Source organism: Furipterus horrens, unplaced genomic scaffold (assembly GCF_987537825.1).
Source record: "Furipterus horrens unplaced genomic scaffold, mFurHor1.1.pri manual_scaffold_7, whole genome shotgun sequence".
In the NCBI taxonomy this organism is placed as follows: domain Eukaryota; kingdom Metazoa; phylum Chordata; class Mammalia; order Chiroptera; family Furipteridae; genus Furipterus; species Furipterus horrens.
Genome location: NW_028327177.1, coordinates 126,878,429 through 127,000,324, shown reverse-complemented (window position 1 = coordinate 127,000,324; position 121,896 = coordinate 126,878,429). Strand labels below are relative to the sequence as shown.

Below are 121,896 nucleotides of genomic sequence, written 5' to 3'. Positions count from 1 at the left end.
GCAAAACAAACTACAGGAATTGATTGATAGAGGAAGGGAGATCAAAAGTTTTGGAGAAAAGCAGACATGGTGAAAAATAGATTCTCTACCTGTGTTTACACCTCAACTCTCCATTTACTGTTACTATGAAAATTTATTTATATTCCTTCTACATCAGATTCTTCATCTATAATACTTTTAGAATGGCGACTAACACTAGTAAGCAATCAAATATTATTTTAAGCAAGGGATAGCACTATCAGCAATCATTAATTACTCATCTAAATACATGAAATTCCATTGATAGTCTTCATTTAGCATGCTGTATTTGGTGTTTCGTTTTAAAGGATTGTTTAGGTTTTCCTATGGCCTACAGTCCCTCTTACCCTGTCTTTCCCATGAGGTCTTAAACTGTTTCAGCCACTATTTCTCCTTCCACAGTATTGTCCAGGAACAGAACTCTCAATGGGGAAGTAGTGCTGAACTAACAACAGAAGTAGATGTACAAAGCAAGTATATTTATTGTTCACTAAGTGACTTCTCTTAGGTTTTAGACTCAAAGTTTTATTTGAATCCTACTCTATCCATTCTTCATTCAATAATCCATATTTTCTCTGGCTGGTGTGGCTTGGTTGGAGCATTGTCCTATAAACTGAAGGGTCATATGTTTGATTCCTGGTCAGGGCACATGCCTGGGTTGCACATTTGGTTAAGTCCCTGGTTGGGGCGCGTACAAGAGGCAGTCAATCGATGTGTCTCTCTCACATTGATGTCTCTCTCCCTCCCTTCCCCTATCTCTAAAATCAATGGGCATGTCCTCAAGTGAGGATTAAAAAAATTAAACTTTAAAATACAGTATTTGTTGAGCATCTTGCACACAATGATGAGTTGTGGACACAGTGATGAGCAAAACAAACCTAACCTCTGCCTTCCCAGAGCTTTAATTTGGGCAAATAACCCTTTCAATCCCAACCAAATGTAGATGATGCCTACTTCATAGAATTGTATGGATAAATTTAAATAAGATAGTATTAAAAGAATGTAGAACATGGTACTAGTATGTAGTGGACATTCAAATGTTAATTTCTTTGTCTTCTATTGTGAATGTATAACAAATATAGTAAGTTATTGGGTATGGAAAGAGTATCATGGAGTATGCATTAAAACATCTATGATAATATACTGTAATGAATCATACTCAAAGAATTCTTGAAAATTTATAATATGGGAAGCTATAAAACTTGCTGCTTATATCTAAGAGTGAAAATGTTGATGAGGAAGAAATATATGTGTATAAAGAGTTTTAACATTTTTTTCTTTGAAAACTTGAAATGTGTTTCATAATTTTTTATAAAATTTACTAATAGCTTAGATAATGGTTTTATATGCTTTATAGATTTCAACTCATTTAATAATGTTAAAAACTATGAAGTAGTTGCTATTATTTCTTATACTTTATAAATAAGGAAACTGAGGCAGAGAGGTTAAGACATGTAAGTAGTGGATTCAAAGCCTGGCAGCGTGGTTGCAGAGTCCATGCTCTTAACTATCTACTATACTGCCTCTAAAAGAAACAGGAATTTTTAAACATTGCCTCAATATTCACATTATTATAAACATGCTTTTTCTGTTCATTTTTTTTAATGAGACTTTTTTTTTTTTTCTTTTAAACAGTGGTCATGGATACATTGGTAGAAGATGATATCTGCATTCTGAATCATGAAAAAGCCCATAGGAGAGATTCAGTGCCTCCAGGCTCAATATATTCAGGAGATGAGTCTCTGGCTTCACATTTTGCCCTTGTCACTGCATATGAAGACATCAAAAAACGACTCAAGGATTCAGAGAAAGAGAACTCTTTCTTAAAGAAAAGAGTAAGACTTTTGGAAGAAAAGGTAATAATCATTACCTTCATCATATGTTATGACTGAAAGAATAATTCAAAATACTTAAATTTTTAAGTATTTTTCTGACCTGTCTTCCATGGTTGTACTAAATTTCCAAGGATAACTCCTAATCTGGCAACCCTGGGCATTGTACCTGTCACACTGTGTTTCATATATGGTGGGGGAATATTTGTAGAATAGGGTTTAGCACCTTGAAAGGAACACATGCCAAACATTTTTCTTGCCTCTTTTTTAAGATTGCCTTGCCTTGCCTTTATAACTGTATGTTTTTCTTTAGGATTTTAAAATCTGCAAAAATTATGGCCAATAAATTAAATGTCAAAGGAGGAAGCTCGTGGAACACTGTTATAATATGTTTAATGATGTCTTCACCAGGATTTATATCTTCTTTACCTCAACATTCTCTTACGCTTTTTGAACACACATAACAAGAATAATGATTTTTAACTAATAATTTTCTTCTAATTACCTTTTTCATAAAGAAACCTAACACTTTTAAGTATTGTAGAATATACAGGCAAGGTAGTTGATACAATTATAAATCATCTGGTCTGCTTGGCTTTGTGCATAGGGAAATCTTCCTCACTCATCCATTTATTTTATGTTTTAAACTTCTATTTCATCAGACAGATCAGTATATTCATATTTTACAAACAACAGTTACAACAAAGGGGGAAGGAAATGGATTCCAAGGCAGCCAAAGAAAGGAATTATCTTTTTGTGAAAACTCAAGGATGGAGCTTGGTAGAGTTTAGTTCATTTGGGAGAATAAGAGATGAGGCGTCAGCTGTAAAAATAGTCATATTTTCTTTGTATTCATATGAATTTACTTTAGAGGCGATTAAATGAATGTGTGACATACTAGGATAAATGAGAAAAGGTAATATTTTGGAGCTCATAACTGTGTATTTTAAAGTTCAGAAGAATATTGTGATTTGGTATAGTTAACATTGGAAATATTTCTGTACTTTGTGACCAACAATCCTGTTCTGGAATAATATAGGATTTAATAAACTAACCCACCTATTCCATAAGAAGTCAAGAATACCTTACCCTTATACTTTTTCTGACAATGGAAATTAAATACTATTGGCTTGGAAAACACTTTAAGAATTACAAAAGAATGATATACTTTGTTTTAGTATGATAAATTAATGTTATAAAACAGATACTGCAAAGTATAAGATAATGAGTAAGTAAAAGCATAAAATAACTACTTTTAAAAATATTCTGTACTTTTTTGCTTTCTTAATCAGTATACTTAAAATGTTCAGTCAGTTATAGTCCAGGCTTTATCCCTGCATTACAGTGATTAAAAAAGTAAGATGAGAAGCCATCAGAAGGCTAATTATTTTATGTAGAATACCCTCCTAAGCTCTCTCTTCTGATTTTACACCATTAGCTTATAGGAACTCGATTAGATGAAGACACAAGTTCAGTGGGACGAGAACAAGTAAATAAGGCCTATCATGCATATCGAGAGGTTTGCATTGATAGAGATAATTTAAAGAGCAAATTGGATAAAATGGTAAGTTCGTTTGAAACGAATGGTATCTATATATTACAAATGAGTTTTCTCATTCAAGAACTTAAAAATAGAAATAAAAGAAGTACTTACATTTATTAAATTAAAAATTGACAGTATACAGGCTCATGGCAAAAAGAGAATTTAAATAATATTTGCAACTTATTTGTATAATGATGCTTAGGACTTAAATACATAAACAAAAAAGCCAGTGAATAAGATCCTAAATTAGAAAAAGAAAAAAGATTAATGAAAAACTGAGCTCATTTTCCCACCTTGCTTTGAAAAGGCTAGAAGCAGTTTTTCAACATTTGCCTGAAAATTAATATAGAATACCAACCTATAGATTTTACTGAATATAACTTGGCGTTTTCCCTACTTAACTAGAACAAAGACAACTGTGAATCTTTGAAAGCATTGAATGAACAACTGCAGTCTAAAGAAGTAGAACTCCTCCAGCTAAGGACAGAGGTGGAGACTCAGCAGGGTATGCCACTTGTTTTAAATATTCTAATAGGATTAATACATGTTTCCATTCATATGATTTATCCATGACCAGTTTTCTATATCTGTATGCTAAGGCTTTAACTTATTTTTTTAATTTTTAGGCTTATATTAATTTCTCTGTTCTGCTTTCACAAAGTATCAACTCCTTTTAATTTTTCCTTACCGATATAAATTACACTTTTCCTAGAAAATAAAATGGTTTTTATTCAGGGCTGGTTTGTGAGGAAGTAAATGAGGAAATTAGTAAAACCCCATCTTTGTCAAAACCTCTTGCCCACTGATAAGCTCTGGCTTTTTCTTCCCACTGACCTTTTGCCCCTGTTAGAGACACTGTCATAGAGTCGTTACAATTACTTTTTTAATTTCTAAAGGTTATTAAGTGTGCAGATGAGTGATGAGCTGCTGGGGTGAGAAGTTAAGTGTGTGGGATATGTGTATTAGCCTGTTCGCATGAACATTCTGATGAAACAAGCTGAAAAGTAGGCCTGAGAGACCTTTCGGTAGGAGATTGAGATCTCTTATGGTAGCTAATTGGGGCTTTTTCTAGGTAGACTAAGGAACAAAATTGGGGTAAGTCAGTATTCAGTTCCATTGAGGGTATACTGTGGAAGGTTTATGAATGAAATTGTTTTGACATTAATGTTTTGGCTTAAGTGTAGGGAACAGCTCCTTGTGGTTTAGGGTACTGTAGCCCCAGCCTGAGCATGACTGCCGCCGGCATCCTGACCGTGCTTGTCTTTAAGTCTCAACATAAGGCTGCACGGAAGACATAACTGAAAGGCACTCAGAGGGTTTCTGTGAGAATTGGATTTAAAGAGTGCTTATTATGCTTTAGAACTTGCTCTGCTTATTTTTTAATATGACATAAACAATTTCTAGCAATAAATGTATGAAACTTTGCACCTACTGCCAGTGTGGTGTCGAGGTGTTTGATAGACCCTGACACAGACTGGTCACTGTACCCTCTGTATTAGTACATGTAATCTGTCACTGTCAACTGTAATCCTAACGCCTCCAAGCTATTGATGATTCATGAATCTTGACCTTGTATCTCTCATGTGTATCCTCCTCAATAAAAGGCATGAGGGAAGGTCTAATCGCTGTTCTCCACTAGAGAGAACAGTCACCTTCCTTCCCCCAGACATAATGAAATGTCCTGGGTAAAAGTTTGTTCCGCCTTGGTCACGAAGCCTCTGCTGGACAGAGCAACTTACAACCGAGCCTAGGGTGTGCAAGACACCCCTGCCATACTTAAGTGTCAAACTTTATACTCTGAAAGGACTAGTTGAACTGATTAGCTAAGTTTACTCTTAATTTTTATCACTGTCCTGACTTATATAAAGATTATTAATCTGTCTATAATTTTAGCTCAGTGTTATATATTTTGAAGTTCCAGACTGACAAATCTGTACTTTAACCTAAACAGAAAATCAGGCATAGGGGTGAATAATACATTCTAAAACAAGATTGCTAGATTTTTTATTCTCAGCCTAACTTTTTAAAAGTAACTATATTTTAAAAGCTATTAATAATTCTGCATATTTTATATTAGTTTTTATATTATCTGCATTTTACTGGCATAGCCTTTTTAGAATTGCAAGTAATATAGAAGGCAGAAATAAAAATTTTAATGTCCGTTTTTTCTTCTAGTGATAAGGAATTTAAATACCCCTTCATCAAACTGGGAGGTGGAAAAATTGAGCTGTGACCTGAAGATCCATGGTTTGGAACAAGAACTAGAACTGAAGAGGGAAGAATGTAACAATCTCAAAATAGAGCTACAAAAAGCCAAACAAACGGTACTGCAGAATTATTAAATTGAGAAATTCAGAATTCTGTGTGCATTGTATGCATGACTTTTAACTAGGTAGTAAATCATAGAGCTAACAAATTTTAACTACTTATTGGTACATTCTCTGAAAAAGTCACCTTTATCTTTCCCATTTTTGCTAAAATCTGATATACTATATACTTTTAGCATAATCCCAGAATTATATAATTTTGTTTTTAAAAAAGGCTTTTTCAAAGCTTATTATTTATTAATTTACTCCCTTTCCTTCAATTTCCTTAAGTCATTTGTTTCTATGTAAGGTGTAAAAGGAACTTGAGTTTTAAATTTCCCGTTTTATTTTCCTTAATAGTTTAATTTCAACACCAGAAGAAACAACTTAATTTTTAGAATTCTTAAAAAGATTTTACAGAGTCCACTATTTTCACAAGTCTAATATTTTGGGGGCAAGTTTAATTTTTAACCAATAGCTAAGTATTCAGGAGTTGGGTGGTGGCCGGGTGGGGGCAGCTGGGGACAAAAACAAAAAACCCTGATGAGCCACTTAAGTGTGCTTAGCTTAAAGTCATCCACTGGAACACAAGTTGCCTGTCGGTCCTCACCAAGAGTCTATTTACTAATACTTTACATGGTGTTCTAACAAGCTTGGATACACGTTTCCAGATGTCACGACAATGCCAAGGGTAAAAGGAAGAAATAAAAGAGAAACAGGGAAATGTGAGAGCAGTGCACCAGGTGCAGTTTAAAATAGTTATTATAAGAAACTTAAAAGCTTAGTAGTCTGGACTCAGATAGCCATGTATACGTTATGTCCAGTCATGTATCTTAAACTAAGGTAACTGGTCAGATAACTATTTCTCAGCTCAACCATTTTGCCCATCAGAGCATTCCAGTACCATTGAGGAGCTGTGTCACCCACCCCAGAGTGGGGTGCCACAAACTGAAAGAGGAACTACTTCTGACAGCCAGCCAGGACTGTGCCTCTGAATCCCAACTCCTTACGTGGAACTGACAGATCTCTCAATTCTATAATGCAGTCTTGATCCAAGGTGACCACTGCTTAAGAGTGAGCCAGGCATTAAGAGTAATACAGCATCCTGCCTTGTCCTTGACCAAATGAATTCCTCTGAACTGGACAAAGAACTTGTTTTGGAGCCCCCCAACCCTGATTAAATGGGAAATACTACAAAAACTACAGTTGACTCCTATTAGAACCAAATATTTTTGTTCCTATTTGGCATCTCAGGTTGATTTTCTCAGCTTTGAACCTGTGACTACATACAATTCCTTCAAATCCTTTCAGCATCCTTTCCCACAAGCCCAGCTGCCAGTAGTTCTGTGAGGCTTCTCTTAAAAAGATGTACAGGACTTGCAAGTAAAGATCTGCACCTTGAAGCTCTTAATTACAATTGTCAGTATACATTGTACTTGAAATAATTTGACAGCTTTTATACATAATGAGTATTTCCTTATAAAAGTAGGAAGCAGTGCCACAGTCAAAAAGTCTTGGTTCATAACTGTGATATTGCTTATTAGCTATGTAACATTAGGAGAGTTATTTAACTTCTGTAATTGTTTTCTATAAAGTAAGCATTAAATTACCTATTTTTTCCATGAAGGTTAAATTAGATAATATGAAGTAATTAGCATAGAGCCTAGTACATTCGATAAGTGAATGTTTTTCAAAAAAAAAAAAACATAATTAGGGTAAACTCAGAATAGCAGTGCTTTTCAGGGTATATACGTAGATGTGAGTTATAGTTCAGCTCTTAGTTTCTTTTCCACTAGATGGTGTGCTAGGGAATACATTTGCTTTTAGTTTAATTCATCTATCATAAATCACAGAAATAGACTTGAAGGTAGAAGAAACTTGAGAAATCAATTCTTTTACTGTTGATGAAATTGAATCCAAGAGGCTAAGAAACTAAGAGTCAGAGGTGAAATGGGGATGAATATTTTAAAAGAGGTCCCCACCTTCTTGGGAATTATTTGGCAGGGGGAGGCAAGATTTTAAGTTTAAAATGCTCACAACATAGGAAAATGAATGAGGGAAAGGAAGAGTGGAAATGCTTACTTAATTCATCAAGGGTTCCAAGTTGAAATCCTGTTTTGACATTGTGGGATGTGTACTTTTAAGTCGTATTTCAAAGGTGTTGCTGGTCAGTCAGCAGGAGAGTCAAAGAGCAAACCAAGGCTAGAGAAATTCCTGTTCACATGAACAAAACAAACAAATGAGCAAAATAGAACCAGAGGCATGGGAACAAGGAACAGACCGACAGTGCCTGGAGGGGAAGGAGGAGGAGATAAGGGGGGAAACAAGGGGAAGGAACATGTATAAATGACCCAGGGACATGGACAGCAGGGCGGGGACTGACTCTGGGAGTGGGGGGAGCGGGGCAGGGGAGAGCAATGGGGGAAATTGGAACAAACAACAATATAAAAAGGCAAAAAAAATCTTGCTTACATCTACTAGACTCCTTTACAAATATTTTTAAGGTAGTATTTTCTGTAAAACATAGCCCCTTCTGAAATGTGATACAGCGTAAGATTCCAAGTTCTTTTACATGAGAGGAATTTCGTTTGCTTTTTAAATTAAAGCATTAATGACTTTAATTGTAACTGATTTTGAAATATCTTGTATAGGTTTGAAGGTATTTCATTAAAATTGAGTATCAAATCTAGTTTTTGCTGTACAGTTAAAGATGTAGTCTCTCCATCTGAAACATGTCTCTGGTAATACAAAGTGTACCGAAAGTAAGTAGACTAACAACTTTCAAACTTCTTTTCAAACAACAGGATCCATCTCAAGAAGACAATCTGCAGAGTAGAGATCTCCAAAATCTAAGCAGTTCAAGGTATGAAAATTTTTCAGTATTTAAAAATATTTTTTTTCCATAAGCCACTTTGTATAGGTACTTAGATTTGTTATGATTTAACCTTAAAAACAAATAGATATTACTTGGGTTACTGCATGTAATGTTACTTAACTGTTACTTAACATTAGACTTGAACTTGGTAGTAGAAAGGTGCATAATGTGATGCCTTAAACAGTATTTTTAAACATTCAATTTAGAGAGGATATTAGGGAGTTAGCTGTGTAGACATATTCTGCAATAAATCCTAATTTTGTACATCTAGAATTATGCATTTCCATATATAGAAATAACATTTTGTCTTAAGGATAAACTTGGACAGCCTTCTAGTCTTTGATATAATATGAATTTTAAGAGAATAACCCTCCTGGGATAAGAACAAGAGTAGCTATCAGAGTATGCTACTTCAAACATTTTCTCAAATAGAGATCATTTTTACTTAAGTAACTTAAATACTGTGTTTTAAATTACCTGATAATTTTTGTTTCTGCTCTGTTAACACTCCCTCGCTGCATGGATACTTTCATCTAGTGTGAAATTCTCATTTGACTTCAGTGTTTGATCATTTGGCTTCCAAAGGTTACTGACCTAAAGTAAATAATGTGAATTCACACCTTTTCCTAAATTAAGGTGAACAACTTAAGGAAACACCATGCAGCCACTCTTCTAGATCCGGGGACAGGCAGACTTTCAATAAAGCACAAGCAGTAAATATTTTAGGCTTTCTGGAACATACGGTTTCTGTTGCACATACCATTTTAACAGTAATTTGATTATGCTTTCAACTTCTCAATTTACAGCAATTAAGTTTTTCCCTTTTTATTTTTAACTGTGTCTAGTACAGTGTCCATTTAAATTATTTCTCAAAGTTGTCTTCTTTGTCAAAGTTATCTAGCTCATTAGTACTAAAGTACCCTCGTGTTCAATAACATTTGTCTAAAATAACTATGTACATACCTCAGTTTAAAAATATATGATTGCTAAAAGATGCTAACCATCATCTGAGCCTTCATCAAGTGATTTTATTTTTTTGTTCTTTTGGGAGGGTTTTTTTTGCTGGTGGAGGGTCTTATTCCAATTTGTGAAAAACGCAATATCTGCGAGGAGCAATAAAGCAAAGCACAATAAAATGAAATATGCCTGTAGGACATCCCAGAGTGTAATATGTGTAATAATGGTATAAATGTAATTTCTCATAACTCATTTCTGTTGGGTTGCAGTGTAAAGTGATTGCTTGCTGTGCCTTACAGTCAAAAACATATGAAATACACTGTTTAGGGGAAAATCACAGTTGACAAAATATACATTTCTAAGTCTCTAGATCTTGGCTAAGACTATTCCATATTTTAATTTTAGTTCCTCTGGGGATATAACAGTTTCAGTAAATTTTCAGAAGTTAAAGAAAAATATGTATGGCTGAAGTAAAAACTCAGTTAAGTAGGTTTTTCTTACTCAAGGAATATTCATTTCAGTATTAAGAGTTGAATGCATAGTGTCAGTTAAGAAAATGGCCTTTTCACTTTGTAAGCAGGACATGTATGTACTCCTTCCTGAGATGGGGGTAAACAGGCTTCATTACATTTAAGATTCAGAGGTATGAAATTTTACAGTGGGGCTAATCAGGTTGTGTTGGCAGTATGTATATTGTAGGTGTTTGGTAAATTTTACCCCCAGTAAGCAATCATTTATTAGACTGGCTAACTATAGCTTTGAACCGCAGCACATTAGAGTGAAGTAAAATTTCCTGAACCTGTTTCCTCAAGTAAAATTAGTTTACTCAATTTGCCAAGTTATTATGAGAATATGGGTAGAGTACCTAGCACATAATAAATGCTCAAACATTTTTTTTCTCATCTATTATTTTTAGGGTTCTAATTTTGGGTCCTTTAGTATTGCATCTCAGAGTTCAGGTAGTTTTATAAGTTCTTTATAGATACCATATATATTACTAGGATTCTGCTTCTATGTCATTTAAAGCAAAACTTAACTTTGTTCACACCCCTAGTTTGGGCTGGGGGACGGGATCAGTGTTGTAGTTTATACAGTCTCAAAGATGCCTGAAGAAGTGAAGGTAAGTTGGAACTCTGCTCAAGATTTATGAGTGACAACTTGCCATTTCCAATCTCACTTATATAATGACTTAAACATTTTACTTAAATAGATACAATTAAAAATAAATTTTTAACCCACCTTGAAGACTATATAGCACTTAATAATAGTTGTAAAGTAACTGCCATTACTTTGCTATCCACAAGAGGGAGAACTTATACTTAGTAACAATTTTAGATTTTTACATCTGTAGTTTTCAGTTCAGGTGACATTAAGGGCAAAAGAAAAAGACTAGATAGTTATACGTTAAACTTAGTGACCTAGTTGTTAGTTTAACCTAATTTATAAGCAGTCATCATTAATCAAATTGGAAAATCTGTATTAGACATTGCTTTTAATACCTCTATGATAATTCTCTTTTATTTTACATGCTTAGCTATTTTGAGTGATTAAATATGTTTGATATTCTAGTATCTAAACACTATCTTGGATATTTGCTTTGCTTTTCTCCAAATCAGGTACTGATTTACCATCTCATGCCAACAATAAAACACTATTTTTAAGCAGTATTCTTAATATCGTGACTGCATGAATTATTGGCACATGTGCAGTGTTTATACTTACTTCTGTGTTATATGAGTAACTCTGGAAAGCATACTGAATGCCCAGAATTGCACAAAGGAACCAGCAACTCTCTTCACCTTAATATAGGAAACATGCATTGTAGCACCCATCTCCGATGTTTACTGCTGAAATAGAGGTGATTAACTAATTTTTGTGAAGTAATTATTTCACACCTATCAAAAACCTGCAAAGAGCCCTGTGATTTTTCATAGACTATGGTTAACAAGTGACGTTTACAACAGACGAAACCTGTAGGTTTTTTTCAGAGGCAGTATAAAGTTTATTCCGCTTCTTTCATTGAAAGTATTGTCCAAGTATTTTGAAAAAAAGTATGCAGTCTTACATAATTCAAAATAATTCTTTTTTAATGTATCTGTTGCTTCTGTAATTAAAATAGGATATTAGATTTAAATATCAAGAGTATTATTCCTTATAGTTTAAAAAGGTTTGTTTATAGCTAGACAAAAATAAAAGCATGCAGTGACATGTCTGTCAAATTTGATTTGATTACTACTAAAATTACACTGTTATCTTACTATTACTACATGGCAATAATGGTCATTTGACCATTATTGTACTGGTTGTTTTTACATCTAATATTTTATGTATCCTAGTATAGCAAAGTAAGAATATATGTTGAAGATTTTGATTTATTTAGTTGATAATTAAGAACCTAAAAAGAAAATTATGAATATACAAGTAAGGTTTAATAGAAGATGAAACTTATTTAAAAAATAGGTTTAAAATAACATAATTCCTCAGTCAAAATGAGAGGCATTTGTGAAGTTTTTATTTCTGTTTCCTGTGATCTTCTCTTTCCCTAGCTTCCTTTCCTTTACCAGGAATCATCTGGCTCTTCATGTTTTGTGCTGTCATGTCACATTGGTTTAGAACCAACAATATGAGACAGCCCAGTCAAACATAAAAGAGTGGAATACATGAAATCTAAATTTTATTTTAATGGAGCTTGGATATACATTCAGCAGTTGATACAGGATTTCAATTCACGACATCGCAACAGAATAGTCATAAGATAAATACAAACTTAAAACCCATATATGAATGTCACGTTAGTCTTGATCAGAGGTGCAAATGAAGAACGTACTCCTTACTATTAAATGTACTAACACCACTATGCTATAGTCTATAATAAAATCTCAATTCTGAGACAAGAACCCTAAGAAACTCATTGGTTAGAATACTCCTTTTATAACCTTCTGTTTAATATAGTTCAGTTAATTGCTATAAATTAGGTCAGTGTTGTTATTATGAATAAGGTCTTCTTAATTGTTATAATGCCCTAACTAAATATCTTTCAATTATTTAATGAGGGAGTTTTAATTTACATAATTTCAAAACTAATTTGAGCAAAAATGCAGATATGATCATTTGTTTTAAACTTACTCTCTTCATAAAGAGAATAATAACCATTAACTTTTCTTTTTTAAACCCTGTGTATCAGTGATAATATGCAAAGTGCATACTGGGAACTGAAGAGAGAAATGTCTAATTTACATCTGGTGACTCAAGTGCAAGCTGAACTACTGAGGAAATTGAAAACCCCAACTGCAACCAAGAAAGGCAAGTCAATGTTTGCTGGAAACCACTGATTCCAGCCAAACTGCTTGAAGAGCAACTAGCTATCGCATCTTATCAAAATCTCATCAAATGAATTTGATAAGCCAAAGTATGTATAGTATGTTCACAGCTACCCGTCCTCTGCTTTGGCTTCAGTCTCATGCTGGTCAACTTCACACATAAAGGTGTTGCTGATGTGTTTTTTCTTCAGTACTGTATTCTTTTCCCCTTGTGGCTTTTTTTTTTTTTTTTTCTCAGCCAAGTGTTGCTTATGTGTATAAGGCTGAGGTGTTAAGTTTGCTCTAGTTGACCTTTTACCACAACTACTTCATAATTTAAAAAAAAGACAAGACACCAAAACACCTGAAACTTTTTCATTACACCAAAGACCTAGCTCTAAATTGTTTGTTATTTGGTTTTCTTTTTTGTAAAGTTAATTTTTCTTTTCATAAAGGACAGGTTATTTAGGAGACTAGGTGCTTATCCCTTTCAGCCAAACAAAAAATTCGATTGCTTTGCCTTTCATATTTAACTACTTGGCTGACTAAACATTTTGAGTTTTGTGTTAACTAGTAGTGGTTACTTTGTCAACACTAATTTCATACCTCAGAAAAATCAGTGCATTTATACCTTTTATTACATAATAGTTGTATTTCTGAAAAGTTGTGTAATATAAATTTAAGTGCCCTAAAATTTACTTTTTAAAGTAATAAGATGTGACATTTTATAAAAAATAATCACCATCCAGTTTAAAACTGTAATTTGTACCTCAGATTGTCCCTAAAGGCTGCATATAAGAATTTATTTTATAAGTAGTTCTCAGAAGTGTACACTATCAGGGAAGATGTTGCACATTGGGAAGGAAAATTAAATTCAGAATGTCTTTAATTTTTCTAGTTACTTATGAATCAGACAAAATGTGGTATTCTGGCAGGCCCACACTTAATTTCTGGTTCATTTTGTCCTTGAGTTTTCCAGTGGCCAGGGTTACATGTAAGGTAATACACGTTGATGATAGAGATAAGATTTCTCTTAAAATGGACTCATTCAGTAATTTTGCAGTGACTGTTCAGTGTAGCTCTCTGTTTATATAATAAATATAACTTCCAAATAATAATATAGGACAAACGCTCTTTTCATATTTAGAAATGGTTCATTCTCGTGTCCCTTCTGAGCTGGTGATAAATATTTAGTGCTTTGAACCATAAAAGTTTTCTAGCACATTTCCTATTACAGTGGCAGGCTCGAGGCCACCACTCCTCCCTCACCACAGAACTCAATGCTTTGAGGAGTAGACAGCGATGAAACTAGATCACCTTTTTTCCTGACCTACAATATCACCCTGTCCAAAAAGTGAATGTTACTTCCAGTTCTCCCCAACTCTTGTCTCTCCTCCTCAGAAAAAAAGACAGTGAGCTTATTTTATAATGTAGTTCAATTGTTTTCTTCTAAAACTATAGTGTCAAGCCTCAGTTGCAATTGGTATCCTTTTTGGACTTGGGATAAATCTGACTTTTCTGCCCTGGCTAACTTGGAAGGGGAGGGAAAGCTCATGCTACCATTGTGCTGCAGGTGGCTAAAGCTTTAGAGCAGTCTGTTTTCTAAGCCACTACATGGGTACTGAAGACATTGTATTGTGTTGTTTTTACTTGCCCTATATTGTGACCATAGCAGAACGTACATTTACCATTATATGTGTTTCACAAGACATAGGATTATTTTGTAGCTTTTATTTAAACTTTTATTCATAAAAGCCTAAATGTATATTATTTGTGTTTTACAATGTAACTCTTTCTGAAAAAATCTAATTTTGGACCACCTATGGAAAAATGACTTGAATAAGTAAAGGAATATGATATTTAACAACCAAAATAAAAAACTTAAGAACAGCTTTATTAGTCTCCTCCACTGAAGTTAATAGTCTGGAAGCCACCTTTAGCCCTGTTAAGAGCCCAGAACGGGATCTTCACTTGTATTGGGTTGGCCAGAAAGCTTTTTTTCTGGATGATGGCTCTAGTAGTGCTTAGTTGTCTTTAACCTCATTCGAAACAATTTTGTTAGATTGTATTGTTACAGCTGTCATCTCTGCGTGCATTTAAAAAAAACTTATCAAAATTGGTGAATTTTTGTGCAGCCAGTTTAATATTGAAGATGGAAGAAAATATGCAACAGTTTATTTCAAGAAAGGCAAAAATGCAACTGAAACACAAAAAGAGATTTATGTAGTGTATGAAGAAGGTACTGTGACTGAAGTGGTTTGCGAACTTTCTTAGTACTGTTGACATTTTGACCAAATAACTCTTTGCTGTGGGGCTGTGTCATGCATTGGAAGATGTATAGCTGCACCCCTGGCCGCTGCCCACTAGAAGCCAATAGTGGGAGAAGACCGACATACTCAATAAAGTTATTGGTGAAAATGAAAAATGTGTCTTTTATTTCATGGAAAAAACTAAATGGGCTTTTTGGTCAACCCAATATTTTAACCTTATTGGTGTCCAACTTCTTAAAATTTCAAATTCTTCATCTTTTACAGCTCAGTGATACAGGTGGGACAGGATTACTATGCTGTGTCCATTTTGCAAATGAGAAAAGCGATACCTGGAGCAAGCACTGACTTAAATGTCAGAATAGCTGACCCAGGATTAGAACTCAGATCATTTGTCATATAACTCTATGTCACAGTGCCCAATGACTACATTAATTTGGGAATGTTAATTTTATTTCCAGTTATAAATTCAACCAAATTAATGTGTTACGTATTTTTTATGATCACAAATGCCATGACAACTGACATTTGGCCTGTACTTTCTCTTTTAGCCTGTGCCCCTGTAGGATGCATGGAAGACCTTGGGAAAGACCGCACAAAACTGCACTTGACGAATTTCACTGCAACATACAAAAGAAACCCCACTCTCTCCCCAAATGGCAAAACTCTTTGTAATACCACATCTTTCCTTTTACCAGGAGATGGAAAAGTTTTATCAGAGAAAGCAATTCTCCAATCATGGACATATGAGGGACCCATTCCTCGTGACTGTACAAACTTGCAGGAACACAACTCTTACGGCAGAAATTCTCTGGAAGATAATTCTTGGGTATTCCCAAGCCCTCCTAAATCAAGTGAGACAGCATTTGGAGAAACTAAAAATAAAACTTTGCCTTTACCCATCCTGCCACATTACTTGGATCAACATAATCAAAACTGCCTTTATAAGAATTAATTCTGAAGAGATTCATGATTTGGTCATGAAATTGCTGTACCTCCTGCAGTGGTTCTCTTGAGAAAGTATTTAATAAACTGAAGGTGGGTTTTGATTCAAATTTGCAGGGTTCTTCAATGTACAGATTTGCACATACTGTACCTTATTACGTAGTTGGTTTTCCAGTATGAAAGAGCAACACTCCAGCTTCTGGCTAAGAATCAGATATATGCTAATAATAAATTAATAAAGTTGAGGTGTTTCTAAAAGACTATTCTACCTTTGATAGTGATTGTAAATTTCTGCCTCTCACAAAGAATGAAATGGAAAGTTTTTAGACATGGTTTTATAAAGCATGTGAAATGCCTACACTGCTGCTCATTACAAATAGAGGAAGCCATTAGTATAAGAGGAAAAAATTAGCTTTAAGTTGCATAAAGGAACAAATGGCAATGTGAATAGGTTATATATCTGTTGACTTTATAGTGTATAAAGATGAAAAATATAAGTAGTGGAATAACAGTATTTAGGTTATTCTATCTCTATATGCTATTGTGTTTCAAAGTTTTAAATCACTTTTAATCACAGTGTTGATAAAATTTAGAATGGCAACTTGAACTTTAAAACTTGAAGCAGCCTGATTGTTGAAGCCAACTTTGTCCCAGTACATCCCTCAAGTCCTAATTGAAAAGTGATGAAATAGTTGAAAATCTATGTGGTATGTGAATACACTATTATAATCCTGTACATCAACCAATTAGAAGTAAAAAGAGCATCACAAAGGTTTCAAGTCTAATCTGTCCCTTCAGGGTCCATAATGAAAATCTAAATAGAACTTTAAAGTTGTTTTCTTCAAAGGGTCTATACCCACTCATCATGTAGACCAGCTTAAAAATTGTTAAGACTTTGGTTTGAAATAACATCTTACTCATTGACTGGTTTTTAACTGATTTAGGAATTTTAATTCTAGAAACCAAATTCTGTGCTGTATTGATATAGTACAATCATAAAATATCCCCTCTAAGTGGCCTATCATTTATAAACAACTAAGGAAATAAGGATGGCTTCACATGGAAACCCACCTAAGTTCTTTCAGGGCTGCAGTATTAATAATAAAATGTATGACTTGATTCATATACCCTTTGCCTGAGACAAGGTGTTTCATGTAGGAAACCTTTAACCTTTTTAATAGACAGTTTCAAATGGTCTGTCTTGAACTTAAAAGAATATCACAGATCTCTTCTATATTAACTGAATAACATACATACATAAACAGTGTTCACTATTCAGCAGATATTCTTGTCTTTCTATTACCTCACTTACTCAAGCTTGTCTGTGATTAATGGAATTGGTGTCAGATGCTGGAATTTATTCTGACCAATGAACAGAGCTGACTCAAGGGAGTAGAATCTCCTGCCAAGTAACAGAACAAAACACAATATGCATAAACAAATATAAGATTCCAGGCTTTCGCTGAAGGAAGCAACTACCTGTGTAATATCACAGCAGCAGAACCTATTTCTCATGTAGCTGCATAGGCTGTATATTATATCTAATCTCTTAAGCTTACTTGTTTGCCTTTTTTAAAACTGAAAATTTTACAATGTAAAGAAAATAAGTTGTATGAGATAACAGCTTGATTGTTTTGAACAATGAAAAGAAATTGTTTGATTAAAATTATTTTTGTTTGAAATTGGGAGTGGAGGTGTTCATGTAAAAAGATATTTGTCTTTTTAAACTAACTTGAGTGGAGAAAATGCTTTTCCATCTAAACAGAAGGGTATCTATCAAACAGATGTTAGAAAGTCAGTGAATAATGTTCCTGGCAGTTTAAAGTGCTAAGTAAATGATGTGTAAGACTATTTAAGAAAGATTAACCAGACTTCCAGCCAAGATAGAGGCGTAGACAGACACGCTGCATCTCCCTCCACAACTAAGAAGGAATACAACTACCTCAAAACTAGAGACAGTCAGAAGTTCCAGAAAATCAAACTGCATGGAAGTCCAGCAAAGATATAAAGAAGAAATACTCATCCAGACAGGTAGGAGGGGCAGAGCCAGGGCGGAGAGGACACGATGTGGTGGTGGCAGCAGCAGTGGCAGCAGCAAGCCAGGGGAAAGCGCAGTCACACGTTTTAAAAAGGAGAGATACCTGGGGAGCGTTTCCAGCTCCTCACCAGACTGCGTAGCTCACGGCCCCAGCACCGGGGAGGATCAAGCCTCATTGCCTCTGACTGTGCAGACCAGTAGGGGTTGGGGTGGAGGCAGAAACTGCTGGTCTCAGCAGAGTCTGCTTGTTTAAAAGGCCTCCATGGTCCTAGAGCCTCCGCAGACCCACTCACTCTGGGAAAAACTACCAGGGTGGTGCGGAAGTGGGAGAGGTGCCTGGAAAAGGAGCGAGTGCTGGGAAGATGGCATTGTTCCCTCTTGGACCCCTCCCCCATATACAAGCCACAATGTGGTGAAACAGGTCACCCTGTACTTATGATCCCTAAGGCTCCACCCCTTAGAATGTAACAGGAACGACAGCTCTACCTGGGACGTGGAAGGCAAACAAACACAGGAGCCTGTCAGAATGAGGAGACAGAAGTATGGCCCAAAAGGGGAAACGGATCAAGGTTCCTGTGGGAGAACTAAGCGACAAGGAGACAGACAATCTAACGTGAAGAATTCAAAACACTGGTGATAAAGATGCTCACAGGCTTGACAGATATTCTTGAGTACAGCAAACACGTAAGAGAAGACGTGAAGGCTGTGCTAAGTGAAAGGAAAATCTACACAAAACCAATGGTCAAGGAAAGGAAACCAGGGTTCAAATCAATGATTTGGAACATAAGGAAGAAAAACACAGTCAAACAGTGCAAAATGAGTAAGCAAGAATTGAAAAAAATGAGGAAAACTTCCCAAATTTTGTGAAGGAGATGGACATACAGGTCTGGGAAGCACGGAGGGTCCCGGGTAAGCTGGACCCAGAAGGGACCACACCAGGATGCATCATGATTGAGATGCCAAAGGTGAAAGATAAAGACAGAGTCCTGGGGGCAGCAAGAGAGAGGCAGAGTGGCCTACAGGGGGGTGCCTATAGGACTATCAGCTGGTTTCTCAGGACACTTTGCAGGCAGGAAGGGACTGGCAAGCAGTATTCAATGTGATGAAAAGCAACTGACAATCAAGATTGCTCTATCCAACTAAGCTATTGTTTGGAATGGAAGGGCAGATGAAGTGCTTCCCAGACAAGGTGAAGCTAAAGGAGTTCATCATCACCAAGCCCTTATTATATGAAATAGCAAAGGGACTTAAGAAAAAGAACATCAAAACTATGAACACTAAAATGACAACAAATTCACAACTATCAACAAATGAATTTAAAAAATAAAAACAAAATCCAACTAAGCAAACCAGAATAGGAACAGAGTCATAGGTATGGGGATCATTTGGAAGGTTATCAGCTGGGAGGGGGAAGTGGAAGAAATGGGGAAATGGTGCAGGGACTAAGAAGCATAATTGGTTGGTACAAAATAGACAGGGGTGTTAAGAATAATACAGGAAAGGGTGGAGCCAAAGAACTTATATGCACGACCCATGGACATGAACTAAATGGGGTGGGATTGCTGGAGGGAAGGGGGTACTGGGCAGAGGGGAGCAAAGGGGGAAAAATTGGAACTGTAACAACATAATAAAATATACTTAAAAAATAAAAAAAAAGATTAACCAAAAATTATTTATACCCAGCCATAAATTTTTAATATATACTTTATGATCATCTGTTCTAAGTAAAATTCAAGGAGATGAGAAAACAGTTCATCTGTCGTTTATAAACCTGCTCCACAGGGGCTTCTCTTGAAAACTTCTTAATCTTTAGATTTTTATAACATCTCAATTCTACACATCCGTAACAATGAAGAGAACACAGCTAACAAGAAAAATGCCACTGATTCCTTCCTCTTGATCCCCTTATTAGCTAAAACAAAATTTTGATCTTGTCTAAAAGGAAACAGGGTCTGCCAAAATGGAACCTAATTCATAAGCAGAACAGGGACATAGCTATGGGAAACATTTAGAAAACCAAAAGGGGGGGAAATTCAGACTTTCATAGAACTAAGGACTGAGTCATGTGAAAATCAGTCCAGAAAGACTACTTGGAGAAAGTAGAACTTACAGGGTAGAAAATCTGGATTGTCACTTAAAAAAATTATCAGCAGAGACACAAATGAACAAGCAAGACAACTGAGCCAGATACACCAGTTGGAGAAGTAGACTTGAGTGGACAGGCATGGATATTCTAAAAGCTATGAGTTCAGTTTTTAACAGAATAAAAGGATGGAGTTATTGACACTATCTAATACCTATAAAGAAAGTTGATACCTTTACATAAATTACCGGTAATTAGCCACATAAAATTGAATTTGGCCCCCGTGATTCTAATCAAAATTATAAAATGACTACAGATTATATATTTGATTAGCTTTTAAAAGTAAATATTTTGCCTTTTGAGTAACTAAAAACAAAAATTAAGGTCCCGTGCTGTAGGAATTGTGCCAATACCAAAAAGGTCAACAGGAATATAGGCTCTCTTACCCCTATGCTATGTAACCTCTAGGTTACTATATTTGTTTTGCTTTTGTCTGCTCTAATAGTCTCCCTCCTTTTGATCTGTGCCCTGGGAAAATGTAGCTTCTTTGGGTTTTAAATGAGAGTAAACTAGTTCTTTGATTTGAGTGGCTTACCAAAGAGAAAAGTGTGGAACTTGAACGTGCCGTTGGTTCTTTAGGGTCCTCTTTGCTTGCTTTAAGTCCATTAAAAAAAATCAGATGTATTTCATAGGATTGGGGACAAAATGAAATCCTGTCCTAGTAATCTCTTATTTGTGATTTTAGTGAGAACTGTAAACATATATAAAACTTACTTACCTGGAAACATTGCAATGAAAAAATAGCAACTTATAAAACCTCAATCTGGAACCAAATTATTGCAATGGGACATAAAATGTTTACATTAGCTCCTAAAACCATTACTATGTTAAAACGGTCATTTATGTTTATAAAGAAAACATTTTTTAAAAAGATTCAAGTATTTTCAGTAGCCAAAATAACAGGTCAAGGAAAGTAGTAATACATTTAGAAAATTTTTCATTAAAAAATCTTTAAAATTAACTCATTTTAAGTACTTATCTACCATGTATATTTCCAAATAATTCTTTAGTACTAATAATAACAATAACCATTAAAGAGCGTTTACCTAAAATACTTAATCCTCACAATAACTGTATGAGACATTTCCACAGCTGTATAGCTAAAAAGTGGAGAACCAGGAAGGAGTCTGGTTCATAACCACTCTGCTATACTGCCTGATTATTTAAACACCTTTGAAGGTTGTTCATTTCTGCTTTCCTGTAGTTACTCTGGTCCCCAGGATTAGCCATTAGTCTACATTGACAGAGTAAGGTAAGATCTCTATAGATCCCTAAAAGTCAGTATGACTGTTACAGAACTATAGTTGTGGAGAACTTTTTGAAAAATCCATAATGACCAGGCAAACCATATCCCATTTCACTATTTACTACTATCCCATTTAATAAACCTTAAAATTTTTAAAAAGTCTTTATTTCAGGTAAGATTAATATTTCCGTAATTCAGGATAAGGCAAACACTTCCTTGAGTCCAGCATTTTAGGTCATTGTGATTTCCAGGAATAGTTACTATCATTTGAATATTTGCCTACATGCTTGTTGGAAGCTTCTGTATCCTTTTCTTGACAGGAATTCCAGTTTTTCTGAATTCTTCCCTCTCCTTCAGGTATTCCATTTTGCATTCTTCATAAAAGGCAGGATCATTATAACTACAAGAAAGAAATGAACATCTTTTCAAGTGAATCACTTTATAAGTATTTAATATATGCTAACTTTAATAACATTCAGACATCCAGTTCACTAGGCACAACCTTTAGAAGATTTTAAAAACTGAAACTAATATAATACTGAATGTTGACTGCAACTGAAATTTTAAAATATTTTTTGAAAAGAAGACTTTTGGTACTGGCCATAAACTCAGTGTAAAAGACTACCAAACTAATTAAAGGGAAAAAAATTAAAAGTCTAATGGTTCTTTTTGAATAGCATTATCCCAATGAGATGTAGCAGTGAGAAGCAGTGTCTATCCTCAAGGAGCCCATGTATTATAGAGCAGACAGGTCAAGAATAAATTACAAGTATAAAAAGTGCTATCTATGACAGAGGTAGGGACCAGCACCACGGGAACACAGGGAAGAGTGGGAAAGGGGGAAGGACCACCAGAAATCCCTATAGAAGGCACATGTGCAAAGGCAAAAGATGAGGGAAAATTGTGATGCTTAAAGAATGGCAAGTAAATTGGAACCACTATGGTTACTCACACAGGACAAAGGGCCCGAGATGAAGCTAGTAAGGGCAAGAACCAAGCCATGATGGTGCATTTGTGCCACAGTAAAAAGTTAAAATCTGTCCTGTAGTTGATGGGGCACTGTTAAGAGAGCAACTGTAAGGTCCACTTTGTGTCTTAAATGAATCCGGCAGCAAGCATGTGGCAGGCAAAAATGGGGCAGCAAAGTTAGAGGCAGGATATCCAATATATATTATCAGACAGAAATGATGAGGGCCTAGGCCAAAGGAGCAGCAGCTGTGATGAAAAGGAGGAAATAGATCAGGGGTAGACTTAGGAAATGAAATCAACAGGAAAAAAATCAATTTAGAGTTAGGAGACGGAAGATACCAGGCAACCGTATAATTCACAAAGACATGTAATACAGAAGTAAAAGGAGCTGACTTCAGTTCTGGACTTACGAAAGTATTCTGCAATACTGTGTCAATAATGTGGATAAGAAAACCTGTGGAATTCAGCAGAAAGCTCCTGCATTCAAAGAACTTGGCATATTTTTACTTTTAAGATTCAAGGAACTACAAACTATCAGTGAACATGATATTTAAGATTTAAAACTTTAACTTCAAAGAGCTAACTTTACCTTTGTGTCCTTTTGATTTACTGAAACCTTACTAGGAGTTAAATTATATTAATTTTTAAAAAAAAGCAGACACTTCCGGCCAAGATGGAGGCCTAGACGGACACACTCTGTCTCCCTCCACAACTAAGAAGGAATACAACTACCGCAAAACAAGAAGTAACCAGAAGTTCCAGAAAATAAAGCTACATGGAAGTGCAACATAAGAAGTTATAAACCAGTGCTACTCATCCGGACGGGTAGGAGGGGTGAAGCTGCGGCTGAGAGACTGAGCTGTGCTGGAGGCAGCAGCTACAGTGACAAGCAGCGGGACCTAGTAAGCACAGACACCCATATTTAAGGGGAGGAGAAGCGCCCGGGAACCAGCCCTGGCTACAGACCAGACCCGTCAGCTCGCAATTCCAACACCGGGGAAGGCAGACCCCCATTGTCTCGGACTGTGAGGCCCAGAGGGCGTGGGGACGGAGGAGGAGGCTCCTGGTCTCTCAGCGGAGAGTAACAGCAGGAATCCATCTTGGACCCCCACCCCCCCACCCCCACGCAAGCACCACAGTGTGGTGAGAAGGCTCGCCAGGTTGTGACAAGTACACGTGGCTTCACCCAATATAGCGTAGGAGGTGTGACAGCGTCCCGCCCAAGAAGGAAAGATAAACAAAACGGTCAGAATGGCAGAATTAATGATTGAAATACCAATCATGCAGCTAACCAAAAAGCAAATACGGGACATAACCAATAAACAATAGAAAACCTTTCTGAGGCTCAGTTCAGAGCTATAGTCATAAGGCAGCTTACAGACCTAACAGAGGGACTTAATCAAGACAGCGAAGGAATGAAGGCTAGTCCTACTGAAATGAACAAAAATAATTACGAGACAAATGGTGAGGAAATGAAAACCAGGGATCAAGTCAATAAATCAGAACATAAGGAAGGAACAGTCAACCAGTGCAGAAAGAGGAAACAAAAACTGAGGAATATGAGGAGAGGCTCAGAAACGTCTGGGACAGTTATAAGCGGGCCAACATCCGAATCATAGGATTGCCAGAGGGTGAAGAAGAAGAACTAGAAATTGAAAAACTAAGTGAAAAAATAATGAAGCAGAACTTCCCTAACTTGGGGAAGGAAATAGACTTACAGGTCCAGGAAGCACAGAGAGTTCCAAAAAAACTGGACCCAGGGAGAACCACACCAAGACAAATTATAATCAAAATGTCAAAAATTAAAGATAAAGAGAGAATCTTAAAAGCAGCAAGAGAGAAGAAGAGAATTATGTACAAAGGGGTCCCAATTAAACTATCAGCTGATTTCTCAAAGGAGACTCTACAGGCAAGAAGGGACTGGCAAGAAATATTCAAAGTAATGAAAAGCAAAAACCTACAACCACGATTACTCTATCCGGCAAAGCTGTCATTCAGAATAGAAGGGCAGAGAAAGTTCTTCCAGGACAAAGTAAAACTGAAGGAGTTCATTAGATCCAAACCACTATTATATGAGATGTTAAAGGGACTTGTTTAGAAGAAGGAGGATCAAAACTATGAACATTAAAATGAAAAATGTATCACAACCACCAACAACAGAAGTTAGGGAATCGAAACAAAGGCACACTAAGTAGGCAACAAGAGGGGAAAAAGAATTATAGGTATGGGGGACATACTGGGGGGAGATTAGCAGGGAGCGAGAAGGGGGGCAGGGAGGGTGATGGTACAGGTGTCTTTCCAATAAGACAGTCTTACAGACTTAGAGACTGGTTTGTAGGTTATATTACATAAATTAACATGTGTTTTCTGTTTTCAAAGGGCATAAGCCTATGATCTCATACCTGAGTGATTATCTGTACATATAGGCATCACTTAATCCTATCTGCATCGCTGCCTCCTGAGACTCAATGGTTTGATTGAACTAAGTGGCTGGGTTGGTGAAGAATGGGGTGGTCAGTGGGCTTCACTTTAAAACTGGTTCCTCTTTTCTATCCTAATGGCTTGGACCGAAAGGGCCCAGAGGTCTGAGAGGGGGGAAACCTAAAATATTTCCCACAGCCCAAACTAAGTATAACGGGCAAAAGGGTTTTGGACAGGTGAGATGTGCCTGGCACACCTTCCTCCAAAAAAGCCCCCCCCCCTTTTTTTTCCCCTAATGTGGGACATTGAAAAATTCATCCCTGCCTTTTGTCATCTAGTAGTTATGAATTGAATGATGTCCTTTAACCCTTTTGCCAAATCTGTTGCCCCCAGAATACAACAAGGATGCCAGCCTGTTAAACCAAGCACGCCGTTGACCAGAGACAGCCAACTGACCTGGAGTCTGCACGATCCTTCCCCATGTGGGAAGGCCACCCTCCCCTCCACACCACCACTCTTACTAGGGATTTCTGGACCCAAGGGTAGGTGGGACGACGACCATGTCTAGCCTGAAGCAGCTAGACTGGAGTATGAGACCTTCGCCCATTGTTCTTTATAAGATTATAAAGGGTCTTAATATCTGCGAGGGAGGGACTGTTATTTTTTATTGTTAAAATAATTAATCATTTATTTATTAAAAAGAAGAAGAAGAATATATGAAAGGGTGAAGCGGGAGAGCTTGTATGTACGAACCATGGGCATGGATTTGGTGGGGGATTGCTGGAGGGGGGGTGCTGGGTGGAGGGAAGCAAAGGGGAAAAAATTGGAATTATTGTAACAATATAACCAATAAAATATAATTTAAAAATAAAAAATAAAAATAAAAATAAAGCATAGTAGGAGGGAGTGGAGTAGACAGGAAGATGTTGAGAAGAGCTATAAGCACAACCAATGGGCATGGACTAAGGGGGGGACAACTGGAGGAAGGGGGAGTCACAGGGTGGAGGGGAGCACAGGGAAAAGAAAATGGGACACCTCTAACAGCATAATCAATAAAATATATTTTTTAAAAAATGCAAGACTGGCAAAGGTCTTAGAGATAGTCAATTCAGTACCTTACCTTTAGAAGAGAGAACTACAAACCCATCTATAATATATTCTATAGATCAACATGTTCATGAAAAGAAATTGGTTAAATCACATGAAAAAGCATGTCTTTGTTAACTGACCTTATATATTTAATCAGACACAATGCTGACCCACATAACCTAAAGAGACCCTCCATAAGTGTTGCTTTTTTAGAACAAACTTTAACAAATTGAAATCTTAGACTCAGCGAAAAAAATGGTGGATTTGGTTTGGGGGAGGAAGTACAGAATACATTACATTGAATGAATTAAATAACATATTCTTACCTACTTCATATCTACACATACTTACACAGAGAATCACAAACACTTAGGTAACTACTTACTAAGAGGTTAGACATTCTTTTAATGCAGAATTTTCTTTCCGGCATTTTACTACCATAAGGATTCCAGACTCCTTGCAACATTCAGTAAAATCTGAAATTAAAAAGTTGGGAAAAAATGACTCATAATTAAACCAACACAATTTCTGACAGCTCTGAAATATAACTTAACATCTATCGCCTAGACTGTGCTTGGCGCATTGCGCATGTTCCACCAAAGACAAAGACATGTACACAAACAAAAAGGGGAATGAGGTGAGTTCCATTTACTTGGTGGAAATAGAGAATGAGACTTGGAAAGAGGGAGAGGACCTCCAAGAAAGGGTGAGGAGTCTTCATGGAAACAGATGGGCTAATAGAGAAAAAGTATATTCTATAAGTAATGATTAAGAAGAAAAGAGGAGCTGTTCCCACGACGTGCGGTCTCTGCATGTCTTCTCTTGGTGGCTTTTAAGGCACCTCCTTTCTTTCAGACAAACTCGCCACATTGCCTTAACTTCTGGTAACAGGGCTCCTACTCCATTCTTGAGTCTACGCTTAGATGCCCCAGAAAAAATTCAAATGGCTTTCTGTCAAATCTCCATTCTGGTAGTTTGCCTTTGAAACTATACTAGTCCCTCTGGTATCCTGCCTTCTCAGGACCACCAGCTCAGAAAAGCCTGGTGCCAGAACCTACCCACAGCTGGGCCACCTCGTTTTTCTTACATGGTCTCAGGGTCAGACTCAGTTCTCCCTTATCCTTTCCACAGGACAGCGTGGGCTTGGCTCCCTACCACGTTCACCAGCTCTCCTGAACTATGCTGGTCCTCATGACCACTCATTCCAGGCTTTGCCAATTCTAGTCTCATGTATCTCCTATAAGTTACCATCCATTTCCATGTCAGATCTTAAATTATGCTATCATCCTCACAAAGAAGTGGTAGGCAAAAAAAATAATAACTTTTTCTGAATATCTTTTATAACTCCTTTAATACAAAGTTAAGATCTTTGATCTATGTGTTACCCTTCCAGTTACTAAGGAATATAGTTTATAATTATTTTAAAGTAAGCAGGTAATTTCAGGAGTCTCTATGAAGACATATAATAGGTAACAAAAATATCTTTAAACCACAAGCAAACTGGAAAAGATTGAGATTGTTAAATGCATAAAACCTCACTAGAGGGGCTTTGCTGGGACAAGAGCCTGCAAACTTTGAAGGATAAGTGGTAGAATAAGAACAAAGGCAATAGATGCAGGAAATGACTTTGATGTAAATAATTCCATGTGTCTGGTCACATTAAATTATGGGCGACATGTAATGCTCCACTTCAAACATACACAGGACTAGCTTCCTTTAGCCCCTTGTTCACTGGTCTCAGAAGTCCCGCCAACTGTGCTCTGATACCTGAAACCATTCAGGTATTCTCTTTATTCCAACTACAGATGTTTCCACTCCTCTCTGTGCAGATGAGCTGGACACATAGGCCAAATCAGACCAAGGGAGTATCTTTTGTGTCCTCGCCTAAGGACTCCCTACAACTCAAAAAGGCAAAGCTGACATACAATCCGCTCATTATCAGCAGAGATCATGGCTATCAAAAACTTTCACTCTGGAATGTCATTAGCATTCCTACATGTTAATTTTCCTATTTGTAGCACATTAAAATCTACCTTCCTAGAAGAATTCTAGTTCCAAATAAAAATTAAGACATAAGCAATTCCCAAAGGGAAAATGTACATCAAGCTAACCCAGAAGTGACTAAATATGGCTAAGGAATTCCTGTCGTGAACTGCCATGATGATAGGGGTGAAGAGCCATGGGCTGGTCCCAGGCACCACCTTATCCTTCCTGTAATCTCACACACCTACTTCAGACCGGTTCACTCAGTCTATGTCTAGAAGAAAGAATTTGCCTAATGGAATATCCTAGTTGACCAAACCCCAGTAATTTTCTGGAAAACACAAACACAATGGCTATCATCAAATGTCCACTTTCCAAATTTAACAAACCCAATATTTTTACACTGAGAAATTCACAATAGAATGCTCAGGCATGGCATCATTTTAAGATTTCTTTTCCTAAAAACAGAAATGCCCTTAGTAGGGAATTAATGCAAGAGACCATTTATGTGTTTTGATCCCAATAAAGGCACAGTCTACATATTTTCACACTTGTCCAAATCTCTTCAGGAATAACTGTGACTGGCCTGAAGCCTCAAGCTGTTTGTAGGTTTTTTGTCACTTGTTTAGCAACAAGATTTTAATGAGGATCTTTCTTTCATACCATATTAGCATACAGTCATATAATAATGATGTTGCTAATACTGCCAACTGATTTCTAAATTGGTATTCTGAAACAAGTCCAATTTAAATTGCGCCTTTCAATATTACGTTAGGTATTAAAAAGCTTTGTACACCTATATAATTTAACTTTAATTACCATTTAAAAACTCTAAAAATAAAATTTCATTCACTTAAGTATATCTTACAGTAATGCAAATGAATATTGTGAGTAGAGAGATTACTAAAAGTTATTCCAAACTTTTTTTAAAAAGTACTTAAAGAATTCAAGATGTTTTTTCTTTAAAATATCGAGAACACGTGAGTTTCTTTCATAAACCCTCATTTCTCTGAAAAAAACCTCACTTAATACTACGTAATAAGCTATTGGTAAAAACATTCTTTAAGTATAATAAAATTTGGGTCAAGTATACCTATGAAAAATGGAAAGAGATAAAGCCTTCTCCTAACTTTAGTTTTAGATAATAGGTAAAATAATCACATTGTCATTAAGTACAAATAGCCTATAAAATTTCCAGTTGATATATTTTTTAAAAACCTTTGGGAAAACTTCTGTATAAAAGCAGTAACAGAAACAAATGGTTTAAATTGCTATTAGGTCAGTTTATGGAACTTTTATTATATTTTAGTATTTCAATAAACCCCAAGAATAAAGTTCTTAATGAATCTAAGGATAAGTATTTATGGAGCAACTATGCGTGGAAATAGAAATACTGGGCACTTGATCTTACACACTTTTCATTTACTCAGGTTTAAGAAACATTCCTTTGCAAACGCACGCAGTCAGTCATGCAGTTACAACTAAAGCATTCAAGGAGAAATGACACTTTAAAAACATATCAAATTAAAAGACATAATCCCCAAAGTTTCATGTCTTTGACTAGACCCACTCCATTTATATCTCCACTAATTTATGACTTTTTAAAAATCCCAAACTTATTCATTTTTACAGAACCTCTTTAGACACAGCACTCATTTCTAACTTTCTAATACTTTTATCACCTTAATCAGTAAACTATTTATAGAGTACCTATTTTTTCCAGCTGTATTATAAAAAGCAAGTATATATTTGGATACCATATTATTTAGAATTTTAACATATAAGCTTAAGTGTAATATTTCTGTGACTTCACCATCATCTTAATGGTGTTACCTTTAACTCTAGAACAGCAATTTAATCTAAATGAAAAACATTTTAGGAGGCCTTGCTTATTAATGGCATGTTGTAGGGAAGATTTTAAAATCACCTTTTGTTCATAATATATCATTAACTCTACAACTAGAAATCATAACATGAAACTGCTTCTATGGAACTGAATAAGAATAAAGAGAGATACATACTTTAAACAATGCGTAAAAACTCTTTTGACCAGTTCTTGAATCATAAGAGATTTTTAAAATATAAAACTGAAAATGATACAATTTGGGGAGGGCCTAGGTAGCAGCTGACTTTTAGTAAGACTTTTCTGCAGTTTTAAATTTGTAATATAAAGCTGAGTGTAAAACTCGTTTTTTCTCAGGAAAAGCTCTCTTTAAGTGAAGGTTTCTGCAGTGAACAGTCTGATGTCAGGTCCCTGTAGACAGTGCCTAAGTGCTGTCTGCTCTCAGCAATCATCCTCCCTTCTGGAAGCTGCGAAGTAAAAAGTGCCTGAAGACAACAGGAGGTCACCCTTAGTTCTGAGCTCACCAGTTCCAAATGCAGTGACGAGTGTGACAAAGGCCTGGACCAAGGCAGAGACACTGAAGACAGCAGTTTGTCTTCTTCCTGCTAATGACTATGCAGCTGAAGCAAACCAAGGCCACAAGGCCACAAAGCACATTATTCCCTATACCTGATGGCATGAACAGTATCTCATCAAGTTCATGCAGTAGATTCTATAAACAGCTCTAACTCTATGTGATTCACTTATACCATATATGAGGGTAACGAAACTGTAGATCTCTGCAAGCTTTGAGTCACAGTAGTTTGACTTTTGGAAAGAATTCAATCCAATTCGACTCCAGACAAAGCCAAGAATTAGAAATAATTCCAGATTGGATGAGAAGCTAATTAGGACAAGTTCAGTTTGGCTGAAAAAAAGTGTATCAGTGAGTATTTGCCAGCAAACATCCTAACAACAACAAAATTCCACAGTTTTCAAGGGATGTATAAAATTAATCATGCAAGTAGAAAAACATAGCATGCAGAAATGACAGCATCTTTTTATAAGACACGAATTGAAACAGTGGCTTCTTCACTACACTCACACCTTTAAAAATGTTTCAGTTTCCAAAGGTAAAATTAAAATACTGTAGATGGGAAATGACCAAATCATGCTGTTACCTTAATGTTTAAGAAGAGGTCCAACTGGAAATATTTCATTTTTTAACTATTGTAAGGATGATATTTCATTATTTTACTTATCTTTCTTAGAGGACTTCCAAAAAAAAAAGCTCAAAGAAAATTGACATATTTTGTAATAAAACTCATTTTATATTGCAGTTATCACATAAGTTCACTGGATCTTTGTGTCAAGCTAAGATACAATATAGACTCTTAATGATCTCATTTTTCCTACATCTTGAACATCTTACCACAACAACCTCGTAGGAACTGTTTCATGACTCGTCAATTATTCCCAACTATGGTAAAAACGTCTAGAATACAAAAATAAAATGAGAGAATCACCTGGAAAAATGATGCGACAGTGAAATAAATCATGATTAAATCAGTTTTCTTATGGCTGCCTAATGTATTACATCATTGTTCATGAATATATAAAAGTAGTCCTTTTGTTTCTGTTTTTTGCTTTCCTTGAATACAGTTGAATATTAAGTTTTGTTTTGTTTTGTTTTTTACTCTCTCTGTTACTTAGAATAATAGCCCGCAAAGATGTTCAAGTTCTCATCTCTGGAACCTGTGACTATGTTAAGTTACATGGCAAAGGGGAATTAAGGTTGCTAATCAACTTGACATTAAAATATGGATATTATCCTAAATTATCTGGGTGGGCCTAAAACAATCACAAGGGAACTTAAAGTGGAAGAGGGACGTAGAAGAAAAAAGAGGAAGAGATGTGATGTTAGAAGCATGGTCAGAGAGATATTATCTTGTTGGCTTTAAAGATGAAAACAGGGGACACGATCCAAAAATTGGGGGTCCTTGTTATAGACTGAATGTCTGTGTCCCCCACTTCCCCACCATGGGATGGTATTAGGAGGCAGGGCCTTTGGGAGGTAATTTGGATTAGATAAAGTCACAAAGGTGGAGCACTCAGGAATGGGATCAGTGTCCTTATGAGACAGCTTGCTTCCTTTCTCTGTTCTCCATCATGTAAGGCTACAAGGAGTCAGCAGTGCACAACCTGAAAGATGTCTCTTACCACCAGTGCTAGCACCCTACTCGAGAACGTCCGGCCTCCTGAACTGTAGCTGTGTTGTTTATTAGCCATCCAGTTTATGGTATTTTGTCTTAACTGCTTTGTTAAGGCAGGCCTCTAGAAGCTGAAAAGGGCAAAGAAACAGACCTTTCCATAGAGCCTCCAGAAAGGAACACAGTTCTGTTGGCATCTTGGTTTTAGCCTGGTAAGATGTGTCACACTTCCGAATTACAGAACAGTAATATAATACATTTGTGTTGTTTAAGCTACTAAACATTTACAATTTGTCACAGCAGCAATGGTAAATTCATACACTACTTAGAGTGAAAAAAGAGAACTGACAAAAAGATGTTTCACAATTATTAGATGAATCAGAAGATCAATGCAAAGAAACCAATGGCAGTTCTCTAAACTCTAATGATGGCGAAATTGACTGTATAAGCAAATCACAGACTATGAATCTCCAGATGACAATATCCTAGATGAACTTTCGCAAAATCAGAAACTGATAATATATTTTGAAGGACAAAAATAAAATATATTCTCATCCCATCAGTCACTCAGCAGAAGGGCCTTTTCATGCAGCACTATGTAACAACATCCTATACTATCCCACTGTGCTAAAGAATATATGGCAGGGTTTTTCCATCTTTTATGACAGTTGTATGCTGAAATGTACTTGATCCAAACACCAAAAACAGGCGTATAAACAATGACGATTAGAAGAAAATTATACTTATGGCATGTATGAGTCTAAAAATAAAAATGTTTTAAAATCATGGAGCAAAAACAATGGCCATCCTCTTCAATAAAATCAGTAGCCATGAGTGTTTTCAAAAATATTGCATCTTAAGGATACAAGTACAAGAAAAACCAGGATGGTAAACTAGACCATCCTAGATATGCATCTGAAATGTGGAGCCAGTATTTACAAGACAGATATGTTTCGGGTTCATAATGAACAGTTAGTTGGATTCAAAGGACACTGACTCTTTCAAGAATAAAACTTACAAAAAAAAATATTTTGCAGCTTTAACATAAATTTAAAAGTTTGAGGGGGATACTCACATTCATTATTTCCGTTTATTAGAATGTAAGTTTAATGGGAATAAAATCTGAGTCTGACAAGGAGCACTTAGTAGGTAGCACTTGGAACAGAAATTATTTATCTTTATGGAAAATCAAAAAGCAATGACCCATTTATCTTGAGCGAGGTCTAAAATGGTTTTTAATTCATTTCTCCATTAGGAGACACTTGTTTTATTTCAGATGGTCTTTTTTTCCCTCCATTTTGCCATGTTACTTCATAATTTTTTATAAGGTATTTAAAGGCGTTATAACAGTAGTAAGAACCAAATGATAATGGGAACTAAAATATACTGAGTATTTGTTATATACCAAGAACTACACTGAGTACTTTATGTTTATTGGTTCACGTGAATTCTACAAAAATGCTATCAGACAAACACTAATATTGTCTTCATTTGTTAGATGAGGAAACTGAGTTTTAAGTAGGTTATATCACATTCCCAAGATCCTACACACTGGGGCACAGACTGGCCTAGAACCAGGACTTTTTTAATTCCAGAAAACTACTTGAAAATACTATCAACTCCCACTTACTCCTTTCCAGAAGAACACAAGAAAACCTCCACGCCTCGCAGAAATTTCTTTGCCCACAGACTAGACTTACTCCAGACCAGTTATCTCACATGAGGTCACAACAGAGACCTGGGCAGTGAGTGGGGAAGACTCTATACGTCCTATCACTACCACAGGAAAAATTAAGCTACAGCTTATTGTTATTTAGCAATAATCTAAAAAATAACATCAGATACCTCCCTCTCTGGTTCTACATCCATTTTTCAGAATATCTGTCAAATACTTTAATATTTAAAATAAGGATATTACACATTAGAAAGTGGATTCTCCAAGAAGTAAATAATAAAAATGCTAAATTTTATACATCAGATTTTAAGTGCTACCAGAACGTGAAAGACAGACACAGGCTAATGAGCCAAGGAAAGGACCAAATCAACCCATCTTTTTAAAAAAGATGTAAAGGATGTCATAAGGCTCCCCAAGTAGTAGAATCCATAAGTATTACTAATAGTGACAGAGGAGGAGGATTTAGAAAGTGACAAAGCAAGAGAAATATAAGTCAATGAGTTCGGTTTACACATTTTTGTTACATGTTCCCTGTTTGTCCCTCAACCCCCGACTGCTTCTAAAGTACTGATCACAGCAGCCAACAAAGGAACCGGCATTTTTGAACACACAGCCTCTGGGCTTCCTTGCCATCTCCTAGTGGGTGATCCGCCCTCTCCCATTCCATAACAACATGTAGGATCACACAAAAGGCAAAGCAATGATTTTAATGATGCAAACAATAAACTATCCCGCTGTACTTTTCTTCATGCTTGCAAGTGATTTTACAGCCTAGTCTGGGGATAAGGCCAGGACAACAGTGACCATTAACCATCATTCAAAAAGACCAGCTGCCTTGTTCTGGGCCTGTGGGATAAAACTGGTCATAGTGGGAAGGACCTTAGAGGCCATTTAATCTAATCTCTTAGTCAATTCAGAAAGTCCTTCGTAATCTATCTCATTGTTTAAACTTGTGGTCAGAGAAAAATCCTCATCTCACAAGGAAGTCAGTCCGCATGCAGGCGCGCGTGCGTGTGTGTGTGTGTGTCTGTCTGTCTGTCGGTCTGTCTTGGGGTAAGGGGTTTACAGACTGCAGAAAACTACAGTAAGTCTAATGCTGCCTCCTCATCAAATACTACAGTAAATAATATTCTTTTATTTTTCCTTCTCTTGGATCAGAACCAGTGTGAATGCTGCTCCCTCCCCCTAATTGGATGTGGTTTCCAGACTATTGATACAACCAGGACCACCCTCCTCATAGTCTTCTGGTTTGCAGATTTATGTATTTAACACCTTGCTTTGATCCAGAAAGGATTTGAAACAGCTTGGCATGAGCCGTAAAAAACAGCATCCATAAAGGTGGTAAACTCTTCAAACCCAAACACAGTAGGCAACTCAAATATAAAAATAACTATGGCTACGTCTTTCTTTAAAGACATTGGGAATCATTAAGAGAATGACTATTACCAGCCATTCTTCATCCTGTCTTCTCTTAGCTGAAGCAAAAAATATTTTTACATTAAGTAAAAAATAGCCGTTGACACCATTAAAAAGACACTTACCGGCTTTCTTTTAACCTAACACAGTCATTCTCACAACCAAAGAACAAACACCATACCACAGAATACTATGCAGCCGCTAAAAATAAAGTACACTGAAAAGGACTTAAACAGAAAATAGCTATGAACAGCATGTTACCATTTCCGTTTACAACACACACATACAGGTGTGCATATGTGTGTGTGCATGCATCTAGAGAGAGAGATCAATGGCTATGTACGCAGAAAACGGCTGTAGAAGAAAGAGTATGTAAGAAAACTGGTACCTGTGGTTGTCTCAGCGGAGGAAAACGGGGTTTTAGGAATAAGAATTGAAGAAGCATGTGTTTTGTGTTTTGGTAGTCTGTGCGTGTGCCAATATTAGAAAGTGTTGTTGTTGTTGTTTTTAAGTAGTAGCTTTGGTGGAGGAGAGGGGAGAGTAGAGAGTCCAAATAAGAAGAGCTTTGGCTTTGATGAGCAGAGTGAAAAGTCATGTCCTTGAATTTTTTTTTTTTCCTGAACAAGCCCTTTCCCCCTGAACTGCTGCTCAGCAACAACTGGGGTGTGAGGGAAATCCCTCTCCATCTCACTAAGAACATCCATCCACTCATCACACTCTAGGGATATTTCTCCATGTATGGCTTAATTTCGTTAAATTCTAATTGTTCTCAAATACAAATCTGGACACTCCTTTTCATAAAATACACAACTATAGAGATCCTACTATTCCCATTATACTCAGGCCAAGTGAAAAGCACTCTTCCAAGACGAAATGACACCATCAAAAGTCATGCTATTGGTTTTTTTGTTTTTTTTCATTTAACATGGTCACACCAACTGCCAAAATAGAAGAAATCTGACTATGATAACTTGTACTACCTTGCTAATAAATGTCCAATTCTCAGTGTTAAAGAGAAAAAAAAAAGAGAATAAAAGACATGTTATGCTAAATTTAATTAGACATTTAATAAGTGTAGTATCCCTAGTTAACAAGGCAAATTGATCCTTTCAGTTCTGGCTGCAGTTTATTTAAAGACTTTACAATTTTACTACTTAAGAGCAAGTCCTATGGAGGTGTTATCTCACCATTTATATTTTCACAACACTTATGATATTGCTATCACACTCTTAAAATAAATGAAAAGCCCATGCCACATTTCAGACCAAGATAATGCTACAGACTCTATTTTTATTTCTGGAAATAAACATTAAAACAATTCTGTAGTGCTCACTTTATTCTTACAATGTTAACATAAAAAATAGTAAAACTAAGATTTTTTTCAAAGTCCCGTGTATACATGAAAACCAGAGGTTTTAAAATTAGACTCTAGAAGATATATCATTATAAAATTCTGACAGCAATAGCATTTTATGACAAAATTATTATGCTTTTAATTTTCTATTAAATTGTGATTTATTAGCTTGCTACTTTAAAGATTAGTCTGTATATAGAATAAATTTAGTGGTGCACATAATGAGACAAGAAGGTAGAAGGATGAACATGAAAAGATTATTTTACATTATAGTGCATGAGCTATTTGATAATTCCAACATAGTACAAAAGAAAGCTGCTCTCTAGATTGATCATGGTTCAGTTAACATCACTGAATATCTAATACCTCCAACTCAATTAATTCTCACTTGATTAAGATCAGACTGATATTCAAACTAAATCATCTCTCCAGTCAAGTAGAAATCAATATTTCTGATTTTACTTTTAAATTACAATAGAAAATAAAATGCACACATCTTCAATATGCCAAGAGTAGCTTTTCCATTCTAGTCTACCATGGCATGGATAACACAGTTGATTAAAGAATTATTCTAATTTGAACACCAATATACAGCAGGATCTGATTAATTTGAACACAGAGATGGAATAAAGTAATTAAATATATCTTATACAGGGCAAATAGAAAATTGACATAAAATAAACTTGACTTCTTTAAAACAAACCTCACTATTTATCAGCTCAAGTGCTTAGGAATACGGTTTTATTAGATTGATTACTTGAAGAGAAGAGTCTTATTTCAGGCACAGATATTTATAAAGTGGGCAAAGAAACAGTTCCTTTTAAATCATGCTCTTTCCACAACTGCCACCTCCAAAAAGCAGGGACATACCTAAAACAACCAAATTATATGACTTTTCCAGAAAAAGCAGGACATACTGACCCATCTTTGCTGAGCACGTAAAACTTAGTGAATCCTAAAATAACAAAATGCTTCCATATCTGTAACTCTTACTAAAGAGAACATGAAATAGATTTTCCATCTCTTTCATTCCTTAACTCCCTTCAAATTTAAGACGGAAGAGAGGAGTAAAGCTAAATTATTTGTTGGATTAATTCAATACCAAGTATTGTTTTGTTTGTTAGCAAACTCAGTAACTCAGATGAAAAGAACAGAACATTTTCAGATATTATATAATATATTTAAGAAAGAAAATCACAGCTAACTGTACTATTAGAATTGAAAGTAATACAATTTAGAGTAGTGTGTATCAAACACTGTGCATTATATATTTTATATAATATAAAAAACTTTATATATAGATATAACATGAAATATATATTTACCACATATTATTTTTAAACTTCACAAAGTAGCTTACTACTATGTACTAAATAATTCAGAGGTATAATTTACCTCAGATATGATTTTCCTGGTGTCTTAGATATACCACTTTACAGAAAAAAAATATGAGAAAACAAGAATCTAGAAATATAGATTTTCAAAATTTATAACCTATGAGAAACTGCCTAGAAGTTAGTTAAAAACCATAGCTAAAGGCATAAAAATTAAAATTTGTTAGGATATGATACTCTCCAAAGACTTGTAACAGCTGAGGCTGGGACCACCTACGCAGTTTGGAAGGTGGGCCATTTACGTGTTAGACATAAAAGGATATTCTTTACTTTCATGAAAGATTACACACTATTTTTCTTGAACCACACAGACATCTCGGTTTGATTTTCTTACTTATGACTGAAGCATATGTTTAGAAAATATTTCTCTAATATATATACATTATACAGAGTGGGACAAAAGTAGGTTTACAGTTTTGAGTATGTGAAAGTTCATTCCTGTATTACTATTTATTAGCTATTGTATTAATTTCCATACAAGCAACTGTAAACCTACTTTTTGCCACCCTGAATATGTTTATATATTAAAAATATATTTCTCTATATAGTTTATATTATATAATGTTTACATATAAATATTTTTCTAATGTATAATGAATATTTACACATGTATACAAATATATATAAAAATAACAGTGCAAGCACAAAGACTAACAACCAGTGCATATGCTCCATGTTTAAAGGAGCAGCTGTTGCTTTATTGCAGATAATCGTTTGCCTTGCAGAAATGAATTTATATTTTTGAAAGCTGGAGTTTTTGTTTTATGTAAAATCTTGTAATTTTAAAGTTTAGCTAACTTCGTTTTCTAAGACACTGCACAAAGGAAAAAAAAAGTATGTCCACAGAACGGCTCCCAGCTGAGAGCTGATGCTCTGTGCCATCCGCCTGAAAGGCTTTCCTGAACACTCGAGTTCAAAGATAGTGACGCACATGCGGTTATTCCATCAAAAACTACTATCACTCACTTGGCAACTCCTAAAGCAGAAGTCTCGTAATAATTCTAAATAGCACGCAACCGTAGAAGCAGAGGGATTAAATGGAGAAGTGCCCATCTCTAATTCCCCAGTCTCTACTGCCCAGGCCTCACACCTTCCAGAGTCCTGTGAAGCATCAGTCATGATGGATGTTGTACATTCACTTCCTCTCAGGAACCTACAACAAGGGATCAAAATGGACCTTCAACTAAAAGTACAGATTTCTTTTAAGCCCACACTGAATGTATTATATCTGTTACTAAACCTCCCTAAATGTATGTTCCAAGAAGCATGTGAGGTACAAAAGCTTTATTTGAATGGATGCTACTTTATAAAATAAAGTGGTTTCTTTTCCTCCAATATTACATTATTCAAAAGTCTCCAATGGAACAGCAAAGCAATGACACACTTAACATTAACAACACAAAACAAAACAGCAATTACGGGGAAATGACAACAAATATCACAGGGCAGGAAGACTGACCGCCCAAGGAGGCACGCTGAAGGGGGGCTGTTGGGAAGGCAGCACAGATGTAAGGGACTCTTCCCACTTTTGGAAAGATGAATGAAAGAATCTCAAGAAATGTACAAAAAACTATCTTTACCTTTTTTCTCTACTAAATGTCTATTAATCAACCTGTGAGTACAAATGATGAAATAAATACTTTAAATATTTCTAATAATTTTACACGGTCACAATCCAATATACCAGCTGTTAATTATAATCATTCATAAAGCATTATGGCAAAGTCTTACAGGTCAATAAGAAGCTACTCATAAGACACTGCTAAGTAAGAACTTCACTTCTGTAATAGTTTATTACTAACTTTCATTACAATAACAAAATTAATTAAAATATTTAAAATATAAAAACTAAAAAAAGGATTTTAAAATTTTGTCCTAAGAACTAAGAAAGTAGAGAAAGTGGTTGTCACAGTCTTATTTGTTAGGTTCTACAAAGAATATTTTTAATTTTAAAATAGAATGTCAACAGGATTGATCAAAATAAAGAGAAATAAATTAATGCTAAATAATTACTAGGGAAGTTTTGTTTATGGAAATGAATAATTCAGTGTTTTACAAAGTAAATTCAAACAGCAGCTGCTTTGCTGACTTTAAGCTAAAAAGAGCTTTCTCAAAATGTACAAACTTTAAAACTAGAGAATCATAATTTTTTTCTGTCAAATAGAATTTATTTCTTAGGTTTCCTAATATTAGTATAAAATATGGTACAGTTACAATAATAATCAACCAACAATTTAAGAAGTCTCATCATTACATTTTTCATGGGAGTTATCTGTCACTTTCTAGTTAATTGAATATATGCATAATTCCTGGCCTGTTAGGTCTTATAACAGCTAGGGGGAGAGATGAATTGAGATTTCTAACAATCTGTTCCCAACCCACTTGGTCATGGATATTATTCAATATCAAAATGAATCTGATGGCTGCCTTTTATCCCCGCTGCAGTTTCATTTCTGTCTCCTAATTACTTGCTCCAATATATTGGGAAGGAGCTCTTCCTCCATCAATAAGAAATGAGCCCAAACTTAAGCAAACACAATTGGGAGAAACTGCCCATATTACAAATTAAGTTCATTTTTACTAAACAACTGATCCACAGTCTTTGAAAGAATCAATTTCTCATAGCAGACGTGAAAAATAAATGTTGTAAGTACTCTCAAATTAAATCAGAAATCAAAACACTTCCAAACAGCCGCAAAAGACAAAGGGAAAGATGAGTTCTACTTACATTAAAATTTTTTTGTGGCAGGCTGCAACTCTTACGTGGATCATGAAATTTTATATTGCCAACATTTGTTTTTAAAAAATGAAAGAGAATAGGAAATATAAAAGTACACTGTGCATTTCATCTATAAAATGCATACGTACACACAAAATGCATATGTATGTGTACATGGGGTTGTACTTTAAAATCTCTTACCATAGGCCAGTTGAAAAGAAATTTTGAAAGCCACTGGCCTAGTGCATGCTAGTTCTTCCCCTCAACAAAAGAAAAAACAAAAAACAAAAAAACCCAAACAACATATATGTAATTCATTCTCTTGTTAAATACTTACTGTTCCAGGTACTTGAGGTGAGTAACACAAACCAGGATCCACCCCTGTAAAGCTTATTCAAAAGAAAGAGACAGACAAGAAACAAGGTATTGTACAGTATGTTAGAATGTGGTAAGAGTTATAGGAAAAAGGGGAGAGAGGTCAAAGGGATTATGGGAGAGTGGAGATATTGGATTACATTTTACGTAGGGTTGTCAAGGTAGGTCCCATTGAGGAGAATTTGGGGGGGCGGGGACTAGAGGTGAAATAATCAATAACATCATTTAGATACCCAATGACAGCATAATACAAATATTTTACTTTCTAGTTCTATAAGACTGATCACAAATATTTATAAGGAAAATGAACTTGAAGGAAGAATAACTGCAGATAAGACTAAATTTCCAAAGCCGGACTCCTACACACAATTAAGGGTGGCTACTCCAACTACCAAAAAGAAGGCATAGTTACTAATGCCAATTAAGTCACTCTTGTGGAAACCAGACAGGTCTAATTTTAAGAAGTGACTAAATGAAGTAAAGACTAAAGACAAATACAAAATTGGAGTTAAAATCTTAACACAAAAAAAGGTACTCAGATTAAAATAAATCCATTGAAAAACATTAATCACTAAGGGTATTTCTAAGGTAATGAAGAATGCCAACAGCATTCTCAACTCCTGAAGTTTCTTGTTTTTCTAAAAAGACAATAATATAAACTAAGCATCTCTGCAACTTCTACCTGGGTAACAAAGAATGAAGAAATAAGTTAACTAACCCAACCTTCATTTTGAATAAAACTTATTCCCTGGGTGAGAGGGAACTGAGTACTGGCTAATGCTTTGGCATAACAAATCCAGAAGTGATCTGTCATGCACTAAGAAGTCAGTCCTCTGTTTTATATGTCAATGAACACAAACATATTTCCTGAAGACCTAAACAAATCCATAACTGTGCAAAGTAAATACATTAGAAATATATAAAAAACAGAATAGACAGCTAAAATGCAAACAAGACTTTATAGTAAATGTAGAGGAAATTTTTTTAAAAAGTTAATGCAAACAGAGAGAAAACCAAGGTGTGATAGGCAGCTTCCAGGATGGTCTGGAATGATCCCAGCCTTCTGGTATCCACACCCTCAGGTAAACCACTCCCCTTGAAGGTGGGTTAAACCTGGGGATTTCCTTCTAATTCATGAATATGGCTTTCGTGCTTTGATGAAGAAAACTGCCACACATGGGAGAGGCCCACATGGTAAGGACCGGAGGGTGGCCTCTGGCCCACAGCCAGCCAGGAACTGAGACTGTCGGTACAACACATCACGGGGCACTGAATGCTGCCAACAAGCATGGAGTGAGCTTGGAAGCAGACCCTTCCCCAGTCAAGGGCTCAGATGAGACTGCAGACCCTGAGCCAACACCTTAGAGAACCCAGCTACACCATGGTGGATTCCTGACCCACAGAAATGGTGAGATAATAAATGTGTGCTGTTTTCAGCCACTAAGTTTTGGGGTGACTTGTTATATAGCAAATAACATCAGCGTTAATCCCAATTCAGAGTCCCAAGGATGTCTGAGGTTGAGAATTCAAGAAAGAAAAAGAAAAAATATTTTAAATTGCAATTAAAAAAAAGTTTTCTGACATAAAGAATTGAATCTGCGAAGTAAAAGGACACAGTATGTTCCAGACAGAATTGATGCAGAACAAACACCACCCAAAATATTCCCTAGTTAAGTGACCAAACTCAAGGGTAAAGAAAGACTTTTTCTAGTATCCAAGCAGAAAAGTCAAATCACATAAGGCAGAGTAGCTGCAAGGTAAGGCAAGGATGAAAATCAAGCTGATCTCAGACTTTCCAGAGCAACATTAATGTCATAAGATACTAAAGCAATATGTACAAAGTTCTGAAAAAAAGAAAAGATGACCTGGTAATTTTATAGCCACGCTATATGTCATACATGCATAAGCAACAAGCAATCATTTCCAAATGTAATAGATATCTAGGATTCTAGAACCCAAAGACTCTTCTTAAATAAACTACTTCTTTGACAATAAATCTAACCAATCAAGTAATGGATCGAAACAAAGAAATAAGGACAAGATGTGTAGTAAGCAATGAATTTATGGTTATAAAAAAATGTAAGTATTATAAATTACGACAATGTAAAAATACAAGTTACAAAAACTGGGACCTTAAAGACGGGATGTGGAGAGAGACTAATAATACTTTCAAAGCAGGGAATCAATCAATACTGTCCAAAATTAGAATCTGAGGAATATATTCCTTATATTATATAAATTAAGTATTTCTTATTTTTATTGAAAGCATATTGTTTTCTAAAAACCTAACGATAAAATTCAGGGGGAAGTAAATGCTGAAAGCCTGAGCTGCAGTTAAGGTCCCACATCTGATTGGAAAGATTACTGAACTGGGACTTGTCAACGGCAAAGGCTCCCTTAAGCACTAAGTTTCTAAGATCGCATAATTTCCCCTAAATAAAAATCTCTGCTACAACAAAAAGCCTGGTATGGTATCAAGTCTAGACTGCTTTTTTCAAGGGGCACCAAAACATGATCCTCAACAGCAACTAGTCTTACAGTTAGGTTAATCTGCTCACTGTCCCACAAATATCTTACGCTGTATTCAGCTTTCATGTTTAAACTCCTACTTGGGCATCTTCTAAATAAATAGGTAATTTAGAGAAAACAAATTTAAAGTCTATTTCTCCCCCAATACTAACAGATAAACAAATTGAGTTTTTAAAAAAACAAAAAGGTATCTACATCTAAGCTAGCTAAAAACTCTATTTGCTGCATAAAATTCTTCCTAAAATTTCCAAAGTTAACTATGGCTTTAGAATCCTAGAGCAATCACTGACCTTTCTATAAAAACTAAACTTGAAATTAATATTGCTTTTTAAATTATATTAGTCTTAACTCAAAAAACTTAAAATAAAATTGAAAATGATTAGGTTATAGTTATAAAAAACTAAAAAGAAAAATTTTAATTAAAAAATGCTTAACTACAAAGAAAATGAGAGATACGAATAAGTCTGATTTGAAATGTGTTCTTAAACCTTTGATATTTCATATTTTTTATTTTATTTTTGTTGAGAGAGGGGAAGATAGGGAGAAAGAGAGGGAGAGAAACTTCAATGTGAGAGAAAAACATCAATTGGTTGCGTCTCATATGTGCCCTGATGGGGAACCGAACCCACAACCTAGGCATGTGCCCTCACTGGGAATCAAACTGGTGACCTTTCACCTTGTGGGACAATGAGTCACACTAGTCAAGATAATATTTCATATTTTTAAAAGACAATTTAGTGTACACAGAATGCTACAGTTTACTGTTTTAATGTTAATTTTTATTTATTTCAAAAAGTAACTATAATTAGGTCACCCACAAAGGAATTGTGAGCAGATTTAAAAACTAGAAACTATAAAAATGACAATTATTTTTAAAAACCATTGTGTAAGTAAAACAATTTATGAAACTTCATAGATTTATCATAGAAATATACTCATCACAATCCTCTTTAACCAAATAAAACTGTAGTTGCAAGTAAGTAATGCTTTCTTATTTGTTTTTCCTTTTAACCATAATTAGAATGTTTATATCCTTTAATATTCCAACATATTCAGAATACCAGATGCAGGTCAGAATTTCTCCCTTAATAATGATTATAAAGTCTAAAATTATTTTTAATTAGCTCCTTGAAGAAGACCTAAAACTTTGTTAATAAACACTTAACACCTACTGTTACATTTACGGTAATGAGAAAGAACAGGATTTCCATATATTTCTAACACAAGATGGAGATAAAGTAGATGTAGTTACATATTTCAAAAATATGTAATTTTTATTAAAATATTTGATAGCACTTAGGTCATAATCAGAAATCTATACTAATCTTTAAGAATAGGTAAAACTACTTCATATGTGATCAATTTCAATTACAGTTATTCCCAAAAAACATTCTTTAGATAAAAGAGAAGAATATACAAAACATAAGTTCCCAAGTTTCAATTCATTTTACACAGGAAACTACCAGTATTAAAATCATTTTTTAAATACACATAAAAAGACGACTCATGTTTCTGTGCCAGCGCCATCCAACAGTGCTTTCTGCAGTGATGGAAGTGGTCACCTCTGCATTATCCAATACTGAAGCCAAAGACCACATGTGGCTATACAGCATTTGAAAAGTGACTAGTGTTACTAAGAAATATTACATGGTTAATATGACTAGTAAATACTATATAGGGCAGCTCAAATTTATGTAACAGCCAATTTAATGTTTTAGTATCTATCAAAATCCAATAGGGGTTTTCAGATATTAAAATAATTAACAGATAAAACCTTAACTTTAAAAATGAGATAATTATAATTAATGATAAAGAATAGATTCTGACAATTTTAATAGAGGTTTTTCCATAATCATGAAAATATAAATAGAAAATCTCAAAAAAACTATATAGGTGAAAAAACATACATTAAAAGAAATAAAGATTTATCACATCCTTCAGAGGGAATAAAAGAGCATTATTAAAAAATATACACAAGTCATATAAATATTTTAAAAATATATAAATAAACATGAATTTTAATATGGGATATTAAAATGTGCCCAAATATTCAAAACATTTAAATATCTACATAGAAAATGAACTCCATATTTATCATTTACTCAAGTCCAAGTTTAGTTAATGTTTTCAATAACAAAAAAAAAATTGTTCCTTCTTACCAAACAGTAAAAGTCTAATGCTACAATTATAAAGCAGAGCACTTTGCACCAGACACAGATTGCAACATGAATCACCTGGACTTCGAGCAGTGCAAAGCAGGGTACCATTTAGACTAGACAGCCAATGGCTGGTGTGTTTCAGGCTAGAAGTACTCTCACCAATCCAGGCAAAGATGCTAATCAAAGATACTAAAATCAAAAGAAAAAATTTTCGAGATCACATCCTGAAAGCATAAACAATCATGATTCAATCATTCACTAAGGTCTGTATAGAGTTCTGGCAGAAAAGGGGAAGGAGCTGACATGAAAGTATGTACTATACACAGGTGACAATAAGGAGACAAGAAACTTTCAGAAAAGATTTGTAGATTGGTCACCAAGTAATTCTTGAAAATATGTTGACGGTTAACTAATTCTGGATCAAGTGTTCTGACTTTAAAAACAAACTCCCCCCAAAACCAAAAAAGTTTAATTCACTTGCAATCAGCTTGCTGTTGACAGTCACACTCTAACAGAAAAGGAATAGCAGAGCTCCTCTATTCCACAGATCTATCCCTCCCAGAAAAGGTCGCATTAAATTTCTTCTACATGTGCTGTGTTATAACTGAACCCCTAGAGGGCAACTGAGCTTCAATTTTTACTTCATAATCAACTTCGGTTCCTAGCCAGTTTACAGATACCATGTCCTATTTCCTTTTATCTTGGAACTTTTCCTTTGAAACAAAAGGGAAATAAATGAAAAGAAGAAAATGAGATATTCCACCCACTAATAAAAAATAATATCATTATGGAGTGTATTCTTTAACAGTGATAATTCAAAGATCAAGAATATGTATATTTGTATAGGCTTATTCCTGCATAACACACAAAATTAATGAATATTTGAATATTAACACTCTCAGTGGGAACCACATAGCAGCTAGGAAAGACATATTTAACAAGTCTATTTAATATAAATCCTTTGCATAACTTTACATTGATTAAATGGCATGGTAAAACGTACAGTAAACAAAAGATGAAGAATCCCATCTCAATAATAATTAACTATATATATATAAACTACCCAAAATAACTCACTATAGGAAAACCAATGTTCCTTCAAGGTAAAAAATATGAAAAGGTTTCCTAACTGCCCATCTAAGCTAACTTAAATCATGAAGTACAAATGTTGATGTTCAATTAGACCAACTCAAAAGAAAAAAAAAAAAAAAAAGTTGTGAGGAGGGAGCCTTCCAATAAATGAAATTTATTTATAAAAAGTTGTGTATTTATTCTTACATGTTTAAACTTCAGTCACTTTCGAAGTACTCTCCATTTGATGTAATACACCTATCAAGACTTCTTTTCCACTGCTCAAAGAGTTTTTGAATTTGTCAGTTTTGATGCCTTTTAGGGCTTCTGCTGTTTTTTGTTTCACCTCTTCCACATCGGCAAAACATTTTCCTTTCAGGGCTTCTTTCACTCCAGGGAAAGAAAAAATAGTCACTCAGGAGGAGTGAAATCAGGTGAATAGGGAGGGTGGGGCATAGGGCATGCAATTTTTGGTCAAAAACTACTGAACACTCAGCGAGCTGTAGGCAGGTGTGCTTGTAACCCACCCATCGTGAAATGGGCAAACTCGTTGGAAGAATCTTCAAAAAAAATTCACTGAAGCCAAACGCGGCCTCTCACAATGGCACCAGCTGGTACGCTGATACAGAGGGGTTCCCAGAACCCTCACCTAGCAGCGGAAGCCTGTACTACAAGAGGCCCGCCTTCCAGAAGATAGCTGAGTTCTTTTGGGCCCCCCCTCCTCCATATCAATGTTAGCTAGGCCAGGAACCTATAACAATGGCATATTTAATTCAGCCTTATCTTGGTGAAACTCAAAAACTGAGCATATACAAGTCTAATATGTATATACCACCCAAGTAACATAACAGAATGAGCTGAGAATTTACCTGGATGATAAACAGAATTAAATATTGATCATTTGATAAATCATGTGGTTTTCTTTTCATCCAAACATTTTTAAAGAATGAACTCTCATATTTGTATATATATTCTGAAGTATGTACTTGCTAACTGGAACAAAATTTTAACTCAACCTATGAACAGTTTTTGAATGTAAATGTGTCACCACACAGGCCTTCCTTCCCAGCAGGGCATGCCACAAGTGGCTCTTTCTCTACCATGCTCAGCACCAGCACCACCATCTTGGGGAAGGCAGACAATACACGCACATGCTGGATAAAGATTCTGTCTCCATGTCATAATCATTTTGTTCACTAAATCTGTAAACTATTATTCACATTCTGTTCTGTGGGCTGAGGGATCTAAAACAATCACAAACCAATCTCAGCTCATTTAGATTAGAATCTATACATGAAATTTGACAAACCAAAGAATGTAATGATGGAACACAGAAAAGAGAAAGGCTACAGAGGAGGGTGAAGTTTGTGCACCACAGGTTACTGATTTTCAGACAAGGTTACTAATTTTCAGAACAGGAAAAAGGGAAAGGATGTAGTCATATCATTTGTAGGGGAAGAAAAGGGGTCAGGGTTTATGACTACAAGACCATACTTGGGTTCATTATTTTCTAAGAATCCTTGGCCCACGCGAAAAAGAACTTGAAGGTTGGTAGACAAGTTGGGGCTAAACTTCCAAGATGAAAGTAAGGGAAATGAAGTTTCAAGAAATAAAAACACATAAAAACTAAGAATAGCAACAACAACAAAACAACCAAAAACTTATAGTTTATATGAAAAAGAGTACGCTCTAGGTAGTGAAGTATGTAACTTTAAAATATACAAAATGATTGAGTAAAAACTTCAAGTTGTAAAATAAATAAGGCATCAGGATGTAACATACAGGACAGAAAATATAGTCATTAATAAGATAACCTTAACAGTGACAAATGGTTACTAGACATACCATGGTGATCAGTTGTAAATTGTATAAATGTCAAATCACTATGTTGTACACCTGAAACTAATATAATATAAAGTATTAGTATTGTCAACTATCCCTGAATTTATATATATATATATATATATATATATATATATATATATATATATGGTCTATCCAGATAGTATCCAGGCCATGTAATATGAAAAATAGAGACAATTATTAAAGAAGATACAAGATACAGGAAACATTGTACACAGGACAATGACACCTCAGTCCCCTTCAAAGTAGACACCTTGGGACCTCACACAGTCCTCCCAATCGCCATCAGTTGCCCCATCATATTTTCCTGAATCTCATCGACCATCTGAAATCTCTTCCCTTTCAAAGGTGATTTTAGCTTTGGGAAAAGCCAGAAGTCACAGGGTGCGAAATCTGGACTTTAAGGGGTTTGAGTCACCTGGGTGATTTGCCAAGAACTCAATACACAAGACATGACACATGAGCGGGTCGGCGCATTGTCATGATGAAGCTGTCGATCGCCAGCTGCGCATAGCTGCGGCCCTCTGAATCACCAATATAGTTCCCACAGCAGTACGTCCAAGGTTACCACAAAACCAGATGCAAATTTTTTGCTCTACTCACTCAGTCATTTCAATGCCATGGCCACACAGGACACATGCTCAGTCAACGGTGTCTATCGCCCCCACTGAGTAGTACAGTGATGTCATCGTTTACACATGTGCATTCCAGTCCACTCTCATTGGTTGCCAGGTAACATCGATGTCACACAAACTGTTCTCATTACATTAACGATGGCTAGACTTTTTCAGAACAGACCTCGTATATACACACACATATAAAATGTCCTGAGGAGAGGAGTAAAATCCATATTGCCTGTTACTATGTGCTGCTGTAAGGAGCAATTTTGTGCCTTTGGCTAATCCTGTTTCCCACACCTTGGACACATATTTACATCACCTTGGGATCTTTGGGGGCAGGGGGCGACGATACCTTTCTTTGTGGAGAGGAACCTGTGTACTGGTATTTTTAAAAAGATTCCCAGATAATTCTGATGTGTAGCAAGGATTGAAGACCAGTGATCTAGCCTATGAGTGAAAAACGAATATCAAATGCCTCCAATCATAATGGCAGAGTAGAGATTTTGCTATAAAAATAGGATAATTTGAATCTCATCATTGGAATAGATTTGACTAGGGACAATATGGAAGGAAATGGTAATAGAAGAAATTCCATAAAGCTTTTATCACTGAGCATTGAGTAAATAGGTCCACATCTGAAAACTAAAACTAAAGAGTACCTTAATACTGTAAATCAATCATACATAACTTGAATATAGGTCTCCTGAGGCCAAAATAAGAGAAAAATAAACAGTTCCAAATTTTCACGTTAGCACATCAAAAAGTCAAACCTTCAATATGATCAGAAATTCAACTTTTCAAAAGTTTAAAGTTTATGACCTAAGCATAAAATAAATCTATGGGAGATATACCAGGCACAGAATAGAATGCAACAATATGTACTATGTACTGATACAATCTAGAGTTCAGTGACTGTCTAGCTCTCTTTAAGGGGAATGTCAGTTTCCAAATATAGTCTTGACTCTTCTTTGAGGATTGTCAAGAGTTCAGTTTGTGTATTTGAGTGATGAGAAAAGTAATCAAAAGCCGTAAATGCATTGATCTGTACTGAGCTGGAACAGAATTGCTCCTACTAATCCAACAGATGGGTAGTGTCTGTCTGGAAAAGTCAGAATGGAAATGAAATCACCTGAGCTCAAGGATCCAATAGGTTTAGAAAGACAACTAAAAGGGTGAGTCGATATGTTTTTCAAAGAGAACTGGATTCTAATCATGTATTTGAAATTAACCCAGGTGTAGGCTAACCAATTTCCTAGTCTCATATAAAAAACATTAGAAAAGATGATACTTAAAGATACACTTAAATTCTATTAAGACGTGGTTTTTCGGCAACCTCACTGACTAGAGTGGTGTCAGTGTGGAGTTGAACTCTGGAAATACTTGGTAATAAACACATGGTGAAGTTCAGAAATCAAGAGGAAGCTAAACTTGTGTGTGATGACCTGGAAACCTGGTAGAAAGATACTATGTCCCAGTACATTAAATCCAGTAAGGTTTCCTCAAGCTTTGCTATTAGAGATTTTTAAAGTAAGAAAACATGTCTAATAATATGGATTCAGAGTTAAATTTGTGCTGTGTTTCTGAGTTTGGCAATCATTAGAACCAGTTTTAAGGTTATGGTGAAGAATCAGAAGTATGAAGAAAGTCAATAAGCATGGGTATTATATTCAAATGCAGAGTAAAACTCCTGGTGTTGATTAGGGGGGGGAAAGCACTCTAACACCGAACTTTCAGATTATGTAAGCGGAAGTCAACAGCTAATAAATTAAGGCAATAAACTACCATTTAAGTATTTAGCTATTCTTAGACCAAAGATGTTTTTCTTTAGCTTTGGAAACTTACAATAAAATTTAAAAATCTGACTAATCAACTTCTCTGGAAAAGATAATGAATAATATGTGCCTAAGGACACCTGTAAGAATGAAAAAAAAGACTACATCCCAGTAAACTATGTAGAAATACTATATTAAAGTAATGCTCACCCGCACACAGCAGCATGACACTTTTGATAAATGCCAGAGGTTGTGCTATCACAGTATGAGATGGTGTCTCTTTAGGTCTGGCAAACACACATCATTGCCTATCACTTTCATGAAGAACAGCTTCTAGTTTTAAAAGAATGAAGAAAGCCATCATTTAGAAATGAAAGTACTCAACTTATTTTGTGTTTTATTGGAGAATTAATATTTCAATTCTATTTGTATAAAGTCTTTCCCTGGGAAGACAGAATGACAAGAAAGGAAGAAAGGTCAGACTTCAGATGCTTCTGACTTCTTACTAGAAAACAAACCTAAACTTTTGTTGCGGGCTTTTAAGGCACTCCAAAATCAAGACTGACCCCCAGAATTTGTGTCACTATCCTTCAAATGTACCACGGGTCTCCTAAGGTCAATCTCCTTACTGCTACAGACAAACCATGCTCCACTCTCACTTCTGTGCCTTCAGTCCTGAGGCTATTGTATGAAATGCTTTTCTAGCTTCCCTATACTTACCTCATAGCCATACCTCAAGGTCAAGTTCATAGCCCATGGTTTCCATTAAGTTTCATCTGACTAAATCAGAATTCACTTGCTTTTCTTTTTTCTAAACAAACATATAGAAAGGTTATTATAAATTGTTTTTTATGGTGTAATTCTGTTTTACATATGCCTGGTTTGTCTCTCACCGACCAGGCAATAGGTTCTTAAAAGCAAGTCTCATACTTCTACTCTGCCTCTATAAAACTTCTCACGAAAGTGACAGGCATTCAATAAATATTTAATAAGCACACTACTAAAATTAATTCTGTAAATAAAGAGAAATATTATTTAAAACATCTAACAATTTCCAAAGAAGCAAATATCTAGTAATCAACTAAATCTTCTTTACCTATATCCAATAAAAAGTAACTGGCAAGTAAGAAAAAACAAATTCTAGAAAACTTAGAAAAAGTTTTGAAAATCTGTAATATTACCAATACTATGAAACAAATTCTGTTAACATTTCTTCAGAGTACTAATCATAATTTTAAGTATTATTCAATAACTATCTCCCCTACCAAACTCCATATGAACATGAAGTAAATCTGTTTCAGTCACATGTTTATGTACAGAGTATGTAGTTATGTGCTGTGCTTCGTAAGGGGTTAATTTTGGTAAGCCCCTATTGTATTTAATTTTAATTTAATTAAACACAGGATCAGGAAATTTTTTCAGCCAAGAGCCATATGGTAAATATTTTAGGTTTTGTAAACTATATGTCTCAGTTGCAACGGCTGTGGCATGAAGGAAGCCACAGACAATACGTAAGGAATTGGCATGGCCTGTGCTCCAATAAAACACAAGGCAGTAGCAGACAGTTTATGACCATCAAGCTGTAGATTGCCAAACCCTGAGTGAAAATTATGACTTGTCTCTCATATCAATACTACATTTATTATGATCGCAAATATGTGTATATCATCATTTCCTATACCAGTGATTTTCAACCTTTTTCATTTCATGGTACACATAAACTAATTACTAAAATTCTGCAGCACACCAAAAACTATATATTTCTTATCTGACCAAAAAATAGGTATAATTCTGATTCATTCACACTGGATAGCTATTGTTGTGTTGGCTGTTGTCATTTTTTTATTAGACAATTTAGTCAGTGCCCTGACTAAATACTCAGGTATCGCATGTTTCAAAAAAGTCTTGCGGCACACCAGTCGAAAATCTCTATCCTATACCATATTTTTAATAACCAATCAGATTATGCTGACATCTAAGTTTTTGGCAATATCCCGTATTATATATAAGGCTATGTTGAACGCACTAATGTATATTTTATTGCCCGTCTCTGATTATTTCCTACAAGTAGAACTGCTACATCAAGGGTGGCACATTTATTTTTTTAAATATTCACAAACCCCTTTCTTGACACTGTGTTGATCTATATTCCCAGCCATTAGTATAAATACCTACTTCTCCAAAACCTGTCAACATTATACATTATATATATTTTCTATCCTCAAACACTTCATCAAGCACATGATTATAGTTCTATATTTGCTTATTTTTTATTAGATGACACTTATATACAATGAAATAAGCTTGCAATACAATGAAACAACACTATTAGTATACATGTATGCAGCATAAATCAACAAAATACAGAACATTGAAATCACTCCAGAAAGTTCCTTTAGCATCCCTTTCCCATCAATCCCTGTCAGTACAATAATTGTTTGAATTAGTTTAGCCTGTTCTAGAATACTATATAAAATATTGCCTGTTCCACATATCTTTTAAGTATGTACTCTTTCATAAGTCTTTTATATTTATATTTCACTCAGAATAATAGTTTTACCTTCATCTTTGCTACTATGTGTAACAGTAATTTATTTGGTTTTACTGATGAACAGTATTTCGTTGTATGAGTATACCACAATTAGTCTATCCCTTCTCCAGAGAGAACCCTGGGCTATTTTCAACTTTTGGCTATTATGAAAAAGCTACTCTATGTGTTGGGCCATTGGGCAGGTATATATTTAGGAAATGCTGTCAGTGTTTATTTGTAGCCATTCTGATAGGTAAGCAATTCCAATTACATAAAGGGTACCTGTATGATATTGTTCTATAGATCCCTGAGATTCTGTTCATATTTTGTATCTTTTTGCCTCTATTCCTTAGATTGAATAGTTCTATTAATCTATCTTTAGGTTCATGACTCCTGCCATTTTCATTCTGATGTTTTTGTCAGATATTGTTTTATTTCAGTTCTAAAATTTTGAGTCATTTCTATTGTTTTGAAGTCTCTGTTAAGATTTCTTGTCTTTTTATTCATTGCAATCATATTTTCCTTTATATTCTTTTTTAAGAGATTTTAATTATTTGTAGAGAGGGGAAGGGAGGGAGAAGAGAGAGAGAGAAACATCGATGAGAAAGAAAAACATTCATCGGTTGCCTCTTGCACACCCCTAACCTGGGACCTGGCCCACAACCCAGGCATGTGCCCTGACTGGGAATCAAACCAGCAATCTTTTAGTTTGCGAGATGATGCCCAACCCACTAAGCCATACCAGTCAGGGCACATTTTCCTTTATATTCTTAAGCTATTACAATAGCTGATTTGAAAACATTGTCTGCTACTTCCAAATCTTAGTTATCTTGAAGTTAGCCTCCCTTGATTTCTGTTGAAAATGGGTCATGTTTTCCTGTTTCTGTGCACACTGAATAATTTGGCATTGTGTCATGAATATTGTGAATATCTAAAAAGTTTGAAATCCATTACAGTTCTCTAAAAATCAGTTTTTCTTTCTCATTTATCACTATTTAAGCAGTCAACTTTCTTCTCTGAATCCAAACTGCATAACATGTCTCCCCTAAAATGTACAGTATGTAGCAGCACAAATTTTGGTTCTGTTTTTAGCCTTAAATGAGCTGCTCAGAATTTGCCCCATGTGTGGTTTAGAACTGAGCCAGAGATATAGGCAGAGTCTATGCATAGAATTTGAGGCTCCTCTTTTCTGGCTGTCTCTTGGAATTCATGCTCTTCTCCTCCCCTCACTCCAACACACATAAATACAAACTTTCCAAGGCCCGCAGTTATACAAACCCTGTGCCTGAGTCTTCAAACTAGAAAGGTCAAAGGGTTTTTGTCTTCATTTTGGTCAAGGTCTCAGCCTCTCAACAGGGTAAAGATTCACCAAGTGCTACTCCCTTCCTTCAGTGTTTGACTCCCTCTGATTTCCATCTGCTTTTGTTTAATCTCCAAACTTTCTGGTAGTTGTTTCTAAGTTTTGTTCATAGTTTATAGTTGTTTCCTGAAGGGCAGTTGTGATGAGAGCTACTGGGCCATGTCAGAAGCTGAATTTCTCCATAATGAATTTTTAAATGCCATCAAGTTTATAGGTTACATATAATATTACAGTGGTACCTCAGTACTAGTCATTAATTCATTCCGACAACATGGCAAGCAAGGAACAACTGATGAAGCATTTTCCCTTGCGGGGTGGTGTGGTAACTCATAAAAGTTCTAGCAAGTGCAACAACTGGCCAGCAAGCTCTGAGTGCAGAAACATTTTTTCTCGTCTAAATGCAATGAGTACCGGGTTTGATGAGTTCAGAAGCCTACAATTACCACTGTATATAGAGAGTGGTTTGAAATTAACCTGCCAATATTTTAGAGCAAATATTTTTCATTTTTAATAATACTTAATTTATCAAAAAAGTTGTGTCCTTTGCTCATTTTTTAAATTGGATATTCATCAATTCCTTATTGACAGTAAGTCTTCATACATTAAGAATATCAAACATCTCTCTCATGTTAGAATATATTTTACTAGTTTGTGATCCTTCTTTCTATTATGTTTATAGCACATCACAGAAAATTTTACTTTTTCTATATTTAGTTTTTGTGTAATGAAATATAACATTTGATTCTTTATAAAGTTTTATTTTTTAAAGAGACATATGTTCATTATGGAAAATTTTTTTAAATCACCCATAATCCCTCTTCCTCCCACATTCCTTTATGGTTATTTTTAAAACTTGAGTATACTTTCAGTGATTTGGAAGACTGTTAAATATTATCTACTGAAGTTGAAATTATATATATCATATGACCCAGAAATCCCATATAGCCTGTGGGTACCAAAGGACATAAATAATAATGTCTATAGAGGCATTATTTGTACAAAAACTAGAAATGTCCTAAATATTCATCCCAATAGAATGTGTAAACAAATATAATGGTACTATATGACAATAAAAATGAAGTAACTATTACATGAAAAAACATAGATAAATCTAACAAGTATGATGAGTGAAAAAGTCAGACACAAAAGAACACATCCCATATGATTCCATTAAAATTAAAAAACAGGCAAACTAATCTATGCAGTTTGCAGTCAAAACGGTTAATACTTTTTGGGACAAGGAAAAGGATAATGATTGGGAGGGAGCACAAAGAAGGCTGGCTTCTGGTAATTTCTATTTTCACCTCAATAGTGGTTGCACAGATATGTTTACTCTGTCATAATTCATCAAGATATCACTTATAATTTGAGCATGCAGATATAAAAAGTATATTTAAAGAAAATGATGTTTTCATTTTGAAGCATATGAAAATAAGACACACAGGAAAAGAAATAACCTATGATCTACCCTTCTCCTTCCCATATTTCCAGATACTTATTATTAAATTTCGAATGTATTTCATTTCTAAAAAATATATCTATCATTTTTATCATTGGGATTATACCACGTACATAATTTTGTATCATGCTTTTTTAAAAGAACATATGAACATGTTGACATTTGTTAATGATTCTTCATATAATCAACTATTAATTACTACATATTTTATTGAATGATTTTTCTTTTCTTTTTATTCAGTAATTTTTCATAAAAGGATACAAGGTAATGAAAATCAATAAAAGTGCATTTCAGTAAAAAAATACACATCAAAGTAGATATTGTTAATCATGAATTATAAAAGAAAACATTTAATTTCAACATATAATGCAAATTATGCTATGTGAGTATGACTGCAATTTTAATGAGTAAATGGTCTGTAGTTTGTTTATGTAGAGCTACAGCCCCCCCAAAAGTGTGTTATATGAAACAATATTAGAAATGTTCCCAGAAAATAAAATAAATATTAAAAATTGCTTAAGCAATAGGAAGAAAATGACTTTTCCATATTGGTTAAGTCTGGGGTTAATAACAGCAAACACAATCCAGCAACTATGAAGCAGTAACTGGAAATAAACCGGCACAGAGGCCAGAAATAACAAGTATTAGGCAAAGCATACCATCACCCACCAAATCCACCAGTCATGACAGACACAGCTAACTGATCTAATGACACTCTTTCTGACTGATCCCATTCATAGTGTGCTAAGCAGTCATTTTCAACTGATTAAAGTCAGCACAGATAAATCGTATTTGCTATGTTTGGCATAGTTAAATGCTACACTTTAACAGAAAGAACACTAGACTGGGAATTAAGATATATAAATTCTACTATCAACTCTGATATATAACAGCTCATATGATACTAAATAGGTAATTTAATCTCTTTATTGTAGTACGAGATCATGTCCTTGAATTCTCCCACGGTGTCCAATACCATAAGCTGCACATAGTACTGAAGTATAGTTGGCTGAATAACAAAATCATTGTAGTTATGATTTATTCTGGAAGGAAACTAATCTATGTGGAATCTTAAAAGGAAAACTAATTAATAAAAATATCAGTTTGTAATCTAGCACCGTCCAAGCTGAAAATGTATACCAAATGAACACTAAGAAAACTTGCACTATTTACATAAAACCATTAGAAAAATACTAGAACCACCACAATTGGATGAACATTCTTCTTTGTTTCCCTTTAAAAGAGTAATTAATTTTTACTACTGTCTAATATACTGGTTTCAAACTTAGATGTCTAAACACTTCAAAGTTAACATATCCAAAACCGAACTCCTGACTGGGCAATAACCAAAAACTAAAATAATAAAATTTCTCCATACTCAATCTTCCTCATCTCTGTTAACTACAACTCCATCCTTTGACTTGGTCAGGACTCATAATAGGGAGTCATATCTTTCTCTCTTGCCTCTATCATCAAGTATCCTCAATGTGCCATTCTCACCATCTCCACTGTTACCACCCTTCTATTCTAATCCACTACCATCTGTCACTTGGATTACCACACTCATATCCTAAACTGGCATCCTGAGTCTGCCCTTGCCCCTATTCCATCTATTCCTGACATAGCAGTGGGTGTAAATCAGACCGTCTTTGCCCACTACTCTAAGCCATTGATGTGTTTCCATTTCTCTCTTTAGTACCTACCAGACCTCAATACCTACAAAATCCTAAATAGTCCCGCTCCCAATCAATCCACTGAACTTCTCACTTGCCACTCTCCTCATTTACCCCACCCTAAGCACCGTGACCATTTTGCTGTGCCTTGAACACACCACTTCACATAGTGCTTCAGATTCTTCCCATGTGCTGTTCCTTCTGTTCACCTCATTCTTCCCGTTGATACAATATATACATGTATCACTCCTTCACCTACTTTCAAAATTTTGTCCAAATGTCACGTTCTCAGTGAGATCTGTACAGACGACCTATTAAATTTTGCAGGCCCATTCTAATACCAGCATTCCCCACTGCCCTTACCCAACTTTATTTTTCTCCAGATCACTTATAACAGCTTACAATAATATGCATCTCCCTCCTTCATTGGAATGTAAGGGCCGTAACAGTAAAGATTTTTGTCTATTCACTGTTCACATAATGGTGACCGGCATACAGGAAATACTCAGTAAATATTTTTGAATGACTATGTTCCATATAACTCTAAGGTTCCATCAAGTGTGTAAAGGAATCTGAAAATTCTATTTTTGCTTTATAAAAATATATTTTTAGTGATATAATAACTGACTAATACTAAAACATGCAAATAGTGTTATCAAATGCTGACACATTGGAGACAACCAATATATTAAAATGATGCCAAAAAAGAAATATATATATATATATTCAGAGAAGGAAAACTCTGACTCCAAAAAACCTCCGCTGCCTTGCGGCATACCTCTTCAGGGGAAAGGCTAAGGGAGTAAACCCCGACAGAAAATCCGGAGCCGGAGTCCCTAAGGCGGTTTGACGTTGTAGTCAACACCGGCAACTCCTGCGGCGCACCTGAAGCCAAGCTGTATTGACTCCGTCTTTCCCTTGGACCCTTCAGCTGCGAAGAGAGGGGGGGTCTGCTGCATGGGCAACAGCAGACCCTCCATATCACCCTGCCCAGGCTCTGTAGCTTCAGCTTCACTGGAGAGGACACTCCAGCGTCATCGCAAGATGTCGATTCAACACGGGAGGAGACAGATACCGTGTCACTCCCGAGTCGGACTGCACAGCCATTCTCGGCGGTGCAGATAGACTCTTAAGAAGCTACACCATCCTCTCTCGAGACGGACGGCTGCCGACGACGACGACGACGATATATATATATATATAAAACAGATAAAATTTCTCTCATATCTGCTCAATTGAACAATATTCTGAAAATTTGAGTAAATCATAAGAAATCATTACTATTTAGAACTAGTTCTTTATGTAATTTAGGATTTAATCTATATTTTGCAACCATCAAAAAGTGAACCACAAAAATGACCTGGAAGAAGAGACACGTCTGAGGCTGCAACCCTGTTCTATAACATCTGGTTTCAAATCTGCTGCATGAAAATCGCAGAACATTGTTTTTGTGTAATTTTACTCTGCAAACGTAAATGCGGTATACTCTGTAAATACTACAAAATTAAGCATAATAGAATACTGATTTTATATATTACAGCTTATGTAAAGTGTGATTTTATACTCAGATTTTATATACAAGGACATGATACTGTTTAAAGACTATATTTAATTTTACATCAATTTCTCATAAGATGAAAAACTATGAGCCCATTATAAAAAATAATTGAAAGTTAATGTCTATGAAAACTAGGAAAATAATAAAAACTTGTTAATGATGTACTAAAAGAACAGTTATACCTCATTTTATATTAATATATTCATTCATTTTAATAATATTTCTAACTTTGAAGCCATGTAATTCTTTGCTTTTGTATTCAAATATACTTTTCACATTCATACCTTCAAAAATGAGTTGCATAAATTAGTTACTTAAAAATCTTAAATTCATTTGTCTAGACAAATTCCCTGCTAATTTAGTCATTTAAAAAAGACTTAGCATTTAATTCAAAACTAAAACATACTGCACCTTTCTCTGTGAGAAAACAATCAGCCATTTTATTCAAGATCATTTATGTCCAATTATAATTTTATTACAAAATTGCCTTGTTATTCATAAACAAAACCATCATAATAAGCCATTTAGCCCTACGACAGAAGTATTAGTTAAATGTAAACGAGAACTATCAATATATACTCTGTTCAGTTGTTTTAAAAACAATTCAGCTGTATGCATGATTGATATAGGTTCATTACTCATGATGTGACTGGTGAGACATCAGGCCGGATAGGCAGACACAAATACTTACTGCTAACTTACTTTTATTAACTTCTATTATGACCATGTGCAGAAAGAGTTAACATGGCAGGCCTGGTACTGCTATCATTAGAAAGAGCTGCTTGCAAGGCTGGCCCTTAGCTGGCATCTGAGAACTTGAATTTGGGAAGTGTTCCCACCATTCCCTGCTTGAGAGGAGTGGTTCACTGTGCCTAAACTGTTTGTGCAAACCATATGGTTTATGCTGAACACCTGCTTTCCCTCTGGGAGTCTGAAATTTTGGTACATGCTAGGCAGAGGCTGCCCATGTGACCAACTCCCAGTAAAAACTCTGAGGACCGAATCTCTTAACGAGTTTCCCCGGTGGGTAGCATTTCACACGTGTTGTCAAAGCTCATTGCTGGAAGAATTAAGCACATCCTGAGTGACTCTACTGGGAGGGGACTCTTGGAAGCCTGCACCTGGCTTCCTATGGACTTCAACCCACGTGCCTTTTCCTTTTGCTGTTTTTGCTTGTATGCTTTTGCTGGATAAAATCTTAGCCATGAATATGACTATGTGCTGAGTCTAATGAGTCCTCCTAGCAAATCACCAACCTCAGGGCTGGTATTGGGGACCCATTGACACAGTCCAGTGTAGTTCCGAAGGGGAAGAACTATGCTTTATATATCTTTATATTTCTTAAGATTACATATATGATATATTTAACAGATATCATATTTGGTGATTTTATATATTATCCTCCTAATACACCCAAAATGGTCTGAAGATATGTTACATTTCCACTTCAGTATTAGTTAACACTGGTGAACTGGTTACATGAAAATAATAAATGTGGTAATGGAACAATTCAAACAGTTTTTTGGCAGGTTCAAGTAACACACATAAGATTGATTACTTTGGGCATTTAGTCTCCAATTTGTTTTAGTGAGTTTTTGGTAGTTCTCTGCCTGCAAACCTCGGTAAGATTATCCCTAAACACTTTTAATTTGATTTTCTTTTGTGTGTATTCACATATCTTTGGAATTTTGCAAAATGTAATATATTTTAGTTGTACCTGAGAAACAGCTTCTGTGTTACTTAGCTATAGCTCTTTGATGTTTCAAAGAAACAAACAATCCATACTTTCTTATATGTTATATAACTCCTTTAGAACCAAACCCCACCTATTGGTCGGAAGATCAAAAGCACTGCAATAGAAGAAAGTGATATAAAAGAAACAGGAGTCAGTAAGTAAGAAAAAATAGCTAGGTTAAAGAAAGTTCCAGGCCATCCCTGATGACAAAGTACTTTTTTGGTCTTGATAATCACAAAAGGAAAAAAAAAAAAAAGGTTCTTATTATTAAAGCAAACTTCATTATTCAGCAGAGACTTGATATCAAATGCCAACTATGCAATTCACAAAAGCAAATATAAAGAGGAATTTTTACAAAACACAGCAATTAAGTGACTCTTTCTCTTATGGAAGCTCTATTTCCGGAAGAGAAATTCGTAATACCAGAATGCATACCTTCCTAATATGTGTGACAAAAAAACATTTTTTAAATATTACTAACATAGAAAAAATAAATCCTTAAGTTAGCAGGGAGTCAAGCACATGGGAAAAGTCACCGAGTGGAAAGTAACCTCCAGAGGTCATCAACCACTTTCCTAAAACACCACAAGTCGATAACTCCCAAATCCAAGGAAAAGCAATGATTCCACTATCATGGGTCATGGAAGGGGGTTTCTAGTTTGGCTTTTAGGAGGTGGGGGAGTGGAAGGGAAACTGGGCATTCTAGAATTTTCCTTCAGTTCCATTGCCAATGTATTCAGTGTTCATTGTGTTAATGTCTACCAGTACACTTTGGTCACTGTTTTTAGTGTCTCTATTCACCGCCAGTGATATCCCTAGCAAAAGAAGAATATTATAAAGTTGCATTTTTCTATTTAAATCAATTGTTAAATAGCTTCTCTTTCAATGTATGTTTATTAACAGAGGTTAGAATCTTGTCAAAGTTTATACAACAGTAAGATCAGCCTTCTCAATTCTGTATGTAATCCCTAGGTCAAGCCATCTTCACTCATTAAATCAAAGTTAAGTTCCAAAAGTAAAGGTGATGACCGCTATTTTTCTCTTCAAAAAGAAATTTTAGTAAGTATATCTATTTTATAAAGGCAAAGATTTTCAAGTGGACACCAGTTTAATAAAAACTGCTTAACTATCATACAAAAGCTATGATTTTTTTGATTCTAGTTATAATTTTCATTGTATTCAAATGGTGACTATAAAAATTCATTGCAGAATTAGAATCATGCCATTGTAGATAAAAGGTAAATTTTACTATTGGGGTATATAACGATAAAACATTCTAAACATTATCTGCTACTTAAGATAAATTTTAATTATTTTTAAAACATAAGGTGAAATGTGCAATTCAGACTAAATCAGAGTATGTAGTAAAAACCAATAGCATATACATAGGTAATGAAGGTACCATAGAAGCTGGTTAAAATTTATAATGAAGAGAGAACTAGTAAGAATATAGCAACCTGGCTGAAATTGATATTCATTAGGGTACTCTTCACATCAATAGGGAACATTTGGACTCTGTGGTCTTTATCAGTGTCCCAGCTGGTAATGGTTGAAGGTTAATGCCTTACCCCATTCTGTTCAATTTTCTTTCCTAATTAGCCCTCCAAATCTATAGCTGTGAGCACCAAGTGTCTGTGCTCAAAAGAAACTAATTAATGCTAGCAAATTAGATCAAGTCCAAAGATCCAACAGCCAAACTCTTAGTTAAATGCTCCTTGTTAATAGGAAGTGTAGCTGTCAATAACTGCTGTTGGTGACTATAATGAGGCATCTTGCTTTCACTGAAAGTGATTTCATTTCTCTTTGTCCCTGGAAAAGCTGTTCCATTCCCTTCACAAACCTAAGTTGCTGGCAGTCTGACCCAATCCTTATGATCAACTGGGTTGAAATGACATGAAGAAAGAAAAAAAAAAATCAAACAGAAAAGCTTTCCTACATAATCATGTTTCAGGTATTTAGCAGAAAGTCAGATCACTTATTAAAATTCCTGTATCTTTACCCAGGATCTATACAATGTGTAATGCTTTTACATAAAACCCTATAATTATTTAATAAAGCAAAGGTGATAAACAGTAAATAAACTACAATGGAAGTATCCTGATTCTAATTTACATTTTACTGTTTAGTTTAAATGTAGCTGCTCTTCTGTCACTTGAACAATACCAGTTTATGTTCTTTCCTAATTCACATGGTTAAACAGGGAGAACACTAAAGATTATTCCTTCATAAAATAATCAATTTTAGGTACTAAGACACTGGTTCGGACCATATGGCCTAAGAAAAAAATCAATATATGATTATCTATAAAAATCCAAATGTTCAAATTCAACTGTAATAATATGTTCTAAAACTTACAAATTAATTGAACTAAACCAAATTTTAAGATGCTTTCAGTCTTCAGGACATTTTAACTATACTCATTAAACAGAAACTTAAACATGTTGACAGCCTAAAACAACTTAACTTTTGATAAATAAGCAATATTAAACATTTTTTTCTGTACCATTACAAAATAATAGTTATGGAACAGTAATAGAATTTAAATTTATACTATATTTCTTTCATTTCAAAAATCAAAAACAAAGTTTCATCATCTAAGAGTGAGAAAAGACAGTTTGAAACCCAAAGCCATATAATCATTCTGCATTTTCATCTGAATCATATAAGTAAAAACTCAATTTATAATTGAGTTAGCTAGCTTCCTTTCATTCTAGATACCAGAATAATGTGTTACAAAATTGCATAAATACAACTCATACTTATAACTTTAGACTATTTACAGGTAAATTCTCCTGATAGTGAAAAGGTAACCCTAACCTTATAACTTTATTATCCATTTTTAAGTGTTATCCTCCCCAACCTGAATCAGGGTATGTATGTTTTTTAAAGTTTTATGAGGCAAGTGGAGGATAATCCCTTGAGACTATCAGCATGACACCTGTCAATGCCAGATGTGCACTGAACCCTGCCTGCGGGTGCCGATGGGTTAATTTTTCCTGACACCTGGGGGGTGAGGGTGGAAGGAAAGTGCTCTGAATAAACAACTAATTCATAGTGAAAACAAGAGTAATACCAATAAATTACTGGTAACTTATTAATAAATTTATTTATGGATGAATTTAATTTCAATTTAATTTATAAATGGATTTAAAACTGGTATGTCCTAAAAAATCATTTAAGAAACAGAAACGACCATCATATGATGTCAGTTCTGAGGAACTATTTCTTCTTTTTCACTGCCTCTGTCCATTAGCAGCAAGGTTGCTCTCTAAGAGATACCATCCGAAGCACAGAAATGTTCCCAGCATTCAAAGCCACAAAACTACAGTTGACACAGCCTGGCTCCCCTGCAGAAAAACCTGCAGTGAAGGTAGTACAGCCATCACCTGCGCTAACAAACACTGTGCTCCCTCAGTGAAGAAGACTACAGGGGAAAGGAGAGAAAGGAAGCCAGGAAAATAAGTTTACATCCGTGAAATTTAACTACTACTTTTTTTAGACGTCCATTATAACAGGTAGCTTTTTAAAAAATATTTTTTTAAATTTATTTTTAAAGAGAGAGGAAGGAAGGTAGAAAGAGACAGTGAGAAATACCGACATGAGAAACGCCAGTGTCTTGCCTCTCGCAAGCGCCTGACCAAAGACCAAACCTGCAACTCTGGCACGTGCCCTGAAAGGGAACCAAACCTGTGCCCTTCCGCTTTGTGGGACGATGCCCAACCCAGCCACACCGGTCAGGGCAGAGGTAGTTTATTTTTACAAGACATTTCTACAGTAATACTTCTATCTGCTTTTCTCATTACTCATCATTTATCGTCTCATTTGGCACCTTCCACTGTTTTGCTTACATTTTTCACTGTTTACATACTAATCAACGATACATCTCTAGCTTTACAGAACACAGTGGTACTCTGTAAAACATATTTTAAAACGTTCTCCAAGAAAAGATGCATATGTAGGCGCTTAGTGCATGTATTTACATAAATTGCTGCCACTTACAAACATTAAACAACAACAGGAAAAAAAAAAAAAAAAAAAAGACTCGTAAGTACTCTTGGGATTCCATTAACAATTCTGTAACATACAATGACACCAAGGAAACTCATCTTAGAATATATAGTGTACCTATATAAATATGTTGATAAGATGGAAAACACATGTTACATTTTATGTTTCCTCTTTCTCTATCAAAACTACCAGAGTAACTTGTTTCTCCAGAATACTCACACTAAGTTTTTCTCTATATGTAACTATATTTCTGAGGGGAAAAAAAGTGTTTTTTACTAATAATTTGAGAGAATATTTTTAAATTGTAAATGAACTGAATACCGCCTACAAGTTCTGAAAGCTGAAATCCTGGTATCTCAGTGCAAGGGTGAGAAGCAATTCATACATATTAATTCATTGACTACTTGACTCTAAGGCTAAGGATTAAATTCAGATCATATTATAAAAAATGTATTTGATTTGTATATGAATATTTGAATCTTACCTTTAACTTGTTCAGAACATCTCTCTCGGGCCTTCTCCCTCATTATTTTAGGAATCAAAACATCTTTTTCGACATGTCTGAGATGATGCTCTGAAAAAAAAAGATCCGTCTTTAATATAGTAGAGTCTCACATAAATCACCTGTTTAGGGGAAAAATAAGCACTCTGGTTTACTTAAATAAAAGCCTGTGCGAGTACATTAAAAACTGACTGCTTTATAAACTCGTAAATTATTATTTTAGTCACTGAAAATTATTAAAATTATTTTTATATACAACAGAAAAAATGTGACACATATGGGCAACGTCTTTCTAAAAATTTCTGCCAACTATATCACTGTACTTTTATATAATAACATATCCCATATGTTATCGTGTCAAAATTAAGTCTCAGACTAAAATATTATAATTTTCCTTATTAATATAATCCACTTGAAGAGTTTGACCAATACTAAGATTTAAGAATAGATGATTTATATTGATATTGAGATCCAAGACTAAGAGACACATGAATTTATTTAGTAATAACAGCAGCCTAAGCAAGCGAGAATTGGCAGAAGACGAAAAAGTAGAACGATGTATGTGTATAAAAACAAAGCCTGTGAGATTTCTGTGCGTTTTAAACACAACTACCACAATTAGACTAAAGTGGCAGACTGAGCACCTGCTCCAGAGCCCCACCTGCTCCTTAAATTCCTGGAGTCCTGAAAAACAAAGGGTATGTGTCCTCAGAGACCCAAAATCAAGGATCTCCAAAAGACAAAAGGGAGATGAGATCAGATTCCAGGAGGCAGTCATTTCTCCAGAGTTTTTCCCCAGGAAAAAACTGATATCCAAAGTGGGTGTTGCCCCGGCCAGGATGCTCAGTTGGTTGAAGTGTCCTCCTGTACACCAAAAGGTTGTGGGTTCGTTTCCCGGTCAGAGCACAGAACTAGGTTGTGGGTTCAATACCCGGCTGGAGCACACACGGGAGACAACCAATCAATGTTTCTCTCTCACACTGATGTTTCCCCCCCACACCTTCTCTTTCTCTAAAAATCAATAAACATATTTTAAAAAGTTGGTGCTGCTCCACACTCTGAAACAGCAAAAATGGGGAGCAAAGGACTTCCCTTGAGGAAATTAAAACATTATTGGTTGAAATACCTGAGTAGGAGCCAAGTGAGTCACTTCTGCTGCTTTTAGGCCATGGGTAAAAGAAATAAATAATGGGTAACTATCCCCAAAAGTTGATCAGGAAGTTTCCCAGTATCTACTAACACTTAGAAATATTAGGAACCCCTAAGCTTTTCCTAGCACTATGTGGTTCCCAACGACCTCTGGATGCAGGCAGCTATGGACTGATACAGTATTTGAAGAGAGAATAAGTAACAAGGCATCTCAAAAAGCAAACAAAAGCAGCAACGATAAAACAGCCAAGAATCACCTTCATTTGTTGATGGACAACACGGAAAAAGAGATAAATTAACTGTAATTAATCAAGAAGTGACCAACTCCTAAGAAAGTTTAAAAGAATGAGGACAATATTATTTTAAAATTTGTATAATAAACATACTGAAGCAAATAAAAAGACAGGAGTTTTTGGACAGAAATGGACCATAGATTATCTACATGCACTTAGATGAAATGTCTGAAGCTCAAAAATCCTGTTTCAAAAGGGAAAAAACATAACCCACGGAAAGGAAATGAGAATCAGATTACATGACATTTCACTGGCAAGACATGGATGCTACAAGACAATGGAGACATAACTTCAAAGTTCTGAAAGAGAATTACTTTATATCCAAGAATTCTAGAGCCAATTAAGAGTGAAGTTAAAGATATTTGCAGATATGTATGGTCTGAAAAGTTTACCTCTTTTTCATTAGAGTTTATCCCTACTGCTGTGCGACAGGCCACTAATCACACTGAGTGGTTTAAACAAACATTCTATAGGAATCCTATAGGTCTGGAATTCAGAAAGGTGAAGCCGATTTGACTGTTTTCTGCCTCACAGTGTCTGTCTCAAGCCTCATCTGAGTAGACTCGAACGACAGCTGTTGATTTCCACAGCTGCAAAAGCTAGGGGAGAGGATTTGCTTCCACGATGACTCCTTTCTTCACTTATGTATCTGGAACGGCCAGAGAGCCATCTCTGTGTGGACTGTATACCAGAGCACCTACACATGGCCACTTCTTGAATTAGGCTTCACACAGCACGGCAGGTAGGTTATGAGAAGCAGAGATCCGAAAAGGAAAGGCTGGAGAGCAAGCCTTCCAAGATAACCAAGTGAAAGGAGTATGGCCTCTTCCGACCCCGTCATGAAGCCATGCAGCATCGTTGGAGCTACACTGTATTGATTTCAAATCACTAAGAGAAGCATACTCAAGTGGAAGGGAATTAAGACTCCATTCATTGTGGCAAGACCCCATTACAGAAGAACAAGGGGGATGGAAGATAATGTTGTGAACTTCTTTGTAAAATAAAATCTGCCACAAGAATAGAGAATATACTCTGATAAAAAAAAAAATGAATCCATGATGTACGAATATGAAATAGATAAAGCAGATTAGAAAAAGACATTTAAATTTACATATTGAAACTATAAAGTACTTGAACAACATCAACGAACTTGACCTAACATTTATAAATATATAAATACGCTCTGCTCAATAATAGCTGAATATTTATCAAGATAAACCATAGGCTGGGCTATGAAACAAGTCTTAATAAATGTGAAAGAATTTACCATGACATGCCATAGGACCCAGCAAACATGCTCCTCAGGATTCCTCTGAGAGAAATGAAAACCTAAGGTCACACAGACACCAGTACAGAAATGTTCCTGGCATGTTTATTTGTAACAGTCGGAATACGGAAATAATCCGAAAGTCCCTCACCTGCTGAATGGAGAGACAAGAGTTCATCCAGAAAATGGAATATTACTCAGCAATAAGACAAGATGAACTATTGATATAACAGCAGCAATTTGGATGGACCTCCAGGGCATTATGCGAAATGAAAAGAAGATAATCTCAAAGGATTACTTATTCAATGATTCCACTTTCATGAGATTCTCTCTCTCTCTTTTAAAGATTTTACTTATTTATTTTTAGAGAGAGGGGAAGGGAAGGTGGAAAAAAGGGAGAGAAACATCAATGTGTTTCTTACACACCCCCAACTGGGGAGCTGGCCTGCAAGCCAGGCACGTGCCCTGACTGGGAACAGAGCCAGCGACCCTTTGGTTCCCAGGCCAGCACTCACTCCAGGAAGCCATTACCAGCCAGGACTCGAGATTCTCTTTTCAAAGAGACAAAATTAGTGATGGAAAGCAAATCAGTGGTTGCCACTAGAGTTCAGGAAGCAGTGTGATATATTAAGGAATAACAAGGGATTTTCTTTTTGCTGACATAACAGTTCTGTGTGCTGACTGTGATCATGGTTACTTGAATCATCATGTGTAATAAAATGTCATATAACTACATACACACAAAAGTGCATGTAAAAAGTGGTGAAATTCGGCTAAGACATGTACCTGAGTAAACAGTATTATACTAATGTCAATTCCTGGTTTCCTTAGCTGCAATGAATTATAGCTGTGTGTCCCAATCTTTTTTTCATTTTTGCCCCCAAGGGAGCTCTTTTAGATATTATTTCCTAATGCTCCCCTATGAAATGTTACTATCACAGATATACAGTATCTCTATTTATGTACTGTATGTACAACAGTGCTTTACACATTAAAACAGTAAGATTTTTCTCCCCAATACCAATTTTTGCCCCTTTAAAGGCACTATCATACTCACTGTAGACATGTACCATGATTATTTAAGATAGAATCATTAAGGAAAGCTGGAGAACAGGTACATGAAAATGGCACTAATGTGCAGCTTGATGTATTTAAACTATTTCAAAATTTAGTTATAATAAAAGAATTTTAGAATGTATAAGGAAAAGCAAAGGACCTAGAATACCCAAAACAACCTTGTAATAGAAGAACAAATCTGGATGATTTGCACTACCTGATGAGAAAGTCGTACTACAAAGCTACAGCAAGCATGATGGTGGAAAACTGACCTAAGTAGGAAAAGCAAGTAGAATAATAACAAAATAGAGTCCAGAAATACTTCTCTATATATAGCCTATTTATTTGGACAAATGCACCATGATTAGTCAATGAAAAAATAAAAGTATTTTCAACAAGGTCCTGGATAAACATGAAAATAAAATCAATCTGAACCCTCTGACCCTCAAATTTATAGAACCCACAAAAGTTAATTTGCCCTGGGTCATAAATTAAAACCATTAAACAAAATTAAAAGGCAAGCCACAGACCAGAAGAAAGTGTTATATATATTTATATATATATATAAATATATATATAAATATATATATGACAAAAGACTTGATTCAAATATATAAAGAACTCCTGCATATCTATAACAAAAATACAAACAACCCAATAAAAATAGGAGCAAAGGCTTAGTGGACACCTCAAAAAGATGATAGACTAATTGTAAATATGTACATGAAAATATGCTCAAAATCATCAGTCATTAAGAAAAGGCAAACGAAACCCATGATATCATTTACACCCACCAGAATGACTAAAATTAGAAACACTGAGAACACCAAATGTTAGGAAGAATGTGGAGAAACTGGAACTTTCGTATATTGCTGGTGGGAGTGTGAAATGATAAACATCATTGGAAAACTACTTGCTACGTTAAGAAGTTAAATTTATACCCAACCTATTTTCCACTTTAAAATATGTAAATAAACCCTGCTAAAGGCTTTTCCATCTGGTAGCATACTAACCATTACATATCAACTATTAACTAATTATGGTTTTACACATACTCCAAAGCCATCTTCAACAATACAAATATTATAGATATGGCACTATTATTCATAAAATTACAGTAATTCCTTCAACGTCAATGTGCAAGGAATTGCACAAGAGCCTATAAAAAAAGAAAATCAAATTTTGAGAGTTTGCTACTATACACTCACATGATTTTTTTTTCTGAGATAAGAGAATCAGAATAATGCCACCAGGAAAAATTTCCAAAGCTCTAACTTCTCAACATTCTATCACCACCTGAAAGTCAATTTTCGCCTTTTTCACTGGCTGAACTTGTTAGCTCAGATTTTGCTCTGGGGCTCACATGTTCCTGCAAATATGGCAGCACTAGATTACAAGGCTACTGGCAACGGTACTTGCCAGGAATCCACAAAGCGAACAGTGAAGCAACTCAGGATTTTACAGAATCTTCACTGGAAGGACGTGACACCTAAAGGGCAGGATATGCCTTTTCAATAATAAAATTGTTTTTAATTAACTAATTTGATTCTTACTTAGATACTGTCCCTTTTTAACATTTTAACTTCCTAGTTTCATTTATTTGCTCCTAAAGATATTTCCCTGCTCCTGTTTACTCTGGAGGAAAGACAAGAAAACTATGTAGTCAATTTCCAAGTCTCCTCATTAGCAAGTTTCAATCTTCAGGTCCTTCTTCTTTACTTCATACCAAGAGTTTCAAAATGAAGATCCCCAGAAAGGTGGCATCGTGTACAGCACAAGGCCAGAACTCTCAATCACCACCATCACACCAGGAAGCTAGACAGACTCCAGTTCCCCTCAAAAAGACAAAGATATGGATGCTTCTGAGCAGATTTTCATGTTCTTGCTAAAATGATACGGTAAAATGAGGAAGCGGGTGGGGTAGGCAGATATCCTTAGACAGGGAAACTTAAGAGAGTGATCAGTGTTCCTTTTACCTTCTTCCCTTTTGTTGTATACTTGAACTGATACAACAAAAGAAAAAAGAAAATCAGTCGTAGGAGAGATTACGCCCTGCACCCCCAATATTCCAGCCTGCCTCTGTTTATGAAACCTCAAGATGAGGGAAGTAATGGCCAATAGTCTTCCCAACAGCCCTCTCAGATAAGTATTTTGATTCCATTTTGCAGCTGAAGAAGTAGATGGCAAAGTCAAGATCATGGAACATAGGTCCCACATCTTCTTCCACAGCACTATGACACACCTGAGATGGCAACCTGTTTAAGGGATTTCAGCAAACAAGCTTATGTGAGCTTCCAGCTATGCTGAAGCATGGAAACCCTTAGGCAACTGCTGTTTGTTTCAGAAGCATCATTTTGAACAAGCAAAATTCACAACCGCAGAGTTCTCATTTTTTAATTTTAAATTCCATTTAAAGTTAAATGGCATTCTGATTCTCTGATTTATACCATGCAGAAAATTATTTACAGAAAAAGCAAAAGGAGTTATTTGTCAGTGGGCTGAGAAATACCTTCAGAGTCAATTAATCAGCAACAATCTGATTTTTTAAATAAGTTCAAACTCTTACAAAATACAAAAAGCACATCAATGAGGTAGATGTGCCTATTTCTGCTTAGCTCTTGGCTCAGAGACCACCCATGTCCCACAATTGTAAGCTTCATTTGAACTTCTTTGTCCTATAAGCTCTCACTGCTAAGAAACACCTAGTTCACTCTAAATGTGCCCATTTCCCAAAAAGCATCTATTTCTTGGACTTCAGATTCTGAAGATTGGTGGGTATGAAAACTTCCTCTTCCACCCACATTACTTTAACCAAGATGAGGCCAGAGAGACAACAAATCTAAAAGTATACCAAAGCAGGAAATCAATTTATGCATAAGACATGCCAATTTTAGAAATGTGCTGCAATCTCCACTGAGACGATGGTTTCTTAAATAAAAAGGTTTCACATTTATTTCTTTGGTGAAACGTCAAGACTATCTTTTCCTACAAGCAAAGTTTCCCATTGATATCTACTAGAAAATCAGCAGTGTTACAGGAGAGACAGAAGGAAATATGTGAGAAAGCAATAAAGCAGAGCATGCCTGTGCCTTCTCAGCAATAATAGCTTGTTTTTTCTCTAATGTACATCTAGAACATGGTAGATATTCTCAAACCTATGAATGTTCCTCAGTGCCTCTGGCCACCTTATCTCTACCAGTTCTTCTTCTTCCTCTTACAATATGTCACTAAATGTATACAAAGAAACATGTACTGTTTTAATAATGGAGTGGGGACATTACTTTTCTATTAAGAAGTTATTCAACCTTTGCTCCAGAATCACTCACAATATTATTCTTGGTACGGCCTTCAGAGTCAGTTTGAGTTAACATGAAAACCAGTTCCATAATAGAACTTCTTTTCTATAATATAACTTTTGGGGGCGGAACAGCATTTCCCAGAATGAGCATCTTCCACCTTCACCAGACTGATTTTGGTTAACCCTGGCTGAAATTCAAGTTCACCTTCTGAACAAAAGAAGGATATTAAGGTGAATGTACTGTAGATGCTGAAGGCAAATTTTAAAGGAGTCTCAAAAATATTCTGAACAATTGTAATACTATTAGGAAAAGTATAAACGCTTCTAAGATGAAGATCTGCTCTTATTCCTTCTGTGGCAATCCCATGAGGTTCTGTCTTTAAAGATTGTGTTTATTATGCTGAGTTCTCGGTGCTTGTCTCTATCTCCAAATCTACTCTATGCATATTTTCCAGCACATACTGGTAATTTCCATGTTCCACCAGCATCACAATTCCAGGTTAACACTTCTACAATTCGAATCTTCATTCTGCCATCCCAGTGGTTATGTTATCCTTCTCATCTAAAAAAAGATGAGCTTACGTTTCTATAGCACACAGAAGCAGCACAATACGTACTTGCAGAAGGGAAGAAGGGGTCATAAGAATGAACTGTTTCACAACCATCACCACACGCAGGAGGAGGTATTATGAAGAAGCTGAGGTTCATAAAGCTCAAAGCAATCTTGCAATATGACCCAGCCAATAACTGGTAAAGTCAAACTCCAGCTCAATCTCCTGTCTTTATTTTCTATCTTCTGCCTCTTAGTTTTTTATGAAAGTTTACTTATTTACAATCAAACCCAATACTCGTTCCATCCTAAGTTCTCCCTGACCCCAGCACCTGAAAGTGACTTCTCCCTCCTCTAACCCCAAGATTTTGCGGTCACCAATACTATGGCTCTAATCTCATTTGGACTTACAATGTTTCACATCAACTATCTGTGTAATCCTCTCCTGATAGATGAGTGGTTGCTATGGACTAAATTGTGTCCCCTCTCACCGCCAAAATTCATGTTGCAGCCCTAAACCTAAATATGACTATATTTGGAGATAGGGCTTTCATGAGGTTAAGGTTAAATGAGATCATACAGATAGGGCCCTAATTTGATAGGTGGCCTCATGAGAAGGGGAAGACCCAGTAACAAAATAGGTCAGCACCTTGATCTTGGACTTCCCAGTCTCCCAAACTCTGAAAAAGTGATTTTTGCTACTTAAGTCCCCCAGTCTATGGTATGTTCTTATGGCAGCCTGAGTAGACTGGCAGATTCTGGTACCAAAAGTTCTCAATTCTGACTGCATCTAACAACTGCCAAGGGGGCTCCCTAAAATTCTGATACCTGCACCCTACCACAGACCAGTTAAAGCAAAAATGCTGGGGCAAAACTCAGGCATTGGTACTTTTAAATGCTTCCCAAATACTTCTAACATGAGGCTAGATTGAGAACCACTGCATGAAACTGAAGTTCGATGAGGTAAGAGATCATGCCTAATTCATCTCTTATTACTCCCTCTAACTTCTAGCACATGATAAACATGCAATAAAACTGTTTAATAAATGACATATTTAGAAGTTGCAATACTTGATAATTACAGATATTCATTCTGTGAACAAGTATTTATTAGTTACCTACTATGTACCAATCACCATATTAGGAACTGTATATACAATAATGAATAAGACAAGCAAGGTTCCTTATTCTGCAGCATAAACATTTCAAATGATATATTTCAATTAATTGTTCTTAGTTAATGCATAGTTAACACATCCCTTGATCTATAGAAACCTCCTAGTAACAGTTCTTTAGAAAAATACAATGAGGTGTAGTAAATATCACATTCTTAATTTTTTTTTTCCTTCAGTCTCTTTACTTAAAAATGTAAATATAATTGGGGATGGTGGAGAAGTTTAACTTGGGAATCAACATTCTTATTTGGGCACAGTTTTGTTTGGTCCACTTGTGTCAGGTACAAGGTTAATAGTTCTCACATATTTAACATCTATAAACCTAGAGACTTCTACAAATATGCTATTAATGCCCCTATACCAAAATAATGACAGTAATCCAGTAAATGAAACATAAACTTGGAGTTACTTTTTCCTGTGGTGAAATTTCTGTGCTGAGTCAAGAACCCCTCGAAACCAATTCCCAATATTTACAATCATAAAATTTTAAGGAGGCAGCCTTAGCCAACTAATATATCTCACTCTCCCTACCCCTCATCTTCAAACCTTAGATCACACCTTTTAGAACACTTTAAGGGCATGAAGTTAACGGCAAAGTCTAAAACCAGAAATCAGTCCTACTACCTCCCAAATTCAACGCGGTGCTATTTCCATAACAGTGCAGTGTCTCCCTGTGAATGGAGGGTAACCTCTTACTGTCTAGGTGTAATTAACTGGCCTGTCCTTTCTAATCACCTAGTTTCTAAGCAAGTTAGTTAAAGAAGTGAAATCATACAAAAAACATGTACTGTTTACTACACAGGTAGAATATTCCCATTTTCACATCCTGATTTTCTTCATCTCTCAAACTACTTGATATAGACACATCCCATTGCTAGGTTTCATTTTATTTCTCAAGCAAAAACACCCTACATCTAGAATAAAAGAAACTCTATATTGTACCCAGGTTATGTGTTATCTTCGTAGGTTTATTTTTTTTAATTCCAAATATTTTTTTATCTTTATTTTTTTTTTTGAGAGATTGGGGGTGGTGACAATAAAGAAAAGCTTCCTATGAAACTGATTTTAAGGTGAGGTATGAAAAATGAACAAGAATTAGACAGATTTGGGGATGGAGACGAGAGGGAAAAATCCACAAATCAGGAACAGCAGGTCAAATTGCCTAGAAGCAAAATAACAAAGCACAGTTTGGCATATGTTAAGTATTCCTTAAGCCAACGTTATTCACATTCAAACTGTTTTACCACAACCCTACAATACTTCACATCTGGATGCTGCACACACACCTGTGTGTATGTATATATTTGTGCAAGTATCCCTTCCTACTCGACCTATCACTATACAAACTCTCACTACCCAAAACTAAGGTTCCTAATAAAGATATATTAGTTTCAGGGTAGAGTTGGTATCCCTCCTGTAAGAGAGAATGTAGAAGCAGTCATATCTACACCCTTGAACATGGTCCCTCTGTGTAGTTTTTCCTAATGCTGACTCCTTTCCCAACTCCTGCAGTGGGCAATGGCTGAGAGGTGGCACAAAACCCTGCTCCCTTGCCTCCAAAGCAGGACAGCCCTTGTACTTTGTTGTGCACCAAAGCTATTTAGGCTGAGACAGGCTTTCCCTAAAATCGTCTTACTCAGCTTCCTCCCCTTCTTTCCTGTTCCCCTCACTCCACAGGTTTTTTTCCTAAGAGTACTCCATTAACACGTCACTTGCGTGTGGTACCCAGACCTGGCACCCAGATTTTGTTCTTTAATATCTTGTCCAAATAAAAGGAACAAGGGCTTGTTGGAGAAATGACTAATTCTATGGATGGGCCAGGGAAGATACAATGCTCCAAAATAAAAAATAATAAAAATAATAGTAAATAAATAATAGTAATAATAATAATAATAATAATAATAATAATAATAATAATAGGAGCACATCACAAGGACCCAGAAACTAGTTTGTAGGAATCTGATTGGCCAAATCTGGGAAAATGTGAGCATCGAAATAATTACATACAGTAACAAATTATAAACTATTGACAAAATAGGAATTCATAAGTCCACACCAATAATAAATCTATAATTAAACAAGAAATAAAGTGAGCTCTTGCTAAGAGCAAAATGTCACCAACCACCTAATAAGGATGGAGAGAATACTGGAGGTAGAAAATCACTACTTTGCAACCACCATAGAAAAGACTAAATAAGGCAAAAATCATCAATGGATGCTGAATCAAAGGGGAATTTTTGATGATGAACAAACATTTGCAAAGTCTTAAATGATCTGCCCACAGATAACTTATTAACTGAAAGAGAGGAAAAACATATCAAAACAAATTGAACAAGACCTTGATGGCACGATCAAAATTCACACCACCTGTGAGAGAGACAACGACACATCATGTGCCTCGTGCCGCCAGACACAATACCCTGAGAAAGACACATTGCCACTTACCCAGCATTTGGCTGGGATTGCATAACCTCCATCTAATCAAATCAGATAAACACAAAATGAGGAAAGTTCTATACGTCACTCCCTTACCTAAAAAGTTCCAATGTCTTCCCCGTTGTTCTTAGAATAAAATTCAAATCCCTTGAAATGGTTTGCACAACTCAAACCCTCCAATGCCACAGCACACACTCCTCTTTGATCTCAATGGCCTTGTGCTTTTTTGCTTAAGCCAATGTTTTTCAACTTTCCGAGAACCACTCATTAGAGGGCTGGTAAAGTAATCTGGTGAGAGAAACAATGTATTTTCCAGTGCAAATACACTCTGAGGAGTTTAGATATATATAAAATGTAAAGGTTAACCAGATTTTTAGTTCTACTAATACAATGTATGTCTATATCTGAGAAGATGCTATGGAGTTACAGTAGCAATCCTAAAATCAAAATTTTTCTAATCAACTATATAATCTTTTACATATTTTTCATATAATAATGCTCAGAAAAAGGTTCTTCAAATCTCTTTATATGTCTAATTCAAAAATTTAAGGTTGCCAGTAAGTCAGAGTGCTAGTACTCCCAAAGGTAATCTACCTGCATCCCCACTGGAACCACAAAAAGAACCCACACAACCCTAAGACTCCAAGAGCTGCCATAATGACACCCTCCCACGACACATATACCTTAAACATCTACTAATACAATGTCATAAAATTCCTGATCCCACTTTCCACCCCATGAGCCTTATCACTGTTCCGCCATCACCCCCTAATTAGATTTCTGGGACAAAACACCAATGGAAGAACAGGGATGAACACACAGACGGGAGACACACACACAGACAGGGGGACACACACAGACGGGGACACACACACACACATACACACACACGATTTCAGGAAACCTTTCATGCTGCCATTGTTCTACTACACAAAAGTAGAAAACAAATCCACATTAACTGACGGGGGAAGGGACACTTCTTACCCTGCTAAAAGAAAAGTGGCAGAAAAAGGGGAAAGGAATATCTTCTAGTTACAAGAGGATGTCAAAAATCAAAATTATCAGGCCCAGATTTCTAAGAGTTGTCACCTGGGTATATAATCACATCAGAAATTTATCTGGAATCTGGGAATAGCAAAGGCCTAACCGGGTGTTCTTTCAGGAATGGCACTGAGTTATTTTACAACTTGTTAGGGGCAGTTTAACTTCTAGAATTTTGTTCACTATAGATAGAAATAATTTCTGACCAGTGGAAAAGATAGCCCCAAAAGATTATAGTTTATGGTTCTGCTTTAAATAAATAAGATTTCATCTAACCCTACTGTGGGTTATAAAACTGTCTATCTAGCTTCTCTATTGTTTTTTGAACTGTTTTTTACATTTTACTGGTTGCCTCTCTAATTAACAAGTTGAAGAAAATCTTCAACACATATCTGCATAAGTAATAAATAATTTTACCTTTATGAAAATTCTACTTTAACAAGCACCACTTTTAACATTGTTTCTAGATATAATCACGGGTTATACGTTCAAAATAAACCACCTTTTAAATTTTCAATCACCTACATTTGACTGGATTTTTAAAATATACAATATTTGTAGAAAGGGTTATAAAAAGAAAACTACTAACCTGTAGTAAGTCACTATGTTTAAGTCCTACTAAAGAAAAAGTTACAGTATATATTTCTCAATTATTATTATGCAATCACAGGTCCATTTACAGCTAAAGATGTAGAGAATCTATTCTGGAAATAGGAAGATTAGAAAACAAAGAAAACTAAGCTGAAAGACCAGTCAATAAAACTGGGAGAGTTCAGAACAGTGGTTCTCCTTGACTCTGCAGATTATATCTACGGAATATTTTAAAATGTCAGGAACTTGGGAAAATAACCCAGGCACTAATAATTTTTTAAAATGTACCGTCTCTCTATAGCCACTTTTCCTAAGTGTTTTAGACTCTCTCCAGCTTTCCCTCCCTGCAATCAAATAGTAAGAGAAAATAATGAACATAATGATAGCTGATAAACTTACAAAGAATGCCATCATTACCTCTATGTTAACAAAAAGGAAAATAGTTTAAATAAAACTATATAAAGTATGTAACCTATATTTCATTGTGGGGTTCAGAGTTTCTTGAGAAAAATGAACCCTACAATTACTTAAAAGCTACTGCCAAATGAAGATCAAACTGGTATGAAAAATCTCAAAAAAAAAGTAATATAAACCAATGGGAAAACAAATTTTGCCATATAAACCCCATCTAGCATAACTACCTACCCAGTATGGGTACATACCATTCATTGTGGACTATAAAAAGCAAGAGAAATATCAAAATGTGATTCTATGCTTCAACTTATGGACCAAACAAAAGTAAGTTTTAAAAAAAAGGCTTCGATAGATTTGTATTTTGAATTTAAACAGATAAAAACATTTTCTAAAATCTTTCTTCTTGCTGACTTCACTTTTCTACTTTCCATTCCAATCTTGTTTCCATCCCCGCTTCTAAGTTTCCAACGATCTTGTCATGAGATCTGACCGTTACCATCCACCCGATGCCTCTGTTTCCCTCACCACCCTTACTCTGTGCAGCAGCAAGTCCTGTCAGTTTCTACCATCTCCTAGTCTGTATTCCTTTCACTCTGACCCCTCTACAATGCATGCCACTGCAGCCGGGGTAGGAAAGACGTAAATTATGCCATTAAATAACTTTAAAATTACTGATATATTATGCCCTCCTTAAAAACCTCCAAAGGCTTTTGTAAACATCAGAAAAAGTCCAAATGCTTTCTTATCACAGCCTTCAAGGCCCTGCAGCATCTGGCTCCTACCTGCTTTCCCAACACCCTTCCTTAGGATCTCCTCTGCACTCATTCCAGTCAAGTACTTTAAGCATTTGCAACATTGACTGCCTGGCATATTCTTTCCATACCTCTTCACATGACTGCTTATCCTTCAGATTCCAATTCAACTGACACTTCCTCGAAGAATTCTTTATTTAGCACTATTTAAAGTAGTCCTCTCTTGGCCATCTATCACAGGACTGCTTATCTTCTTCATAATGTTAATCACAATCTGTAAACCTGTGTATCTAAGGTGGGGGAATGGGAGTGGTCTTCTTTCTTCTACCACCAGAATACAAATTCTATTGCAAGCAGGGATCTTGTTTGTTCTACATACCGGTTTCCTAGGGCCTAGAGCAATACATGGCATATAATGGGCACTCAACAAATAAGTGTTTAATCAACAAATACTCAAGCGAATGCAGGGTCTATACCTATAGCACTGGACTGAAAACGAAATTTCCCGAGTTCTGTCCAGACTTGGCTCTTCCAGCAAATAGCTGTGTGGTCTTGAGCACACCACGAGATTGGAGTGGATTAAGAGTCTCTGGACAGTAAAAGAGGAGACAGTAAACATGAAGATTTTTTTCCCTTAAATTTCCCTGTCTAAATTAAAAAATAAACACATGAAAGCCTTTAACTTATGGGTGTCTCTCATATATATGAGATTACTATGTCACCTCCAGCTCCGAAATACTAGAATGATATAAACCTCAATCTACTTTCCAGTCTGAACTTCCCATATCCATCCCTCCTCGACACTGCTGCTCCCACCAACCAAATCAAGGTATTCACCCGGCGACCAAACGTCACACTGTGCACTTTGCAGCTTACACATTTGTTCACTCTGCCACATCTTTGCCAACTTGGACCACTATAAATTCTGTCTTTCAAAGCTCAGATCAATTGTTAACTCATAATGTCTGGTCCAATCAGCTAGCCCAACATAGGTTTGATCATTATGTATGTGTTCTCGAAGTTCTTTTATGCTTCAAGTTCTTTTACCCTGTTTCCTAATCTGTAAAACGGAGATCCTAGTATCTATTATACCACGCTATTGTTATATAATTGAAAATACATAGTTTGATAATAAACTGTTCAATAAATGTATTGTCAGCTCCACGTATTTTTCTTTCTCCTTGAGGTCCACTACAGTGACTTTTTCCATTTCCGAATCTCCAAAAGTTTGAGTCCATTTCTCCTCCCAATGCCTTGTGTTTTCACATCCGTAAAATAAAGGGAATGGATTAGACAAATTACCATCCCCTGCAAAAATGAGTTCTCCTAACTATATTCTTACATAAATAGCCTAAAACAGATACCACAGCTGAGCTTCCTTAAGGAAGGAATTCGAGAGGAACTGAAAGAAACTACTGTTGCAAATGGAAGTGCGTGGAAGCACTTAAAATAATAGTGATGACGACTTTGGTGATCCTTTCCAAAGAAACTGCCTCTTGCCATAGTGATGGATCCTCTGTACTGCTGTTTTCTAAGTTGGGCTACAAATCTAAAGGAGTCTATGCCCCAGAAGGGCGAAAAAATAGAATGAGGCTGAAGATACCAGCCGCGTTAAGGAGGAAAATGTAAGTCACAAATGGACTAGAGCTCAGACAAGAAACCCAATGCCTTTCCCTAATCCTAACACAAACCGCAAAGAGCGGGGAGATGACCTGTGACCGAAGGGAAGAAAATGGAGCTGGCCAAAAACCCTAAGCAGGATGGTAGGCGGGAGGGGACATCTGCGGAAGCGGTGCAACCTCAGAGCTCGACATTCTTCCTAGGCCGGCCCCCAGCCCGCAGGCCTGCGGTTAGAGACACTGGCCAAGACTCCAGCAACCCCCGCTTCCCGTCCGCGTACCTGCCGGGTCAACCGCCATTGTCGGCGACAAACGAAGGCAGCCGGGTGGCCACTCCCAGGCAGGGGGCGGGGAGGGGAGGAGCCTCGGCAAGGCTGCACGTGCTGCCACCCAGCGCTTCCCGCCGGAGGAGGAGGAGGAGCGTGGATGCCTTTCTCAAAGCGCAGCAGACTCCTTTCCCTTTTCCCTAGTCGCTACTTCCGCCGCTCAGTGCGCCTGCGCTCTCCTGGCCCCGCCCCTGATCTTGTAAAGAGTGGAATGGACTTCACAATGGGAAATGACCGGGAAGGGGGCGTGGCTGCGCGCGCGCCTTGGGGGCGGGGCCGTCTCGAATCAGCGCAGCCTAGCCTTGGGCGGAGCAGGACCCCCTCCGCTGGCTAGCTTGGGTCTCTAGGGGCTGGAGCGGAAGCTGTGGGCCTTTGAGACTGCACCTCCCTTAATGTCTCGAGCTAAATCGAAGCCCCACCCTCCACACCCGCTTTAGGAGAACCAGAGGAATCATCCTGTTCCTTTATTTTTTTCTTCGTTGACGTTCATTCATTTATAAATGTCTATTTCATGCTTGCCAGGTTCCAGCCATGGTTTTGAATACTACGGGAAAAAAATTGAATGAGTATAAAGTCCCCTTATTTTCTAGGAGCATGGTTTTGAAAGGGGAGTCAGATAAAAGCAATACGCTTTTAAATGTGATAAAAGCCCACGCGCGAGATATACACACCTCCTCATACCATAAAGTTGGTATAATGCGTGCAGTGTCATTATTTCTTTCCCAAATCAGCAGCCTGTGGCTCCCTTGGAGGTTCAAATTTAAAATTGGGCGCTAGGGGTAGTTCTGTTTAGTGAAATAATATCCTCAGGGCGTACTGTTTGATTTGGGTGATGTTACAAATCCCGACTCTAATAAAGCTGTATTTATTGTGAAGAAAATGAAGGTGGTAACCATCCTCCTTAAGATCCCCAATTACCCCCTTCTCAATAGAAGAAATCTTTTGGTGACAGTTATGCCCATTTCCACTCACAACTAGCCCTCAGAAATGCTTCCTTGTCATATCCACGTTTAGCTAGCGCGAGCCTCCAAAGGATGACGTGCTGCAGCCAGGGACAGATGGGACAGATGTTAGAAAAACAAGGAGCAGCTGCTTCTTCCCTGCTAGGGATTTAGGGCTTTCAAAATGATCCCCTCCCCACCTACCTGCAGTCCCTCCTCCCCTGCTGCTGCTTCCGCCTGGTCAGTTGGCAGAAAAGCTGACGCAGTTGAGCAGGGCTGGGAAAGTGGGTCTCTGCTCAGCAGGTCTTCCGTTTAAGGGCCTATTTGGGCATAACAGTCCTTATTACAGCTGTAGGTTGAGGTGCCAAGGTGAAGAATTAATGTTTCATTCAGCCAGGCAGGAAATCGGATCCTTTTCCTTGTATGTTTTATAAATGTGCTTTAAAATACACCGATTTCATTCTGGTGCCTCTTTTGTTTTTCTGCAGGTGAAGGATTTAATTTAGAAAGTAAATCTATTTGAGGAGATGATGTGGCTATAAAAACACAAGTCAGACGCACAGTTAAGTAATTACACGAAATCTTATACGCAAAGGACCATCATTGTAAAGGGGAAACTTGGAGAGCTTCAGTCAAAGACCTAGGTGCCAACACCACCTGAACCTACACCATGACCTATTAGCTTTCTCACTTAAATAAGTTCCAATGTTTCTCTGGACTTTAGTTTCTAATTGGAAGGTTGTTGTGAGACATAAATGTAATATCGTATAACACTGTTTTAGTAATTGAAAGGCCACTTCTATAGTTTTTGCCATACTGAGTATCACTCCAGCCATTATTATTTAGTAATTTTTATTTAAATCAACCCACTTAAAAGAAGAAAAAAAAAACCTTTAATAAGCACTAACCACTTTAGCCTTAAGTAATACCTGTAAAGTCATAGGTTTTGTGTGTCCCATAAAATGGACTGCCAGCCACATCACACTATGAGAAGCACTAGTGAAAGTTGCACTTCAGTGCCTGGTATGTAATGGTGTATCCCTCTCCTCTCTCACATTATTCTAGATCATTTGAGGCCAAAGTCTTTACAGTCTAACTGGGAAACATAAGTCATTTCTTAAAAAGTTAAATCATAGAAATTTAAATTGCAATTAAAAGCAGAAGAAACTTCCTAATATGTCACATTATTAATTGACAATTCTTTAGACAATAAATGCAATAGGCACATAAAGAGAAAGAAGAACATCTTGTCCTGGAAATTAGGAACTATGTATTATCCAACCATGATCCCTAGGGCTCAGATAGTATCTGTCACCTAAATGCCCCACAGTAGCCTTTCACAAAGGATTAAATGCCAACCAAGATGGTTAGAAAAGACTTCAAAGATGTGGTAGAAATTATGGTTGGCCTTGAAGGATGGGTAGCCTGCATAGGGCTGAGAAGAAGGCATGTCACACTAGGAGAAAAACAAGAACAAAAGATTTGAGATGTTCTTGAAAGATAAGCAGGGCACGGAAAAGGGAGTAGGTAAGAAATGGAACCATATGAAGGTGGAAAATGCAGGGCTGCATGGTAGACATGTGGAGGGCAATGCTCAAAAACACTTTAATGAACTTGAAGATTTGGAAAACTGGGATAAATGAAAATGAGACTGATGTATGTTAGAAGGGACCAGATTCCCAAAGCCTTAAACATTAGACTGAAGAATGTTTAAATTTGTTACTATAGGCAATCAGAAGCTGTTGAAGGTTAACAAATAGAAAAATGGCACTGTGGTCAAAGTGATGTCTTCTAAAGATTTTCTGCAGGATAAATTTAGGTGGTGAGGAGAGACCTAGGAGGTAAGCCAAAGAGTAAACAGGCTATTGCAATAGTTCAGGCAGGATTGGAAAACAGCTGAAACTAGGATATATAGAAACCTAAAAAGAAAGGATGGATGTAAAAGTAACTGCAAAGGAAGAATCTAAACTTTATAATTGAACTTAGGAGACTAGCACAAGGAGTCAGAAATAATTTCTAGATAATTCCATTCCTAGACACATAACAATATATATACAGACACATGAGAATATTGTGGCAATGCATCCATTCATGCTTCAAGATCTGCCCTTGATCCTCATTACTGGGGAGCAACATTGAGACACACCAGTTAGGAGAAAGTTGCAATAATACAAGTGAACAAGAATAATGGTTTATCAACTGTAGAGGATATGAAATAAAGGCAAAGTGAGCTATGTAGTATACAGACTATACATTAATACATATGTATTTATATGGATTTCCAAGGCATGGGCAATGACAAATATCTAAATTGTTTATCCAGTCAGTTCTGATTATACCTATCATTTCTTTTTGCTCTATATTGATATCCAGTTGGTTATTTTAAAATATTGAGGTGGTCAGTTAGCCCCTACTTGTTTCCAGCTTTGCCCAGCATCAGAATTAAAATTTCCACCTATAACTCTGCTCTGCCTTATCTTTGAGCCAATGAGAATTAAATCTGGAAAAATATTAGAAGCCCCCATCCCTACAGTAGATGGACTTTGGAACAAATTCCTGGCTAGAAGATCATTATCCAAGGGGTCCTACTGGCCCTGTCTGCTTTATGAGCTACATGATTTAGCCCCCCAGCCCCCTATGGCCTGTACTGTCTCTGATTTGAATGGGCTTAAGTTTATGATCTGCGATAATAAAGTACCACAGACTGGGTGGCTTAAACAACAGAAGTTTATCTCCTCCCAATTGGAGGCTGGAAGTCCAAGATCATGGTGTCTGCAGGTTTGGTTTCTTCTGAGGTTCTCTCTCGTTGGCTTGTAGATAGTCATCTTCTCTCTTTCTCTTCACATGGTCTTCTCTCCATCTGTGTCTTTGTCCAAATATCCTTTTTTTATAAGGAGGCAACTCGTATTGGATCAGGACCTCATTTTAATAACCTCATTTTAACTTAATTACCTCCTTAAAGACCCTGTTTCCAAATAGTCACATTCTCAGGCACTAGGCTTAGAACTTCAACATATGAATTTTCTAAGACACAATTCAGCATATAACAACACTCTAATTTTTTTTTTTTTTTTTTTTTTACAAAGACAAGAAACCTTCCCTGAATCCCAAATCACTTGGCTAGAGTCCTGACAACCTGCCTAACATTAGTCCCTCCCCAGAGCATTATTACTTTGACCCTGTTTTCCTAGTGTTTGACTAGGGCCTGCTTCAATATGAATAAGGCCTCCGGGTCACTTCAGCCAGCTCCTCTCTGTACCTCATCGCCCACATCCAACTGACCACAACATTTACTCAGTTCTTCCTTAGTATATCTTTATTTCATCTATCAACCACACTGTCATAACATTCGGTCCAGGATCTATCAGCAGCAACCTCCTTTCTCCTGTTCCTCCCATCTTTCTAATACATTTCACTCACAACAGCAAATACAATCATACATTTCTTATATAAAATCTCAGTTGTTCCCCATATAAATAAAATTCATATTCTTCCCTTTAATAAGGTTCACGAAACTTTTTACAAACTAGTCCCAGATACTACAGCCCCCTTTCATAACTTGCCTCCTGTGCTCTGCAATTGCCACTGTATGAACGTACTTGCAATAGTTTTTTATGGAGACTTTTCTGTGCAAAGACGGGTAAAATTTTGTGTTTAAAAACTGGAGTCATTGTAGAAAGAGTGTGTAGTGGAATGAAAAGGGCTTTGAAACTAAACTGCTAAATTCAAATTCCCCTCCCTTTCTTTTACTTTTTAACTTTTTTATTGAGATATAAAATGTATAGAAAATGGCACAAATCTTTGTGCATCTGAATGAGTGTTTACATATGTATACATTTTTGAACTACCATCCGTGTCAAGGTATAGAACATTTCTAGTCACACAGAATGTTCCGTGATACTCACTTCTAGTCAAACCCCACCTAGAAGTAACTACTCTCCTGACATCTATGAGAATTGATTAGTTTTGCCTGCTTTTGAACTTTATATGAATGTAATCATACATATCTGGCTTCTTTGGCTCAGTTCGATAGCTACCAGACTCATTCATGTATCCGTGTAACTATGAGACTCATTCATGAATCTACATATCTGCTTTCCTACTTCTACATTTGATGAATCACTTACCCTCCTCAGCCTAGTTTCCTCAATAACACCATCCCTGCATGATTAATTGAGATAGACAAACACTGAGCATGGTTTCTGGCAAGGGGTAGGCTATTCATAAATTCTAGCTAGTGTTACTGTGATAAACATCTTTTGCTTTTAGAAAACTGTTCTTTTGAACTATTATTGCACTATATTCATGTTTGGTCTTTTTTTTTTTTTTTTTTTTTTTTTTTTTTTACGTGAAAATTCAGAGCTATCCTGCCTTCATGACTGAAATGTAGATAACAATATGTTTAAATCAGGATTATGTGAAACACCCTTCAAATGAACAAAGGGGATTTAACAGTGTGCCCTATCACTTATCAGGTGAGAAAAAGAAGTGTGAAAAAATCACCTCTCACCTCTGCAGAAGGCTTTCTATATTTCATGTTTTGTTTTTACTGTGTATTATTTTCTGGGTGACCTCCTTTGAGACAGACCACAATTTTCTTTGGGGTCAGGGACTTATTTCTTAAAAAATGAAATAATAATGAAGATAAGGATAATACTACAACATGACTTTTATTGGAGTTCTATTACTTTGGTCTTGTGCAGATGCTATGATGCTTTGTAGAATTTCTCACAACAGCTGAAAAATCTTGACAAACAAAAACAGCAGTGTTTTTGTTTTGCACTGAGTCTGAAATATTGGTGACATTCTAGTTAGGTGGCCAGCTGTACTGAAAATATCTCAAGGATCTTTTGCTTATTTAGAGAAAATAAAGTCAAGTCAATGAAAACTTTTAGTGCCCAAATGTCTCTGCACTATTAATCTGACAGAGGACAAACTTTTTGAATTCATTATCTACTCCTCCACCAAACTGGAAAACCTGTTATGTGCCATGCACTATGCTGAGTCCTGGAGAGACCAAGACAAATAAGATGAAGTCTCTATCCTTAAGGAACTTAGAATCTAGAGAGAGAGAGAGACACAACACATTAACAGATAATTATAGTCCAACATGATAGAAGATAACGCGAGAACCTAGAGGAAGGAAAAACTCATTCATATTACATTCATATTATATAAGTGCTGGTATTTAAAGTAAGTCTTAAAGGATGATTAGGTATCCAACAAGAGAAAGACAAATGGAGCCTAACTGACAGCATGTTACTGTATAGAATAGGTTGAAATAGCTAGGTTGGCCGCTATTATTTGGAGCCATATAGACAAGACCCAAGAGGGAAAACAATCAAATGTTGAGAATTGCTGTCAAGCTTCAGTGCTTTTTACTGGTGCTATGTCCAGACAAAATGACCCCACATCACTGATTCTGGTATCTTTATAACAGCTATGAACCAGTGAGTCCAAATGAAAAGCTGTCACAAGCTGAGGCCTTGACCTTCTGTAAAGAAGAATGCGTATACTAATATATTCCATTAACTAGATTCTATGTCAATGATTCAGTGATTCCCAAAGCATGGATGAAAGGTTTCCTATAGAAATGAGGTATTTATGTTGCCAAGTCACAGGACTCTTTGTTCTTCGAGGGGAGAGGCTTTGTCGCATGCACATATGCAGCCCCAGCATCTGTCACAGGACTTGGCACTTGCAATGTAAATGTTTGTTGCATAAGTTCCTGTGAATGAAAAACTTAGGATCACCATGTGAAATTAATATGGACCACATGGTCCATTGATTATCTCTCCTTCCCATCAACCCTATTCTCCTTCCTGTCACTAGCTCTGCCTTAACTTTTGCTCTATTTTGTCCTTTCTGATTTTTGGCTAAAGGTACTTCCAGACTCTACATGTTTTCTGGTCCAGGCACTATCTTATGTAGAACACAAGTAACACATTTCTGGCATTATCTGCTTGGCATCTTGCTCTTCTTGAGGAAACTGCTCCTCCCCTACTTTATTATATGGTTTCCACCAGTGTCCTCATGTCCTTTCATGACATCTCTCTTTAACCATACTCATTTGTCCAAGAATGGGTGTCTGACCTGAAATTGGCCAATGAAGTTTTGCCCTAGGAAATATTAAATATAGGTCTATGCATGCCAGCCCATTTGTCTGATGAGGCAGATATTATAAAATGCAAAATGTAAAAGCCAGTAAGAGACAAGTTTTATGCCATCTAGAGAAAGCTTTCTTTCCTTAGAAAGAAAATGTGATGCCTAACCAAAGTGAGACAAATTCGAGATTGAGAAAATCCAGGTGGAGTTGGAACATTTGGTTGTAGTTACTCTGAGGCTCAGCTCCGGTGCTGCCTTTCTGGGTCTTTGTTTCACTCTTCTTTGAATCACCAAAAACTTGTATATAGGTCATGTCTTGTATGTCTCTCCAGCTCCTGTACGTGACCACTGTTTTTTTGTAGGCTTCAACCCTCATCATATAGGTGCATCTGACAGCACCTTGTATCTCTCACCTTATTCTCTGACATTGCCGCATGGAACACCTTCAGGGACCCTCTCAGCTGTCACACATACATAATCCAGAAGTGCAGGAAAAATTAATAATGCCTCTGTGGCCATCTTGATCAACAGTGAGTGGAATCCAATGGATAAATGAGTCCTGCTTTTTATTTCCTGGGAAGGCAGTTCTGAAGCACATTTTGTAAGACACCTCCAAAGGTCTCATGGTATCCAGCACCAGTAGCGTGTGAAGTGGAAAACTCAATAAAACATCTATATATTTGTCTTTCCCTCTTCCCCTCTTTCACTCTTCCCTTTCCCTCACTCTTGCTCCCTGGGATTATATTCCAAGACAATCCCCTTGTACACAATCTTGCTCATTGTTTCTCTCTTAAAAAAAAAAAAAAAAAAAAAAAAACTGATTCAAGTTTGTTCTTGCTCCTTGCTATTCAAAGACATTGTCCCAATAAATACAAAGACATGCAATGGTTCCCTCATTGACCATAGAATAAGATCACACAGGCAACAGAACTGAATGGGAACACATGGAAATCTGATCCAGAGTTTATGTTCTTAGCTTCTCTGGTGCCATGTAAATGTCTGTCACCTTCTGCATAACTATCAAGTTCTAACTATGCATCATGCCATTGGGAATACATAAAAATCCAGACAGAAAAAACCCAGCCTACTGTCTCCAGTATCATGCCAGTCCTCTATTCGCTTCTTCTTGTCCTGTTGTGAGATGTGTCTAGATACCACGTTTTATTTCACTGTTTATTGTTGAATTTTAAGGTTGTTTCTAATTTTCCTTTTAAAATCAACCCTAAGATAAATATTCTAAAAATAAAATTGTCATCTCTAGTGCTGTTTATTTCTGAAGGATGGTTCCTTGAAGTGGAATATATTGTGCTAATTACTGTGGATAAATTGTCAACAATATAAAGCTGTTTTAAATACATTTGCTAAATTGATACAAACAGGCATATGGATACAACTTAATTTTTACTAGTTGTGATAAATATATTGTGTGCTTGACACACTTTTTATTGTCCCTCTATGAACTATAAGCATATTCTTTCCCATTTTGAACTAGACTATTATTTTTCTTACTGATTTATAGGTTGTCTTTCTATGTGAAATCTTTTTCTATCCTGCTTGTGACTTTTATTGTAATTACTTTCTCTTTTACTTTTATTAGTAATTGTTTGACAACCTTATAGACATATAGAGTATTTTTCTTTTTTATTCCATTATTCAATACTTAGTAAGAGATAACCCATCCTATCTTCTGTATTTATTTCTTCTGTTTTCTGTTTTTTTAATAGTTTGTTATTTAACATCTATTTTCTTTCCTTCCTCTTTGTTTCATTTCATTAAGGTGGGAATTGAATATTTAACTTATTTTTTTCCAAATAAATAACAAATTTTTCTAATACTATATTCCCAGAAAGATTTACTGAATAACCTACCTACCTTTTTCTTTACAGTTTTTTTTTTCTTTTTTTTTAATCTTGGATCTATTTCTAGGCTATTTATATTGTCCATCTACCTGCGCATTTCTGTGACTTTGTCATAGTCTTATCATTTCCAACTGACTCTTAAGTGCTGGATAGGCAAAGTGAAGATACAAATGATATACATTTTTTCTTCCGCTGTGCAACCCGCTTTAGTGCCCTCAGTCTATGGGCAGAGGTGAGGCAATTGTTTAAGGCCACAGTTTGCTTTGGCATGGGGCACTCTGAGGGATCCGGATGTGTGTGGGCAGGCGGAGGGCTGCCATAAATCCAAACCCATGCATTGCAAATTACATTTTCATCTCTTCCAATTTCAGGCCATGTCTCAACACATTTGCCCATTGAACTTACTGAAGGCTCAAGACAAGATCTGTGATTGGTCTGTGTCCAGACAATAAGCAGTGTCAACTGCTTTGACCTTCCTGGTTCCATGCCTGCTGGTTCCTAGTTTGTGAGCAGACAGATGAGCAATGGGCTATGAGAGCCCATAGTCCACTCTCCAGGTTCAGCTAAAGAATCTTGACCTCCCATTCTTGGTTGCAGAGCATGTTGATATTTATTCAGTACAAACCAGCTGGGTCGCCAGGAAGCAGTTTGAGGTGGAGATTAACACACAGCAAATTTATTAGTGAGTGCTCTGGTGGTTAATACTTTTGGAAAAGAAGGAAGAGAAACAGGGTTAGGCAGAGGGAGAAGCTGAGCCATGGTGTCGCCATAATTAGAACTTAGCCAACACCACAAGGAGCTCTGAAGCTGGGATGGCCCTTTAGAACTGTTCTGAATTGGAGCAAGGAGGCTAAGCTTTATATTCCTGCACTGACCAATCATTGATAGACGGCTACCCTAGGAAGGGGCATGGCCTTGAGTGAGATGGATCTCTTCAGTAGAAGTTGTAGCACTAATAGTAACTACAGAAACATAAATTTGCAAGATTCATTCATTACTGGGTGTCCCTCTCTATATCATAAGCTCCAGGAGATGAAGGACCATGTGTGTTTTTAATCACCATTGTAGCCTCAAGCATAGCAATTTTTGTTGTTATTCTTGAGTACCTGGCACACACAAAGCACTCAATAAACAATTGCTGAATAAATAAATGAATAGAAGAGGCAATATTATCCTCATCATCTATAGTTCACAATGAAGAGAGGGGGACACAAAGACATGGCTAATAAATGGCAGAGCTGGGATTTAAATCCACATCACTTTTATTCCAGAGGCCATGCTCTTGCTGCTATGATAGTGTCTTAGCTCAGGCTGCAAACGCAAAATACCATAGACTGGGCGGCTTAGACAAAAGAAATTTATATACTCACGGTTAGGAAGCTGGAGGTCTAAGATCAAGATGCTACCAAGGTTGACTTCTCGTGAAACTTCTCTTCCTCCCTTGTAGAGATACCTTCTCTTTTTGTCTTCATGGGGCTCCTCTTCTTATAAGGACACCAATTGCATCAGATGAAGGCCTCACCCTTGTGACCTCATTTAACCTTTATTATCTCCTCACAGGCCCTAACTCCACTTGCAGTCACATTGGGGGCTAGGGTTTCAACATATGAATGGCAGTGGGGGGCACAATTCAGTCTATCACAGTAAGATTTCCAGGGTTTATTATAAAGACACAAAGATTTAGGGTAATAGACCCTAGGCAGTACTGTGTAGTTATTCAAGAACTTCTGTACTCCTATAATTAAATAAATGCTCCCACTGGTGCCCAATTACATAAAAAAAGAGACAAATAGAAAAATGTTGAAATTAAATGTATAAGAAACTTTAAATTAATAGACAGTAGTGCTTCAATATTAGGGTTATTTGGTCCTCTCCTAATTAGTGATTCCAAATTGCTAACAGACCATGAAACACTTTCTTAATCACTTTTTAAAATCAAATTATGACCCATATTTTCTCCTTATATATATTTGGCTTTCAACCTTACTTTCTTGTGTTCTTTAATAACCATGGTCTTTGGCCATTAGACTAGTCCATCCTCCATACTTGGGCTAGTTTTCATCCTAAAAGGAACATGGGACCTTGTTTAACTATTCCCTATAATCTCACTTTTCCCTACAGCAGTGGTTCTCAAACTTCATTGGGCAACAGAATCACCCACAGGGATCATTAAAGCACAGCTTGCTGTGCCCCACCCCCACCTCAAGAGTTTCTGATTCCAGATGAGGCCTGAGAATGTCTAACTTATTCCTAGGTGATGCTAATGCAACTGATCCTGGGACCACACCTTGAGAATCACCACCCTACAGGCTCTTGTCTCTATCTGGCTCCACTATGCTTATCCCTCTCCCTCTCCTCATTCTGTACCCTCTCCTCCTAACCCCAGTATATCTTACAACCTACCCATATATTTCCACTATATCTGGAACACTTTAGATACTGTCATAATTCATGTCTTTATACACTGGCCAAGTCAATTTCCTACCCAGGTAGCATATCTCTCTCTACAGCCTTCCCTTATGCTCTCAGTATCATAAGGTGATTCCACACACTGTGTTCGTATCTTCATTTTCTATTAATGCTTTCTTTGATTGTTTTCAAGCCTTTCTCCTTCACTAGACTATGGGGTTTAGCTTTACAAGGGCCATGTATCACTTCTTTTTATATTTCACATGATTCACGTAGTGTCTGGAAAGAATAGCTGCTTTGTATATATTGAATTTGTATTTAATATAAATTCAATTCAATTTGACTATTCATAAAAGGTTCAAATTATTTGTGGGATAAGATAACTCTGACATTTCGTAAGATTCCTTTCATTCTATTAGGATCTGAGATCCTCCCAGGAAGCATTTCAATTTCTTTCAGCAACTGCCCATAGCTTCATTAGCCATTAATTTCAGCATGTGTATGTAGCTGACCTCCATTCCAATGTGGTGACCAGGCTCTTGTCTGGCACCCTCCAGTATTCTCTTTGGCTTACACATTTACTTCTTGAAGTTTGGACTAGGTTCTCCAGCTCTCAGCTCATTGGTCTCCCTAGACTCTAGTTCCTACCAGAATACCACAGCCACTATTCTTCTAGGTTCTCCAGCTCTCAGCTCACTGGTCTCCCTAGACTCTAGTTCCTACCAGAATACCACAGCCACTATTCTTCTAGGTTCTCCAGCTCTCAGCTCACTGGTCTCCCTAGACTCTACTTACTACCAGAATACCATAGCCACTGTGCTTGTCCTATTTGGCTCACTGAAACTGGCTGTAACCACCACACTAACGGCCAATTCAGCTGCACTTACTATCATGTGGAGAGAGGCTCCTGGTTGGACCTCGCTCCTTATCTTCCCTTTCCCTAGTGCCCACTTGTCAACACTTTTGCACTAACCCTGATTCACTATTTAACTATTATTCAATTCATTCTTCTATTAATTCTTCAACTCAGGGCTTGCATGACACAGAGTGTTGGACATCATCTGCTATACTTCTGCTTCAAACTATTTATGATTATGCTCTGAAGTTGTAAAGGAAGAAGAAGCTCTGGGCTGGAAAAAAAAATTTAATCACAACTCACCTGTGAATATTGCTAATGACAGCTCCTTCAATTTACCATTAGGAGGGCAACATAAGCTGGAATTTTCAAACACATGAATAACTCAACTCATCATTAATTATGCTAGAAGTATATAGTATCCCAATTATAAAAATTATTAGCCCTGAAAAATTGCATATCCTGTTTACTTTCAGTGTGAAAAAAAAAACCTTATTGAATTTGTAGATTATTTTTACTTTGCAGGTTGGGTTTAAGTATAAATGATGGTATATTTCTTCCACAATTGCCCTGGCTGGTTTAGCTCAGTGGATTGAGCGTCGGCCTGCGAGCTAAGTGTCGCTGGTTCGATCTTCCAGTCAGGGTACATCAGAGAAGGAAAACTCTGACTCCAAAAAACCTCCGCTGCCTTGCGGCATACCTCTTCTGGGGAAAGGCTAAGGGAGTAAACCCCGACAGAAAATCCGGAGCCGGAGTCCCTAAGGCGGTTTGACGTTGTAGTCAACACCGGCAACTCCTGCGGCGCACCTGAACCCAAGCTGTATCGACTCCGTCTTTCCCTTGGACCCTTCAGCTGCGAAGAGAGGGGGGGTCTGCTGCATGGGCAACAGCAGACCCTCCATATCACCCTGCCCAGGCTCTGTAGCTTCAGCTCCACTGGAGAGGACACTCCAGCGTCATCGCAAGATGTCAATTCAACACGGGAGGAGACAGATGCCGCGTGTCACTCCCGAGTCGGACTGCACAGCCATTCTCGGCGGTGCAGATAGACACTTGAGAAGCTACACCATCGTCTCTCGAGACGGACGGCTGCCGACGACGACGACGACGACGACGACGACGACGACGATTTCTTCCACAAGCTAAATGGATTAAAAATAAAAAAAGAACAAACTGTCAACTTGTAAAAACCAGATACAAGAGATGATATAGCTAAGCCACTTATGTCAAGTTTCAAATTAAAAGTTTTAACTGTACTTGGCCCAAATAAATTGACTTTGTAAAAAAAGTCCTTACCCTCAGGAATTATGGTGTTCCTCACTTCTACAAGGAGCTTGATTTTATCTCTACTAGATGAAATTCCCTAAAATTTATAATATTAAATAATTATTTATTTAAAAAAAAGAAGAATAGGTGATAAATATTATTCTCCAGTGCTTAAATGTATTTGTAATTTTGATTTTTTTTATCTCTTGGTCCGAGAGTTGTGCATTTTCTGTTTCCAATGGTATAATGATATTTTCTTCCACTACAAGGGAAATAAAACAATTTTGAGATGCCACTCAAAAAATGGGGGACAATAATTCCCAAAAATGTCTGACTTTCAGTGTTGGCAATGTTAAATAAGGAAATAATTATGGAATTGTGAGCCAATGTATGGCACACCATTGGTGGTCAATAAATGCTAGATGTCTTATAATAGTATTTTTGCAATCTATAAATTACAGAAATACCTTAGATATTGATGATCTTACTCTTAGGAAACAGAAATGGCCATGATTTCTTGTCAAACAGAGTGAATTGCTCCTTGTAGTGGTCTTGAGATGAATATTGGAACACATAATGACCAATAATCCACATCCAGTGTTCTAGAAAGGTTATTGGAGGGAAGCTGGAGAAATTTTGGCAACTTAAGGATGTGATTTCTGCACAGTGCAAAACAGAATTGCATTCACTAAAAGGAAGCATATTGTAAAGAGATGAGACAGGTAGGCAATCATTAAAACTGATGTTTCCATGAGTGCTTTCAGACTTCTCCTCCAGTCTCATTTCAGCCCCTCTGTGGCATCCATCCCCATTGCCCACTCCCCTAGTCCCTGTCTATCCTTTTTGAAAGCCCCTTTTTTCTCTGGACCAGACTGAAACTATCATCAACTACTTGTCTCATGAATTCTACTCTTTTTTTCCTCTCTCTGAATAACCCTCTTCCACTTTTAAATCCTTGATTTTTTCATTATCTTTGATCTTGAGAACTGTGGCCTTCTCTGTTGTCTTTCCCTTAGAAAATTGATCTGTTTTGGGGGGATGCAACTGTTGCATTTTATTTGGAAGATTTCCAAATATTATTTGAGTTTTGATTTCTCAAGTTTCAGGATTGCATGACTAGCTCTCCACCAAATAATTTTGATGTCCTATTGATACCTAAGCTCAGCCCATTAGAAAAGACATACCTTCTGTCATCCTTATTTCCATCATTATTCTCAGAACTCAGAACATGCCTGACATCTCAATCATCTTTGAGTCTAAGTTCTGTGTTTCACTTTCCAAACTTCAGTTATATTGTGCAACCTTCTGTAACACTATATATCTTTCTTTCCTCACAGTCAACATCTTTGTGTGGATACACATCCTTTCCCACCTGAACTATTTTTGTAGCCTCTCAACTACATCAGACCTCGAGGATTTCTTGCTTCCATTTCACTCTGTGCACCTCACTCAGTAAGACTGTGCTCTTGAAAGCCCCTTAATGACTCTAGATTCTCCACAGGTTAATGTCCATACTCCCAGGCCTACTAGGTCTATATCTCACCTAACCTAGTTTTATAATCCCCTCCTGCCCACTTATCACTATCTCCCTGGTGCCCCAGTTCATTCGATTTATATAGGGCATTTCAGAAAGGCAGCGGCTCATTAAAGGAAGGTTAAAACAGAGCCCTAAAACCTATCTGAGATACTTTGCTTTCTGTCCAGGATTCTTCCTCATGATTCAAAATCTCTTCTTTAGAGACTCAACTTGACTCCACACGTAGGAAGTGGCACTAGGATTGTAGAAGGTGCCCCTAACAAACATTTTTTTTTTTTTTTTTTTTTGCCATTTCCCACATGATCTGAACATCGAGAACTGGCAAATTTCCCAAGTTGTTTCCTTTAGTCATACAAAGATCATAAAAGACATAGATCCTTCAGTGTTTGCATTTTTTATAACTTTAGAAACTTAACATTTATTTTTTATTATTAAATATTTAAAATAGAAAATATAATAGGTACCCCTATACCTGTCACTAGATTTAATAGACAGAAAATGTTTATTGCAGGTAACTTTAAAAAATATTTTTTACTTTAGTTCATTCTACTAGTGAATATTTTGCTCACTGATAACTATTAATGGCTGGATATTGTAATTTTAACCTGTTGTTTATGAAGTAAATAAACTTCTTGCATTTGTTTCTTTGGCAGTGTCTAAGAGAATAATAAGATATAATTAGTCTTATGACCCAAATTCCTGTTTATCTGAGGCTCTATAAATTAATACTGTAGCAATGGGTTAGATGATATAAAATATACTGAGATTTGTGTAATATTTATGTTATATTTTTTCTATGACTTGATGGGAATGGAAATAATTTACCTTGGAAAGAATAAATCTTAGGTGTTCTCTTATTAGACACAAAACTGAATTACCCAACAAATTTCCTATCGCAGCTCAACTTCCAGGAAACTTGTAGTATTTTAATTCAAAAATTAACTCATCCTAGGTCCCTAATTTATCTGTTATTCTCCTTCTTCTTAACAGGTTTTGTAGTTTTAATTCTTAATTATCTCATTTACATGTTTTAAAAGATACATCTAATCATTTATTAAAAATATGAAGGTTTAAAAAACAGAAACACACTACTATGCTATATTAATGAAAATCATCAGAGAATTTCAAGAAAGAGGTTTTCATAGCAAATTTAATCTAGTTTATTATAGTTAAGACATTAATAGTTACTTGTTTAGAAAGAAGTAATGAAACCTAATTTTCATCAAGGCCACAGTAATCTGAAACTTCAATTTCATTTTAGTGTCTACCTTCTCATCTACAACACCAACCTTTTTACCAGAACTACTAAATAATAAACAAAAAAACTGATGAAGAGTTATCAACTTTTTTCATCATTTTGTTAAGGGCTCAAATTCAAATAATAAAAAAAATAATAAGAGAGAGAAATAAGTGTCTGATTAATTTACAAATAGAGAACCATTTGAAGTATCTCACTGTACAAGTGAAGCATCTCAGTCTCTGTCCATGGCCCATAGATATGTTTGGTGACTGTATTTATTAAAGCAACACCAGTGGAAAGAAGCCCAAGAGCTTTGAAGTAGAGGAATAGGTAGATATTAAATGATTTGCCAGAGGCAAAATGAGTCCATGGCAAAGTCCAACCTAGAACTCAGAGTTCTTGCAGGCATTCCTGGGATCATTGTCACTGATTTGGTTATGTCTCATGTTGAAAACTTCTAATTGTTTTGAGCAATGGAATAATCTGATTGTTGGCTAAAGGTACCACTTTGATGGTCAGAATTTATTTGAATGTGTAAATTCTTTCATGTCCATTGAAGAACTACACCCACAATTTATTTGTAGGCTAGGCATTGACATTGGTGTTGATGATATAGTAATGGATAAAATAGTGCTTAAGGCCTTCAAGATGCTTATGTTTACAAGTAAGTTTTAATTATAATCTAGTCAAAAAGTGGAAGGGGCCTAATGGGGCCTGGTCTATATGTGCATAAGGAGGTGTTGTATGCAACTCTGGCTGGAAGGTAATGGAGGTGGGTAGTCCATAAAGACTTTTGAAAGGAATTGACATTGAAAATATAAGATCAATAAGAGTAATTCAGACTAGAATACAAGAGAAGAGAGAGAAAACCATTAGGTTGAGGGAAATGTGCAAAAACTCTGAAGGACAAAAATCCTGGTAGGTTTGAGAAACTTAAGGAAGCACAGTCTGGCTGATGCTTCAGTGTAAGGGTAAGAGTTGAGATTGCAAACACGGCTCCATTACCTTATAGGCTCCATTACCTTAACATGGTTGGCCTTGATCCTGAGAGCAAGGAGAGGCCACTTAAAGGTTAAACAGTAAAGTGATATGAGATTATGTTTTCAAACAAAGGACTTAGAGTAGGCTCATTCATTGGCACTCAAGGGGTCACAAGCATGAACAATTTTAAATAATCAACTTTAAGGCCCTCTGTTCCCTTTTGTATGCTTTCTTAAAGCCAATCTACTGGAGAAGGCACACACATCATACAGTTTTCTTTTCCCTCTTACTCTATCACAATTGTCCTCCCTCTTTACAAAAAAAAAAAAAAAAAGAGGCATAGCTCTTGCCCACTCTTAATCTCGCTCTGGTGAGCACTGGATAAAATAGACAACTCAAAATATTGATATTGCTGAAGACTTCTCTTATCAAGACACAATACATCCATTTGTAGATTTGAGATTTTTCCCTTGTTTAAAAAAAATTTTTTATTAATGGCAAAAAGTAGCGTCAGAAATGGAGTGTTAGAATGTTTTTAAATCATATATATTGCTGTGTGTTGATGCAGGAGTAATGATAATTTTTGCTTAACAATTTTGTTCCTCTCATTCCTGAATTATCATCAAAGAACACGATCCTCCTGAGGAAAGTTTGGTGAATGCAAAGAGAGAGAATTTTGGTCAGAAACAGTGATGAGGGTGGGCACCTTATTTCATCCAGGCAACAACTCAAGGCAAAGTTCTCTGCTTTATCTCCCTATCTTAGAATAGAAATATCCCAAATTGCAAAAAGCATGTTAGGAAATGACAATCTACAATAAAGTGTGCCTTCTGGACATCTTCAGCATCCTTAGTAAGAAGTTGCTTTCCCAACACCAACGAGAGAACACTGACCTGTTTCAGCTGCATAATCTGTCTTATTTCAAAAAGAAAAAAGTGCAAGATAATTGATTTATTTTAACAAATTTCACAACTTCAGTAAAAGGAACAAATAACAAAATTTGTTAATGTTTATATTTTCATTCAGGTTGTAGAGAAATCACTTCACTACTTTTTATAAAGGATTACTGAATACTGTAAACAAAGGTTAACTTTTTCCATGGACCAAGTCTTCTGATCTCTGTCTCTTGTCAGCATCTCAGGTAATTTATTCATTCCTCCAAGTATTTATTATGAGAATAACTTAAAAGAAACATATTGTAGATTCTACTCTAAATAATGCATGAACAGCAATCATTAATATATGGCAAACATCTTCTCTTGTTGCTTATTAATTTTTCCAAAGTATGTGAATCTAATGCCCTAAACTTAAAATAGTATTATGATAAAGGCCACTATTTCAAGTGTGAATTTGCTGCTTGAATTCTGTGTTTGTTTCCATTATGAAATTATATTACTATATTTTCTACATATAATAATTCTCGAGTCTGTCCTTATGTCTACTTGTCATGATTTTTAAAGCACCACAAAATGACCTAGAAAACAAAACTTTGGCACAAATGTAAAAGTCTTTTTTGAACAGATGACAGGAAATATCCTAACATATGGAATTATATATATATATATAGCCTGGCTTTCACTAAGCTTAGACCTATAAATAAGGTGCCCCTAAGTGAAAGAGTAAAATTAATTGTTGTATGTTAAGTTTCGCTAAACCTTTTCTGGTATACTTCTCAGACACTGACCAAGTAAATAACTCTATTAGCTGGTAAAAGATCCTGTCATGAGATAGAAGGTTTTATTTGCTTTTCAGGACCTAATCAAGTTGTCAGCTGATACATATTGTTAATAATTATAATAACTATAAAAGTAATTGTTAATAATGTATCATGTGATTTTTGTTTTACTACTTGAAAGAAGTTTAAAGAAATAACTGTCATTATTAAAATAGAATTTCTTCCTGGCCCACATAGTTATTTATGGACTCAAAGCTTCTCAAAATCATGTCTATGAGGTCAAATATAGACATAGACTTGATTATAAATGCTGTCTCACTCTAGAAATAGTAATGTTTATCCACAAACACATAAATCCATAGAAAATAAGACATCTATCACATTAAGAAGAGGTTTTATAAAATTTTACTTTTTATCTTTAGTAAGTATTTTTCTAAATGTATAGTATATTTATATTGTTCTTAAAAACTGTGTTATAAGTGTAACTAACTCAATCTGCAAGAAATTAATCCTTAGAATATTATAATTATGTCATAGGAAATAAAAATTTCAGCTTATACGTATGCTTTTCTGTTGTGTGATAAGATAATCAACAAAAGACTACAAATTATTTTTTCTCATTTTTTAATTTTATTCTTGTTCAGTTACAGTTGTGCTAGTTTTTCCTCCATTGCTCTCCCCTGCCCCACGCACACCCCCTACTCCCACAGTTAATCCCCACCCTGTTGTTCATGTCCATGGGTCCTTTATACTTGTTCCTTGATTAAACCCTTCCCCCTTCCCCCCACCCCCCGCCTTTTCTCCCTCTCCCTTCCCCTCTGGTTGCTATCAATTTGTTCTTTATTTCCATGTCACTGGTTCTATTTTGCTCATTTGTTTGTTTTTGTTCATTAGGTTCCACTTATAGGTGACATCATATGGTACTTGTCGTTCACCACTTGGCTTGTTTCATTTAGCATAATACTCTCCAGTTCCATCCATACTATTGTGAAGAGTAGAAATTCGTTGTTTCTTTCTGCTGTGTAGTATTCCATTGTGTAAATGTACCACAGTTTTTGGATCCACTCATCTACAGACGGGCACTTAGGTTGTTTCCAGCACTTGGCTATTGTAAATAGTGCTGCTATGAACATAGGGGTGCATAGGTTCTTTTGAATTGGTGTTTCGGGATTCTTAGGGTATAATCCCAGCAGTGGGATCACTGGGTCAAAAGGCAGTTTCATGTTTAGTTTTCTGAGGAAATTCCATACTGTTTTCCACAGTGGCTGCACCAGTCTGCATTCCCACCAACAGTGCAGTAGGGTTCCCGTTTCTCCGCATCCTCACCAGCAGTTGTTGTTTGTTGATTTGTTGATGATGGCCATTCTGACAGGTGTGAGATGGTATCTCATTGTGGTTTTTATTTGCATCTCCCTGATGGCTAGTGATGCTGAGCATCCTTTCATATGCCTATGGGCCCTCTGTATGTCCTCCTTGGCGAAGTGTCTGTTCAGGTCCTTTGCTCATTTTTTTATTGGTTTGTCTGTCTTTCTGGTGTTGAGTTACATACGTTCTTTATATATTTTGGAGATCAAACCATTGTATGAGGTATCATGGGCAAATACGTTTTCCCATACAGTTGGTTCCCTTTTCATTTTGCTGATGTCTTCTTTAGATGTGCAGAAGCTTTTTAATTTGATGTAGTCCCATTTGTTTATGGGAATAATGCTGCCACGTCACCAGTCAGCATCATGTATGGTCAGAACTACGACTACGACAGTATCTGATCATCTTCGAGCCTCCAACTTTTATTATTAATTAATAAAAATATTCTTGGCAAATGCTTTCGCTCTGGTCTGTCTTGCACCAGTCTAAGAATTTCACTTCTAGTGGTGCAATAGAAATGCCCCTGGCACAAATTATTCTTTAACATAAAATCTGTGGGGAAAGTAGAATAAAAATACAAATTCAAAAAAAAAAAAAACCCCACAAAATTTCCAATTCTTAGAGAAGTTGTTCGTGTATATGTTTAAAAATACAATGACAGGTTATCAAATCTCATAATTTAGATTCACCTGAATATACTCAAAAGAAGAGGCAGTTCTTTTTTTTGTATCATTATTATACCAAATATTCTACCCTTTGTAATAACTTAAACTTACAGTGAAATAATTTTATGTCAAGTTAACAATGTATAAGAGGTAAATATATCTTTTAAAACTTCTGTAGGGGGTTTGCAATCAAACTATTTAATGATCACTGTTAGAAAACTCTCTGAGTGTATATGAGAAGGAACAGGAGAGGGTAGGTGAGATGCAAGAAGACTCGCTACTAGGATGTTGCAGTATATGAGGTAGGACAAGGGTTGCACCCACATCGACTTTCAAGGCTGGCCAATAGCAACTACAAGGTTGAATAGCCGACAACATATTTACTTGGTGCTGATAAACTATTGCTAATTAATAGAATCTTTGTTTTCTATAGAAATATGTGAATGATTTATAAATTGAAAATTCATGGTTTTGATAATTTAAATTATCACGATTTTTATGAAAAGGCAACTTTATAATAACTTGTCTCATCATTTACTATTTAGCACAAATTCAATAGACAAGGATGTCTAGTACAGAGCGTTGGGTTAATTTCGGTTTAGGTAATGAGCCAGATAGGTAGCCAGATTTCTAGGTGTTATAGGGAAGTTAATGTCTTTAAAACACTATACTATAAGGCAATAAATAATATCTGCCATAACCATACCCTTTGACATTAAAAAATAAACCCAAATATTTTTATCTAAAAGCTTTTAATACAATGTATACGGAATACTGCTTTTAAAGCTCCAGTTATTAGATCTGCATTCCTCCAACAGTATTACTGCTTTTTCTCTTTTATCATTTCTTAAAGAGAACACACTGGCAAACTTGGAAAATTAACAAAATAATGAAGATGGGGCCTCTCTCCAAATGTGGACTTTTAAACATCCGATTACCAAAAAAAAAGAACTTTCTGTGATACACTGTATATTCAATTATATAGTTGGATTAGTCTGCATTTTAAATAGAAATATCAAAGTCCAGAAGGAAAAAAACAACTGACTATTCACTCAAATGTGATTCTTTTTTCTTGGCTCCTCCCTGCCAATGGTCTTGAACTATACTTCTCTTTGTCTTCTTAACCTTTTGCATTTAAAAATGCTTAATTAGGGGATGATCTGAAATTTTCTTCATTCTTTTTTGAAGAGTCAGTGCAATTAAAAAGTTGAGAATCTGCTTAGATGTTTGAGGAGCACAGATTACATTGAACAATCCACCCTTAAAAATTAAATAGAATGTTATGATCATAAATGGCTCTGCTTTGCAGTCATTTCTGTAATTCTATCTAACATTCATATTGTCATTTGATTAGTTAATCATCCATTTTCAAAGGTGTGAATGTGTTTTCACACTTCTGCTAAGACAGTGTTAACTATGAAACTATAGATAGCAATAGAGATTAATTATCTATTGCACAAGTTTCCACACCTTGTGCTTACCAGATAGAGAAAGAGAGTACATGTCTTAACACAGGTGTGACTTCAAAAATTGGAAAAAAAAATACTTGGTCAAATGAGTTCAAGGAGTACTTTCAATTGACATATATTTAAAACATTAACCACATTTACACTTTTAATTTTATTTAGTAAAAAAAAAAAAGATTTCCCATGAATAAGAAGATTTTTTTTACTGAGTGAATTGGTGAATATCTTAGTTATAAACAAATAAATAAAGTGGAGGCGTTTTACAAATTAATTAATCTTTCAGGGAATTGAAAAAGGGAGCGGAATCTACCAGATTGTTATAGTAGCTGTGACTTCAGAAGGACAAAGCCAGAAATTTTAGATTTGTCCTCTGAACAGTTAACTCAATACACTGAGTCATCTGAGGGTTTTAGTAACTCAAAATAATAATTATAACTATTATTATAATTATAAGAGTAATAAACCTCCAGCTGGCTTTTCACTTTGCTGCAGCTCTCTGACCCTAATGATGAAATTTGTTAATTTAGAATCTGGCTTACCGCCTTTTTGGGCACTTGATTTTTCTATCTCAATAAGTTGCTAGCTTTGACATGTACAATATCATGATCAAAAGAGGAATTGAAGCATAAAAATTTATCTGTAATCCCATTCTTTGTTGATATACAGATATGCTAAAATTTTTATTTATCATGATAGGTAATAATTCCTCAGTCCGAGATCAGTATTAGCTAAAGTGGTACAATTAATCATTAATGTACTAATAGTCTTCTTTAGGATGTAAACCAAGTACTGAAAAGGAACAAAAATTTACTTCTGTCATGCAGAAAATGTCTCCTCCACCTCATATGCTTTCTTTCTTTTAAGCACTCTTCCAGGTATATTCTGTGGAGATACACAGACAAGCTTGCAGACCTCTGTTCTTGAAGTGCTTGCCATTATAAATACCTAGCCCCAAATTCCTTCTCCTTTCCTGGTTTGAATATGACACCGTGAGAGCAAATGCCAGGCCACTACAGCGTTTGGCAAGAGAAAAAAGAGATAAAAACAAAATAACATTGGTTTGTTGTACAAAGTAGCATAGCATCCCAATATTCCTAACCAGTCTGCTAGTAGCATATTATTTTACATCACTGCAAATGGACTGGCCGTTTTATATTTAAATTCTCTTCTCTAATCTAAATTCTGAACTCCATGCTAGTGCACGCTCCATTCAGTGAATCAGAATCGCCACCATTCATCACAAGGGCCCCACCGAGATTTAGGACACTAGCTCTCAGGCTCATTTTGACCTTCCTGGAAGATCCAAGTTAACCAGACACTCCCGAGAAAGCTTATCCCTAGCAGCATCACTGACCAGTTTGGAAGCTTACAATAGGAACATTTGGGAGAAAATTAGTTGAAGAAAGTAAACTATGACTAAGGCTGGAGATTTGACTTAGAGGGTTCAGAAAAGTAATTTCTATCTTCACTGAGCATGCCTCTTAGAAAAGAGTGCTCTGCCCTCATGGGCTTATTCCAATCCTTCTATTTGCCCTTCTAGAGACCTAAGAGAGAGAAAATACAAATGGGTTGAAAGAGAGGGGCGCTTGGTGTCTGGGTTTGTGGTCTGGGAAACTAGATATCTTCCTCTAGAAATCTTAGGTCTTAGGTTTAAGATTTTGAATGTTTGACCAGCTCCAAACGTAGATCACTCGTCCCTAACAGCACCACACACATTTTAAAAAGTGCTCGTTAGAAGCATATATTGGCTGGCCTCATTGTCTATAGGTCTTCTAATTTGGGGGTAAAAAATATATACAGTAATGCTGAAGTTTCTCTTACATTCAGAGTTGACTTTGAAACAGCATGAATCAGATGATCTCTCCCATTCTTTGGTGTATTCTAAGCCAGAGAAGTTCCTATGGATGACATTAATCTCCTCCTCATCCCTTTCTTTGGGGACAACCATAGGTGTAGCAGAGCCATCAGCAATGACATGTCAATGCCCTTTCAGCGTTCAGCTCACCATTTATAAATGACATTGGAATAGGGCTTACCACCTTTGTATTTGTATTTGTATTTAAAAAAACATTTTATTTATTTCTTTTTAGAGAGAAGGAAAGGGAGGGAGGAAGAGGGTGAGAGAAACATCGATGTTCGAGAGAAACATAAATCAGTTGCCTCTTGCGTGCCCCCAGGTAGGGATCTGGCCCACAACCCAGGCACATGCCCTGACCTGGAATCAAACTGTCAACCTTTTGGTTTGCAGAACAACACACAACCCACTGAGCCACACCAGTCAGGCTATATTTATATTTATAAAACACTATTTATAAATATCTAAGGTTCAAAAATAAAATAAAATTATTTCAGTTAATAGATCATAAAAGTTTCTCTGTGTCTTTTTTCTTTTTTTGCTTATTGTATGTTACAAATAATTCCTTTACAATAGGATTTTTATGAGAACAAAAACTAATAATATTAAATACTTATATTGTTATGCCTAATATTTACTATGTGCAAGACATTCAACTAAGCACTTTATCATTTCAACAAAAAATCACAACTAATTTATGAAGTACAAATAAGGAAAACAAAGTACAGAAAAATTCACCCAAGATTACATAACAGAAAAGACTCATAATAGCTAAAAAGTAGAACATGCTTATTTGCTGGTTGGACAAGTAATAGGTACATTGCAATGTTTCTCATTAGTCTTCAAGTGGTATACTACTTTTGTAGCATATATGTTGTCAAGTGTCCAAAGATGATCCCTCAATGAACCATACCTCTTGGTTCTTTCCCAGGTCTTATGACTTACTCAGAGCTATTGGAATATGGAAGAAGTGCCACATCATGTGTCTTCCAAGACTAGATCAGAAAAAGCTTAGTAGCTTTTGCTTTGGCCCTTTAGAGACACTCTCTGGGAATGCTGATGTGTTATGTGAGAAGTCAGATACTCTGAGACCATCATGCTGGAGAGGCCATGTGTAGGCATTCCAGGTAAGTCCAGACTTCCAGCCAACCCCACCAAAGTGCTTTAGACATGTGTGAAGGCTGTCTTGGACTCTCCAAACCAAGCGATTTGTCACAGCTGAACACCATGGAATGACCTAAGTCAATGTCACATGGAGCAGAGAATCACTCTGCTGAGCCCTGCCCAAATTCCTGACGCACAAAATAATGAGATATAATTAAATGGCTATTGTTTGAAGCCATTACATTTTGGTGTAATTTTTTATGTCCAGCAAATAATGCCTGGAAAGGTGGTGCTTTATAACAAAAATTTTGAATATGTGACATTGGCTTTGCAACTGGGCACTGAGTGGATACTGGTAGGGTTTCAAGAATATTGTAAGTGTAAGTTCAAAGGGCCTCAAGAGGCCATGGCTTAGGGTTCTTGTAATAATGAGAAAAGTGTTATTTGAAGATGAGAAAAGAGATCCTTGTTACATAGTGGAATATAGAAAGGGTTCTTATAGTACTCATGGGCTTGGCTGTGGAGATTTCCAGGCAAAAAAGAACAAGAATGTGCCAACTACCTTATTTTCCTGATTATGATAAATTACAAAAAGAAAGATATGAAATAAAGAAGAAACTGCTAAGTTTTAAAATCAATTTTAGAGGAATTATAATATATTTTGGACTTGCTGGGCTTGAAAATAAAACTGTTTTCCATCCCCAATGTCTCTAAGTAAAAGGTTTTCAAAGTAATAAATGACAAGATCAAATCCAGAGTCATCAGTAGAACATGGCTTCAGGGTCAATAACTCAAGTATGTAGCTTTAAGACCCATTGTTAGGATCTTAGAAAGATTTAAGAAGACTTTCATAGACCCTCTCAGTTAAAAAAAATAAGGCTTTTAAGAATTTTAAGGAAATTGTCCATTGCAGCCTTATACATGGCCCAGATATAAAACTTGTCTCAGAAATAAATGTGGGTATGATTTTATTTATTGGAGTTCATTATAAATTGATTTAAGAAACCCACAAAGTTGCTAAAAAAATCAAAACAGTTTGTGATAAAAAAAAATTTTTTAAAAACAGAGATAGTACATTATCATTTCTACAGGTAAGAAGCAGGAATAAGACTACATTCCTGCAAACAGACTTTTTTTTTTTGATGGAAGAGAAATGATGATTCAGAGAGAGGAGTCAACAGCTCATAAGTCAAAGCCAAGAGCCAGAATAATTCATTCACAGGATACAGAATGGTGCATAATGAAGGGGTCAGTGGCATGTGCCTGAGTGGGTTTCAGAATTTCTGTGGGCCTTTGATTGCTATGTACCTCCTGTTCCTTCCCTTTTTGGATGGGACAATCTATATCGTCGTCTAAACTCTATCTCACCATTTTAGTTTGAGAAAACTTTCTCCTTAGTTCACAGACTTTATGATCAACAGGAACAGTATTCGATGACCTATACTCAGATGAAAACATATACCCACCACAAGACTTTTACAGAGTGCTCAGAGTAGCTTCATTTGTTGTGATTTCAAGATGGAAACAGTGCAAATGTCCTTCAACAATGAAAGAAGCCAGACACAAAAGACTACACATTGTATGATTTCATTTATATTTAGTTGAAGAACCTAAGCTATTATGATAAGGGTTGCAGGAGTGTCTGGCTATATCTAGGATAAGAAAAATTGACTGGAAAGAGTCATAACAAAATCTTCTAAGGTGATGGAATTTTTAAAACCTTGATCTGGGTGATGGTTACAGGATGGGGCTTCCATCTCTTCTATGTTTTAGCTAAAAATAAACTTCATTTTAGTACCAGTGAATCCTTGTACCAATCACTACTCTTGCATCTTTTGTTTTGTGATACAATATCCTTTCATTTCTTATGATTTTCTTTGGAGGTTTTGCATTGATTTTTCTCTTGATATTTCACTTTTGACTTATCCCTCGTTTGTAATCTATCACTTTTCATCATCATTTTTGTAATCTTTCAAGGTCAGCACTTCCCAAGTCAACCTTCAAATCACAGTCTAAGAATTCATAAACAATTAGAGCTATATTTATTTATGGTACTCATTGGCATAATGCAAATTAACTCCATTTATAGCACAATAGTTTTTATAACAAAAGAAAAGAGCATTACTTTATATATTAAATTATTTTGTTTTCAGACAAGTAATCTGAAGTTTTGTTTCTTCCCTTTTTTTTTCTTCTTTTATCTGATATAAATTCACTGCATATTTCATGTTCCAAATTTAAACCTGACACCTAGATACAAAACTGACAAACAGGAAACAACTAAAGGAAGAGGCTCTTCCTACTAGGTTTGATAGCATCAAAACAGATGGTTTTTGTAAAATCTTTTCTTTTGGTGGACACAAAGGGGTGGGACAGTAACAGTATCAGTTTCTATTCTTATCTCTTTGTGCCTACGTTAATAAGAAATGATTGTACAATTTATACAGTCTCGTCTAGTATTTGCTTTATAATTTGATCTGGGTCAAATTCTTGTCCAAGATTCAGATTATTTAGTTCTTACACCCTTTGTCTGAGGAATTACAAACCAAAAGATGATAATGAAATGCAATGTGTCCCTTTCAGGGCATTTTCCAGAAACTTAGGCAAAAATAATTGTATAATCCTATTTCCTAATGAAGGAAAGCCAAGTGGTGCACACGGGAACCAAGGTGGCTGTTGTCTGTTGACTGAACATACGACCTTCATGTCAGTCCTTAGTCACAAATTCTTCCCATCTTTTAAACAAAAGTGAGACCTGGAAATAGTTCACGGTTTAGGCATGAAATTCAGGATGTTTTATAATGAGCCATGTAGACTACCCCTGGATTAATTTTCTCATTAGGTTTTTTAAATTATTAGAGTAGCATATTCTTGTTATAAAAGTTGAAACTGTACAGAAGAATATTTTTAAAGAACAAATAAAAGTTCCCTCTGCCCTCCAACAAACTAACCATCATTAACGATTTGTAGGGATTTTTAAATTTCCATGTAGTTCCCACTTAAATATAGCATGTATTTATACAACAGTCTTTTTCTCTTTACTGAAATGAAGTTACACTATACATAATGACCTAAAATTTATTTTGTTGACTTAAGAATATAGTGTGGATATTTTACGTTTTTACTAAAAGTAATCCATCTCTTCAGTAATTTTAAAATTAAAATTTTTCTGGTTCATTTTAAAAATTATTCTTACTTTTACAAATACTACCGTGATAGAAATTAAAATATTAAAGTGGGATTTATGTTCCTTTTAATCCCTGCTTTGATTTCTGCCCCGTCCTTATTACCCTCTATGTTACCATTGGCCATTTTGTAAATGTCCTTCCAGACCTTATTCTTTGCATTTACATGGCATTATTCACAAAATCATAACAATTTATGGCATTGCATTAGCTCAACTTAAATAGTTTCCCATTGTATATAATGTTCTACCATTTTTTAACTTAATGACTTATTCTGGAGACCAGTCCATGTTAATACACATAAACCTATCGCATTTTGTTTAGCACCTCCACTATTAATTATTATTTACATTGTTTTTATTTTTTTATGCTTACAGATAATGCTGTATGACTCTTGTAACTTTAAATGCAGTCCCTTATGTAATAATTGTGCAAAACATGTCAATTTATTAATACAATTAAGACACCTGCTACCCAAAATTGTAGGTTATGGCTAGTAACTCAGGCATTTCATGTAACTGGTAAAAAATGTAGCAAAATATGGGACCTTATCAATAATTTTGACAATATCAAAATGCTTTATTTTGCACAGGAACAAGGGACATTCATAACAATTGGAATTACTGGATCACAGAAAGTGTGTCTTTTTTGTTTCAATAAATACTGTGAAATTGGCCTTCAAACTGTTTATACCAATTTCAGTTCCACCAGCAGTTTCTATTTCTTCACATTTTTATGAATCTGTTAGGTGAAGAACGTTATTTAATTCATTATAATTTGCAACTCCTTGATTACTAGTGAGGTTTAACATCTTTTCTTGGTCATTTATATTTTTATTTCTGTGAATGCTCATTTCTATATCCCTTGTCCATTTTTCTCTCATGTGCTTCATCTTTTTTCTATTGATTCATAGAAATCTTTTGTATGATTTAGTTCCTGATCCATATTCTATCTATATGTGTTACAAGATTATTTAAATTTTGATATTGTCAAATTTATTAACAAGGTCATGAGCACATTCTACTAAGTTTTCTTTACTTGCAGTTAAATAAAGCCCCAGCGTTAGTAGCTGTGATGTTTAATTTTATGTGTCAATTTGAGTGGACTAAGGGATGCCCAGATAGCTGGTTAAACATTATTTTGGGGTGTGTCTGTGAAGGTGTCTCTAGGAGAGATTAGTAGTTAAACTGGTGAACTGAGCAAAGCAAAAAGCCCTCCCTAATTGCGGTGGGTATCATCTACTCCACTGAGAACCAGGAGAGCACAGAAAGGTGAAAAAAGCTTGAATTCATTTGGCTTGACTGCTTGAGGTAAGACATCGATCTTCTCTTGCCCTTGGTGCTCCAGGTTCTCAGGTCTTCAGACCTGGACTGAAATCTATGCCATCATCTCTCTGACTCTCAAGCCTTCAAATACCACCTGCTTTCCTGGATCTTCAGCTTGCAGGTGGCAGATAGTGGGACTCCTCAGCCTTCATAATCACATGAGCCAATATTTTATAATACATTTCTTTATATATATTTTATATATATTTGTATATGTATGTACATATGTATAAATGTCTTTGAAATTTTATAAGGCAAAGAAATTTATTTTTTGAAAAATAAATTGAGATTTATACATATAAATTACATATTTTATAACAATTTTATAGACAGACTTTTTAAAATGTACTGAAACAATTAATATATTTTTGTACCACTATTATATACCATGACTGAGCTAAATGTTGCAAAGTTTATACAGAGGGGCAAAAGCATAGTGTAGTGGGAGTATAAGAGAGAGATTCGGTCTCCTTGCTGTTGCCGGTGGCACTGGTATATTTGGGGGAGAGCAGGATTACAGAGAATCCATTTAAATATGCCACCAGCACTTGATTATATAGAAGGTTAGAAATGGCCACAAATTATTTGACACTGTTCCCACTGAACCTGGACTGGCCTGTGACTGCTCTGACAAGCTGAGTATACCACCAGCGACACCATGCCAGTTTTAGACCTACCCTTTTAAAGGATTGGAGGCTTCAGCTTTGATTTCTGGGAACCCTGCATCACCTTGTAGCAGTCTGACTACTTTGCTGGAGAGTAAGAGAAGGTCCAAGGTGAACCTAGCCCTCCAGCTGTCCCTGCCAAGGCACCAGGACATAAATAAAGCCATCATGGATCCTCCAGATGAGTTTAGCTAAGCAAGCCGAGTACCACATAGCAACCCTGTTTGATCCCATGTGCCTGAATTTCTGACCTCCCAAATTGTAAAATGTAATAAACTGCTGTGGTTGATGTTTTGAGCCACTGACTTTTGAGCGATCTGTTATGCAGTAATAGATAAAAGAAAGAAAATATTGCAGTTGTAGATTAATTCTCAGGAAGACAAGGTACACAATGTGAATTTCTTCCCATGTGAATCTTTCACTATTGTACAGTAAAAGTACAATTCTTCATACATATTTTCGTGCTAAACCCACATCCTTCTTACAGAACAAACATAAATCCTAACAATCATCTAGAAATAAATTATGATATTCTTCCCTTGAAGCAAGTAGGTGATTTTAGGTAGCTTCAATCTAATGCAGGGTATGATGGTCATGACTTGACTCAATCTGGGCCTTGCATCCTAAATGTTAGAGCAGGTGAGGACCTGGGAGATCAGCGGATACAATTTCTTTGTTTTGCATTTGAATAACTGCCTGAGAGAAACTGAGTGATTTGGCTAAGGACTCATGAATTAATAATGGCAGAATCTAGAAGAGACCTTTGGTTTCCTGACCCTTCTACTGGAGATCTTTATTGTACAGCATTGCCAGCCATGAGCACATGCTTATGGTTGTATACACAGAAAGATAATTTGGTTTTAAAATGTCATTCTGGATCATTTAAATACCATCTGATTTCCTGGACCAAGAAATCATTTTAACTGCCAATATAGTGATGTCCCCATAAATTTTTAACAACTGGCTCTGGAAAACAAAAAAGTTCTGATTTATAGCATTTGCTATTTTCTATGGCCAGATTCAAGCTACCACTATGATGTAACCTAACATGAACTTGGGAGTTGGGAAGAGATGTACAAAATCAGCTTTGTGTGTCGGTGAGTGCTGGCTTTACCATACCAATGATTGTACAAGAAGAGCAAACATAAACCTATGTCCTTATTTTAAAAAGACATATTTGAAGTGATCACTCACAAAAGACTCTTTACTGAATGAGTCATTGTACTGTTTCTTTGAAGAGCTGGAAAATTTCAAGTGCATTAATATTACCTGTCCCCCTTACCTTTCCCAGACTTTCTTATAGTTGGGTTGCACTCAAGTGACAAGTTTAGATCAATGTTGTATGAGTAGAAGTAATTGATATTTGTCAGTTCTGAACCAAGGAAGTAGACAACAGACATCTATTTCTCACAGTCCTGGAGGCTGGGAAGTCCAAAATGAAGGTTCCAGTCAATTTGGTTTCTGGTGTGACCTCTCTTACTGGCCTGCAATTGACCATCTTCTTGCTGTGCCCCCATATGGTGGGGACAGAGCAAGAACAAGCTCCCCAGTCTCTTCTTTTAGGTGCACCAATCCCATTATGAGGTCCCCACCCTCATGATCTTAACTAAACCTAGTTTTCTACCAAGGCCCCATCTCCAAGATACCATCACATTAGCTGCTAGGGCTTCGACATAATGAATTTGTAGATGGGGATGGAATATAATTATGTCCATAGCATCTGTAAACTATTTCAAAAGTTTGGGTTTGTAATTGTGCTAGGAGCACTTGAAAACATCTCTATTTATCAGAAAATATCATGTCCATGAACTTTCAAGGTTGTTTCTAGCCCTGAGGTGCTGTGAAATTAAAAATGTACCAATTAAGATGCATAATAATCCAATCTTGTAAAATGGAGATAATAATAGTACCTGCAACAATGAATTGATGTAAAGAATAAATAACTCTCTGGTAAAGCACTTATAGCAGTGAAGCACTATGAAACACTACGTAAATATTAGCTATTATTCCTTAACTTGGCATAATGTGGTTTTGTGATATTAAGAAAAGATAAAGGTTTATATTATAATTACCCATCACTGTGGGATTTTAAATTAAAGATATGAGGGCCAGGGTGGGTGGGGGATAAGGAAGCAACACAATAATTCAGATTAAAAAAAGAAATGGCAAGCTACAGAGCATAAAAAGGAAAAAAAAAAAAAAACCCAAATACAGTGACTATCTAATTGTATTCCCTGGTGAATCCAGTTCAAATGGACAAGACAGATTGAGTGCATAATAGAACAAATGAAGCACATTTTGAAAATCTCTGGAAATTCTGAGGTGTCTTAGGCGCTTCCCTTGATGGAGTTGAAAATTGTAGAAAGCAGAATGCTGGACCCATGGAGTATTATCAAAGGACAGGGAACCACTTATCCAGTCTAAACACTTAGTGCTGTCATGCTGAGGTGACAGAGAATGACACTCAAGCACAGATATGGGACCGTGTTAGTCAAGATAAATGCTCTACTGTGTCATAGTCCAATGCTACTGTATCATAGTCTGGGTAGAAATCTGCTAAGGCATACAGATGTCCTTTGTAGTCCAGAATGACAAGTTTTCTGTGCAGCTTGTAAGAAGTACTGTACTACTAGCTAGTAAATAGGGTTTACTCAAAATTATTTTAATTTAAACTATCTTGAGTTGGGTTTCCTCAGAACAGACATTGGGAGAGGAATATGAGTGTAAGTAGCTTTTTTGGGTGGGATCCCAAGAACCCTAGAACTGTAAGGAAGAAGAAAATGAGACAGGGAGGGGAAATCAGCCAGTATAGGGTGGGCTAATAAGCAGATTACTGCTGCAGGCAACTAAGGTCTAATTTTACTGAAAACTTATAAAGCCCATCAGGAGTATTCTTGCGAACAATAAACTACGAATAACAAAAACCAAAGAGTCTTGTAGGGTCTTTTATCCAGGCAGTTGCCTTCTTCCTGGAGTAACAAAAATCACTGACTCAACTACTTTAAACAATAAGAATTATTTCACATAACAAGAATTCCAAAGTCAGGGCAACTTCACATTTAATATAATTAGAGCTCTGACTTGCTCCTTGGGGGATTGCATGGCTCAGCCCTCCTCTGTGTTGGCTCTGTCTGCCTAATCCCTCCCCTCATTGGTGCAGTTCCAGCATCTCATCTAGACATGACAAATGCAAGGGCATAAAATAAACCGGCTCTTCCTATTTCTCCAAAGTCCCCTAGCTGGCTTCCCTTCATGTCTAATTGGTCATAACTGAGCCGACAGTTCATGCTAGAACAAGAACACCACACTTGATCTAGACCAATCAGGACCCCTTTTCTTGGCAGGGATGGGCCAGACTCCCTTGAAACCCACGACACAGGGAGGAGATTAGGAACTTCAGGACAATTAAAGTTGTGTTACAATAAGAATGGAAGAAGAGCATAACTATTGGGAAGAGAATGGCCTTAGTTTGGGTTACCTCAGAAGCAGATCAATATGAAAGTAGTTTATTTGGGAGATGAAACTAAGAAACATTGGGGAAGTAGGGAAGTGAGAGAGAAGGGAAGGTAGTGAATGAAGGGTGCATTATAACTCAAGCAACAAGACTAGGCAGCTGAAGATTAATCCAGCCAGAGAATGCTGGGAGTCAGTGTAGATATTTCTCAGAGTTATCCCAACCCCGTTGTGAGGCAGTGAAAGCATTCATCTACAAACTCCCACCTGCCATTGGCTGAGGGCTCCTTCCAGTGGTGTTGACACCCAGCACTGCCAGCATACACTCCCTGAAGGTCTCAAGAAAACCAACCCTCTGGCAGAGTCGCAAATGCTTTTCGTAGGACAGGTCCTATAGGATATGGGCAGAGCACTGACAGCATCTGCCACAGCAAACAGCAGGATTTGCTACGAACAGGAACTGTTTAAATTTGTAATTTCATCTTCAGACTTTTAGTACAGCAATGGTAGCCCCCAGACTAATCTAAAATAAATGTAACCTTCATCATGCCATGTGCCTTATAAACAAAAACAGTTGTTCCAGCTGAGCAGCGGAGATTTTCAGAATGAAATCCATGTTCTTGATTACCCTTGAGACTCCAATGTCAACGCTGAGAACAAGTGGAGGCACAGGTGGGCCTGTGCAGAGGTCTGCATGAGATTCTTCTCTGTTTTTAATTCCTTTTTATAACGCTGCGTATATTTTTAAGAAGACACAATATTTTCAAAGGAACTATTTTTTAAAAAGAGAATGTAAAATAGCTCTGAGATCTTTTAAACAGTCACATTTTTTTAAAAATTAAGACAATTTTTTAGAGCAGTTTAAGGTTCACAGCATAATTTGGGAAGGTACAGAGATTTTCCATGTATCCCTGCTCCCACCCATGCATAGACCCCCTTCCATTATTAACATCCCCATACCAAAGTAGTTCATGTGTTACAATTGATGACATACGTTGACACATCATAATCACATGAAGTCCATAGCTGACATTATTGTCCACTATTAGTGTTGTTCATTCTATGGGTTTGGACAAATGTATAATGAGGATACATATCCATTATTATGGTATCATACATAGTATGTTTATTTCTCTAAAAACCTTCCATTCATCTCCCCGCCCCCTGCCAATTCTAGGCAACTACTAATCTTTTTACTATCTCATAGTTTTGCCTTTTCCATGATGTCATATAGGTGAAATCATATAATATATATCCTTTCAGATTGGCTTCTTTCACTTAGTAATATGAATTTATGGTTTCTCTATGCCTTTTCATGGTTTCATAGAAAATTTCTTTTTATTGCTGAACAATATTCCATCATGTGGATGTACTACAGATTATTTATTCATTCACCTACTGAAGGACATCTGAACTGCTTCCAAGTTTTGGCAATTATGAATCAAGTTGCTATAAATATCCACATGCAGACTTTTGTGTGGGTGTAATTGTTCAATATCTTTGGATCATTTGACTGTATGATGAGTATGTTTGCAAACTGTCAAACTGTGTTCCACAGTGGCTCCACCAGTCTGCATTCCCACCAGCAGTGAACGAGAGTTCCTGTTGCTTCGCATCCTCGCCAGCACTAGGTGTTGTTAGTGTTCCCAATTTTGGCCATTTTATGAAGTGTGTAGTAGTAGCTCATTGTTTCCATTTGCATTTCTCTGATGGCATAGTATGTGGAACATCTTCTCATATGCTTACCTTCCATTCATTATGTTCTTTGGTGGGGTGTCTGTTAAGGTCTTCGCCTCGTTTTTAGGTTGGGATGTTGTTTTATTGTTGAGTTTTAAGAGTTCTTTTTATATTTTGGATAATAGTCCTCTATCAGAAGTGTCTTTTGCAAGTATTTTTTCCCAGTCTAAGGCTTGTCTTTTATTCTCTTGATATCTTTCACAAAACAGAAATTTCTAATTTTAATCAAGTTCAGCTTATCAATTATTTTTTTCATGGATTATGCTTCTGTTGATGTATCTCAAAAGTCAATGCTATACCCAAGGTTATATAGGTTTTTTCTTATGTTTTAGGAGTCTTATAGATTCCATTTTACATTTAGTTTTATGATCTGTTTTGAGTTAATATTTGTGAAGGGTGTAAAGCTTGCGTCTAAATTTCTTTCTTCTTCTTCTTCTTCTTCTTCTTCTTCTTCTTCTTCTTCTTCTTCTTCTTCTTCTTTTGCATGTAGTTGTCTAGTTGTTCCAGCATCATTTGTTGAAAAGATTTTCTTTGCTTCATTGTATTGCTTTTGCTCATTTGTCAACTATCAATTGTCTACAGTTATGTGGGTCTCTATTTGCAGGCTCTCTATTATGGTTCCATTGATCTGTTCTCTTGTCAATGCCACACTGTCTTGATTATTGTAGCATTAGAGTAAGCTTTAAACTTGGGTACAGTCTGCCCTCCAACTTTTTTTCTCCTTCAATATCATTTTGGCTATTCTGGGTCTTTTGCCTCTCCATATAAGTTTTAAAACCTATTTGGTAATACCCACAAAATAAATGGCTAGGATTTTGACTGGGATTGCATTGAATCTGTAGATTGAATTGGTAAGAATGAACACCTTGAAAATTTTGAGTCTTTCTATCCATGAACATGGAATGTCTCTCCATTTATCTAGTTCTTTGAGTTTGTTCAGCAGAATCTTACAGTTTTCCTCATATAGATATTGCATATATTTTGTTAAATTTATACCTGAGAAGTTCATATTGGGGGTACTAATGTAAAGGGTATTGTGTTTTAAATTTAAAATTCCTCTTGTTCGTTGCTGGCATGTAGGAAAGGGATTGACTTTTGTATATTTACCTTGTATTCTGCAAAGCTTCTATAATCACTCAGTTCTAAGGAGTTTTATTTTTTAACTTTCTACACAGATGATCATGTACATGATCTTAGTGGGAAAACTTCAAGTTTTTCACCATTAAGCCCAATATTACCTATTAATTTTTTGCATATATTCTTCATTAAGTTTAAGAAGTCCACTTTAACATTTTTGACCTAGAAAAGCTCAAATGGGGAGAAGAACATAAATAAATGGAATATAAAAATCAGTATTGTCTCACCAAATTTCATATATTGAAGTTCTAACTCTAGTACCTCAGAATATGACCTTATTTGGGAATAAGGTCATTGCAGATATGATTTGTTAAGTAAGGTGAGGTCACATTGGGGTAGGGCAGGCTTCTACCCCAATACGACTGGTGTCCTTATAAGAAAAATGCCATGTCCAGAGATAGACACACATGCAGTGAGAATGTCATGTGAACATGAAGACAAAGATTGAGGAGATGCATTGATAAGACAAGAATGCTACCAATTGTCAGCAAACTAGAGGGAGTTAGGAGAAAGGCATGGAACAAATACCCTTTCACAGGCTTCAGAGGCAACCTTCCTTGGCAATACCTTGACCTTGGACTTACTTCTGGCCTCTGGCACTGTGGGACAAACTCCTGTTATTTAAGCCACTCAATTTGTGGTGCTTGTTTATGGCAGCTCTAGAAAACTAACACAAGTGTCTGTGATAGCTTTATGGTTATTCCTTTTATATCTACTCCAATTACATACTACTCAGGACTTCTGAGAAAGGTTGGTCCTTTAGAGGTTGATAAGTCTTTGTGGTCCTGATCTCTTAGCAAAAATGATAAATCACAAAGATTTGGGTCACAGGGAGTGAGGCAACAATGGGAGTGTATATTTCAGAAACAGACTTGTCCTGTTTTTTTTTTAGGACAAAAATCAGTACAGGAAAACATTGCTGTAGTGATTGCTGGAGGCCTTTGATAATTTTCTCCTTTTCTTATTATTATACTGCTTTCCTTTTGTGTGTCTGATAGTCACTTATAACCTAACCACTTGCTCAGTGAGGTCAGTTAGACTAAGGTAGAGGAAGGGTATGAGCAACAGAGGGGGCAAGATTTAAGTCACCTTGCCAAGAAGGTTGCGATATTGAGGGTGGGGCTCAGATGGAATTAACAGTTCTATGACTGTCAGTTCAGTTTCTGTTTTAAAGGACCCATCAACAGTTTTGCAAAACTTGTTTCAGCTTAGCTCATAAGGTTTGCAAAATTTCACGTGTGTATTCATGTGTCCCTTACTTTCAGGAGAGAACACGTTATTTTAAACAGAGATTCAAAGTGAACTGAAAAAAATGATGTCTGCAACTATTTGAAAATCACTTTGTCAGGTAGAATTGGCATTTTAAAACATTGTTGAAGAAATGTTATTGTTTAGTTTCTTTTTATAGTATTAAAATACTGTTCACCAGGCAGTGCTCTACAAACCTTATTTTAAATACTTAATAGCAGCCATGTGGTATTATTATCTCTGTTTTCAGACGGCAAATTGAAGGCTCAGAGAGGTTAAATACTTTGCCTAAGGTCACAAACCGTCTAAAGGGCCAGAACTCACACCTGGCTCTGTCTTGCTCCAGACACTCTGCTCTTTTTATTCTAAGTTTCTTGGCTCTTTATTCCATGTTAGCCTTCTATTTAAAAGCTGACTTTTGTTTCATTTTCATTAAGCTCAGTTGTAAGCATCAACTACTGTAGAAGACATTCTTACATGATATAGGAATAAAGACGAAGTAAACTTCAAGATTCCTTGCAAATTCCAAGATTCTGGAGTACTGTGAGAAAGCCAAGAAGTTCCTTGGGTATCAGGGCCGTAAGCAGAATAAATGGAGTATGAGGCCTCCTGATTGGACTCTCAGTCTTGTTCTTCCCCCTCACAGAACTTTTCTATATTGCAGCCAGAGCAACTTTTCTAAAGCATGAACCAGATCATGTCCTTCACTTGTTCAAAAGTTCCTAATGGCTTTTATCTGAACTGCACACCCTAAGCTCCTTGTTACACCCTGTGTTCTAGGGAGGTAATTGGGGAATTGTTAACAATTAAACTGGGCTAAAGAATGATAACTGGTTATTTTGGACCGAACTTGCCATCTGGTCACTTTTCCTTCAAGGCTGTACCAGAATCTCTCTGCTACTCACATGTACAACATCATATCCCCTACTTCTCCTTTTATTACCTCTCTTTGGCCACATTGGACTAATTGTTGGGTGTTGACACGCACCTGCTTGTTTCCAGTTCAAGTATTTGCTGATCCTTCTGGTTGGAATGCTTTCCCAAGGCCATCATATGCCTTCTCCTTTCTCATTGTTCAAGTCCCGATTCAAATTCTTCCTCCACGAGAAAGGTCATTCTTCACCACGAGAGTCAGTGTCCAATCGCCCTTTGGCTCGCTCTCTCCCCTGGCCCCTTACTTCACCTTTTCCCTTAGAAACCAGTAGGTATTTATTTGTATTCATGCTTCTGTGAGTGTCTTGCCTGAATCCTTCCACTAATAGATAAGTGCCTTGATGGCAGGGACTTGATCTTGTTCACTGCATAACACAGAGCAGTTTCTCAAAATGTGAATGTTGGTTAGCTGACTGATTTTTTTAAAAGAGTAGCTATGAAAAAAAACATTCACGTCTGTAAGAACACAGTTGCTTTTACATACAGTCTAAACATTGGCCCCTGTCAACCTCTCCATCCTCACTAATCACCCCCAGCACCTGCCATCTCCGACCTTCTTACACACTCGTGTCCCTGTTTATGAGGCTTCCCTCTCTGTTCACATCACTCTTTCTTGTCCTGGGCCTGCACCTCCACTAGAATTTATCCACTTCTATAGACCGTGGCTCTCATAGTATCCCTATTTCTAGTATCCCAACACTCATCACACTTTATAATCTTAAACTGGTGAATTGTTTCTTCTCTGTTAGATAATAAGCTCCATCAGGAAAAAGCCATGTCTTTCTTATGAAGGCAGGGATGCTACCCATCCCACCGCCCTTGCTTAGTGAATGAGTGACTATACGAACACACAGATCTCTCAACGTATTTGCTTTCCTCTGTCACTCTCTTGGAGTTTTACATCCCTGCCTTTATCCTAAAAATATAACAGTTCCACACCCCAGGCATCAACACAGGATTTATCACCACCTCCTGATTCATTCTCAATTTCTAGATGTTAGGATATCCTGCTGTCCACAGCATCAGTGCTAAGCTAAAAATCTTCAGCCCCTTATTAGCTCTCAACATCTAATGAGTCACCACATGTGGTACTTGTTTAAAATTGTCTTGCTTTTTTTCCCAGTGCCTGATGCCAGATATCTGCTCTCTTGTCCTTTAGCAGAAAGTCTCCTTATTGCCATCATTAT

At 36.2% G+C, this 121,896-nt stretch overlaps 2 protein-coding genes and 1 pseudogene across 4 annotated transcripts; 1 reads left to right on the top strand and 2 right to left on the bottom strand.

Moving 5' to 3' along the window:
* The first annotated feature begins 1,653 nt into the window (after positions 1 to 1,653).
* Positions 1,654 to 16,303, top strand: AZI2 (5-azacytidine induced 2). Its single transcript, XM_090284419.1, has 7 exons — positions 1,654 to 1,874; positions 3,289 to 3,414; positions 3,799 to 3,898; positions 5,569 to 5,717; positions 8,504 to 8,562; positions 12,716 to 12,834; positions 15,649 to 16,303. Exons 1-7 carry the CDS (start codon positions 1,659 to 1,661, stop codon positions 16,050 to 16,052), a joined length of 1,173 nt encoding a protein of 390 aa, XP_090140545.1. The 5' UTR covers positions 1,654 to 1,658; the 3' UTR covers positions 16,053 to 16,303.
* Positions 16,304 to 21,612: 5,309 nt separating this feature from the next.
* Positions 21,613 to 81,866, bottom strand: CMC1 (C-X9-C motif containing 1). Of its 3 annotated transcripts, none has more exons than XM_090284414.1 (4): positions 81,658 to 81,866; positions 65,718 to 65,807; positions 26,334 to 26,424; positions 21,613 to 21,869 (listed from the first exon to the last, which is right to left on the bottom strand). In XM_090284414.1, the coding sequence occupies exons 1-4, from the start codon at positions 81,674 to 81,676 to the stop codon at positions 21,749 to 21,751; spliced, it is 321 nt and encodes a 106-aa protein (XP_090140540.1). In that variant the 5' UTR covers positions 81,677 to 81,866; the 3' UTR covers positions 21,613 to 21,748. The 3 variants fall into 3 exon arrangements, with proteins under 3 accessions (XP_090140540.1, XP_090140541.1, XP_090140542.1); XM_090284415.1 differs by lacking the exon at positions 81,658 to 81,866 and adding an exon at positions 31,186 to 31,248 and having other exon boundaries at positions 65,718 to 65,750; XM_090284416.1 differs by lacking the exons at positions 65,718 to 65,807; positions 81,658 to 81,866 and adding an exon at positions 51,121 to 51,151.
* Positions 81,867 to 90,797: 8,931 nt separating this feature from the next.
* On the bottom strand, positions 90,798 to 90,943 carry LOC150005201 (small nucleolar RNA SNORA42/SNORA80 family; annotated as a pseudogene).
* Positions 90,944 to 121,896: the final 30,953 nt, after the last annotated feature.

Excerpts from the sequence above, each read along its gene's own strand:
- AZI2 (XM_090284419.1), top strand. The coding sequence starts at position 1,659 with ATGGATACATTGGTAGAAGATGATATCTGCATTCTGAATCATGAAAAA. Across the intron at positions 3,899-5,568 it reads AGAGGTGGAGACTCAGCAGG|TGATAAGGAATTTAAATACC; the intron begins GTATGCCACTTG and ends TTTTTCTTCTAG. Across the intron at positions 12,835-15,648 it reads CCCAACTGCAACCAAGAAAG|CCTGTGCCCCTGTAGGATGC; the intron begins GCAAGTCAATGT and ends TTTCTCTTTTAG.
- CMC1 (XM_090284414.1), bottom strand. Across the intron at positions 26,425-65,717 it reads ATGTTCTGAACAAGTTAAAG|ATTTTACTGAATGTTGCAAG; the intron begins GTAAGATTCAAA and ends TTTTAATTTCAG. Across the intron at positions 21,870-26,333 it reads AAAGAATGTCTAACCTCTTA|TTATAATGATCCTGCCTTTT; the intron begins GTAAGTAGTTAC and ends TCTTTCTTGTAG.